General features: G+C 36.1%; 1 protein-coding gene across 3 annotated transcripts; it reads right to left on the bottom strand.

Annotated features, from left to right (window-relative positions):
- Positions 1–18,327: 18,327 nt before the first annotated feature.
- On the bottom strand, positions 18,328–104,895 carry GLRB (glycine receptor beta). Of its 3 annotated transcripts, XM_053910990.2 has the most exons (12): positions 104,840–104,895; positions 102,843–103,154; positions 66,774–66,924; positions 50,070–50,176; positions 48,162–48,229; positions 34,577–34,806; positions 34,389–34,471; positions 32,721–32,861; positions 29,213–29,365; positions 26,959–27,251; positions 22,313–22,372; positions 18,328–20,026 (listed from the first exon to the last, which is right to left on the bottom strand). In XM_053910990.2, the coding sequence occupies exons 3-12, from the start codon at positions 66,893–66,895 to the stop codon at positions 19,730–19,732; spliced, it is 1,554 nt and encodes a 517-aa protein (XP_053766965.1). In that variant the 5' UTR covers positions 66,896–66,924; positions 102,843–103,154; positions 104,840–104,895; the 3' UTR covers positions 18,328–19,729. The 3 variants fall into 3 exon arrangements, with proteins under 3 accessions (XP_053766965.1, XP_053766963.1, XP_053766966.1); XM_053910988.1 differs by lacking the exons at positions 102,843–103,154; positions 104,840–104,895 and adding an exon at positions 68,590–68,713; XM_053910991.2 differs by lacking the exons at positions 22,313–22,372; positions 102,843–103,154; positions 104,840–104,895 and adding exons at positions 67,562–67,708; positions 68,590–68,713.
- Between the last annotated feature and the right edge of the window lie 17,001 nt (positions 104,896–121,896).

Genomic DNA, 121,896 nt, shown 5'->3' on the forward strand with positions numbered 1-121,896 from the left:
TTAAGCCCAAATAAACCCTGAATTGCACTGAATAGCCCCTCTGTTTTCAGAAGTTTTATAACATCATAAATATTTTTGTGTCTGATACTGCTAATGAGTTCCATAAAAGAATGTTTAGCCCACAAACATCCTAGTTCAGTACTCTCCTTTTGGTAACAGTAATTAGGGTTTTTATGTGGCTGTGCGAAAATACATCATGGCTGGATAGCTAGTTTAAAAATTAAAATAAACAAAATTTTATTACTTTCTAACAAAAAGGACAGATTTTTGTTTCTGTGATTGGGTTGTTTTTTGTTTGTTTGTTTCCTTCCACCCCAACATTAAAACAGCCGTAGTGTCTGACTAGTATACAATCAAGGACAGATTTTTGTCACTCTCTATTGGGCATGGACGAAGGCATTAAAGTTGCAACCCAAAATGTTTTTCAGATGGCGACATTAAAGCAAAAATTCTAGTTAGGGTACATTTTATTAAAGTACATTCACTTCAGGATCAACATTACTTACTGAAATAAGAAACCTCAAATAAATCTCGTCAACTGTAATTAACTTTGGCAACTGAAGTTTTGAAAGTTAATTATAAATTAGCACAGTCTTATAATTCATTATTAATTTTAGAAAAATACTTCTGTCAGATTATACACGAAAGCCTAATTCAGATGGGCCATTAACATTCCTTTCCATTGAAATGCATTACAGAGCGTATCTTAATGTCAGGCAGTCCTGGTACCATTAGCGGCAAGATAATTTATAGAGATAAATAATTGATGCTTTGTTCCCCCTGTTATAAAATAATCTTAAAGAATGAGAACTATTTTCTTTCTTGCACAAACCCCTTTTGAAATGTCTTGCTGGGCTTTGAGGCCTAGACGCAGAAGGATGCCCTTGCCCTAGGGTCAGATATAATGGGCTTTGGATTAAATTGTCTTAAATGGAAGGGTGTGTTTCTAAAGTAAGTAGAAAATTTAAGGCTGAAAAGCCTAAACTTCTGGACAGTTTCTTTAAGGTAAAGGATAGAGATGGACGTTTTATTTACTTTAGTTCTGATTCTTTTTATGAGAGTTGCAGAGAATGGAATTCTTCACAAAACAGGGGAAAATATGAAAGGATTTAAGAGATCTTAGAAGAAAAATGGGTGGCATGTGGAGGAAGACAGATGGAGAATTCAAGGAACCATGGCCTCGGGATTTGGGCACAGGACTCTCTGCTCGTGCTCACGTGGAGGGGAGAGCTGTTCACAAAGGCAAGTCAGTCACCTGATGCCCTGGAGGCTCTTTCTCCCATTTTCCACTTTGTCCCGTGAACCTAGGAAAGGGAACGGTCCCTCAAGTTATGACAAAACCGAATTTCTCACCACCCTGGTGACATGAAGCTATAGAGTCAGATTAAATTTAATTTAGCAGAATCAGGGTCCTGAAACCTTCCTTACAACTTTCTTACAATTGTGAGTGGAAATCATATCCTCTCTTTGTTATTACACTTTTGGTCAGTGCTACACTCATCAAAATTCTCTTTCAGTTTTCATATTTCCAAGTATTAAAACAATCTCCATCTTCAAATTCTAAATAAAGGACAGAAAAAGAACTACTTAGCTAAAATGGAGACATTAAAACCCCCTTTAATGTAGAAACACAATGAGATGAAAACAGAACTTACTTGTCGGGATAAAGACAATCCCAGACTCAGGTAAGCACTACCTTTAGCACACTTGGCTTCCAAGCAGCTTTTAGAAGTAATGGGAGACTGACTAGGTAGGAACAAGGTAGCCATAGCACAGACATGCCTGACCTTCTCAAATAACATTTCCTGCAGATGCAGACATACACAGATACCAGCTATGATAAAAACAAGATAGAAGAAGGCGAAGGTTAACTCCAATAAAACTTATACACCTCAAGTTTCTCCACAGATTAGCAAGAGAATTTGGATCTAAAGTAGCCACATATACCTGTGACATTCTCAAAATGCTGGTTTCATTTCCTATTTGGTGTATCGATTTCCAATAGTTATTTGTTCACAAAAATGAAATTTGAACAATAAAATCTTGGTTCGAAAATGAGATGTAAAGGACTGGAGACCATCTAACCCATCATCCCACTAGACAATTTCAAGACTAAATCATCAAGATTTGTTATTCATATTCTTTTGGCAACTTAAAAAAATAAGTTTAAAACATTGCTGGATTTTAAAGGTTGCTGTGTAATTCATCCCCCCCGATTTTGTCCATGTGTCCTTTAAAATAGTTCCTGCAATCCCCTCTTCCCACTGTCCCCACCCCACTCCCCCCTGGCCACTGCTAGACTGTTCCCAACCTCAATGTCTCTGGTTGTATTTTGTTTGCTTTTTTCTTGTGTTGATTATGTTCCAGTTAAAGGTGAGATCATATGGTATTTGTCCGTCACCGCCTGGCTTATTTCACTTAGCATAATGCTCTCCAGTTTCATCCATGCTGTTGCAAAGGGTATAAGCTCCTTCTTTCTCTCTGCTGCGTAGAATTCCATTGTGTAAATATACCATAGTTTTTGGATCCACTCGTTTGCTGATGGGCACTTAGGTTGCTTCCAGTACTTGGCTATTGTAAATTGTGCTGCTATGAACATTGGGGTGCACAGGTTCTTTTGGATTGGTATTTCAGGGTTCTTAGGGTATAATCCCAGCAGCGGAATTGCTGGGTCAAAGGGCAGTTCCATTTCTAGTTTTCTGAGGAAATTCCATACTGTTTTCCACAGTGGGGGAGGGAGGTGGGTTCAGCTGGGGTGGGGGGGGAGGGAAGGGGAGAAAAGGCATACAACTGTAATTGAATAACAATAAAAATTAAACAAAATAAATTAAAAAAAGAGTAATACTAATTTACTCCCTCTGCCCTCCTAATATCTTAAAAAGGAAAACATATTACATACTGAAAGTTCTGAAGTAGCTATCTTTACTGAGTTCTTACTATGTGCCAGATACTAGATGTTTAAATGTTTTACCTCATTATTGGAACCCTATTAGATATAATGTTATTTTAAGAAACTATAGGAATGACCCCTGAAAGTATAGTCTTAGACATAATGTTATTTTAAAGATGAACAAGCTGGGTCCTGAAATTTAAGTAACCCTAAACTAGCATGTGATCGACCAAGGACGGAAACATAACATTGTGTCAGACTCCTAAGCCCTATGTGGCCCACCATTCTATAATGGGCATACAGTGATAGTTGTGAGGAATAGGATGGGACTCTCAATTTCTGAATCATGTTTTCAATCTGCCACCCAGACGAGCCTCACACATGCTTCTTCCTACTTGCTTCGTTCATCATTAACTTGTTCACCAATTATCTTTTGAGTCTTCTCCTCTGCATCAGACAGTGGACTTTTGGAAGTATAATAGTAAGCAGGTCAGATGTGGTCCCTGTTCTTATGAAATTTTTATTTAATATTTTCTTATAATTAGGAAGATCAACAATAACAAGTTAATGTACAAGCTTACAAAAAAGTTGCAGACTGTGGTAAGTAAGAAGAAAAAGTAAATAGAGACACAAGCTCCCTTTAAAAAAAATCCTGTCTTCCCAGTATGCTAAACAGGAATTAAAGATAAACAGTAGATTATTAAGGATTAAACATGGTGAATCCTCTGATTCACTCCATTTATCCAATATGTATAGGCAAAAAAATCACCTTCCCCATGTAGGAGTCCTATTGACTTTAAATCACAAAGTACCTGGAAGGAAATCTGAGTTTGCATTGGCCCTGAGAAGAAATAAGCATTACACAGTTCCCGAGCATGGTGTCACATGCAGTCCCATTGGGCCCTTCGAACCCAACTGCTCATACTACATCAGGGGCACCTGAAGCCAGAATATACACGGACCAGACCCTTTTGCAAAATTTGAATAAGGCTACCCAGCTGGGCCTCCTCAGCTTTGTATCTCAGAACTGCCTAACATAGCTGCTAATTCTAGCCTACCTGTAAGGACATCGTTGGCTTATTACTGGATGTTAATTAAAACTTTGGCTATCACAGAAGGGGTCATATCAATCTCAGACCAGAAGTTTCAATAAGCATTTTAATAAAGAGAGAACAACACAGCCCAATTCGAGCATAAAAGGGAAATGGTAATCTAAGAGCAGCACAAGGGTGGGAGGAATTCAGTAGGATGTACCACATCCACGAATACCCTCGCTGCTCACACATCTTCTGGCCTTTGAGGAACACTTTACCTCCAACATTATGTAGTCAGAACCTTGTTATCTCCGAGCTGAGCCAAAGTAAGCTTCCTGGTCACTGGTGGGAGTCCCCAATCTTAGGAAGTCCCCATTCTTAAAGCCATATTGATATGTGGAAATCGACCACTATATGACCAGCAGAGGGTAAAACTTTGATGGGAAAAAGCAAGGGCAAGTTCACACAATAGATGGAATTAAGAGATATTTAATTAAAAGCAAGAAGAATCAGGCTCAAGTCTTCTAAAGAGTATTTGAATAATTACAGACTCAAGCTGTAGCCAAAGACCTTTGCTCTGAGGTCAGGCAGGTGAGCCACAGATGACTGAGCAATAAGGAAAAATGGAGCAGTTATGAAATTCTCTGAGGGGAATTTAGATAAAGAAATAAATTGGGTCATGCATATGCCCACCAGCAAAATACTGTTGCTATCTAAGGAGGGGATGGAAAAGTTAGGGTAGGTATCTTCCTAGCTTATGAGTCCATGAATGAGTGAGCACATAGGTCCTCAGGCCATGTATGCATGTACGGAGACGTGTCATGTCCTCTGGCCCTGGATGACATAGCTAATGTAACAAGAACTGCCTAATGTCACAGGAAAAGGAATCGATACTTGCAATTCTGATTACACTGGATGTCAACCCCTAGACACAGGGGCCTACAAACAGGTTTTAACTGGAACTGACACAGATCCTACTCTCGGCATTTTTTTCCTTTCTCTCCTTCCTCTATTTTTGTTGATGTCCTTTTTTCAATATTTTTACTGTGAAAAACATACATAGCACAGAGTTCACCATCTGAATAATTTTTAGGTATTTGTAACAGTTATATGAAATACCCTTAATGCTGTGCAACGATCATCACGATGCATCTCCATAACTTGTCCTCTTGTGAAAGTGAGGCTCTCCGCCCATTCAATGGTGACTCCTGTTTCCCCCTGCCTCAGCTGCTGGTTACCGCTCTTCCACTATTCTTTCTGTCGCTATGATTGTGACTCCTCTGAGTGTCTCATATGAGTATGATCATTCAATATTTATTGTTTTGTGACCTGCTTATCTTGCATAGCACAGTGTCCTCAAGGTTCATCTCAGTTGTAGCTTATATCACAGTTTCCATCGAGGAAGGAATACTGTTGGCAATCCTGAAACTCTGCTCTCTGCGTTTTGTGATTACTGGTGTCACTGACAACGTTAGCAAAGCTTGATGCTAGGTAATTTTTTTTCTTTTTTTAAAATTTTTATTGTTATTCAATTACAGTTGTATGCCTTTTCTCCCCTTCCCTCCCCCCACCCCAGCTGAACCCACCTCCCTCCCCCACCCCCACCATCCCCCCCGATTTTGTCCATGTGTCCTTTATAATAGTTCCTGTATCCCCTCTTCCCACTGTCCCCATCCCACTCCCCCCTGGTCACTGCTAGACTGTTCCCAACCTCAATGTCTCTGGTTGTATTTTGTTTGATTTTTTCTTCTATTGATTATGTTCCAGTTAAGGGTGAGATCAATGATACCTCAGACAAGGGCATGATCTCTAAAATATATAAAGAACTCACACGACTCCACTCCAGGAAGACAAACAACCCAATTAAAAAATGGGCAAAGGACTTGAACAGACACTTCTCCAAGAAAGACATACAGAGGGCCCAGAGACCTATGAAAAGATGCTCAGCATTACTAGGCATCAGAGAGATGCAAATTAAAACCACAATGAGGTACCATCTCACACCAGTCAGAGTGGCCAACATAAACAAATCCACAAACAAATGTTGGAGAGGATGTGGAGAAAAGGGAACCCTAGTGCACTGTTGGTGGGAATGCAGACTGGTGAGGCCACTGTGGAAAACAGTATGGAATTTCCTCAGAAAACTAAAAATGGAACTGCTCTTTGACCCAGCAATTCCACCGCTGGGATTATACCCTAAGAACCCTGAAACACCAATCCAAAAGAACCTGTGCACCCCAATGTTCATAGCAGCACAATTTACAATAGCCAAGTACTGGAAGCAACCTAAGTGCTCATCAGCAAACGAGTGGATCCAAAACCTATGGTATATTTACACAATGGAATTCTATGCAGCAGAGAGAAAGAAGGAGCTTATACCCTTTGCGACAGCATGTATGGAACTGGAGAGCATTATGCTAAGTGAAATAAGCCAGGCGGTGAGGGACAAATACCATATGATGCTAGGTAATTTTTAAAGTGAAAATTTTAAGAGGATTACAGGAGTTTCAGAAGGAGAGAATAAGAAAATGATGGTAAAGCTGTAATTTAAAATAACAATAAAGACTTCACTAAACTAAGAAAGACAGATCCCTCAATCTAGAAAAAAAAACTATCTAGGAATAATTTAGACCATCAAGGAAAAAGAATATCCTAAAATCTGTTAATCTGTTAGTAAGAAAATGCAGATCACCTACAAAAAAACCCCACACTAATATCAGATATTTCATCAGAAACATTAGTGGGAAAAGAACTTTAAATTTAAAATACTATACACAGTTAAAGAGTCATTTAAAAATAAGGGAGAAATTTAGGCATTTTCAGATGTACATGAACTTATAAATGTTATCACAGTACATTGTATCTTGATGAAAATCTTCTAAATATATTAAAATAAGAAGAATGAAAGATAGGAACGGGACATAAAGAATAACAGAGAAGTCAGTAAGAAAAATATATTGACAAATATTCATGAGTACTGAATTCAATAATAAATATGTATGTTTTTAATAGCATTCTAGAATGAAAATTTCAGGCAATAATAAGAGTTGAGAGAATAATATTAAAAGGAGAAAATACTTGTGAATATTCTTTTCCTGTTCAGAGAATCAATGCAGACATTACATACATTTAGATGCATTTAAAAATTTTACACTTACAGAATATAACATGTATTTCTATCCAATAGAGAAATAAATAGAATCAATAAAACTTTATCAAAGCAACAGAGGTGGGGGAGGGGAGACAGAATGAAAACACACTACATAAAGTGGCAGAAGTATGTCCATATTTATCACTAAAAACAGTACATATAAATGAGCCAAACATGCCTAATAACAGAGAAACTCAAATTATACATTTTAAATGAGCTCAGAACCATAAATATCCCCTGCCCTTCCCTCAAATAGCACAGGGCTGGATCTGTTTTATGGAAGTTCTAGAAAACTCAAAGATCCATTAATTCTAGACTTTTAACATTCCTTCCAGAGTTTAGATATAAATAGGAAGATACTCCATTCATTTTATGAGATTAGTATGACCTTGATGCATAAACAGAATATGATGACATTAGAAAAACGTTATTGGCCAATCTCACTGAAAATAATGATTTTATATAACTCTTAAAAGACCATATTAAATATAAAAGTGTTTAAAATAATATCACAGGCAAAAGAGCTTACCCTAGGAATACAGGTATTATTTTAAATTACAAAATCTTTTAACGTTGTAACTACATAATAGCTTATGAGAAGAACAATATAATCATTTTAATAGTTGCAAACTGCAACAATGAGTATATTCAGCTTTTTAGCTTGTCACAATTTCTGAATGTTAAATTCTGACTCTGTCAGTTGTTGGATGGACAATGGGAAGTAAGTCCTTTCATACAGTCTTGGGCCAGAATGTGAACCGATGGAGTCCCTTTACAGAAAATTTTTACGTTATCCATTAATTTGTTTCATTGCACAGTGGTTCTAGTTGTAGTTATTTATTACACAGAATCAATTTTACATAAATGCTAGGATTGATACACAAGGATGTTTATTTCAGCATTGACTAAAATAAAGAGAAATTTGAAGCCACATATTCTGAAATGAAATATGATACATGCATATGATTAAATAATTTGGTTATCTATGTGAATAGCTCTGAAATAACCTACTGCTGTGAGTGAGGCATACAGTTAGATATCACTTACAAAATTTAAAAACAGTAATGTTTGGGAATTTTTTATAATATTATAAATTTTGGGGAGAGGAATACAAACTGATAATCATAGTTGCCTCTAGGTATAACTGCAGAGAATCAAGATAAAGAATTGTATGTGATGATTATTTCAAGTTTATCTCTAAGGTTCTAATTTTTGAAAAATAAGACAAAGTATTCATATGTTCCTTATTGATAAAAAGAATAAAAATAAACAAAATTCAAACCAAATATGTCAGAATGTTAAAGTGATTTAATTCTGTGTTGGCATAGGGATAATAATTTTATTTCCTTTGCCATTTTTCCTGATTTTTTTATTTCCACTTATATTTCTTTCTCTCACACACACATGTGTGCACACGTTTAAAAGAATAACATAGGAAGATAGTTCAAGCTTCAAAAGAAAGGAGTTTTGCATAGTGCAATGGTGAGAATATTTGTCCTCTGAAAATCCATATGACAAAATTTTAATCCCAATGTGATTGTATTAGGTGGTGGAGCCTTAGGGAGGTGTAAGTGCTCTTAGAAGAGGCCAGAGAACTAGCTAGGTTTCTTCCCAGTCTGTGAGGACACCACAAGAAGAAGGCCCTCGGTAACTCAGGAAGAGGGCACCCATCTCGTACCTGGCCACGCTGGCACCAGCCTCCAGAACCGTGAGAAGTAAAGCTTCATTGTTTCAGTCTCCCAGTCTATGGTAACTTGTTATAGCAGCTCGAACTGACCAGGATGCGTAGGTAGAGAAATAATCTTGGAGCATTATTAGGGAGCTAGAAGAATGTTAATTGCAGTCCCATACTGCATATGGAAGAATAAATATGGGCCACTTGAGATAGATACAGTTTCATATCTATTTCACAGTTCGATATTTAACTTACACAGCTCTCTTGAGAGTTCTGGCTGAGTACAAGCATGGCAGGGGAAGAATGTGCACCTAAGTGAGGACGTGAAGTCTCATGTATAACAGGGGGGACATTTCAGAGGGCACAGAAGAAACAAGCAGAAAGAAGGGAACCAGGGGAGGGTTGAATCGTGGGAGTGGAAGAATGAAAAGACAAGAAGAGCTGGGAGCTGACTGTGATCAAGAATGATGGCTCATGACTAGATCCTAAGATAGGATATTCTGCAGGTGCCTAAACCCCCTGGAGGACAGGAGTGAGTTGGCCTATAGGGAAGGAGTTGGATTCAGCCTGTATTATGTGTAATACAAACTAACTAGATTATGTGACTAGAGAGGTGACTGGGTGTGTTTCTTTCTGGAACCATTTGGTAGGTAGAAAACAGTTGTTCTTGATATATAGACTGATGGGGTGAGAGAGGGTATAGTTCATTTTATGAGGTGGGGTCAGAATAAACCTGGGATATGTACAAAAATGAGAGTGTTTCTCAATGAATAGCATACAAATAAATAAATGGAACAATCTGTTGAGACTAAGTTTTTCTCTGGGGGCCATCTGGTTCATATCAATTAGCACACACTTATTTTATTTGATCTTTAAATAGGCATTCTCTCAAAGAGCTCCTAATATAACCTGAATGTGAAAGTGTTCCATATATGCATAAAATAGGCACTCTACAGAACTTCCAAAGTGCAAAAATATAGTAGGTCTTAACTGAAAATAAAGCACCAATTAATTTTATTATAATATATGTATGTGTATATGTGCGTGTACCTATGCAAACACACACACATATATATCCACCTATACCTATTCACACACATTGTTTCATACATACACATTTATTTTAGTGCCTCCCTAGAATTATATTTGTCACGTGTCAAATTTTAACAAATATTTCTTTAATACATGGATAAATATTGTGACTACAATATTAAATGTATATTAGCCTTAAGAAGAGTAGAATATGATTTTATTACCTAGAGAGGTGGCCGCATACATTTTTAATACAGGTTTAGAATGGGGACACATTATTATTTATACAGAATCATGGTATTTGGATATTCTGATTAATTCAGAATAACCATTCTGTTCAGCAGTTGGATGACCAGTCTTCAAAGAGTTAGAATGTAATAAAATGTACCACGGCTATAATTCTACTGAAATAATTGAACATCCCCTCAGTGTTAGAATTCCAGAACCCTGTGGTTTCCCAGGACAATCAGCATGGGCACTGTCTTGTATTAATACCCAGCACGCTGAATTAGGGGATCGAGCTCAACTGCTACAGCATGGCACACCTGTCTAGGAAATTCTTCTTCTCCTTATTCTTTTTTAAAAGAAATGCTATTATTTACTCATTTTACTTTTTATAGAATAAAGGTAAAATATAACCCTTAAATATGTGGATTCTGAATTTTGAGCATTAACAGATTGCTTTACCCAAACCTAATTTTTAAACTATGGACTTCCAAGTAAATACTGCAAAAATTCTTTTTTTCACTTGAAGAGTATTTCAATATGCAGTGTGCAGTTCCTGTTAATGCTCTGTCTTATCCTTAAATTATTTTATATTCTAAATTGATCTTAACGATGATGGATGCTGAGACACCTAAAGGGCATAAATAATATGCAACTGTTGTCAAAGTGTCAGTGTATTTTTGGCCTAACACCCAGAATTGATTTAAAATTTTTGAAAAGCTTAAATATCATTAAAAATAGTTTTAGTGCTATAAATAGTGTAGTCGTGGTAGTAAGAGGTAAAATGAGATAGTAATTATAATTTATTGTACACTTACTATGTTCTGGAAACTCTGATGAGCACTTTGCATTTAATAATAGGTTAAATCCTCACAGTCATGAGGAGATTGTTATTATTATCAGTGCAGAATTGGGGAAATTGAGGCTCACAGATGTCAAATAATTCGCCAAGATTTACACGAGCAAATCTAGGACTGTAGCCTAGATTATGTTTCCAAGTCCTTGCTTGTAATCACTATGAAGGACAGACTTACACATTGTAATTGGTAACTCTTGTATTATTTCTATTCCTTCTTTAAAAAATAGGGTAACTGAGCAAAGGATTTTTTGACAAGGTTTTCAAGTTGTACATGGCAAACCCCCAAACTATAGCCTAGGTACTATTATTCCAGTACCAGAGTCTTTCTACTGTCCGCTCCTGCCTTCCTGTATGTTTACATATAACACTGGCTTTTGCTTCCTTTTAGACACTTAGATTCTTTTTATTTAATGTATGTCCTACGCATATTACTTAAAATTTTTCACATTTATATCTGCACACTTAAATTAATTCGTCTAGAAATTGGAAAGTTTCTAAGATGCCAGTGGGTAGATTGGAAACTGGTGCTATTGAATGAAAGGGCTTTTGACTGTACAAATGAATGAACCAGAAAAGTGCAGCTGTGTTTAGAAAGAGGCTTTCTAATAGTCCGAGGCAGAATTTATTAGGTAGTCCCTCTTAATGAGGTCCATATAATATTTTCTCTGCTAGTAAGTTAACGATCATCTTTACAGCTGACAAGCCTGTAGATTCTCACTTAGATTTATACTGAAAGATGCTTACATTTGTTAGTAAAGCAAGCTGATAGGATGCTACCATTGTGTGCCTAATTCGTGTCCTAAGCAATAGATTTCTAAACTCTAGATGGCATGAGATCGAAGTCCTCAAAGAGAAGCAGACATATGTCTACTATTGGTCAATGCCATTTTCTTCCTGCTACATTTCCAACTCTAATAAACACCTAAAAGAACATCCACGAGAATATACAATAAGCTGAGCTGAGCTGCTTTTCAAAAGCCAAATTTATTTGCCCCTTCACCTTGTTTGCCATTTCACAAAGTGGTGTTTCTGTTCTGTGTCCACAATGACATAGGGCGAGGCAATGCTAATTGACTAATAAAACCCCTGCTTGATGAGGTAATTGGAAAAGGACCTGTGGTTGGACTGCAATTCTTGCTGAACCGAGAGGGCTCTGCCTCCTTTAGGCTGCCTCGCTGTGGATGATATTAATTGCACTGCAATTGCCTCAGGCTGCAAATTGGGATTTACTGAAAATTGTTTCAAGTTATAAGATTACAATCAGATGGGATTTTTAGTTAGGAAACAAACACTAGGTAAAATGCATTACATCACCCGCTAAGGACAATGTGCTTTTCTGCTCATTATTTCCTCAGCAATGCTAACTGGGAAATAACATTCAAACAGTGCTTTAACATTTTCTATTACAATATTTCTGCTCTTTACAATTCATTATTTTTCTTTTAGTTAACATCTAGCTCCAAAATTGTATGCTCTATAGTAAAATGGCCTTTATTTAGCTTTATTAAAGTATTTCTTATACATTATGCTTTAAGACAGGTATTTTCCTTTTAGATAAATGATAGATTCAGTTTGTTCTTATGCTTTTCAATATGCATGATACTCTGATTTACATTATAGTGATCTGTATATTTAGCATATCTTTCCTTCTCACTCTATTGACTATTATTTAAGAGTGGAACTCATGTTTTATTCCTCTTTACACTTTTTGGCTAACACAAAACCTTTAATATATTAAATACCCAATAAGCATTTACTGATTTACATTTTTTTTGTTTAGTTTTCTACTCTTAGAAGGCTTAGAAAGAACTGTTTTGGGTGTGATACATAACATTCGATAAATTTAAGAATATTTACAGGAGTAAAGATGCACTTATTTGTTGGACTACAGAAATTCCAACTTAAATGGAATTCATTAATTTTCTCATTGTTCTTGCTGGTTAAAGGCAAACTAAAATAACGTGTAGGTGCATCTGTATCATGCATATGTGTATATAAGTAGAGAGAATGCACAATGTATTGAAACATAAAATATCAAGTTTATGTATATGTGTATTTATATACACTAAGAGTATCAAATAACCAACCTTGAGCATAACATCCATATTGTCCATTAATATTAATTACAAGAAAGTTTATAAAGTATTTTTACTTTATTGATGTGGCTGATCCTTTGAAAGAATTTTACATTAATCTCTGAAAATGTTAAGGCTAGCTTCATGAAAAGAAAAGAGAAGTTAGTGAATGATAAATTATTGATACATTGTGCAAATACATGTATTTCATTTGAAAATATAATTAAAATAAGTTAAATCTGCTGATATAAAACAAGGTGATAATATTTATCAAGAAAGCCTTGCTTAAAAATTATAAAAATATTTCAAATTATTATCTCAGGCTTGCAATTTTAAAACTTTATATTCACCTACTTATGTAAACTGAAACTTTCAGTAATATAGATGATGATAAATTCAGTTGTTTTTAGGACAAGTTAATTTGAATACTCACATATAATGGGAAACATTTTAATTTGATTATTTAATAGAGATAAAAACCATATCACTAACAAACACAATGTTGAATAAAAACTTTTTTACCTAATAGGTAAAAAGAATATTTGAATACATGACATATGGCCTACTTAAAAGAAGTAGTGAAACATAAAATTAACTATTTACCTGAAAGGAAAGGAACCTGGCTGAACCTAGTGCTCTAATCACTGTTAAATGTGATACGTAAAGGTCAAAACCAGTTTAGTTGTAGTTCAAGATGTGATCAGAATGTGATAAGCAGCTGGAAAGAAAAATTAAACATTTAGGTAGAGAGAATTTTATGTTAGAGAAATTTTACTTGGTTCATTGACATTTGACTAGGCACTAAAGATGTTTGAGAAGAATGCCATAATCACGGCCTTACTTTAAATAAATTAATGTTGACAATTAGGTAAAATATGTGAGACTGATTGAATCCTTTTATTTTCCCAGCCAAATTGGCAAATTGGAATAAGGTCTCTGGTTTGTAGTATTTCATAATGTTAATTTCTGGTGATAGATACCTTGTACTAATACTGTGGTTATGAAGCAATATCCTTGTTTAGGAAACACACACTAAAGTGTGTAGAGATAAAAGGACATCATATCTATGATATCTGCAACTCCATTTTAAGCATTTCAGAAAAAATGTCTCATGCACGCATACACAATAGGAAGAGCAGAATAAAGCAAGTGTGATAAAATATAGTATTTGGAGAGTGTGGATGAATGGAACGCAGACATTCTCTGTACAGTAATTTTTTTGTAACTTTTTAAAACATCTGAAACAATGTCAAAAAGTTTTTTAAAGAAAACTACGTCAATGATGTAAAATAGGTTAAGAGATGACTAGGCTGTGAGAACTTGGGTGCATAATGGTGAAAATCTATGTTAGCAGCTTTCTGGATGGAAATTTAGGAGAACCTATTAGAGTTTGAAATGTATACATCTTTCAGTTCAAGACCTCTATTTCTGGCACCTGCCTCATCGAAATAGACATTTATGTGCACAAGGATATTTGTTACAGTACTAGTTGTATTAGAAAAGAAAAACAATAAAAATTTTGCCTAAAAATAAGTTTCAGGCACATTCATGCTATTGAATAATAGGAGGCAGAAGATAAATTTCTGGACATATGTCCTCTCATAGAAAGACATATTAAGTGAAAATTTGCAAAACTACATGTACAGTAAAATCCACTTCTTAAATTCCCCCTCCCTTTTTTTTTTTTTTTTTTTTTTGCACATAGCCAGATAGCCTACCAAGTCCTTTATGTAGTTCAACATACAAGGTGATACCAAGTTAAGACAAGTGACTTTCCAGTTTAGGTACCTCCATCCCTGTCCTTGAATCTTGATCCAGTGGCTGCCAAAGCCAGAAGGGGCTTGGGACGGGATGCGTGGTCACGGGGAAAGCTACAGTGGATGGCCCAGCAGATGAGGAAGGGAAAGTTTCACTTCACGATCCGAATGGCCTCTTTGTTCTCCAATGTATGGTCTTTACCCACTTGTTAAGGATTCTGTTTCATAAAGAAACCCTGGACCAGAGCCTATTTAAAAGTAGACAGAGGTGGTAAATGCCTAAAGTGAGCTCCAGATGGACACACGAGAGTGGTGACTTCAGGGGAAGAGAGAGAAGAGACTGAAGCCAGAAGTCTATTTTAACAACCTCAAGTGCTTACTCTAAATACATGTTTGTTTTATAATATGTGAAGATATTCATATATTACCTGTGCAATTAAAACACAAATATCATAAAGTTAGTTCAAAAATAGAGTTATAGTGGAGTGAGATCTTACACTGCTGTAATGGTCTGATTAAGAATGGGACACTGCCCTAGGGTGGTGTCTGCAGAAATAGAAGGTGGTAGGTATGAGGCATAGTCCACAGTACACGGTACTTGGAAGAGTGTGTGGTGTGAGAAAGGAAGGAAGTTTTAATGTGTGACTCTGATTCTGATGACTTTTACAGAATGAGAAAATACGAGAACCTACTGATTTATGAGAAGATAACTTTTATTTTAGAGGCACTGAATTTGACATACTGATATCCAAGTAGATATATTGCAAAACTCCTAGAAAGGCATAATGTTTCAAGTACACAGATCAAAACTACCTTGTGGCTAAGAGACTAAATGCTTGAGATAACGATTATAAAGCAACAGTTAGTGGATGCTGATCGTGCTTCTTTGGTATGACCGGTGTCTAATGTTCCATTTGCTGTTATATATACACACTCCTGGGATGGCTACTTATATCTACTCAGGTATCAAAATTGGTCTTAAAAGGCTACAATATTATATTAAAGAAAACAATTCATTCACATTATTTTGAATGAATAAATTCTTATATAATGAGACCTGTTTTCCACTTGGTACATTTCCGACTTGAAACTCTACCTAAGTCAAACTCCCTAAAATAAGTAAGATTTGCAAGTATAAAGAAGATATATGCACATATAACTATTATAAATAAAATAATTTAAATGATTTACATCCTGTTGAAGACATTTTTTTCTACCACAGTTCCATTAACATGCCTGGGTTCTCACAACATATTCAAGTCCATCAAAAAGGTTGCTTGTAGCATTTTACAAACTATTCAGATAGCTAAGCTTTTGTAACTACGAGGTGCCGAAGAACAGAGGATTACATTACATCCCATTTTTTAAAAATTTAGTAATCAGTGAGAATCTTTTGATTACTTTTTAAAAAATATTTATTGAATTTACTGAGTTGACATTGATTAATAAAATTGTTTAGGTTTTTAGTTGTACAATTCTATAAGACATCATCTATATATTGAATTGAGAGTTAACCCCCCCAAGTCAAGTCTCCTTCTGTTAAAAATTTTCCCCCTTTACCCTCTTCTGCCTTTCCACAACCCCCTCCCCCTCTGGTCATCACCATACTTTTGTCTGTGTCTAGGAGTAATTTTCTTTGCTTAACCCTTTCACCTTTTTCACCCAGCCCCCCAAACTTCCTCTCTCTGACAGCTGTCGATCTGTACTCTGTACCTGTGAGTCCGTTTCTATTCTGTTTATTAGATTCCGCATGTAAGTGACTGGCTTATTTTATTTAGCATAATACTTCCCAGGTCCATCTATGCTGTTGCAAAAGGTAAGATTTCCTTCTTTTTTAGGGCCAAGTAGTATTCCATTGTGTAAATGTACCACAGTTATTTTTATCCACTCATCTACTAATGGGCACTTGGGCTGCTTCCAAATCTTGGCTATTGCAAGGCTATCATTTCAAACTGAAGGAGAAATAGAGTTTCCCAGACAAGAACAAGTTAAAGCAGTTTCTTACCACCAAGCCAGCATTACAAGAAATGTTAAAGGGTCTTCCTTAAGAAGAAGAAGAAAAAATAATAAAACAACACAATTAAAAGAATAAAATGTCAATAATTAGTTACCTATCAATAATTACTTTAAATGTAAATGGCTTCCAGGGGTGTCCAACCTTTTGGTGTCTCTGGGCCACACTGGAAGAAGAAGAGTTGCCTTGGACACACATTAAATACATTGCTACATGTAGTTACACAAAAAAAATCTCAATGTTTTCAGTAACTTTATAATTTTGCATTGGGCTGCATTCACAGCCATCCTGGCTGCATATGGCCTGCGGGCTGCAGCTTGGACACACCTGGGCCAAGTTCTCCAATCAAAAGACATTTGGTAGTAAATATATAAGAAAATAAGACCCATATACATGCTGTCTACAAGATACATGCTGTCTGTATCTTTCAGCCCACCGTAGGCTGAAAGATACACACAGAGTAAAAATAAAGGGATGGGAAAAGAAATTTCATGCAAAAGGAAATGAAAAAAAGCTGGGTTATCAATATGTATATTTGATCAAATAGGCTTTAAAACAAATGCTAAGTAAGAGACAAAGAAGGACACTACATAATGATAAAGGGAACAATCCAACAAGCGGATATAGCCTTAGAAACATTTATGTACTCAAGATAGGAACACCTGAATATGTAAAGCAGATCTTGAGGGACAGAAAGAGAGAGACTGACAGAGATACAGTCATAGTAGGGGATTTTAACACCCCATTGACTTCCCTGGATAGATGTTACAGGCAGAAAATCAACAAGGACACAGCAGCTTTAAATGATACACCAGATCAAATGGATTTAATTGATATCTTCAGAGCGTTTCACCTCAAAACAGCAGAATATACATTCTTTTCACATGCACATGGAAAGTTTTCTAGGATAGACCACATGTTAGGCCATAGAATGTCTCAAGAAATTTAAAAAGATTGAAATCGTATCAAGCATTTTCTCTGATCACAATGCTATGAAACCAGAAATCAATCACAAGAATCAAAACTGAAGAACACACAAAGATATGGAGGCTAAACAAAACGTTACTAAACAATGAGGGTTAACAATAAGATCGAGGAAGAACCCGAAAGATACTTTGAAGAAAATGAAAAGGAGGACACGACAACCCAAGATGAGTGGCACACAGCGACAACAGTCCTCAGGGAGAAACCCACAGCACTACAGACCTACCTCAAGAAACACGGAGAAGCTCAAATAAACAATCTGACTTTACACTCAAAGGGACTAGAAAAAGAACAAAAGACAAAAATCCAAATGAGTAGAAGAAAGGAAGTAATAAAGGTCAGAGCAGAAGTAAACAAAATGGAGTCTTAAAAACAACACGAAATATCAATGAAACCAAGATCATGTTCTTTGAAAAGATAAACAATATAGACAAACCTTTAACCAAACTCATCAAGAGAAAAAGAGGACCAAAATAAGTAAAATCAGAAATGAAAGAGAAGTAACAACTGACACCAAAAAAAATGCAAAGGATTGTAAAAAAATATTAAGAACAACTATATACCATCCTTTAAAAGGTAATAATGTCTTCAATAAAATAGCATTAAATTACATATCAAAATTTGCATAAACAATATTTAAATACATTTTATTATTGAACTGACCATACAAATCTCAGCTGCAATAAAACTCTTCAAATAATGTAAATATATTTATTTGGTCTTATGTTTATGTTACATGAATTACTGATAGCTCTAATTTCTGCTATGGGATAATAAAAAACGTACATTGGCTGTGATATTACCAGGAAATGGAAGTCTTAGAGACCATAAAGTGCCTGTTTTCAGGATGGAACAAGATAAAAGTAATAAATTTAAGTAGTCTAGACTTGTAGCAAGAAAGAAAATACAAATAGAACATAAACAAAGATCTTTACTTAATCTTCAAATATGTTGTCACCAATCAAAAAATATTTAAGTAAATGAAGAAAAAAGAAATTCAGAAACATTTTAATTTTACTTAAAATATGTTAGCATTTTAATAAAATAAAGAAGATAAAATACTTAAATTATTATGGGTTTTAACCCCCCTCCTGCAACACAAGTTACTTTGTGTCTTACTAGTCATAGGGTGTTTTCCTTCTGGTTTCTTAAAAATGATGTGAAATCACATATCCTTTACTATATTTCTTTTTAAAATATTTACCATTCTTTGTAAGGCACAATGATTGGGTATACTCTGTATCAGCAAAGTCCATGAAAATATATTTAGGTTTTATGTGGATTAAACATAATTTCTTTTATCAGACATATTTAATCAATGTATCTGTCCTTTATTTTTAGTTTATCAGAAGCCAGATTTCAGTATGACTTTACATGAATCCAGATTTCTTTTTGCTTCAAAAATAATTGCTGTGCTTTATCATCTGGCATTTTGACGACACAGGCACTCTTTAAAATGAGTTGATTTTACAAATTAGTCAATTTTTGAACTTTATTTTGCCACAGAGCCCACATAATTATAGCTGATATATTTCTACTTACAAAGTTTAAATAATATGTAATATAATTTTGCTTAATCTGTGATAATACCCACTAAAATTATACAAGAATAAGATGGCTTTCTCTGAAAGTTACGAGGAAGGAAATTGGAAATACTATATACATTGGAACGGTGACCGTAACAGGATTCAGCGTGCACGTGGCTTTATTGTCGGTATTATCTGAAGTGCTTGCAGTTTATGCTAACTGAAGAGATTTGTTTGAATTTTATTTTATGTAGTATGCTTATCCTTCATTTATTCCTAAAGCAGTATGTGTGCTATACATATATACATCATTATTTAGCACATAGGTAACAAGACCATGCTGCCATTCAAGATGAAGGTGCCACATGTATTTTTTTTTACAATCAAATGGCATCCAAAATGCAATATATTGCTATGAAAATGCAAACATTTTCACAGGTTGGCATTTATGAATGAGGTTGGTCACAATGAAATGGGATTTTATTTTATACCAGCGGAAATGATTTATCATAAATATATAGACCAATATATAACATTGAAGAACAGGAAGCAGAATGGAAACAAGGCTCTTGCATAAAGATCAATTCTCTTTGCTGCTGTTGGGATGACGGGTTTGGCAGGGGGAGGCTTCTTGTTGCTCTTTGCCTGAGATTTCCCAAGTCCATTGTTGACTTCAATAGGTTTTCCATAGCAGTCATAATTGGATAATTCAAAATCTCTTGGTAAGCTTCCAACAATGCTGAAGTCATTAGATCTCAGGTCAGACTTAGAAGTACAAACTTTTTTGCACCTTGTCTCACCAACCTGGAAGAAAAAATTAAACACAGAATGTATTTAGAATTTTCTATTTATACAATGAAACACATGTCTTCAAAAGGGTATTTTAAAAATCAGGTATAATGATCAACTGATGAAACCCTCAGGCTGCCTGAACATTAAACTCTAAAATGCAGCCTGTATAACAAGTAACAAGGCTTATGTCAGGGAATGAACATTAAATAGGTTATTTTATGTTAAGATATTAAAATGCGAATAAACATTTATTTTAGGTGTTCCCAGGCTTGTGAGTCCTCCATTGAAAGACCGATAAAATACACATCTAGTATTTAACTGCATCACAGATCGTATTCCTACAATACACGGCTTACAGAAATCTTCTGCTGCTTCTACCCTTTGACTTTCCTGTGGACACTATTTCCAAGTAGGGTGGTTTGTAAATGACCAAGGTACTTACCGACCCAATGAGATAGACTGCTGTCTCTAAACCACACTCACAAATAAGAACTAAAAGGTGGTCACAATTATCGTGAACCAGAGATTTGCTAGTGAAAGGCGTTCCTAACATCAGCTAAAGTTGAATAGCCAACCACTCAGAAAATCTAAAGAAATTGTGTGTATTTCAGCTAGATTGTATGCTACAGAGATTAAGCCATTAATAATCTGAGTTATTGAATTGGAATTCACTCCCAAATATATACCTGTGACTTTGAGAAATCATTCATAGATAGATAGATAGATGATAGATAATTTCCAGACCTTCCATTTAAATCCCCCAATTTGAAATTTTAAAGGGCCATTTTCGGCAAGCAGTGTATCATCCACACTCCCTCACCATGCACACACACCCAGACTCACACATTCTCCCTCATAAGCCTTTCCTGTAAGTGTTCCAGACAGAAGACCACATGTAAAGCTCCAGCTTTCCAGAGCTGTTTGAGGAATGTGTAAGTCTCAGCATGTGTCAGTGAATTTTTGTATAGAGTACATCATCACCCTGAATGGAAGAGGAGTTGAGAGCAGACTCTACATACCAAATCTTTGCATCATCCTCAAACTATCAAAGAATCTTCCAAGTCTGGGACACTGTGGGTATCCCAGTCTTTTTCTCTTTAGTATTCTCCACTCCAAAAGCTTTAGATGCACTAACTTTGCTTTAGAATCCACTCATCAAAACAAAGAACTGTAGCTTTAGACTTAAAAAGCATGACCTCTTATTAGTGATATTTACTTTACACAAAAAGGTCAAATGCATTTACTACAGAAATGCATTTACTATAAACCATATTTTATATGTAGCTTTAGGTGTGGTTTTAGTTATAAATAACCAAACAAGAAGCCAAATTTGTATGGTATTATAACTCATCACACACAAATACTTGAAATTTTCTAATCTGTTTTATTTACTTAAACAGATTCTTAGATTCTGCTAGCAATTTTAATGATGTTAGAATTTTATCTACCATATAATTTATTCAAATGTTGGTATAGGATATTTACTTAGAGAGATTATTTAAATACAGTAAACATGTCAGTAAGAGAAGAATAATTTCTTCAATGAAAAAATAACACAAAAGCACTTCAAGAGCTTCAACTCGGTTATACTAAATTTATAACCATTTATTTTATTAAAACCTTTTCCAGAGATGTAGTTGAGGATCTCTGTATTCCAGTAGGATTTTGTGTGTGTGTGTGTGTGTGTGTGTGTGTGTATTGGTGGAGAGCACTTCTAACTACTACAGAAGTGATTTTTAATGACGTGACAAAACTAAATCAGTGTAAGATTGAGTTTCTACTGGGAAGTCCTCCGTTCCTTAAATAGCTCATGGTCATTAACTAATTGGCTGCTCTCATCCTTCCCTGTTCATCAGAGATTTGACACACACAACTCTCTTTTTTAGTTACCTCTACACACAAGTATTGTATCATCTATGTACATGAAAGTACAAAAGAGTTTACAATATAAATACTGTTTTAAAGAATTATCATATCACATGAAGAGGGATTAAATAAACTGCTTATAAATAAAACAGTAATTCCACTTAACACATTCTTAAAAGTGATCTTGGTTATATTAATCTCTAATTCATAATTTCTCATTTTTTCTTCATATGAATATGTCTCATTTTCATATAAACTTGTCACTTCTCAAAGTTGCTGGTAGCAAAAATGAGGTAGTATGATAGTGAAACTGTCCAAAATGTCAAAAAGTAATGCGGATAAAAAACTAACGAATGCTTCAAGTTTTAACCTCTAAGATTTTCCTTCCAGTCCTTTTCAGTATGCACCTATACACATTTAAAAGCAAATCACCTTATACGATGTTTCTTGAACAGAAGACTTCAGCATGATTTCAGTGTGATAGTGGTATTTCTACAGAAGGTAAAAATATGCTCAGAAATGAATAAACTGTACATATTATACTAAATTTAAATCAAGTCTTAATTTTAAAATCATATCATTCCATAAAGAAAGAACTATCTCATTCATGTGTGAACAGCAGGTTTTATTATTTAATTTATTCAAATCCAGAGGCATGGATATTATTTTGTATTTTTTTCAGAGTAACTTTGTTGTAAATAGCACATGACACAAACTAGGCGTTAAGAAGAGGATGATCTGACAGGACCAGGTCCCCACCTGTACTTACTGAATGAAAAAGAAACACATGAGTAAACAAATTAGTAACCAAAGTATTGGGATGGCTGAGGAAGTACAAAATTTAGGGAGGGAAAACCCGAATTATCAATGTATAATAGTATACTGTTATATGCAGTCAAAATTATGAAAACTTCTTATTAAAAGCTAGAGTAAATTATCATTGATCTTTCTTAAACATTTTTATCATTCCTTTCCTTATCAAGAGAAATATTTTAAAATCAGCATTATATTTTTTCTGCAACCCAAGTTTTATTATGCTTACATTAATTAATATCATACCTATCTTAAAATAAAATACATATTATCTGATTGAAATTACTCAGCAAAAGCTTCTGTCCTGAAATCAAAATATACTGGAACAAATACATTTTTAAACCAAAATTATAATTAATTTTTTTCATAGGGAAACCACTAAATTAAAAAGGCAACATTTTTATATTTATTTATTTATTTTTTGTTTTGTTTTTTGTTTTTAAATATATTTATTGATTATGCTATTACAGTTGTCCCATTTCCCCCCCCCACTCCACTCCATCCTGCCCACCCCCCTCCCTCCCACATTCCCCCCCCATAGTTCATGTCCATGGGTCATACTTATAAGTTCTTTGGCTTCTACATTTCCTACACTATTTTTACCCTCCCCTGTCTATTTTCCACCTATCATCTATGCTACTTATTCTCTGTACCTTTACCCCCCTCTCCCCCTCCCACTCCCTTATTGACAATCCTCATGTTCTAGTTGTTTGCCTAGTTTGCTCTCGTTTTTGTTTTAGGTGTGGTCATTAATAACTGTGAGTTTGCTGTCATTTTTACTGTTCCTATTTTTGATCTTCTTTTTCTTAGGTAACTCCCTTTAACATTTCATGTAATAAGGGCTTGGTGATGATGAGCTTCTTTAACTTGACCTTATCTGAGAAGCACTTTATCTTCCCTTCCATTCTAAATGATAGCTTTGCTGGATACAGTAATCTTGGATGTAGGTCCTTGCGTTTAATCTTGGGTAATGTAATTATGATGTGCCTTGTTGTGTTCCTCCTTGGGTCCAGCTTCTTTGGGACTCTCTGAGCTTCCTGGACTTCCCGGAAGTCTATTTCCTTTGCCAGATCGGGGAAGTTCTCCATTATTTGTTCAAATAAGTTTTCAATTTTTTGTTCTTCCTCTTCTCCTTCTGGCACCCCTATAATTCGGATGTTGGAACGTTTCAAGGTGTCCTGGAGGTTCCTAAGCCTCTCCTCATTTTTCCAAGTTCTTGTTTCTTCATTCTTTTCTGGTTGGATGTTTGTTTCTTCCTTCTGGTTCATACCATTGATTTGAGTCCCAGTTTCCTTCTCATCACTATTGGTTCCCTGTACATTTTCCTTTGTTTCTCTTAGCATAGGCTTCATTTTTTCATCTGTTTTTCGAACAGATTCAACCAAGTCTGTGAGCATATTGATAACCAGTGCTTTGAACTGTGCATCCGATAGGTTGGCTATCTCTTCGTCGCTTAGTTGTATTTTTTCTGGAGCTTTGAAGTGTTCTGTCATTTGGGCCATTTTTTTTGTTTGTTTGTTTGTCTTGGCGCGTCTGTTACTTTAAGGGGCGGAGCCTTAGGTGTTCACCGGGGCGGGGTAATGCTGGTCGCTGTGCTGTGACGCTGTACATGGGGGAGGGGCCGAGTGGGAGTAGTGGCGCCCGCCTCACTCTCCTCCGGATTTCAATCTTTCACTCGGATACCCACAATCAAACTGGGCCACTCTGGAGCTGGTTCCCGAGTAAGTGGGCCTGTGCACACTCTAGGCCCCTGTGGGTCTCTCCAACAACCTCTCCTGTGAGGCTGGGAGTCTCTCCTGCTGCCACCCCAACCCCCAGGGGCGCTTTCAATCAGAGGTTTGAGGCTTTATTTCCCTGAGCTGGAGCCCTGGGTTGCACGGTCTGCTTTGCTGCCCGCCGTTTGTCCGGTTTATCTGTGGGCGAATGTGGTGCCGTAGGGTGCTACCCACCACTCTGCCTGCCCCACTCTCCGCCACTCTGAGTCCGGCCCTCTGGGTTTATCTGTGCAAATGTGGGACCGCAGGGTCTGCTAGTGCTTGGACTGCCTGTGCCATTTGTCCCACACTCCGCCAGTCTCAGTCCCGCCACAGCCATGCGAGTCCTCTCCACCCCGGTACCCGTCTCCGCCCCTCCTACCAGTCTGGATGAATGTTTATTTTCTATTTCCTTGGTGTCGGTCCCCCTTGCTGTTCGATTCTCTGTCAGTTCTGGTTGTGCGAGGAGGCGCAGTGTGTCTACCTACGCCGCCATCTTGGTTCCTCCCCATCTATATTTATTTTTATACTTTCATGTGTTAGTGTGTAACAATCTAACAAATTTATCATATTTACATATTTACTGTAAATTTGATGTTACATTAAAGCTAAGTTATTTTTGGACATGTATTCTCATTTCGAAGCTTGTCTGAGGGTACAAATATTACATAGTTATACAATCTTGATTTTGGTAATTGCATTTTGGCCTATAAGAAATAAGAGTAATTTACATTTATTTCTGGATATTAAAATTTCTGGTCAACGTTTAAAATCCCTAAGCATCACTGTATGATCTTTATAGTAAAATGTCATTGCAATTTCAGAATGCAGACAGGTGTATTTCCATTAGCAACTGAAAACGTAGTGAATTAAAATATAGAAGTTCTTACGTATATTGAATTTCTATTCATTGGGTAATTACTTCAACATTTGAAAGGTGAATTTAAATAATTTAATTCAGTCTAATATTTTGGATCCTATTTATTCTTTATATTTATGTTCACAACAAATCTTAATATGTTCTCCAGTACTCTGAATATCTGGTTCTCCTATGTCTCCTTCCCTTAGTACCCCGCTTCGCGGAATGTGTTAAGATTCCAAGTGCATCTGCACAGTGGTGTTGCGTGTTGCTAGAGAATTTCTGCCGTTTTTGAGGCCCCATCACACACCAGAGAATGGAGCTGAGTGTGGCGCTACCAGAAATCTCCAGAACTCCTTTGCTTTCTGTCTCCTGATCTCTTCCCCAGGATTCAAGTTAGAGGGAGGGCAGATTAATTGATTGGAAACATGAGGAAGTGGTAAAAGATTGTGAGATGAAAATGGAGGGGCTCGATATGTCAAATACAAGACTTCTCTAAGGCACAAGAGTTCTGTGTTAATGAAAATTTTATACTTATTCTTCATGAGGTGGATTAGCGTATTAAAGAATTATAAGGTCTGAAGAACCTTCCTGCAAGTTTTCACTAAGAATTTGCAGAAGTCTTGGCAATAGGCTCAGAATATGAATTTAATGTCTTAACAAAAAAAAAAGAAAGAAAATCTATAGGCAGCACCCCATAGGAACTGTTTGTGCTTTTGTACCTGAAGATACATATGCCGTAAACTTGTCCAATTAAGTAAGAGGAGTGGTAGTGGCCAACGGACTAGTAGGGTAGTATGGGGTGGGGACATAGGCAGAGCAAGCAAGATTTTTCCAGGTTGTAGGATGCTATGGGCCACTTAGTCTCTGGGGGAATTTACTAGGCTAAGATCAATAGAAATGATTGCCTGATTTATTGGTCTTCTTAACTAGAGGACATCAATCAGAGGCACTTTGGGGAGAGTGGACAGCTATCCCTAATCCGTGCAGCAGCCTGTTGCTCCAGTATTTACCAACACCTGAATTTACAAACATCACCCACTATCCTTACACCTATGACCAAGTACAAGACAATGTAGGGGTTAAACCTTTCCAATCCTTCTCTTCAGGCACACCGTGTTGGCAGGGCAGAACCAAAACGATGGGCATGGTTTCCCTATGGGCCAGGCATCCAAGAAGTTAGTCACCTGCCTGTCACCTTCTATGTGAGACTCTCTAACCTGGCAGGGAACATGTAGGGAATTTAATCAAGAGCATGCTCCCCTGAGCCTTCACTGTTGGTGCAAGGGCAGTGCTTCCCCGAGCCCTCCAGCCTTTCACTACGGCTTATCAAATGAGACACAGTAAGGAGGTCTGTAGTTCTGGCAAGACCTCAGCATTGGCTGGCGACCATCAGAGCAGAGGGGTGTCATTAAACTTGGTGAAAAGTCCTGAAGAAATGTGGTGTTCATTGTTTTCTTAATTAGTATGTGATCTAAGTGTTTCCTATATGTTTTCCAAAGAGTATGCTGTGCTTAGTTGCTTTTCATCTATGAGAGAAAGTGAGTGAATACGAATTCCATCCAACCTTTACACCCATAGAATGTGTCTCTCCTGACATGGCAGAGGGTCGTTCCAGGGGAAATCATTTTGCTGGAGAATTTCCTTCTTACCTGCAAAGTGCTAATGTGAACTGGAGTCCCTGTACCATTCACAGTATTCTTTTTAGCCACATTTCCACCTTTTCCATCTGCTTGCTCAGCTTTCGCAATTCTGGCTTTTTCTGCTTCAACTCGTTTCGGGTTATTTAGCATCACCTGGACAACTGCATACTCCACAAGGGAAGCAAACCCGAAGAGCAGACAAGCAATGAGCCATACGTCAAGAGCCTTCACGTAGGACACCTTGGGTAGTTCAGCGGCAAGCGTTGTGCACTCAGAGGCCAAGCTGAGTACTGAAAAGATACCTACAGAAACATAGTGGGAATTAAAATTGCTAATTAGCCCTGTGAAAAAATGTCCTGCGATCATTACTCTTTGACTAAATCCCTCTCCAGTACCCTCCAAAGGCCCATGAACAATTCATCAGACCCCTTTAGAGCACAAAGAGCAGAAGAAATAATATGTACATAGTTTTTATGGAAGCATTAAAAGATGGGGATGTTTGTAAGTTCTTAGCATTTGAAATAAAGAAATATACATTTAAACAAGTATAAAAACACATTTTGGAGCTGGTTTAAACATTAAAGCTATCTAAAACTATTTTATAGTATCTCTGAAGAAGCCACACAGCTTATTTCAGTTTTCAGCATTATTTTAGGCAGTATAGAGTTGAATTTTATCCCATGAACAACTAAATCAGAACAAGAACATATAAAGCAATTTTCTGATAAGGGTCACAATTTAAAAATATAATAGAAAAGACAAAGTAGAGAACATTCCTGGTTATTTCAAGGAAAACAAGTGATTCCAGTTTTCAAGGAAAAAGTAAGATTCTGCTACATGTAATATTAACAGCACAAGAAAAACTAACTCCAAAGTACCTCTGGGAGCCTGTCATTTCAACTTACACAGGCGTGGGCAAAAGTAGGCTTACAGTTGTTCATATGGAAAACGACATGCAGGTTATGACTATTACAATAGCTATACTAACTCAAAAGAATGTCACAGTAGCAAAAAATCCTATTTTTCCCACCCCATATTGCATGAGAGTAAGATATTCCTAAAAAGCAAAAAAAATATTGACTATTTGAGGAAATGCATAATGTTCTTGACAAGTCTAAAAATTTAAGTCTAGTTTTGGGTATTTTATTCCCAGAACATTATACTACATAGTTAATTCTCATTCTCTAAAACAGGGGTGTCAAACTCATTTTCCCTGGGGACCACATCAGTCTTGCACTTGCTTTCAAAGGGCCAAATGTAATTTTAGGACTGTATAAATGTAACTATTCCTTAACTAGCAGCAAGGAGCTCTACATTCGGCCCTTTGAAGGCAAGCATGAGGCTGATGTGGCCCCTGGTGAAAATGAATTCGACACCCCTGCTCTACAAGAATTAATATACCAGTTGTCATTGTCTTCAGTGCAGATACATAACCCTTAGAATAAAATTTCCCACATTTTTTGGTTATTCAAATATGGACTTGGTTTTTGTGGTTTTTATTAGATGTAAGCTACCAATTTTCTTAGACAAAGTTGTCATTTTCCTTGCTTCTTTCCCAGCTTCCTTCTTTCTAAAATCTGTATGTCATTTAATTCTTCCAATAAGTCAGGAGGGAGATTGGCAGAAGGCCTTCCTGATGGAGGAAAAAGCGAAATGCTACATACAGCCAATCAGTCACTGAGAAGTCAGACATATCACATTTTGACCCATGTAAGTTCCAGGTGGTATTCAGAACACACACACACATATATACAGAGTAATGAAAAAGTTTAAAAAACACTCCAAACAATCAAAGCTTGTTACAATGTCCTTATTTTGAAGTTATTCACTGTACCCATAAGAAGGGTTCCTATAGTGACACAATTCCCTAAACTGATGTTTCCCTAAACATCAGTTTAGGGAAATGATGCTTAGTCATTTTTGAAGGAGTTATATTTTATGTCCTCTGATTATAAGAGCATGAGAGTATAAAATATTACTTGGACAAATTGCATTAAAATTATTGTTTCTAAGTTTGTCACGATTGGCAATTTTAGAGTTTAGTTATCTGTGAATATCACAGAAAATATCCCAAGGACACAAAAAGAAAAAACTTAGTTTAATTACAGAGGGCACAAATAATGAGAAAATCTAGTTTAATGCCACTTTTTGAAGGAAGTAAAAAATAAAAGGAAGGAAAAGGTTGCCATCAATTCCCAAACTCATTATTTCAAAATACTTGATGGTGTACTTGGTTATACAGAGAGAAGCTGGAGCACTTTACCCAGCGGCACGCGGGCGGCACTGGCGTCCGGGTTGATCCAGAAGGAAAGCCAGGACAGAACCACGATCAGCAGGGTCGGCGCATACACACCCATCATGTAAAACCCGACCTGCCTCCTGAGGGTGAAGATGACTTCCACACATGTGTAGTACCCTTTCCAAAACAAACATGGGAAGTATGAGATTCTCGCCCACGTACAACATCAAAAGTCAGTAAGGGAACTATAAGTCACTTTTACTTGAGGGAATTTCACAAAGTAAACTCCACCAAAAAAAAGTTGTTGTTCTATAAATCTATGGCATTGATGTGATCTAAGAGGATGACATTATGGCATCGTGTTCACCTGACCTTTCACAGCTTCATTATGACCTTGAGAAATAGATACCAGGTGTGGCTCCACTAGTGCCTGTCTTGGCTTTTACACCTTTGTTCAGAGAATCTGCAGTGGACTTGGAATTTTCATTACCCATGGCTATTCTCCACGTAAATGGTCCAAGAAGGAATCGTACAGGGAGCAGTGAATCAAAGCGGGACATGTGCAGAAGAAACACTCCGGGACTGTGCATGGTCATAGTAATTTTTCAGCCACATATGCCACTTCTCTTCTAGGAAGGATGGCAGTCTCCATTGACTTATATGCATATTTAAGCCTTAAAAATGCTTAAGAAAGTATTGGAAGTAAACATTGGCAAGAATAAGAATGTGTTTTCATTTTATGTGGATACAGTACTACAAAGTGCAAGCTCCTGACGTTCCTCTCCATTCTCCCTTCCTCTGCTCCAGGCCCTTAAATGTCAATTTCACTAGTGGAGACAAATGCAGAAATTGCTTTATAACATAATTCTAGAGCTGCCCTGATATCAGCTAGTCCCCAGACTTAATCACAAATTATGAGCAGCCTCATAATAGTCTTTGCTGACTTGAGACAGAAAAGAAGTGACACAAATATTTGTCACTTTTTTTTTAACTAGTTTGTATTCTATAAGTAATGCGTATTTGTTATTCTTGGTTGGGAAGAATGTATATATTTCTGACACTAGAATGATCTTTACATTTATTCATTAATACCTACGCAGTACTCATATACCTTAGGGGTTTAATACATGTAAATAGAGATTGCTATTCACATCTTCTTATCAAATAACTTAGATTAAGAATCTATTTTTCCAATGTGAATTATATTATTGCTACTTCTGTGAAATTAGAAAAATATTAAAGCTAATATGTAAGAACACTAAATAGTTGATTTGAATGAAGCAAATTCTAATTATGCCAAATGTTTCTATATTATATTAAAAAACTATAAATGCAGAGTGGTTTTTCTTTTTAAATTTTAATTTCTTTAAAAATAGGCAATTCATTTTAGAGTTTACATAGGTTTTAAAAAAGATACAAAAGTCAATACAATAAAAAATTTCCCTCCCTTTTCTATTGCCAGCCACTCATCCTAACTTCCTGCCTGAACAAACAACAGCATATGTTTCTAACTAACAATCACATGCAAAATATCCAAAATACAATCTTTCATAAATTCAGTATGCTGTGGTTAAGAAGCTCAAAGTATTTTCTACATGTGGTTCTGAAGTACCTGGCTTTATAATAGCATCACTTGCTCAAGTTAAATTTATATTTACCAGTTGTGTCGGAAATAGAGAATGACACAATGTGCTCATGTATTTTCGGGTAGCCTGAGTAGTGGCAAATATGGTAACAATTTACTGCAAAGTTGTTCACTTGAAGACGAAGAGTTGCATTCCATCCCACCATGTTTAAATGACAGCCTAAGTAACATGAGTCCTGTATTCTGAAGCAAGTTTCCACCATGTCCCTTTATGAAGCCACCTCTGGGGGAGCTTCCCAAGATTTGGATGCACTTGGCAATAAATACCTGCTTGGATATTATTGCGATTTGCTCCATAAACTTTTATGAGAAACATTTCTTGATCTTTTTTGATCTTTTCCTGGTACTGTTACATTTATGAGAGGCAGGTGGGGAGCTAATTGATAAAAATGTTCATTGGCAAATTTAATTTACTTTCTATTTCCTATGGGATTTCTTTTCATTATTATCCACTCAGGTTTCCAATTTCAGTATTTCTGCATACTGTTTTCCCATATATTTCTCTGCCTTTGCAATTTCTACAATTATAGAAAAACTAACTTTTAATGAACTTAAAGCCAATTTATTATTTCTGATATTTCTGTACACAGAAGTGTAAAAAAAGTTGGCCATTATTTTACATATGTTTTTCTCTATATCTTTTTCACTGTCCTACTTGATTAAGCATTCCATATATTTTGAATGTTCTAAATACCATCCAAGCATTACTTTATATTTTACTTATATTCCTATGAATCAAGAAAATGTTAATATAAGTATGTTTATTGAAACACAGTGCCAATTATTGTTAGGTTAGCCATAAGGTTTTTTGTTGCTATTTTTCTGTAACTCAAACAATCCTACAAAACCATTTACTTAACCTAAATCTTCATTAATCCCCCAAATACTCTTTGTCATAGCACACCTTCTCATTTCCTCTCAGAACTAAAATAAACTACCTTTATTTACTTGTTTAACACATTAGAGTGTGAATTTAAAAGAGGGCACAGACCTCTTGTTCATCCGCTGTTGAGTCCCCCGGTGGGGACTTTTAAATGGAGGGCTTAAAGGCGAGAAAATTAATACCCCCATAATTTTCTATGCTGCTACACAATTTTATGCTTATACTTAAAATTAGAAATGAAATTATTAGTTTAAATTCATCTCTAGATGATTTTGAAACTTCAATAGGACATATTAATTTTTTTCAAAATAGTATAGAGACTGTTTACTTTGAAATGTTAAGCAATATAATCTGCATATAGGTAACTATTTTCAAAGTACAGTAGGACTGACTCCCAGGTTGTATAGTGAGCCAGACTCCCTATCCCAGGACATCATTTAGCAAGAGTAGACCGTGGGCAAGTGTCTCTGCTTCATTATCCAAATGTGAAAAATAGAGATAATAAAAGTAATGAACTCAGAGGACTGCTGTGAGGATGAAGTTATAGAATTCTTGCAAAGCAGTGAAAACAATGCCTCACATAGAACAAGACCACAAAAAGCCATCTAATAAATATGTGTCTATACAACAATCTCAAATGACTTTTCTTATCTTTCAGGGGTTTTTTTATTATTATTATTACTACTAGGTGAGTTGTAAAAATCGCTAAAACGGTCATCCGTGTGCTTCATTTGAGAGAGGACGTTAGAGGGGGAAGGCATGCTATGCCTGGTGCTGTGGCTGACCCTGATTTGCCTGGTAACTCACTCAGCAGCCCTGCACCCTGGTTATTTTTGTCTGTATCAAGAAGGTCCCTTCCGTATTTAAAAATCTGTGTCTCCATGATTCCTTCATTGAGCACTTGCACAACCAATTTCTTAAGAGCCCAATTTTTCCTTTCAAAATTCTAAAATAAATCTTTGAAATAGGACTTAGTTTTGTTTAATTTAAAGACTGTTACTTACCAGTGCCTTTATAGTATTTTGTACAGTTACCATATTCAATATCCTCCTTTTTAATATCAAATTGAGGCAAGGCAATTTTTTCTAACTGAACAGGATCCCCTGACTGCCAGATAAATCGTAAATCATCAGTTGTGTAACCAACTATAAACAAAAACAAATAAAAGTATTAGTTTGAAATATAATTATTATGCTTTCTTAGTATTTTAATAATTCAAATATTAAACAACAAAATGATATGAAAGTGGGACTTAAATGAAATTGTTGTTAAACTGTAAAGAGGTGAAATCTATAGCCACTGATAAAAATATTAGCACAAAAGTTAAAGATAGTTGGCTTAAAGAAAGAACAAATTAAAATAATCAGCATATTGCAAATAGTTAAAATCCTAGTGTGTCATATAAAGTGGTACATTGTGTCAGAATTCTGAAATGTCATCAGTAAAAGAAGTAATAAGTAAGTGATTCTAGCTTTCTAAATGTCTCCATGTACAATCATGTAATATGCAACCTGGAAATTTATAAAGAAATATAAGCACCAAAACATTGTTTTAAAGAAATCACTACAAACTTCCCTAGAAGAGTTGCATCGCCACAGCAAAGCGATAAAACAGCCCCTCCAGTGGACACCATGGTAGCACACTGAAGCACAGGTTTTGGGCATGAGTAATGTGGCTACAATTCAAGGATCAAAGGGGTTTGACAGCATATAGTAACCTACTGTTCAACACTAAGGTGTATATATTTTTAAAGAGATACTTTAGTTCTTCTGATGATAGAAAGGAATATAAATGTATAGTTGGACTTTTTATAAAAACACCCAGGCACACATATGTACCACACATATACCAAAATGGACATATACACGACACTGACATCTGCAAAATCTCACTTTATAGTTAGAAAGCAGTAAATGCTGCTCAAATTTAAGACCCTGAATCTGTAATTAAAAAAAAACAGCAAATAATCACTAAGTAACTTTAAAATATATCATCCAGCAAGCATGTGCAAGATATTTTACAAGGTTATTATTGTTTACTCTTTGCAGAAATAGGTTATGGTATATTCATGTTAAAGATTCCTTACATTAGTGTTAATTTTTTGAGTTTTATTTATTTTGAGTTTTATTTATTTTGAGTTTTATTTCCAAAAGGTAGTCATCATAGCAAATTAATGTTTTAGAGATAATCATTTCAATGAATACATTTGGTGCATATATTATAAACTAAAAACAATCATAGAAACAAAAATACAATTTTTTAGAAAATGATTTTTATACATCCATAGAAACTGAATGCTTGGTAGGATTTAGAGAATATTTTTTAATGTTTTTCAAATTTTCTGATCTAAAAATATAGCTTTAACATCAAAAAATTATTAGGAGACCATTTTCTCCTTTACCTTGCCTACATTACTAATTCAAATGAAGATGGCAATCGGAAAAAATTAGAAATGTACACCTGTATCAATTTAATTGGAATCAAAAACTAGTACCAAAAGGATTTGTTTTATATGAATTAATATAGTAAAAGATTAACTACTATTTTCCTAAATAAATTAATGAGTTCTTGTAATCAAAATTTGTTATCTAAGATATTAGTATTGTAGAGTGAATTGCCTAGACATTTTAAACATTGTATTCTTATAGTCACTTAGGGTCTCATTTACGTACAGCTCTCAAGTTGCATTTTGCAACGTTGTGTATCCATGGGAAACAAGGTCAAGTCCAATGGGCATGAGAGAGTAATAGATAACCTGAAAGTAGAAGGAGGTTGTAGAAGTTATTTGATATATTTCTCTGTGATATACTGGTTTTAAAAGGAAAATATAAACGTACAAATAACAAAGATAAAAGAGTACCTCATGCTGACAAGGACATCTCCATCCCGAAAAATAAAGAGGAGGATGTTTTCCTGGGTTACATCATGGAAATTGGCACTTTTTTCATTTGCAAAAAATAAATCAGGTTTCCACAGACATTTGTACATGGTGGGATCCACGGTCAGCGCATCCGAGCCCCGAAAATCACTAGGGAGCTTCAGCCTGGGATCATTCCATTTTTGTCGCAGGAAGATGTTAACTCTATAGTCCTAGAAAAAAATATGTGTGCAGAAATGTGTTTGTTGGTAGTTTTAAGAATGTATTCAGTGCCAGAAAATAAAAGGCTTCAATGGTTAGCAGCAGAAATATTTTTTCTCTTCTAACATTAACCAGGATCAAAACAGCCTGGTCGTTAAGAATAAAGAGCTTTATCAGAAGTACAAAAAGACCCTTGTGTCTATTTTACTGCTCTCTACAGACATTTCCATAGCACTTGCTAGCTCAAATGTCAGAATATAACTTTACCAGTAATTGCTTGACCTTTATATAAATGCCAATTATACCAGTTGGTTAAGTGGTGTTATCATAAAAGCATGAGAACTGCTAAACATTACTGTTATTCTTCCCCAAAAAGCATAATAAAATTTAGCTAAAAATAGATAAGAAGCCAAGGGAAAGTATTTCTACTTGTCTTTTACTAAGCAGCAAACTACAAAAGTAATATACATGTACATTATATGTCATAGAATATATTTCTGAGAAGGAAAAAGCTATCCTTGACCACTCCTACATGTGAATGATTATAGACAGAGTATGAGATAATCTAATGAGACTTGGATTATGCAAAGCAGACGAGAGCACATGCAACATTTTATGTTATATTCAACTATGGTAGGGAAATGTTTTGAAATCTACTAAGTCATAGATAATTATACTTCAGTTTCTTGTCTATCTCCAAATGTTTAAATCTTAAAACATTGTAAAAATTAGATGATATAGATTTTAGAACATGTGCACATGTTTAATACCTTAGTACATTTTACATTTGTCAGTGAAATGGGGCTTTGGCACACATTGGGTTGTTAGTATACGGAGTCAAACTCAGCCTGGAGGCATCAGGTTCAGGTCTTTATTTGATTTTAATTCTATATGCTGAACTCAGAATGTGCACAAAAATGTTCTAGGTATAAATTGTATTGGGCTTCAGCTTCCTTATTTTCAATCATTCAAAATTCATAAGCTACTATTCTGTCTGTATACGTTTGACATAATCAAAATGAATTATAAATTTCAACTCAAAATCCAAATAATTAAATAGTAAGAGATGATAGTTCTTTTATTAACTAAGACCTAATATATTTCCATGTATGAAAAATTATGACATATATACACATACTTAATATATGTATAAAATAGAAAATGAAGCACTAGCAACACGTAATGACTCTAGAAAAGACTGGGGAATTTATTCTCCCTCTCGTGTGATCCTCAGACAAGGTGTAGTAATTAGCGAAGGTAAAGCACAATAACAATAAACATTTACTGAATTATAGACAGTGAAGTAAGATTTGATTTACCTACATCTTAAAGCTACTCTAAACTTGATGTTTATAAAAACTTCAACATATAATATGAGTTGATTCTTAAAAATCATCTGCAGATGGTTTTGGAGCGCCAAAGTCAAGTAAATTAAAGATTATATAAGCTCACAGTGAACCCATCTGTATCACTGGAAAAAATAAAGTTAACATTTTCCAAACCAAATGAACATGGAATCAGAGAGGGAGTAAGAGAGGCCTAAAACCCTAGAAAATGAGGACCTACGATTCACACTACATAAACTTTTTTTCAAACTGTACACATATCTTAAAATTTCTAATAGGACTTCATATCCAACTTTGATTGTGACAACTACAAAACTTAAGTCAATCCAAGACAAAGGCCTATCCATCTACCTCCCATGGTGAGCCTTCCAGTAGACACAGTGGTGCTTCCTGCCAAAGTTTCCATCCATTTCATGTAAATATGCACAGCCATCCACTTGCGAAGAGTCATTAGGTTCTGTCATTTTCTAATAAAATACCAATTATGCTACCTTAGTTAACTAACACACGTGGTTGATATTACCTGACATTACTTCGAGCACTCAGCAGCAGTCAATTTCAAATTATTTGCCAAAAATCTTCTGGTAATGATCTGCCAAAATTATTGGTGTTTTCAAATTATGCACACTAAATATTATTTATCACCTGTAAATATTGTGCCTTATTAAGGAAAATCATCCAAATTATATCTTTAAAGTGATATTTAAAATATGCATTTGCAATATTATGATAGAATACTATATCTTTAACTTATTATCAAGGGTCAGTATAAAAAATAACTATATGTGGTTGCCCATGTATCTTGTATACGCTTGTTATTAAAGCATGGCCCCTCATTTGGGTCACTGACAAATTCTTCATTATTTAACTTTTCATTTGTTTATATATGTATTACTATAATATCATTATATGGGTATTTACCATTGTTAGGCATTTTTTTGGCCTAAGGGCTTTACAAAAATACAACTGTTCCTCAGTTTATGCTATGGAAAGGCTCTCCTGATGCTCCTGTATGCTTCCTATTACTGGAAAGTAAGACTGAAGTATGGTTTTCTTTCTGTCTGGCAACTAGGGAACTGAAAGCTAAATCCTATGGCCAAATGAATAATTTATCTCTCAGATCCTAGTATGACTATCACTGTATGACTCCTACACGTTAGTACTATGTATTGGGTTGGCCAAACAGTTCATTTGCTTATTTTCCATGTGATGGCCCTAGTGGCACTTAGTTGTCTTTAACTTCATTTGAAACAATTTTGTTAGATTGTATTTTGACAGCTGTCATATCAGCATACATTTAAAAAAAACTTGTCAAAATTGGTGAATTTTTGTGTGGCCATTTTAATATTGAAGATGAAAAAAGTGACATTTTCAGCATATTATGCTTTATTATTTCACGAATGGTAAGATTACAATTGAAACACACACACACAAAAAAGATTTGTGCAGTATATGGAGAAGGTGCTATGACTAATCGAACATGTCAAAAGTAGTTTACAAAATTTAGTGCTGGAGATTTCTTGCTGGATGATGCTCCACTATTGGGTAAACCAGTTGAAATTGACAGTGATCAAATGGAGACATTAATTGAGAACAATGAATGTGCTACCATGTGGGAGATGGCTGATATGCTCAAAATATCCAAATCAATAAAGATTTTGGTGAAAATGAAAAAATGTGTCTTTTATTTTATGGGAAAACCTATACAGACTGTTGGCCAATGCAATATGTGTTCCTTGTTACTACTTTTATATACCTCAAATCATTTCTAGAAATAGGGATGGATGAAAAAGAAAATGACAGGTGAGAGGTTGTCGGTTGCAACAAATGCACCACACTGGTGTGGGTTTTGATGGCGGGCACTGTGCATTTGTGGAAATAGGGTGTGTATGAGAACTCTGTACTTCCTGCTCAAGTTTGTTGCAAACCTAGAACTGCTTTAAAAATAAAGTCTACTGTTAAATAGTGAAAGCAAAATATACTATAAACAAAGTGAAAGGAAATAAACACAAAGTTAACAAAAAGTTATCCAAGAATTGGAGATAAGGCCAAAAGATTACTGTTTGCCCTTCCAATGTCCTACATTGTCCAGGAATCCCACCTGAGGGTTGAATGTTCTCCAGAAAAATGTAACATTCTTTGATTTTCTTTGATTAAGTCCTAGACTCTGTAAAGTTATATAACTTATAGAAGATTGATAAATTATAAATGATGCAGATGAGTTCTGTCAGGTATAAGTATGTAAACACAGTATGTAAACTCCATGAGCTGCCATAGTAAGTGCTAAATGAGTGTTTCTTCTCATTAGGATATATCCTTTATTTTGTTCTTATTCTCTTATAGTGTTGACAATAGTGATCCATATGCTTTTGCCTCCAGGAAACCCACATATAGTTTAATGCGTTCGGTCTGCTCTCATCTGAGCAGTACAGCCTAAAAATTGTTCCCAATAGGAATCCACTCCTAGGTCCAAGTCCTGAAACAGTGCTAAAATGTGTTTTTTAAGCACTTCCTGAATTCCTCTTGTTTTTAGCATACTAGTGTAAGCTCAATATACCACATTAGCTTTGAGTTTCTACTATAATCCTTTTTTAAAATTTTATCTTTTAGTAAATCTCCAGAATTACATTTCTATGAGCATTACTGAAAAACTGGAAATTGCTTACTTTGTTATATCATTCTTGATCATTATGTCTCATTATTTAATTATGAAAATGTCTCAAAGATGCTTTTCTATTAGTTATATAGGTATATACTATTATGATTCAATACAAGTTATAGCAAGCCTATATATCTTTTAAGAATGTATTAACATTTTGCAACATAAATTAATAGTCTGGGTTGAACACCCATTAAAAGATAAAAGCTCATTAGTATGCCTTGATTAATGTCTCATGAGAGTTTCTAAATGATAGGTAGTTATTGGCATTTCAAATGTTCTTTATTAGATTATCTTTGAAATCTATTTATTTTCATTTTCAAGTACTCAATCACAATAATTATAGTTCTATCATTTATTTTGCAATGAACAAATTCCCATTAGAAAGAGACTTATTTTATCAATGGGAAATTACTTAATTGTGTTTTAGAGAATTGGCGACAAATACTACTCATTGCTTATTCCAAATAGCACAGTATTAGTCATTATCTGAAAAATGGATGGTCTCCAAAATGTTCAGTACCAATTAACACTCAAATTAAACTATTTCTTCAAGGCAATAAAACATTTCACAACAAGACATTAAAACTGATTAAATTTCATTAATGATACTTTTAATATTAAGAATACTTTATTTGTATTCTGTACTGTTTTTAGGATAGCTCTTCTGGCTACTTTCAATTTTTTTTACCTAACTCTCACATATGCAACTTTAACTCATTTGTTTTCTTTACATCATGATAAAAAATTAGCATTCAGTGAGCTAAAGGAGATCAGCTCTCACAGCATCTGGCAGCATTATAATTAAAGTTCTGTCAACGGAGCTGTTGTAAGCCTGGTTTCAAAAGAATTTAAATGCAGTGGTTTGCTGGTTAGAATTTTCATGGAAGAACTGTAAGATAACAACATATCAGGAAAAATTTCTGGATTATACTTAACAGTTTTGCTCAATATGTCATTTTAAGGCTTTTAGTTAAACATTATTGAATTATACATTATGGATAATTAAATTTTTCTAGACCTATGCCAATATTCCATTTTTGCTAGGAGTGCCTGCCTGGTGATGCGATGCTGCACACTGAAATATACTCTCCATGTGAGCAGCAGTCAGCTGACTCGTCTATGTAAAAATGGCCTAACATACTTCTGGTAAATACAAGAAATAAAGCAATGACTTCTGTGATATTTTGACAGGTTAGGATATTTGTCTAGTATTATTCACACCTTTAATTTTTTTCTATATCAGCTGATAACAATGACAAATTACTGGAAGGAGAAAATAAAACTTGGATATTTCTCATTCTTCCTATTGCCTAATATGGTAATTTACTTGTGATGTTTAATCAAGAAAGCTTCTGAAATAATAAAGGTAGGAGAAAGAAAGTAAAGAGGAAAGTATAAATAACAAAGAGTGTTATTCTTCATTTTAAAGTAGATACACTAAAAAAGTAACTTTTACAAGGAAAGGATACAGACATACCAAAAACATAGATTCTCTTTCAAATCTTTGTTATTATGATTTACTTTAAAGAATGAGAGTTTTCAGTAATCACTGAATACAAAACCACTTTGTATTCAAACCACTTTGTTATTTTGGCATTTCTATAAATTGAAAAAGTGTGTGTGTGTGTGTGTGTGTATACATACATATATAATATGTATATATGTATATATATACCCATAAAGTATATATATATGCATATATATAAAGTGCATATATATGCATACATATAAAGTGTATATTTATATAATGTTTATATATATGTATATATATTCACATAATTCTCCAGCAGCATTTGAGTGTTATTATATATAATCAGATAATCCTCCAACAGAATTGAGGAGAAAAAATTTAACAAGTATTCATCAGCATATGTATTAGTTTCCTATTGCTGCTGCAACAAAATGACCAAATACTGAGTGTCTTAAAACACCACGAGTTATTATGTTATAGTTCTGAAGTTCAGATCATCAAAACCTGTTTCACTGGGCTGAAGTCTAGGCATTGACCTCAGGGCTGCTTCTTGCTGGAGGCTCTGAGAAGAGAGTCCATTTCCTTGCTTTTTCATCCTCCAGAAGCCACCTGCATTCCTTGCCTTGTGGCCTCCAGCTCATATCATCCAACTTCATCCTGTCTTCATCGCATTTACTAATACTGACTCTGACCCTCCCGACCTTTGTGATGATTCCAGGCCCACTTGGACAATAAGGATAATCTCCCCCATCTAAGATCCTTAGTTATATCACACAAAGCCTCTTCTACCATATAAAATAACATCATAGGTTCCAATAATGGGGGCATGGACATCTTTGGGGGACCATTACTTAGCCTACCACAGGGTACAAACCCTGAAGATAAATAATATGAGGAAAAATAAATATAAAACCATTTTAATGCTGCGTATCAAAGACAGAAAATAGAAAAAATGCAAACAAACCCAGGGTGGGGCAAGAGTAGGTTTACAGTTGTTCATATGGAAAATAATACAGTAATTAATGAGGAATAGCGCAGGAATAAACTGTGTGCCATGTGCTCACAACTGTAAGCTTACTCTTGCCCCACCCTGAATGTTTAATATTACTCTATAATAAATGAGATAATGCTGAAAAGTCAATAACAAAAACAGCAAAGTACAAAAAGTACTAAAACTAGGACAAGTTCTAAGGAAATAAATTTAAATTTCTATATAGAAGCAAATGTAGAAAATAAAATTGTTTTTAAAACAACAGAGATGAGTAATTGCCAAGGGCTAGAATTAAGCTCTGTTAGCTGATTTCAAATATGATTATTCTTTCTTGACAGACACAACTGTGTTGCTCAAAAAGAGCTGAAGTCTGTTATTAAAACAAACCAAAAAGTAACGTGGCAGAAAGGCACAGAAAGTCTGACAGGATCGTGAGTTGCAGTGAAGTAATAATTTAATTTAATTACAAAGCATGCCTAAACCAAAGAGAGAGAATGGATTATAAAAATAAGCTTTTATTTCCATGAAAGAGCTCTTATGATTTCTGGTGAGATAAAGCGCCTGTGTATAGATTGTTACAAAGAACCATAATACTCATTTCTTCCCATGAGTGCAATAGTTCACGCTTTCTTTTTTATTAAATTTATTGGGCTGTCACTGGTTAACAAAATTATACAGGTTTCAGGTGCACAATTCCACAACACATCATCTGCACACTCTATTGTGTGTTTGCCCTCCAAGTCTAGTCTCCTTCCATCACCACTGATCCTCTCTTTACTCTCCCTCACCTCTCTTCAACCCCTCTCCCCAGCAATCACTATATGGTTGTGCTTCACATTTTCAATTATGAAAAATCATACTGATTTAAGCCAAAGGTAATAATTGAATGAAAAAATTAACAAATATGGGGTCTGGAACAAATAACACCCCTTTTTATTACAAAATCATATGCATGCAATTCTGTAACATAATATCACAGCCATATGACATTTTAGTAGAAATGTTCGAATTAAAACTATAAATTATTACACCCATGTTACTACCCTACCAACCACACTCAAGCAGGCGTTACATCTGCCAGACCCTGTGTAATAAACATAACTGGAGAGTAGATGCCACCTAACGAACCATTCTGCTCACTGTTTTTAATTGAATTTATTGGGGTGACATTGGCTAATAAAACCATACAGGTTTCAAATATACAACTCTATAACACATCATTTGAATACTGTATCATGTGCTTACCACCCAAAGTCAAGTCTCTTTCCGCCACCACTTATCATTTATCCCCCACTATTCCCTCTGGCACTTTTCCCCACCACCCTTTCCCTCTGGCAATCACCACACCATTGTCTGTGTCTGTTTTTTGTTTGTTTGTTTGTTTAACTTAAGTGCTTCACCTTTCTCATTCACCTCCCAGCACCCCTTTCCTCTGACAGCTGTCAATCTGTTCTATGTATCTATGCATCTGTTTCAATTTTGTTTCTTAGTTTGTTTTTTTTTAGTAGATCCGGAAAAGAAGTGAAATCATGTGGTATTTGTCTTTCTCTGAGTGGCTTATTTCCCTTAGCATAATATTCTCTAGATCCATTGATGCTATCCCAAAAGGTAAGATTTATTTCTTTTTTATGGTGCTAGTTTTCCATTGTGTAAATGGATCAGCTTTTTCATCCACTCGGCTCCTGATGGTCACTTGGGCTGCTTCCATATCTTGGTTATTGTAAATAATGCTGCAATGAACGTGGGGAGGCATATATTCTTTTGAATTAGTGTTTTGGGCTTCTTCAGATATATGTGCAGGGGTGGAATCGCTAGGTCATAATGCAGTTCCATTTTTAATATTCTATATTAAAATTTAATACTCTATTCTAATATTGAGGAAATTCTCTACTGTTTTCCACAAGGGCTGCACCTGTCTGCATTCCCACCAACAAGGCACAAGGGTTCTCTTTTCTTCACATCCTTGCCAACATCTGTTGTTTGTTGATTTATTGATGCTAACCATTCTGACAGGTGTGAGGTGATATCTCATTGTGGTTTCGATTCGCATCTCTCTGATGATTAGTGACATTGAGCATATTTTCATATGTCCATTGGCCATCTGTATGTCCTTTCTGGAGAAGTCTATTCAGGTCCTTTTCCAATTTTTTAATTGGATTGTTTTGGTTTTTCTTTCTTTCTTTTTTTTTTTTTTGGTGTTGAGTTTTATAAGATCTTTATATGTTTTGGAAATTAACACCTTATCAGATGTGTTATTGGTGAATATGTTCTCCCATTCAGTAGGTTACCTTTCATTTTGTTGATGGTTTCCTTTACTGTGCAAAAGCTTTTTGGTTTGATATAGTTCCACTTGTTTATTTTTTCTTTTGCTTCTCTTGCCTGAGGCAGATGTATCAGAAAAAATTATTGCTAGGAGAAATGTCTGAGATTTCATTGCCTATGTATTCTTCTAGGATTTTTATGGTTTCACAACTTACCTTTAATTCTTCAATATATTTCTAATTTATTCTATTGTATGGCTTAGGTGGTCTAGTGTCATTTTATTGCAGGTGACTGTCCAACTTTCTCAACATATTCAAATGTTTTTTGAATATACTGTCTTTACTACATTGTATGTTCTTGCCTTTTTTGTCAAATATTAATTGACCATAAACATGTGGGTTTATTTCTGGGCTCTCTGTTCTGTTCCACTGATCGAGATGCCTGTTTTTTATGCCAATACCATGCTGTTTTGATTACTGTGGACATGTAGCACAGTTTGATATCAGGTAGTGTGGTGCCTCCAATTTTGGTCTTTCTGAAGAATACTGGTGCTTTTGGGGTCTTTTGTGGTTCCATATACATTTTTGGAATATTTCTCCTATTCTTGTTTTGAATGCTGTTAATTCAGTTGTCACAACTAGTAACATGTAAACTGATAACATTAGAAGTGACTGTTCTAGTAACTTCAAATTAAGATGATTACATTTATTTAACAATTTTGTTGATGCTACTATTGATGTCAGTAAATACCACTTACAGTATTAATAATGATACCTTACAAAAACATAAAGCTGTAGAATGTGAATGAATAAATAGATATGAGAAAGAGAAACTATAAAGCTCTGAAATGAATTGTTAAAACAGGCTGAAGGCACATATGACCACAGAGGTATGAAAAAGCTGAGGAATATCAACATGGCTGAGTTTTCCTCCCCTACACAATTATGACTTGTGAATAAATCTGAGATTCCTTTTAGTTTAGCTGGCAATAGTTAGCATTTGAATTAAAAAAAAAGCAAATAAGCAGGAAGGAATGTTTTCCGAGTAGAAATGGTTAAAATTTCCTGACAACCATGCCAATGCTTATAACCTTGTTTGCTTCCTTGTTTGATGATCAGCTCTGTACAATGGAAGAACAGGTTGTTCTCTCCATTCAGAAGCTGCCCCATGTCTGTCAGCTCCCTGACTTGGAGCTATTCATGTTACCTCCACCCCCAAGCTATGAGATCTCCATTTTCCTTTCTGGAATAAATTGCCAATTGAGCTAAGAAGGTTTGAACTGGAGATAAAAGTGTTGGGCAATATTAAAACTTTCTAAATTGTAAGACCTCCTTTATTTTAGCAGATGTTTGTAGGAGAAATTTCTAGGGGACTATTTATAAATGAAGCCACAACTGTATAATGCAGCTACTAATAAATAGTTCATTTTCTTTAGGATGAGATTTTATTGTGAACTATCACATTAATTTGAAGGTGCATAAAAATCAAAGTCACCATTACGGAGAGTTACTATGCCAGGCAAAATACTTTATTGTGTTTTTTGCTTTATTTTTGTATTTTTTCCACTCTTTTTTAGGGTATAACATATCAAGTACACAATAGATTTTAGCACAAGCCTGTGCTAAATAGATTTTAGCACAGCTCACAATACTACCTACATGTTGTTTCCATGAACATATATCCAGTATTTAGAGAAAACTATTGCTCTCTATTTTTCCAAACTCTTGTTTGTGTGGTTTATTTTATTTTGTTTTTAAGAAAAATCCCCTCTGGTTATTACATAAAAGACAAGATATATCAAATGCTGGCAGGAATGTGGAATAAAGGGAACCATTATATACTGTTGGTGGGAATGTAAACTGGTACAATCACGATGGAAAACAGTATAGAGGTTCCTCAAGGAATTATAAGTAGAAGTAACACATGGTCCAGCAATCCCACCTGTGATTATACGAAGTGAAAAATTCATTCTCTAGAATAGATATCTGTATTCCCATGTTCACTGCTGTGTTATTTACAATAGCCAAAGCATGGAGTCAACCTAAGTGTCCATCAACAGATGGATGGATCAAGAAAATGTGGGGTGTGTATGTGTATATACATTGTATATATACAGTTTTATGAAGATGTCTTAGCTTAGATGCATTTTTTCCTCCTTAGAAGACATCTTAGTGTTAACTACGTGTCTATAGTAGCGTGTGCCTTTCCTAACCATTAAACAAGGGTCAGCCCGTTTGTTTATTAAAAGACTGAGCACATCTATAAAATGTGACAGCCTCAAAAGACCTGTCTATAATATACTGTTTTGTGGGGGTGTAAGAAGTAAACATTACCAACAGCAAAAAATAATAATTGTGGTAAGTCTATATGTAAGTCCGTATAATGAAGACAGTGCCTAATCTGAACCTTTAGATTATAGCTGTACAACTCAAATTGGAAGGCGGCAAAAGAAACAGCAAACACAAATAATCGTTTTCTCTGGATAGAGGCCTCTCAAATTAACACTCTGCGATAATAACATTATCCAGTCTGTCATTTAACCAAACAAATGTTCAACATGCATTTATTATTTAAAATTTTTCTGCCAATTGTTTTATGGCTTCTTTGACTCACTTTGTGCTCAGCAAATAGCAGAATTTATTTGTCCATCTATTCAATCAATATTAGCTAGTATAAGAAATTGCATATTTATGTGTTCACTATTTATTTGGTGCCTTTTGTCATCTGTATCTTATGGAAAATTACGAAGTAGAATACGTTATTCCTGACTTTAAGGATCGTATAGTCCATTAGAGAAAAAAGAGAATACACACACAAAAGAAGCCTTCATATTTAATTAGCAAATAAATCATAGAAATGGAAGCCTGGACTGGAAAGAGGGCACAGAGTAAGTCTGAGAAGCCAGTAATCTGTAAAAACGTTGTCCCTATTTTAACACTCCTTTCTCCCAGGTGTTTTCAACTTGATATAATCAAATAACTATTGATGAGACCTAGAGAAGTTTAGATTTCTCATATTGGGAAGGCAATTCAATATTTATTACATAACAGATACATTAATGATACATACTATTCTATGACACATGTAGCCTTCATCTAAATGGAAAAAATATCCTTGCATTAGTTGTCCTCAAATGCAAAAGAGAGTTGAGGGTGTTTCCTGCAGGCTCTAACATCTTGCCGTGCTGGTTTAGGCTGAGTATGGCGGTGCCGTGAAAGGTAAAACAGAGTACGGAGGAAAGCGCAGAGACTGAATAGCTGCCCTGAAAGTTTCACCTTGAGGAAATGACTTCTCTTACTCTTGCAAAGTGAAGTGCTTTGATAGACTAATCATATGTTCAATTAATGAGTGCTAGACTAGTCTTCTGAGTGATAGATGGTAATTTATATTATATTTCAGAGCTGACTTCTGCTGATCTGTACTGTGTGTCTATGTCATTTAGGTGAACTAAAAAGTCACTGAAAGTGAATTTTGGACTTGATTCCAAAACCTTTTAAATAATTCTCTAAAAACGTTTACACATTGCCTAAGAAAATCAGTTATTCAGGGGCTAAATACATGCTTCTATAAAAAAAAATAAATGACATTCTCATCAAAATCATGGATAAAAATAGGCATTATAATTTAAATGCAGCATACAGTTCCTTTTGTAATATACTACGCTCCTACTAGGAATAAAGGAATAGTTTTACTCATTGTTTCTCTAGTCTGAGATATTCCCTGAATAACTGTATTGTACTCTGACCATTATTACTAGGCTTTCAACCCACACCTTATATTATCACTTAAAAAACCATCTCAAAAAAAAATAACCTGAGCCTTCTTTCTCCCACCTGAAGTATCATTTCAGCATGTGGTTTTTCAAAAATAGGCACAAATTTATATTGTAAAACATTGAAAAAGCAAGTAGACTTCCCTGAATGTCCTCTGAGAAGCTGGGGGGAATTACATCATCTACCACTCAGAAAATCTACTCATGCCATTCAGCTGTCTCTGTCTCTATAGAAGGTGCCGCACCTCACAGAGAGCAGCTACTCCTGAAACCTTTCTTTTCCGTTCCTTCAAGATGGCATCTTGTCTGTCCCTTCTTCCTATTCTCCCTTTTCCCTTCTCCCTTGCTCTTTCCCCCATTGCATAATATTTTCAGGAGCTCCATGGCCATATTTTATGAAGATCAATTTTGCTTTTCACAGTCCTCTGCCCCACACATCACAAAATTAGCCCAACAGAGAAAACAAAGATCCTCCTCAGGAAACTGGAAGAAAACAACTGTCAACAGTCAAACGTTTTCAATGCTTACACATATGGGCATAGTGGGGAAAATAGGTTGCCCCAGAGTATTAAATGCATAAATACTTTTTCTAGGTGGTATCCAATTAATTGTTCAGAGTGAGTATGGTAATTTTTCAAGTCTCCAAGTTTTAATGCAGTATGAAGACTACATTTGAATTATAGCATTACTCAGGCACTGGAATTGCTAGCTTAACCTTGGAGCTGGGTTACTTTATACCAGGAGAGAGCGTGCATTTCTTCTGTAGAGTCACTCAGTGCTTTCCACCTCTAATATTACTCCTTTCACTATGCTCTAGTTTAAACTTTGATAATTAAGAATATTAAATTAATTGTAATCTTACCATTGTGGTCTCTTGAATAGATCCAAAGCTGTTGATAAAAATGTTGACTACTACATCAACAGGAATACCTGTGAATAAAAATGAAGGATATATTTAGTGGCTGTAATAAACTTGGTCAGAATCTTCATATTTCAGGGTTTATGCATTTGATTTTTATCTTTTTTGCCCCAGTCCTCATGGATATAAAATTATAAATCAAAGGTTTTAGTATATCATGTTCACAAATACTGATAATGTATTTTTAAAAATAGGGGTAATTACACAAATAAAAAATGAGTTAAATTGTATTTTGTTATTTTCCCAGAAATATTTATCGTTAAATTGTAAAGACTCTGAGAAAATACATTTACTTTTCAAAATAAACTGACAACCAAAATAGAAACAGAGGCATGAACACATGGAATTGCCTGACAACTGCCAGAGGAGACGGGGATGGGTGGACCAGATGAGAAAAGACAAGGGATCAGTCAAAGAACATATAGGCTTAACTCATAGATGCAGGCAGTAGTGTGGTGACGGCCAGAGGAAAGGAGGGACAAGAGTTGGGGAACTTCAGGAGGGCAAAGAGGGGGTGGAATGGGGACACCTGTAATGGTGTAAGAAATAAAAATAAAAAATAAATAGATTTAGTTGATGCATTTACTTTAAGAAAATGTAAATTATCCTTTACAAAGCATCATTTAAAAATATGGTTTAAGTTTTTGAAATTTTATAATCATCTGAAATTCTTACTTGAATTAGTAAAGCAATATTCAATAACTTGTTCATACAGTTACTATATTTTTATTTCTCATTCATGCAGACTCAAAGTTAATCAGACATATAACAGAGTCATTATACAGATTTTTGCCTGACCTTTTGGAAAATAATTTGAAAGTTCATGGAGTGAGAACTAAGGTATAATGTTGCAAATTTCTTTCTTGCCTCTTTTTTTCTTTACTCATTGTGGGCTGCTGGTTGGGCTAACAAAGGGAATATGTGAATTTAGCCTTTCAGCCACATAACCACCGACTGATGAAAAACAGGTGGTGAATCAATACATGGTAGACATGTGACAATCCAGACCATGGCTGTTGTTGAAAGTAACTGAGCAGGTTCTGGTAATGAACAAAAATCCCTGTTTTTACAACATAGTTGTATAACTTCAGTTGACTAGAAGCAGCTGCAGACTTTTTTTTTTTCTGTGAAGGAAAAAAAAATCAAGCTTTATAATGTTAATCTGATCTACATTAATACCTGTCCCAGCTCTACGATCTTCTCATGACTTTTATAGCAAGTATGGATTTTGTTCTTGAAAGCTCTGGTAAACAGTAATATTTTGTTGGGGTAAAATCAATCCATGTTGTAGAAAACACAGTCCCTTTTATTCACACAAGTTAACTTGTTTTTAAAAACCACATGGCCATCTTTTTTTTTTTTCAGCAAAAGTGTAGAGGGAAATTTTTTTTTATCAATGTGAAAGGCTAGAAAACAGTAAAAAAGAATCTAAATACACATCAGAACTGTTCTCTACCCCTAAATGTGTAGGCGGTCAATTTCCTACAAACTGTAACTTCAGTGTCTGTGAATGAAAGCCAGCTCTGCAACCAGAGCTTAAATTTTAAATCACTAAAGTTAAGAATACTAAGTACTCAGAAAACCTAGTACAGAGGTTAGTCTGTTAATTCATGATATTTCCTTTTTTAAAAAAAAAAAACTGGAAACCATATAAAACTATTAGAATTAATGTTTGGCTTATTTTTTGAACACGTTTAATATTACATTGCTCTGAATCTAAGAACATTCTGGAAAAGTTACATATTAATTTGAAATAGTATTAAATTTCGTAAATAAAGGCTTTCATGCAGATAGAATTCATTTTTGAACTGCACAGAATAAAGCTATTTGCAGGTGTGGGGGGGAACAAACCTTTGAAATTTGGTCTTATCCGGGGATCATAACTGACCAGTAGCCTGTTCAAGATGTTGCTAGTGGAGTTGGCAGGGACACGGGCAAGGTCTTCTGCTGACTGCTGGCTGTAATAGAAAAAAAAAATGAAATGCTGGTAAGAATGTATTTTTGGAGACAAATCTACAGTTATAGAATGGTGTTTCCAAATAGAAGTAGGTGAAAAGTAGAAGACATTGTCAGCAGCTCACAAAATACATATGTGTCATAAGATATGAAAACCAACAAAAAATTACTTTAGCATTTAATTTTGCCAGATGAATGAAACACTGTCCTAGTACTCCAAGTTACTTTCCTTTTTAAAAATTAAGCAGACATCTTACTTGTCCTGAAGCTACCTGCCATAGAAATCTAGACAAGCACAACGGGAATGCAGACAATGAGAAGAGCAAAAAAAGTTTTTGAATAATGTATTATATTTAGTCTTCTGCCTAAGCAAAGGAGTATGTGAATACCATAAGATGGCTAGAGAGATAGTCTAAGAATTCAAAAACAATCCTGCTGACATTTATAAAATATTTCCCAAGAAATGCACAATGAATGTTCTCATTGAGTTCAATATGTTGGGAGGGGGTGTGAAAACAAATATACTAATAAAAGAAATCTTATTTAAAATAGAGTTGAGAAGCCCTGTAGGGGGAGCTCTCACACAAGTACCACTTCTTGCTGCCAACCAAACCAGCAGGAAGAAGGGAGATAATTATTTCAGCAAGGGAGGACATTTTTCATGGAGGAATTTTATCTCCTGCTTTTATGGAAAGGAAGGAGGATCTGTCCTTGCCCTACCTGCAACACACTAACGCCCAGTTGCAGCCTGTGAAAAGCCACCACAGACTCTAACTCCTTTTCTCCAGGGAACAGTTTTCCCAATTTCCTAAAGCTAATAAAAGCTAGCCTTCCCTTTATCTCTTTGGACTAGCCTATGGTTCACCATAGCTTGCTTGTCCCAAATGAAAATTCTCTGCTATTCCCAAGTAAACTCAACTGCCAGTAAAATAACTGGCTATTTTCATTTTTTGAGAAATGAAATTGGTCAAAAGGAGTGTCTGTTAGCAGATCAATTAAACAGGGAAAAATACAGAGCTATAAAATACAACTATCTTTATCCGTATATATTTGCTGTCAACTAAAGGAAAAACTGCCATATTTTTCTATTTCAATTAACTTTGAACAATGAAGCTTGACTAAAATGGTAGTTGCTTGAGAATACTTAAAAACACACATAATTCATTGGAAGCCAGTGGAAAATGTTTGGTTGTTTATGGTTTGTTTTACCACTCACAAAGTCTTATCATATAATCATTTTCCCAATACAAAAAACATCCATGAGAATCACAAGGAACATTAAAACTGTATTTGGAGCATCTAACACTATCCATTCTGTATTGATATAGTAAAAGTATCAACTTCATAAATTATATTAATTTATATGAATCAAACTCAGACGTATTAGCTATATAGCTTTGTTTTGAATTACCAACTCTTACCTATCAGGCAATTCTGTTTTGACTTAATTATTATACAACTTGCTGATAAGATACAATCACTAAGGTGAGATATAACCAATATTATAAAAGTTATGAAAAATATAAAATGTTGCAGATTATTTAGCATTTTATTTTTTAAAAAAGGTCTTATAATGTTTTTCTTTTTTAAGATTTATTTATTTATTTTTAGAGAGAGGGGAAGGGAAGGAGAAAGAGATGGAGAGAAACATCAATGTGTGGTTGCCTCTCACACGGCCCCCACTGGGGACCTGGACCACACAACCCAGGCAAGTACCCTGACTGGGAATTGAACCGGCAACCCTTTGGTTCACAGGCCGGCGCTCAACACACTAAACCACACCCGCCAGGGCTATATAGCACTTTAAAATTGTTTCTTATGGTCTTACCAGCTTCAGTACCACAGTTGCAGGGAATTGGGGACTGGCAATAAGATTTCATTTCATTGTAGGTGAAATTGTAACCTCTTTAAAGCCAACTGCCATCCCTTATCAAAGATACCAAACTCTAAAGAGAATGAGGGGATGGTGGAAAACTGGATATCAGGATGCAAATAGGTATTCAAACCCATTTACAAGGTTTCTCATTCATGGGATGAAAAGAGAATTACAAAATATACTTCTATTGGTTCAATTAAGGAATGCTATTATTGTGCCTCTTAACATAAAGCCTTTCACAAGTATGTATCTCCCTTCTAAGCAATGAAATGACCAGACAACATAAAGACAATTACACTAGTTTTTGTAATAGAGAAATTTCCAGCTGATTTTTTTCTCCCAGCTATGAAGCATGGAAGAATGTGCCACCCTATGATATATCTCTTTGGCATAAGGATTATTTTGAGCTAAAGGCACTTGAAAAACAGCAAACACTAGGAGAAGCTTTCTCAAAACTCTCTTTATCTGCCTAAAAACAGATCCTCCAAAAGGAAGTCAATTGTTATAGATCTCCTCCATGGAGTTTCATTAACTAGAAAGACTGACTTTTATCACTGTAGAGGAGACTAGAAGTGGACATCACACCAGACAAACTTTGTCATAAACTATCATACCTCCTATTTTCCTAGTAGCTCATTTATCTATTCTAATATATATGTACATGCACACACACATGTGCACATGGTCATGCACATACATACACACGTATAGGTGTGCACATGTGTGTATACATACATGTGTGCAGATACATTGTACACACAATGTATTATGCATATATGTATATATGCATGATATGTATGTGCATGTGTGTGTGTGTATTCTCCTTAACTAGTCTACATTCCTCCTCCTCTCCACCTATTAAGATGATATATAAGCTCTCAAATCTCACTACTTTTGGGGTATTCATTTTCTCTGCTGTGATACCCCTGTGCATGTAATATTAAAAAATAATGTTTGAATACTTTTACTCCTGTTAATCTGCCTGTTTCCAGTTTATTTACTAGGCCTGGCTATAAGCTGTAAGCTGTGTCAATCAAACCTATTTTTAGATGTTCTCATTCATTACCAAATTTTATCTTTCCTCCATTCATTGCCTCAGAATAAATCCCCCTTCCTGGAGTACTGTAACTTCCACTCTTTATTGTACTCATCTAATCCCAGCCCATCCTTCAATACTGACGCTAAAATCTAGCCTCAATCACCCTGCCTTACTGTAATGAACACAAACTGATAAATATACACTGGCAATATTCTGAAGCTTCTTTTCTTATCCATGTATATAGCCAACACGACTGGATACAGACAGTATACTTCTTGACGAAATCATGACTTCTACATTTTTGTAATCCCTTGTACAGCTTACACAGTATCAGATACACACTGGTCCACTCATTTCCATCTGCCAGGTCTTTAACTAGACTTCATGCTCAAGATAGCTGCGCGCCTCATGGCAGTAGCAGTTACACTCATCGTTTCCAGATGCAAAAGAGATTTCTTCCTGTGCTGTCCTTTCAGGAGAAAGGACTTATTTTTTTCCCTCTCAGAAGCCTTCCAGCATTGGACGTTGCTGAACCAATCACTGGCGGGGAGGAAGAAACAGTCATGGCTGGCTCAGATGATGGTCTGGTATGACATAGATACCGACGAACCAACCATCTTGTCCATTACATTCTCTTCTTTGATAATCACGAAAGAAAGTATATCAAATATGCGATAGGCCCTTTTATTCTTATTTGTGTCAATGTCTTTTCATGTCTCTGATGCAGGTAAGCTGATACAAATATTTAACCAACAGTTCGCCTTTTTTTATATTAGCATTTTAGAGATATTTTAAAATTTAAGTAAAATTCCATGTAGTTTATATTCATGAATTTAGGGATCTTTGCCTACCTTAAAAATCATGTTCTTAGCTTAGTTAATACTAAAATAAACTTAAAGTCATCTCTACATATTAAAAGACATTTAAAGAGCCTAAATAACTATGCCACTTTCTTCCAAAGAGTCAAAACAATTTGCATGTAGCATATTTTTACTATATGTGCACATTATATCATCTTATAATTTAGAAAAAGATCAGCATTATTTATACAAAGTAAGCAGGAATGAGAAGAGTTAAATGATTTCAATGCCTTTCACTATTAAAGTCTTTATATTCTGAATCTCAGTCCAATGTTTCATCCATCTGATTATGCCATTTTATTTCAAGAAATCTATCAACAATTATGATATTATTATAAAACAGGATTTATTTCATGGAAATGTGATATTAATTTAAGAAAATAACTTACTCTACTCGGGCAATGTGATCAAATGACTAGAGAAAATAACGTTTTATATCAAAAGCCTTTTTACAACCAGTCTTCTTTTGTTCAATTGCCTAAACTTGAACCAAAGTCATTACTAATATGCAAAGTTATGCAAGGAATGTATCAGGCTGTATAGCTGTATGATGTAATGTTTTCCAGTGCTAAAGGAAAAATCCAGGAATTTCTTTCCAAAGGGGAAAGCTCAATTTTCCATGTAGAACGTTCATATATTTACATGACCCTTTAGTGACCACACTGCGCAGCTCCATTCCAGAACTGGTGTGTGTGAGTATATTGTCCTAATCTCCTCCCTCACACCAGGAGTCTGACTTGAAAGGGATTGTGGGATTATTTTTTCCAAGAGTTATAAATGCTACAGCAATGGTCAAAGGTCTTCTTGGGCCTGAATGCAGTATGGCCATGTCCACAGGAGCGAACAGGGCATGGGACCTGCAAAACTTTCATGGACATGAACTGAACGAAGCAGGCACAAAGCAGCGAGGAGCGAGCAAGGTACACATATGTAAAATATATGGGTGGTGTTATTTCTCCTCTGTACTCTGGGGCAGTGATTCTTTCCCTCCTTTTTAGGTTATAGACACCACTGAGAATCTGATAAAAGCCATGTTTTTCCCCGAAAAAGTGCAGACGAAGTTTACAATGCTGAGGGCTCCTAGACCTGCGGACCACAGGCTAACTCCTTCATGTAAACAAATGCTGGTATCCTCACCTAAGAGATGATTAAAAAAAAAAAAGAAGTCAGGCATCTTGTAGTGACAAAAGCAAGCTCAGAGGAGTGGAAAAAAAGAGAAGATGAAAATATGATAAAGGGATGAAGAAGCCAACTGAAAGAGCTCCCAACGGCCAAACTTGAAATGATTTGAGCAATAAAATAAAGTAGTATTGGTTTATATTATCAACTATAAAATAAAACCCATAGACCTATGCTTCTCCAAAATGCATACCCCCATTCTAATTATAAGAAAAACATCAGACAAATCCCAACTGAGTGACGTTTCACAAAGTGCCTGACCAGACCCCTCAAAGCTGTCACGGTCATGAAAACCAAGGAAGGCTGAGAAACTGTCACAGCCAGGAGGAGCCTAGGGGGCATAAAGACCAGCACGATGTAACACGTCCTGAACAGGGTTCTGGAACAGGGAAAAAAAAGGGGACATTAGGTAAAAACTAAGGAAATCTGAATAATGTATGGACTTCAGTTAATAATGATGTGTCAACATTGGTTCTTTAATTGTAAAGCATGTACCATACAAATGTAAGATGTTAATAATAGGGGAAACTAAATACAGGATACTTGTGAATTGTGTACTCTGGGCAATTTTTCCATAAATCTAAAATGGTTCTAAAATTGAAAAGTATATTTAAGAAAAAGAAAAGAGCAGACAGTCAAAGACTGTAAAAGACCCCCTCACCAAAGAAGATGTACAGATGGTAAATAAACGTACGAAAAAGATGCTCCAAGTTGTAGGTCACCAAAGAGATGCAACTTAACAATGATAAACTACTTCAGGCCTATTAAAATGACCACAATCCAGAACACTGACAACACATACAAATGAGAATGAAGGGCAACAGGTACTCTCATTCATCGCTGGTGGGAACGCACAATGGTACAGCCACTTTGAAAGACCATTTGGTGGTTTCTTACAAAACTACACATACACTCATCCAGCAATCTTGCTTCTTGGTATTTACCCAAAGGAGATGAAAACAATGTTCACACACACACACACACACACACACACACACACCCCTGCACAGAGATGTTTATAACAGATTTATTTGTGACCGCCCAAACCTAGAAGTAAACAAGATGTGCTTCAGTAGATGAATGGATAAGTAAACTGTGGTGCATCCAGACAATGGAATATTATTCAGGGTGAAAAATGGATGTGCTAACAAGCCATGAAAAGACTCGGCGAAACAGAAATGCATATTACCAAGTGCAAGAGCCAATCTGAAAAGATTACATACTATACGATTCCAAATATATGACATTCTGGAAAATGCAAAACTATAGAGACAGTAAAAAGATCAGTGGTTATAAGGGGTGGGAGGGAAAGGGGAGAGGAATAGTCAGAGCACAGAGATTTTTAAGGTAGTGAAAAATACTCTTCTAGGTAATCAGACAGATAAATAGTCACATAAGGACAACTATTTTATATATTCCGGTAAAAAACTCAGTCAGTAGTTATTTATGTATCCAGATAATTGAGGGGTTATTTGTTTTATATTTTCCTAACTATAATTTATTATTACCTCTCTTAATAGTCTCTGCATTTTTCCATTCTGTTTTTGCACATTAAATTATGAACAGAAGGTTTATGAATACAGCAAGTGATACCTTTTACATGATTCGTTGAGTTTAATTTGTTTATATTTATTTGAAAAGAATGTGTTTATGGGTATATGTGTATGTGTGTGGCAAAGTCTGTTATGTTATTATAGGCCAAGAATCATAATTAAAAACAGTGTTCCACAACATTCATTTTCTTTATCCCCCGCCCCTGTTGGGCTTAAGGATTTTTTGGATCCTGTAGAAACATTTTCAAATCTTGTCTAACTTCAATTATGCAATTACATCATTCATGGCTCAAAGAAAAATGTTTCTCACAAAGTAGAAACATCTATTTGGAGAGATGCTGGAGTTTAGATAATAGCAATTTCCAAATCTCATTAAAGGCTATAATCTTTTTTTAACTTCCTATCACATGTGAGATTACTTGTCCTATGAATACTGTAAGTACCTTCTATTTATACGGTGAGTTTCTCAAACAGTGTAAAACACTATACATTCTCACTACTTTTCATCGGTTTGTTAATTTGATACAAATCTCATGACCTAAGGAATTAAACTTAAACCTCAATTCAAACCAAATGTTTACTGTTCAATTACTTTCCATACTACGCAGAAGTAGTATTACAACCTGGTCCAGCAAATAAAAATATACAGCAATACTTCTAACTCTGCTCTAACTACAGCTGGAATAGTACTTACCATTTCTCAATTTTCCGTGCATTGCACAAATATAAAATGTTTCTCTTCTCGCCTAATAGGAATGGTAATAAGATAAACCAACACTAACACACATAATAAAGTTAAATGTGGGTATAATTGAAGAAACACTAGTCAACAGACGGGTTGGTGTTCAATCTGCAGACAGACTGTGAGATTCCCATGTGACATTGGGCAAATCACTTACCCTCTTTGAGCCCTGGTGTCCTCACCTTTAAATCAAAAGTTTAAATGAGGGGATCCCTCCAATCCCATTTAGTCAGTAACCTGGCTCTACCTGCTGTGGATGCTGTGGTGCTGCCTGCCCCAGATGGTCCCTTCAGAACTGAGGCTGTTGCCAGGAATGCTGGCTGGTTAGGGGTCTGAGCTGGGTCTCTTCTGGAGTAGCATTCAGCTGAAAGAAGAGGTCTTGCCTTGGAGGCAACCCACATCCAAAAACGTTGTTATTGGGGATACAAGGGGACCTGAAGCCCTTTCTACTAATAGAGACGACTCTGAGAGGGTGCCCCAGCTTCTGGGCTCCCTCGGGCATCCACTGATGCTTCAGGTGCAGCCATATCATTCCTGTGTTTCACCCCGCTTTCCTTGCCTACATAGGTGTTCCAAACATAATCGCTTTCTGCACGTAAATCTTCATGTCAGAGTCTGTCTTGGAGAGAACTTAATCTACAATATCAACTAAATAAGATTCTTTAAAGAACAAAACTTATACAACTATCCATATGCTACGTTTCTCTTCTACATTAGTTATTCCTAAAGTCCTTTAAAAAAGTTAAGCTTTAACACATGCCATGCTCAATGCCATAGGGTGGTTATGCATTTAAAAATCCAACACAAATGTTGGTTATTCTGATAGAAAAGTGGTATTTAAAACTGGGTTCACATGAATTTGTCTAGTGATTCTCAGCTCTGGCTGTTCACTGAATTCACCTAAGAAGCTCAGCAAACTTCTGATGCCAAGCTCCACTCCCTGCTTCCCTCCAGGTTTAATTAGTTTGGAATGAGGCTCAGGCATCAGAATTTTAAAAGCTCCTCAGACGATTCCAGTGGTTAGACAGTCACTTGCCAGCAAAGAGAATTTACAGTGAGGAAAGCACATGGAATTAAAACATGAGCAGATGGGAGGGAAAAAATAAGCCAACAATTAAGACAAAGAATGAATGAGCCCAAGAAGAAGGAGGAAATCCAGAAGTGTGTGTCAACAGAACTCAAGAAAAGAGAATATATTATGGAAAGGTTGGTTAATGACCAAATGTCAGAAAGAGGTTGAGTTGAGGCCTGAAAACTGTCTGTGGGATTCAGCTTAAAGGAGAGCTATTTTCCAGCTAATTGAAAGACAGAAGCCGGGTGGGGGTAGAAAGAATAGTGAGTAGTAGGAAAAGAAATGGAGTGAGAAAGTACATCTATCGAAAAGTTTGACCAGCAGTGACTTCAACAACGTGGAATAGGAAACTCTGGACCCTCCTTTCCCCTGTGGACACACTGACTCAATAGCAGTGCCCAGGTCCATTCTCTTTGTCAGAAATGCAGAAACTAGGTGAGAGGCTTCTTCACCCAACCAGGTGCAACAAAACCTGTAGAGAAAGTAGAGACACACTCTCAGCATAGTCCCCAACCCTGGAACAGCACACCACCATAGCATCCACAGAACATCCTCAGTTCCCAGCTTCTCCCTGAGGACAAGCTTCACCCATTCTAACATCCCAGCTTTTCTGGGTGCTGCTCTAGAGACTGGGTTCTTTCTTTCCTGTTTTGGAGCAATGGTGGGGCCCAGTACGTGCCAGTCCACTGTGGACTACAGAGAACGAAGCAGTTGTTGGAACTAGCAGAGTTCACAATAGCTCCAGCCCCGCACCCTCAGTGCACAGCAGTTGGGCTGTAAACCCCAGTTCCTCCCTGCGTCTGCAGACCCATGGCACCAAATTCACAACAGCCACCTGTGTGTGAAAACAACCTAAATGCCCATTGACAGATGAATGGATTTTTTAAAATGCGGTATATGCATACATGGAATAGTATTTACCCTTAAAAAGGAAACCCTGCCGTACGCAACAAACTGGATGAACTGCGAGAGCATTATGCCAAGTGCAATAGTTCACGGAAGCACAGATATTTGCACTATTCTACTTCGCTGAGGTAGCTAAAATAGTCAAACCCATAGGAGCAGAGAATACCATGGTGGGTGGCGGGGGTGGGGAGGATATGAGGAGTCGGTCACTAACAGGTAACGTTTCGGTTACGCAGAGACAAGGAAGCCCCCGAGGTCTGCTGCGCAGCACTTGTGCCCACAGAAAACAGCAGCGCAACGTACCCAGGAAAGTCTGTTACGAAGGCAGGTCTCCTGTGAAGTATTCATACCACAAAAGTATTTTTTAATTAAAAAAATAAATAAGTTTGCTCTTTTCTTTTGGCTGAGCAAAATAACTATTTCCTTGAACTACTTGCATAGTTATTATTTGGAAGTAAAATGTAATTTCTTGGCTTTCTTCTAAGGCGAATCTGGCCCATGAATAGATAAAAAGTAAATGCCAGCAGGTTAAACTGTCATTGGATAGAGCTCTTAAATACTTCAACTTTAAAAATTAATGAAATCTATTTTTAACACCCCCCCCGAAAAAGTAAAGTTTGATTATACACACGCTAGATAAGGATGAAAGATAGATGTCATTTTCAGAGACACATTGCATCTTTCTTCATATGAGCTTATAATGTAAAGCCTGAGTGCATGACAAAGGATCCAGTTGAGTGAGAAAATATTAATCCCAATTTCAGATTCTCCCCTCCCCCAAATAGGAGTCCGTGAGATCTAAATGAGGGGTGAAAAAGACTGGCCTCAGACGAGCGAGAACCCCGTCACTCTGGGGAGGAGAAGGAACACAGGGCAGTGTTCACAGCACCACGTGCCCCAGTGGAAACCGAGTCAGACAGTTTCCGTGTCCTCCTTGAAAATTTCAAGCTACCAACCCAGAACATTTTTTTTGTATGTCTGCCAAAATGTAAGAGTTCTCACATGAGCACCTACCTAAAAGACAAAAAAAGAAATATACTGTACCATATTTTAAAACAATTCAGAACTTTAAAGGCAACCAAAAATAATGTGACTGATATTGAAATTTATTTTTAAAGGTATTATGATATCATATCCAGTATTTGCCAAATGATTAGTGACATGATTAATATTTTCTATCACCTGTATTTTGTTAGCATTGTTTCTCGGGGGAAACAATGTTCCTTTTGAATGTAAAATTTCAAGATTTAAAATTATTTTTCTCTCACAAAACTCATACTTAAATAGAACTACACATTCTGAATATACCACACCTGTAATATTCAATATTTAGTGAGTCGTTCAACAAATATTTAACAAGTGCCCACCAGAGCCAGACATTTTTTTTTTTTAGGCCCTAGGAAAATACCAGCAAAAAACACACACAAAAACAATTGCCATCAATGGAGCTCAGCCCCCGGTTCATGGAGTAATTGGCCACAGGGTAGGAATCAGAAAGCCCCTAGTTTCCATTCTTTAAGGAATGGAAATACAAACCAGTGCTATGGTTTGTATTTGATATGGTGTTAAATGACCATTATCCAGGTCTAGCCATATTCATGATAAGGTGGTTATTTCAATGTCACGGTAAATATCATCACTCCTAATTAGTTTATTGGCTTTGCCTTTTTCCCCATGTGTGATTTTTTGGTTTACTTTTTATGTTCGAATACAAATTAGAAACAAAATTGAGTCAATACTATTGACAAAATAGTATATTAACATATAATATTGAATAGTTGACATAAGTGGAACCATTATAAACTAGAGCTAGGGCAGCCGTTCCAGAGGAAGTGCTTACAACTCTTGCTCCTTGAACATTTGGAATGTTTAAACCCAGCGAAATAACCTTTGCACTGGGCCAAGGCAACATGATCTGATAAACAATTATTTGTAAAACTAACGGGAAAACACACATCCTAACCACAAAAACTTAATTATGGACATTCCCTCTGAAGCTAGAATCAGTAACCAGTCATGGATAGCTAAGGGATAACTCAGTTTGTTAACACCAATGAGAATTTCTTTCCTCTATTCATGCAATCAGTTTCTCACTAAAAGTTATTTCCTCTGCCATCAGAACACAACTTGGGTTTCTGCCTGAATCTGTGCCCCAGACTCACACATTTGTGACCTCAAATAAACAATGATGCCTCTCACTTTGGCTTCTTATTTCTAGGCTAACAAAACTGTGTCAATAAAGATCCCAGCATTTTGTGTCTCTTTGTATGCAAATAGAGCAGCTGATTCTAAGACTCCTATGAAAAGCAGAGAACTTAGAATGGCCAAGGTAATACTGAAGAGCAAAGCCAGAGGACATGCAGGTATTCTGCTAGAGTAATAGGAAGGTGTGTTGCTGACGCAAGGTGAGCAGTAATGGACCAGTGGGACAGACGGAGAACCAAGCAACTGATTTACAATAAAGGTACTACTGCAATTTAGTCAAGTATGGTCTTCAAACAATGTGCTGCTTTTTAAAATGAGTCTGGACCCTGTCCTACATCATATACAAAAAATAAATATAAACAAACAAATAAATTGACATGGATTACAGAATTAAATGTGAAACATAAGACAATAAAGGGTCTAGGGGGAAAAAGCAGATTATCTTCATGACTTCGGAGTAGAGAAATATTTCTTAAGAAAACCACAAAAACATTAAAAAAGATTAATAAATCATTCAGACTCAGACTTCATTAAAAATAAGTACTTTAGTTCATCAAAAGACAGTTAAGAAAGTAAAAATGTATAACAAAAACTGGAAAGAGATTTGTAGAACATAGTGAGCACTTTTCAAAAGAGCTATAAGTCCAGTAGACATATGAAAAGGTGCTCAACAACATTAATCATTGGGAAAATGCAAATTAAAATCACGATGTAATATCTTATGCCCATATCTGATGACTAAAATTAAAATGACTGCAGATGGTACCAAGTTATGACAAGGATGTGAAGCAACTGGAACTCTCACACATAAATGATGAGAGTAGAGTTGGAAAATGGCCCATTATCATCTAAAGTTTAATATACTTATACCCTATGACTTAGAAGATTCATTTCTTAATATGTGGGTGTATATACTATCCTCAGTTTGGATGATTGTCTCCTATGTATGCTCTTATTTTAGTCATCCATAAAATGTTGAACACACATAAGGCCAAAATTTCACCAGGAAACATCATCCAGGTTGAAGATATCCCACTAATTACCCAGTTGTTAACTCAACTAATTTTAATATTGAGACCATATTTCTAAATAACATCCATAGGGATTATATAAGTTATTTTCAGGTACTTTAACCAATCCAGATATAATGACCTATAAGAGCCAAAGACCTTTTTATTCACTCTTTAAACAAATGTTTTTGGTGTGTGTGTGTTATGTTGATCTTCAGTGCTTGAGTCAGTAAGATACTGCTCTCCAGGAGCTTTCAATCTAGTGGGGAAAGCAGGCAATTACAACTGATGATTACCATAGACTATTATAAACGTGATAGGCAATTAAGGTACTATGGAGGCACAGAGTGTATTTATCTAAATGAGATTATCAAAGGAGATAACAGGGTTTGAGTCGAGTTTGAGGTCATTAAAAGACAAATGAAAATGTTAAATGTATGGGTGTGATGATCTTAAGAACTGTCTGGGCCAGACATGGATGAAGGGATCTACAATAAATACTGATATTTTTATCTACAGATTTGGACAACACCACAAAGGTGGGAGTCAACTAAAGAAAGAAGGAGAATGTTGGCATTTTCAGTTAAGGAAAGAGTACTTCCAGAGGTGTGAAAGAGCAAGTGTGTATGAGACTTGACTCTTGTGTGGGTGGGTTGTGGTGGGGGCTAGGATGGAGAGGTAGAGCTGGAGGTGTCAGAGGCCAGTTCAGCAAGAACTGTGGGTGCAGCCAAGAAATCAAGGCCTTGTTCAGAGTAATATGGAGTCCCTTCAAGGACTCTAAGCATTAGAATGACTTGACTATATCGAAAATTTAGAAAACACACTCTAGGGTCAGTGTGGAATGTGAACTGATGAAGGAAGATAAGAAGCAGGGAGACAAAGAGGTCACCAAAAAGGATGACAAGGAGTAAATAAAGAGTGTCCACATGGGAATGAAAATGAAGGACAAATTCCAATGACAGGAAAGACTGGATTGAGAAGTCTTGGGAACTACTGAATTTGAGAAGCTAAGATAGAAAGAGGAAGTCTAAGGTGAGCCCCAGGATCTTGTTTCAGTAGCAAAAAGGTGGTGCTATGATTTGCTGGAAAATGAAACACGGTCTTGGGAGGGGAGGGAGGATTTATGAACGTGGGCTTCACCATTTTAAGCTGAGTCTGAGGTCAAGACGGGATAGCCAGACAGAACAGTTGGGTCTAAGCCACGGCATTCTTCAGAGACGTCTGTGCTGGACATAGAAATTCAGGAGTTAACAGTGACTAAATGTGGTTACAGCCACAGATTTGGAGAAAACCACTCAGGCAGAATGCATAAAAAATCAGAAGAAAGACCAATAGCTTAAGGTGAATGTCAGGTTAAGGTGTAAAATAGAAAGCTGTGTCCAAAGACTTAATCTGAAATATTTTTTTCTAAATTAAAGTTTATTTCTTATTTATTAATATATATATAAAATTTCTCAAAATTTCTGAAAGCAAATTAATCAGGTAGTTTGTCAATGTGGTACTGTTCTTTCATTTAAATACCAAAAATTAATGAATAATAGCATATATTTATGATTTTATAACATCTCAAAACAACGAATTTAAAAAATAGTAAAGACCCAAGAAAAGTTTATGATATGATTCAAGCTCAACATCAAAATTATACCCTAGAATATTAAGGACCCCAAGTCCTTTATTTCTTCTATATTTTAAAACATTTTTCCTTTATGTACACTTTTTGAAGGAAATATTGTTAGAACAGTAAAGTGAGACATTTTTCTCATGTTTGCCACACTCAAAAAACACAACACACATGTTTACACAACACTGTTGCTTCATAAACTACTTTAAACATTAAGTTCAAATAAATCAAAGTGTCACCGGGTAAGAATTCCACCATATTGAGAAGTTTTATGATAGTCTGTACCTGGTTTCTGAGTTTTGTAATATTAAATATTCTTCCTAGTCAAGATATTTTTTGCTTAATCAACTTAACACCAGCTGGGCAAGCTGTATCACCCTTTAAGATACGAATACTTTGCATACCCTTTCACAGCACATTAGAGCTGAGATTCTCAACCCGGATGTTCAAAGAAACTTAATGTAATAGATCACCAGAGAAAGTGCTAGTCGTCTTAAATTCACAATTCCGTGTTAATAAAATCAAAATTCTTAATGAAATGCTCAAACCAAAAAATGCGTATCTAATTCTCTAAGATACATCTACTTTTTGTAAGTCAGAGTTTTGGCTGTATCCCCATGGTAACTATTAAGATTTATCTAGTCTCATAATTATAAAAAATAGACAAAAATTTTAAAATGTAGAAAATTTCAAAGATAAAATTGCAATTAATTACATATCTAAAATACTGTGATAAGGCTTACCAGGTATATGTAGGGGCTTCCTTGTGAAGATTTCCATATTACCAAAACAGGACCTCCATTGTTTCACTCCTTATCTACTAGATTTAACTTTAAAAATCTGTCTTAAATAACTATAGACAAGATACGTATATGCAGGCAGTTCATATATAAGGCAATTTTAATACTGTAGTTCTGTGAAGGGGTATAATGCTCTCAAAGACTCTTGTGAGATACATGGTGGCTAGGAGGCTTGCTAACGCCATGTTCAAAAATCTTTGATTTGTGATACTTCATGGGGCATGAGGAAGAAGACAAGAGCCCTATAAGCTTCCTCCTATAAAGAAACTGATCAAAGATGGCTTGACCCCACACACAGAATCACCATGACTAGAAGACATATACAACAGTGTGTCAATATGTCAACACTCATCAAATAAAAGGTTATTATAGAGACCATCTAAAACAGGAAAATGTGTCCTTTTGCTTGGGAAGAGTAAGGCCTGAAAACTTCCAGTTCCCTAAAATGTTAATCTGCTGGTTGTGCCACAGAAACTCTAATAGTGAAGAGTAGTGATCATTTCCAATGATGGTTATTACTGAGCCTGACCCTATCAGGCACTTCATACCCAGTTGGCCAGATGGCCAAGGACAGACACTTAAATATAACTCAGGGCCATCCCATCACACACCCAGCTAAGTAGCCCAGACATCAGACTGGGTCGCACTGGAAGGAGCAGGCCTATTAAAGCTGAAAATCGGGAGGCATTTCCTCATAGAGAGCTCAGTCTGACATGGATCGTGATGCTGTCTCCAGACCGTAGTCTCACAGACTCACACGCTCCAGAGTACCAATTCCAATATCCTGTACAGAATGCGCTTTCCAAAATGTACCTTAGAATCTGTTATTGAACACTTTAAAAACTGTAATAATCTACATTTAAATGATGATGCTGCTGAAATAATATTACCTGGGATCAACATGGCATTTAAGAAATCTTAATTTAAAAATGACCTGCAACAGCAAAATAATTTTTATCAGACATTACTGGATATGTTGCATGATTACCTAAAAGCACATTCTATTTTGTGGAAGTTATTTATGGACATGCTGTTCAACTGCTCTAACTATTGGACATTATTTGCTGTTACTCAGCCGTTGTATTTACCTTTCCTGTTTTTTTTAAAAAAGTATAAACTTCAAAACTAGTTGGGTTTTTTTTTTTGCCACCCCACCCCGAGTTGTTGATTTGGATTTAGATTTTGTTTTTACATGTAACTTCAAATTTAATGGCATATTTTTTGAGAAATACTCTAATTTCCTAATATAAATCCTTTTCCAAAAAGCTAATCCACCATGTGAATTTTCTTGTGCCATCCACTGAGTGTAAATTAAGTTGACTTTAAAATCATAGTTTAGCTATCTGATTTCTTTAATATGTATTTTTTAGGAATGTTTTTTAAATATCAGCTTCTGAAATGGTATTTGTTCAGAACATGCAATTTCAGTATCCAATTAAAGTTGCACATTTAGGGTAAGAAAAAGACAGTGACATTTTTTTCTCCTGCTATAAAAGATGTATGAAAATGTATAAGCTTGGGGCATAGACAAAACTTTATAAAACTCTACCTTTAATACTGGGAGTTAGCTTTCACACTCTAAACCTCTCTTCAGCCTATCACTTTCTACCTATGAAACAAATGAGTGCATATTCTGATATGAAAAGTTCTACTGATACATGTTTCAATAAACCACCTTCCTTGGATAAAAAATGCAATAACATTTCTCCATATGAGAATATAAGACATAAACGTACGATGGGCATAGATACTGCTTCTTTTTCCCCTTTCCCTTCTTCGAAGACTTCTCTTTAGAATAGGCTTCTTCAACCCACAAGGAAATTAAAATAAAAAAGGCAATCGCCAATAAAAACTTCATCTTGAAACGTTAAATTTCAGGAGATGGATCTACAAGAAAAAACAAGAAAACATTTACATTTATGAAGCAAATCTTTATAAGACTCTTGAAGGAATGTAATTGTTACTACCCAGTGGACATTTGTACATCAAATCCTCATTGCTCGTTCCTATGTGGCTATAGTTTACTATATACTTTGTGATGATTTAGCAGTAAAAGTTAGTTTAAATAATGGTAGGAAATAATAACCTCATGAGGTATAAAAGATAATCATGTGATATTTTGGACTCTAGAATTACATAAAATTGTAAATTGATATTGATTTTCATAGTATATTGATCTATGTTTAAAAAGATATCTGGAAGGATGTTTTAACACAGTGATAAAGTGGTTATCTCATGCTATTATATTTGGACTAATTTTTGTTTTCTTTTTAAAAATTTTTATATTGTTTCAATTTGGCATGTGTATTTTCCATAAACAATAAAACTAAATAAAGAGAATTTTAAGTATCAAAAATTGACAGATAAAAGAAAAAATTAGCATGAAAGAGTTTCACACTCTAAATTCATTGTTTTTATTTATACACACTAAAGTTGTAAGTTACTTTTTACCCCCCCAAAAGATTCATATAGATTTGAATTAGTTTTTTGTATTTCCTATTTGTTTGATACTAATGTTTATTACCATAAGATGATTTCTGAGTCCAGAAATTCTAGGTAACGTTATATAAAATAAAATAGCAAGTATGGTCATACTCTTCCAAATAATCTTCTTAGCCATATTTTAATAACATTTTCCATGCTGAAGTGAGAATTATATTCTTCCCAGAATCTGATGCATCAAAAACAGAAAGAAAAAAAAAACTTTAAGCCTCTGCTAATCCTGGAATATTTAAACCTCTTCTGTGTCCTTCATTTTCAAACCATAAATTGTTTTTCCTTCATTGTTTTCTGCAGAGAGAGGGACCTAGCATATCTCTCAACATTAACTTAATTCCCATCTGACCCTTATAAATTTGCTTCTCCTATGTCTTGTTTTTCATCTTCTTTTCTCCTGGAATTATTTTCTCACATTTACCCTTTACACCCCTAAAGGAAGCCAGGTCTTCATTTACAATGAAGAAAACAGAGGCTGCTTATCAGGCCAACAGCAATAGCAGAAGGCTCTCCTCTGTCAACTTAGAGCATTGGACGCTCCCTTCCCCCACCTTACGGTGGCATCTGCTTCCAGATACCTTTGCCCACAGCAGCAGGTACTTCTCCCACCTCCACATCCTTCCCCAAGAAAATCCAAGGGCGGTCCTAACAGTCTGAAGGGGCAGAGAGAAATGCAACACCACGCTCTCTCTGTCTTCACCGCAGACCTTTCAAAGGGGACAGCTGCAAGGACTGAAGGATCTTCACAAACAACAACGCCGGGAGCCCTCCCCGCCAAATTTGCCTTTAATGATCCCCGGCCCTCCGCATCCCTCCCTCCCGAGAGTGTCTGCGGACGCTACCGCATCGGTGACCCGGCTGCAGCTACCCTGCGCCCCTGTCCCCGCGCAGGGGAGCGCTCGCCCCCTTTCCCCGCACGCCGCAGTGCTCTTCATGCCCCCAGCACCCCAGCCTTGACCCTGTCTTTCCGCAGAGGCATTTGTTCCTGTCCGCAGACAACCGCCCACCTCCGTGCTCCCCAGCCCGTCCCTCCTTAGCCGAGCCCCGGACACGTACCCCAGGTGCCCCCGCCTGCAGCCGCCAGGCCAGGACGAGGCGGCTCGAGCCCCTGACGGCTGTGGCCGCGGGGGGGTGCGGCGGGCGCAGAGCAGGGGCCGTGCGTCCCCCGGCCGCGCCACCGCGGAGCTCCGCTGACGCGCCTGCTCCGGTCGCCGAGCCTGCGCCGTGGTGCGCCGCTGCCGGTGTCCGAAAGCACGGCCAGGACGGCCGCGGGGACTGCGGGCCGCGCCGCCGGGGCGAGGGATAGCGGGGCAGAACGGGGGAGGGGAGGGGACGGGAAGAGGTATCCCGGCCCGACGAGGGGGACGTCACACCACCTTTCCCTGCAGGCATTGGGAGGGTTTTCGAGCAGAAGAAATGTAGTCTCCCCTTTTAGGGCACCACAGACGATGAAGGCAGGGGGTCGGGGAAGGGCAGTGTTGTTACAGGAGAAAAAAGCCCTTTCCATGAGCTGGAATCCTTTAGGTTCACCTTGGAACCACTATTAACAACAACAACAACAATAAATAATAAATAATAAAACAAATGACCTTCTTGGCCCAAAGCAGACAAACCTACAGTTTCTGTAAGCTCATCATACGCCTAGACTCCTGGCATCTCACCTAATCTCTGAGTTTTATTTCTAATCTCTAAAAGTCTGACCTTTCCAAGCAACCTTAAATTAGTCAAACGACTAAGGCCACATAGTCATGCAGGTACGTTGTTTCAACATTTGTTAACTAACTAACACGTGTACAGAACTTGAGAGTTCCAGGATCCTTTCACTTCATTATCTCATTTGGCCCTCACAACATCCATTCTTGGCCAAGGCGTAAGTCCTCCTTCCCATTTTGCAGATGAAGAAAATGAAGCTCAAATGTGTTTGTTACGGGATATATACTTGGTGGTACATACGTTGAATGTAATTTACCAGAAACTCACAGTCTGTGTCTTAGCCACAAATAATTTCGGCTTTCTCCAGCAAAGTGTTCCTTGTCCTTGTTGTCTACGAAGTGGTCCTTCACTTGGCTATGTAGCTCTTGGATAACAGACTGCTTTGCTGTTATCTCTTGACTGTGTACCTAATTGATTTTTTTAATCAAGAAAGCATTGGTTCAGGTGAGCATCACTTAGCACTGTACTCTGAACCTACAGATGTATACACCTTTTGCAACCCATAGCATATGAGGAGAAGGAGCCTTCATTGTATACGGTAATTGCCTGCCTCTTCTCACCAGAAGCAGGAGACGCAGATGGATGTTTTGTAGACATGATGCAGTGTGTAAACACAAAACACAAGATGGCAACACAGGACACAGCTGAATATTGGTTGTTTATCTCCTGGCTAACTGGGAGCAGCTGCTCACTGCCACCGCCCAGCATCACACGTGGGCATCACAAGGCATCCTGCCACCCTGGATAAGATCAAAATTCAAAATTCTAAGTATTCTTGCTGCTGAATGCATATTGCTTTTGCATCATGTAAGACAAAAAGTCAGAAGTCAAGCCATCGTAAATGAGGGACTGTCTGTATAACCATCTTCTATAAGCTTTACAAGACATGCTGCTCCCCAAGATTAGTATTTGATCATTGCTTTATTTAAAGAGCTATCCTTTTTCTGGAGATTCCAAATTGGATCAGGACTTTGGATGTTAAAAGCGTACAAAGGAGTACTGTATTGATCATGTAAGCTTTATAAGATCTCAGTTTTGGAGAATAGGTTATATAAGGAAGGATAAAATAAGTTTCATGGAAACAAGGGAGTTTAGATGAAGAGGACCTTAAACTTCATTTGCATATAATCAAGGAATAATTAAGAGTTTGGAATAATTGGATGTTCACATTTGTATGATGACATAGACTTATGTTTTACTTCCAAAATCTTGAGGACACATTTAAAAGAACTTCTAAGCTGAAAATATCTAAAATTGACTTGTTCACTTTTCCTGCTATTATCTCTAATGATGTCACATATAGATAATTCATTGGATAATTAGGTGAATCATAAGACAATCATGTCCAGTTGTCTGGACAGGTTTGAGTTTGGTTTGGTTTGGGTTTTTTTGCCCAAATATTAGGAAATACAGTTAATGAACTATTCTAGGCCTGTGAAGCTGTGAAGTTCAGAATTTTGAATATTTGCTATGAATATAATCTACTCACTTGTATTTATATAGCTGTTTTATACTATATCATCAGTGGGGAAGCTTCCAAATAATCTTGAAATAATGTATTTTCCCCAATCATGTCAAATGTTGATCCACACCTCCTCTATTTCTTCTTTATCTACATTACTCCCTTAGTAATTTGATTCAGTCATATGGCTTTAAATACCACATTAATGACTTCCAAATTTATTTCTCCAGATGAGACCTCTGTTCAGAGCGCTAGACTCATATTACTAAATGCCTTGTCAACATCTCCACGTGCACATTTAATAAATATTTAAAAATCAGCATTTCCAAAGTGGAACTAATGCTCTTCCCAAATTCTGCTCCACACTCAGCCCTCTTAGTGGATGGCAATCCCTTCCTCCTTGTTGCTCAGGCCAGAACTCTAGAGTTCGTTCTTGATTTCTCTCGTTTTCTCCCTCCCACATTCAGTCTCTAAGGAAACCCTGTTTATTCTCAAATTATATTCAGAATCTCGCTACTTCTCACTATTTCTACTGCGAACAACCTGGACTGAGCCACCACCATTTCTAAGTTAGATAGATTATTGTAATAGCTTCCAGGTGGCACCCCCTGCCTCCTTCATTGCTCTCCCCATCCTCTAGCATTCTCAACACAGCAGCCACCTACCCTTAAAACATGTCACATGGCAGATTATGTCACTGCTCTGCCCTAAACCCAACAGTCCTCACTTCACTCAGATTCTAATCTAAACCCAAGTGCTCACAATGGTTTACATGGTCCCAATTGTTATGCTCCCCTCCCAACAACTCTACCTTCTACCCGCCTTCTTCCTGCCCCTCGCTCTCTCTGTTCCAGCTGCACTGACCTTGCTGCTTCTCCAACATCTCCACGCTAGGCAGGAGACCACGCTTAGGTCATTCGTTCCAGCTGTTCCCTCTGCTTAACATCCTCTTGCCCAAAGTGTCACATGCCTAACTCCCTAACATCTTCAAATTTTCTCTCAGATGTCACCCTCTGAAGGAGATTTAGTAAGTATTTAAAAGAGCAAACTACTGCCATGTAAGAATTTCTGATCCCCTTACCTGCTTTTTCCCTTTTTCATAGTACATATTACCTTGTAAAATATTATATGATTTGTTCATATATCTGTTGCCTCTTTTTCCTCACTAAAACATAAGCTCAATTAAAGACGAGATTTTTGTCTGTTTTTATCCATTGATATTGTCCAAACACTTGGAATAGTGCTGAAAACTTGAGTAAAGCTTGGCCTAGTTACTTTATTTCTTTAAATTTCATGATTTTGTATTAGTAAAATGAAAATGACAGTACAGAATTTGCAGGATTGGTCTAAGAACTGAACAGGTTGATTTATGTTAAATATCTGGGATTAACACATAGAAGAGGGACCATAAATAATTACCTTCCCCCTTTTAATTTTTTTGTATTTGCTAATGGAATGATAGATTTTTAATTAATAGAACCCTGGTGCACATTTTTTCTACTTTGTTGTTCCTTCATGTTTCTGTGGAAACATTTTGTAGGCCTATCTCAGGGTACTCAATAGGAATCCTATTTCCCATGCACCCCGACATCACATGGCCTATAATATATTAATTTTATTTTACTTCTTCAGAAACTTAAACACTGTCCTAAAATACCCTGTATTATATTAAGAAATCAATTATATTAAGAAGATGAATTAGTCTCACCAAGTCATTTGTTCATAGGATGCAAGCACTTACCACCATTGCTGCTCACTGCTTATATAGCTAATGGAACATGTCTGAAATATGTATACTTCCTTTCTATGTTCTTTACTTATGAATCATATTTATTCTTTAATGAAAGCCTGAACTGTGATAGTCATTCATGAGAGTTTTCACTAAAACTTCAGTCTATGTGCTATTATAACCATCAAATATTTTTTTTTAAAAACCATGCACCTCTTTTAGATGTGTTCGTCCCCAAATCATCCTATTTAAGGATATCTCAAAAGTAAGTAATTGGAATATAAATAAAGAGAAGATTACAGCTGATGATGATTAGAATAATGGGCCAGTTATTTGGCATCTGTTAAGTACTATTCATAAATTTTGAAAGACAGCAAAACTTGTATTGGGAAATGTTAATGAGTAGCCAGTCTTAATGTACTAGGATAATGAAAATAATATTTTATAACCCAAAATCAGTTCCATATGCTTTTCAGACACAGCATACTATCCTTACTATATTCTCCAATACCCTAATTACTTTCAAACTAACTTTTAAACAATAATGTCCACTTTTATTGATTATTTGTTAATTTAAAATGTCATTTATATTATACTTCAAAAACGTCAAGATATTTTTGCAAGTATTTTCATACTCATGTTTTTTATTAGAGATCAGAGGTTAAGAAAGGGAAATTAAATCATCCGGGATAATAGTTGGAAAGGGAAGAGATCGTTTCATTTTTAATGTCCTATCACAACACTAAGACTCTGGTCCTAGTTATACAGGGGTGAGTGAAAGCAGATTAAGTTTTAGACATAGACACGGTTTGTACAGAATTCTGGCTTCAGATTAGGATCTTGAAATCAAAGAGACTGTTCTCGTACTGGATCCAGGCCCTTACTTCCAACTTTAAGTTGGTCCAAAAGATTAACTAATATGTGAATTATTTTTCACTTAATTTTTTCCTGTTAAACATAATAATAATGGCACTAATAATTATTATCATTATTGATTGAGTATATACTGTTTTCCATATACTACACAAACCACATTAAATTTATTATCTTCTCAACAACTTTATGGGGTCAATCCTATTCTTATTACAACAAAGATCCAGAGGCATCATATAAGTTCTCCAAAGTCACTTTGCTAATAAACAATTGAGAGAGCTATGCACCTAATTATTTCTGATTTGGGACACTGGACTCTTAAGATACTTTTTGTGTGGCTGCAAATTGTTTATTCAATAATATCTCATGATACCCATAAATACATTAATGTACAACCTAAATACCACATTGTGATAATGTGAGAAGATAAAAGCGGAAATAAGATATTCTTATGTATGAATATATGCATTATGGGAAACAGTTCAGAACAATGGAAGGCCCACTGGAACATTTGCCAACCCACCATGGGGAGGACCCAAGCCTGGGGAGGAACGCTCTGTGATTGGAGGTGTATGGACTCAAGACAGGTATCAAGGTTTTAACATTTTACTCTGAATATTCAGTGCAAAGCACCTACAAGATACGACGGAGCTTTTGGGTCGATTAGACATATGTCCTAAGCCGTTAGCAAGAAAAGAGGGAAAAAAGTGATTCACCTTTTACGTTAATGACACAAGGCTAAGTTCAACACTGATTATATCAGAATCACTGATTTTAGCCAAAACTCTTCATGTCCAAATAGATAGGGCAAAGCCACTGTCATCCACAGATCTGTTTGTGTGAGTTATTTATTCCTTTATTTTATAGTTAGCATGGGATTGTCAGCTCATGCAGGGCTGCTGGAAGCCAAACATTTCCTCTGAAGCAGTAACAACAGTTATCAGGGCAGAAGCAGATGACTAGTAACTCAGGGCCACAAATCTTCCAGTCAAAAAGAATCTCTTCCAAAAGTATTTGCAGTTTTTCCCAAGTCTGAGCAAAGTTATAGTGACCTCTTTGGACAAGCCTTGAATCTGTCCATCAGCTTTGTTGCAGATCTGGGAAGAGGTCAGATGCTCCAGCTGCCAGGGTTAGGTTTACAGGTTCAAGACAACCTGCTCTCTTCCTCTGCTGTTCAAGACAGATATGTAATACCAGCTTAAAAAGCAAAATCCTAAAAAAAAAATCCTAAAATTTTAAACCATGTGGACAATGCCAATTAATTCAACTGAATTTGCCATAGATTTTTTTGGTTTTTTTGTTTTGTTTTGTTTTTGTAAATTAATGAAAGCCAGGATCTGGTAATTGAAAGTGTATGAAGGTGAAAATGATAGAGTGCTAATAATAGCATTAGACTACTTTAAAGAAAGCCATTAAGACTGAAGGAATATAACATAGTTCATTATTATTTGGAGGAAATAAAGATGAATTTTTCTTTGAATAGAAACATGTTTTGGATATCTGTGGGCCAAACTTGTTGTAGGCAACTAAAATATAAAAACAAGTGAGAAATGGCACCTATACTAAATGATCCAAAGCAGGGGAAACAGGCGGATGTTTAAAATAGTGTGGTTATGAGTTATCACATAGGAAAGTACAGAACATTCTGAAAGCCCAGAATAGCACTCTGGGGCAATCATGAAGTTTTCCCAAAGGAGATGGCTGGGATGAATCTTGTAAACTAGTTAGGGGTTAACTGGATGAAAATCCTTCTGGTGCAGAGATTTTTTTTTTCTAAACAGAAAGACCAGACTGGGATGTATCTGGGCATTAGAATTGAATGTGAACTAAGTGGGTGTTCAAAACTTCAGTGTGGCTGGACCACTGCAGGAGCACAGAAGAAGATAAAGCCAAAGATGTAAATAAGATCAGGTAGTAAAGAACATTGAATGCCATGCTAAGAGTTTATTATGACTTTATTCTGAAGACTATGAGAGCCACTGAAGAATTTTAAGTAGCAGAAAGAACAAGACCAGATTTACATTTTAAAAGTGTCATTAGCAAAAGAACATGTTGATTTTGAATTGTTTCCACATGCTAAAGAATTTCATTAAACTAGATTAAGCAAACAATGCAATGAATTTGCCCTGAGAATAAATCTCTTTCAAAGTAACTTATTGTGATTTGGAAATAACACACCATTGTTATTTCATTTTGTGCTATATTAATTCCTTTTTGGTGTTTTTATTAAATAGCTGTGAAACTGATTTAAGTGGTTATTCATGGATTTTTTTTTTTAGAAATTGAAATCGCTCCATTAATGAATCACACAGTCTAATTTTATAAGGATAGATTTAAAAAATTACTTCTTTTTTTAATACAGAATATAATGACATAAATTTAGGAAAGCAAACATATAAAAGGAGGTAAATATGATACTTGAGTCTATGCCTGTTTGAACATTATGGTTTTTTGTTTGTATTCTAGTGTGTTATCAAAAGAAACAGGATTTTTCAGGAAAAATCCTTTATTACCATCCCATTCTGGTTAGTATAAATCCTAGGGAAATTATGTGCAATTGATTGAGTTAATTGTTTACATTTGAAAACCTGGACAGAAGATGTCTCAACCAGATGCCAAATAGGGTACAGTGTTATTGATGGGCTCACTACAAGCAATAGCAATTTTCTTACGCTAATGAAAGAATATATTTAAAAATTTACAATAGATGGCATTAGTTCAGATTCACTGATTTCATTATGAACACTTAACTGCTGCTTTTAACAAATTTGTAGAGCCAACTAGGAATTGATCTGGAAGAAGATGAAAAAGCCAAGAAGGAGGAATTATGCCTAATTTAAGAAGGTCAAAAGAACCTGGTATGTTACATGTGAATATAGCTCAGTAGATTTAATATTGTTTCCACTGTCTTTGAAGCAATGCATTTTATTATCTCCACATTGACAAGCAGACAAAAATACATTTCAAGAATTAGACCATTTCATTCTCACAATTTATCTGGATAGCATCATTTTGAAAAAAATAGGACATTATTGATTTGAGAGCTTCAGCTTGCTAGATTCAAAATAGTAATTGAAGAATTTTTCTAATATAACAGATGTAGGTACATATTCTTTTACTTTAGCTAATTCAAATGTTAGGACCTCTTTTACTTATAAAGAACCAAATATAAAAATTCTTCAATCTTCTTTAGGCATACGTTTCTATATTTAAACAAACATCAATATAATAGAGTTACTTTGTCTAAATTTTGTTATTTGAGAAGATGGAAAAAGTTAATAACTAACAGGAGATTCCACAAACTTGGCTTCCTAGGTTACTACTCATAAATCCTCTTTCTAAAAAATCACCTCTCTGGTACTGTCCACGTGTGCGTGTGTGTGCACAAACTCATTATGTTTTGAGAACTTAGGCTGAGGGGTTGGGGCCAAGGGATACATACAGTTTAAGGAGAAGCAGGAAATTGAATAATCTAGTAAAAGGGTTGCTTTTACAAGAGGGCTCTGTAGGTAGCAGCTTTTATCATGCAAGACAATGTATCCTGAAAGGAGAACCTGCATGAGAAAATTGGAGTGATGACACCCCACGCCATGGTTTTTATGGTGGAACTGTTCTTTTGGGCTTTGTAATATGGGAAAAAGCATGATGCACTTATCTCTCGTGTCCCCTTAAGGAAAAGACTGTGCCAGAGGAGTGGGAAGTCAGGAGAAGGATGCCCCTTACACTCGCTCCATAAGAGCTTACCAACCCGGAGCCTTTCAAACAGAGCCACTCACTCTGTGGGTCTGTTTTCCCACAGCTTTCCAGTCCATTGGTACCTGGCCAACAGGTGACAGAATTCATTTTTAACCTCTCACTACCTGGGTAAGGCATTCCCAGATATGAATAAGGAAATCAAGGTGAATTCTTAAGATGATCCAAAAAGACATTTCAATGAAATTATCAGAAAACAAAAAAGAGGTTTCAAAATTTTTAAACATCAAAACAATTTTTGTGTGTATGAAAAAGTTAATAGAGGAAATTTTTAAATAGATTGCTGAAAAACAAATCATCAGTTAGGAAAATCAAAGGTCAGACTCCTTACTAATTTTTATGCATCACATGCTAGAGCTGAGACATGTGTAGCAAAATTTCTATTAATGAAAAGATAAGTACACAAATCATAGTGGGAGATTTTTAACATAACTTATTCAATAATTGTCAGATCAAGCGGGAACAAAAAGTGAAAGATAAAGAATTTGTTGGCTTGTTTTTTCCCCATCCTTTTCTTTTATTAACAAGATATATGATTCTCTTGCACCTGAGCAGATTTGTGGTGCCCGAAATACAAAATAACTGAGACCACCTCAATTTTGTACCCCTGCTGTCTCTCCTCTCTTCCCCTCTCCCCTCTCTGGCTGGGCTGGAACCACGTGATGCTGAGAACAGAAGTTGAGTGACAGAAGCAACATGACTGATCTAGTATAAAGAGAATATTATAATTAATAAAAAAACATATTTAAAATCCACATATGATCTTTCCCAAACACAAATTCTTTGTTTCTGTGGTAGCAGGTAATTCATATTTATAGGGTCATAATGAGTAATTTAACTAATTCCAGGAAAATGAATCTACAGAAGCTTCATTTTCAAGCTACGATTCAATAAACTAAAATTTAGTTATAAATGACTGGAAACATGAACACACACACATAAAGTGCTCTATTTCCAAAATTGAAATCACATTTCTAAATAAAACTTGGTTTAAAGGAAATCAAAACTGAATATATGAGCTTTAGAAATTAATTATGAATCTCTATATTTCAAAAGTAATGGATTTAGACCAAAGCAGTATTGAGAAGTAAATTTATAACTATAAATGCATTTAAAGAACACAAGAATATTTTAAATAAATGGATTAAACATTCAACCTAAGAAGTTACATAAAAAAACATTATTTAAGTATAAAATGAAACAATAAAATCAAAAGGAAAATTAAATAACAAATTAACTATACCAGTTAAGTAAAATAACCTGGCAAAGTCTTAATTTGTATCAAAACAAAAGATTTTACAAACATATCACTCATTATTAGTAAAAAGACAAGAAACATAAAAAATGTAAGGAATAAGTTGATATGCAACAGATGACATTCAAGGAGATATATAAGTGGCCACAATTAAGTTTAGAAGACAGAATACACAAGACCAATACCCACAGACTATATTGGAAAGCACACTAGATTTTCTATTGCAGGGGTTAACAAACCATTTTCTATAAAGAACCAGATAATGAATATTGGAGATGGTATTTGTAGTACTATCTCCGTTGCAAATACAGATATTCCATGCTATTGCAGCATGAAAGCAGTCATAGAAAATTCTGGGGTATGACGATATTAAAAAAAAAGAGGTGAGAATATGGAATTGGCCCTCTAGCTACTGTCTAATGTCACTCAGGTCATTGTCACTGTTTTCTAAGGTCTCCTCTGTATTTCGGAGGAGAAGTGTGGGATTACTTTTCCAGAATCCACGTGCTAGTGTGATTTGGGTTAGAGCCTACCATTGAGAGAAACCCACTTGGGATAGAAATAGTGGACGCAGAGCAGAAGGCCGTCACTGTTCAGAGTAAATTGCAGACAGCCTGTCAGTTCTTGTGCCTGGGTGCTTTGTTTGCCAAATTCTGCGGTTTAGATAGTAAATCTGTTTGGTTCTCTTAAATTACATCCTCAAGCTTAGACATCTTCATTTTGAACTCTGGTTTTTATTCCTTTATTTTATTTCTTTATTTGTTTAAAACTCAGGGAAAGAAGAGTGGTGACATTTCAAAGGGAGAACCTCAAGATATCAACAAGTGGCTATTGAAAGGCAGCTGGCTCTTAAGTTACTGGGTACGAAGTCACAGCGGTATTCCCTATATGCCACCTGGGTCCTCCATTACCCAAATGGGCCTGCCTAACATTGTTCTTCCTTCTTAGTGGTACAAATATAATGATCTGTCTTTCAGTTTAAAGAGTAAAGGGCACCCGTACCCCTAAAAATTTTACTGATGTGATGGATCCCTATACTTTTGTGGGTTTTATTTCCCACCCTTTGGACCATATGGGTTTTATCAAGGCCTCCGAACTACTGGCCACTTCTGGCGCATCCAGTCCAACTAGCATAATGACATTAATCTAGGGGACATATGTGATGTTCCATGGGATATCCAGAGGACACAGATCTTTTAGGTCTGTATCATGGTGTGGCACAAGAGGGTTAACCTAGTCCTAGGACAAAACTCTAAATGTCTATAAATATCTATTCCAAGTGAATTTGAACTCTTCATGATCCTTATTTCAGATAAAAACAAAAAAACCCCACACTTTTTAAATCAATGGCCACACCATGCACCTGTTATTCTATTCTAGCAAAGATGATCACATCTGGCCCAGAAGCTGCATCTTGGACTACTGCTTGGTTGACTTCGCAGTCACCCTGTCATACTCCAGTCGGGCAGATGATCCCGAAATTGCGCATTAGCATCTGCTTTTTTGAACATTCCTGGCACAAACTTCTGCAGCTTGGCTTCCCTCTGAAGTCAACTCTAAGTTCAAGATTAGCTTGCCAGACGTTTGTGAAGGAGTGCTCTTGGGAACCCATGACTGTGGCAGAGAGAGAAAGGAAACAGGATGAAACAGAGAAAGAAGCTGAGCTGTAATGTTGTCCCAACAACTGTCCCTGTGGGCTCCATGGAGAGGTCTGGGCTGGGATGGCCTCTCAGAGGTGTCCTGAGTTGGGGGGGTGCTGGACCTTACTGCCCCTGTGCTGATCGATTGCTGGATGCAGACTAACCCCAGAGACAGATGTGACCTGGAATGAGCCAGTTGTCCTCAGTCAAGGCCAATTTCCAGAAAAGACTGAGAGCTGAGAACGAACCATTCTCAGCAGCGGAAAGAATTTCTTTTATTTATTAAGGTTAACGTGAGTTGCACATCAGAGTATCCCTCAGAATCAGATGACAGTGTATGGGGACATTATCTGGGCTTTCCAGTCTGCTCTGTCATTCGACTTCTCTATCCTTGCACAAATATCACAGTTTTCATTACTGTAGCTTTACAATAGTTCTTGATATTTAGTAGTGCCTAGGATTGTTTTTATCTTCGAGATCGGTATTGTTGGTCCTTTCCTTATACATTTTAGAATAAGCCCATCATTTTTTATTTAAAAAATTCCTTCTGGGATTTTGGTTGTGATTGCATTGAATCTATTCATACTTTGGGGAAAATTAATATCTTCACAATACCATACTTTCCAGTGAACATAAATTATCTTTTAATATATTTAGTCTTCTTTAGTCTTAAGAATTTTAGTTTCTAGTCTAAGGATTTAGAGTATCTTTTGTTAAGTTCATTCCTAGACATTTGATATTAGTTGAAGTTATTGTAATGATGTTATTATTTCTGTTTCATTTTTTTGTTGTTGCTTTGCTACTGGAATGCAAACAATTTTTCTAAATAGGATACATATCCAATAATCTGACTAAATTCACTTATTAATTCTAATTGTTTATAAGCTTTTTATAATTTCTAGGCACATACTTATCATATGTCTATGAATAATGACTGTATTTCTTCTTTTACAATTAGTACATCTTGTTTTTTTTCTTGCCCTTTTTACTGGCTAAATATCCAGCACAATATTGAATGAAATGTTGATAGTGAAATGCCTGCTTCATTTCTAATTTCAAGAAAAATCTTTTTTTAATCTTTTTGATATTTCACCATTGTGTAAGACTTTTGTGTGAGGCTTTTAAAATATTCTTACAGATTACAGTATTTCCCTTCTATTATTAGTATTAGTATTCTCAGTTTTAATCATGAGTATGTGATGAATTTTGTCAAATCATTTTTCTAAATCTATAACAATAATTATGTTTTCTCCTCTTCCCCACTTTATTTTGTTTAGTGTGATAAATTACACTGACTGATTTTTGAATTAACTTCACATACAGAAAAAATACCTGTTATTGGTGTATGTATCTACATCACTATGAAAATGTATATCCACATACTGAATTCTAATTGCTGATATTTTATTAAGGATTTTTTCCATCAATGTTCACGATTGGTCTGTAACATTTCTTCCCTGTAATTTCCTTGCTAGTGTCTTGAATCAAGGGTTGGATTTTATTCTTATAAAAAACATGGGGACAATTCTCTTGTTTCTCTTTCCTGGAATAATTTATATCTGACTCCTGTTATTTCTTATTTACATTTTTTCTTGAATATTTGGAAAGATACACCCGTGATACACCTTTTTGGGGGGCTGGGATTTTTACTGAGAGAAGGACTTTTGTAATAGCGTATTCAGTTTTAACTTTTACACTATTAAAGGATGGTATTCCATTCTTATTTGTGTAGTGTACTCATGTTATCTACCAGGCTATGTATTGAATGTATGCTGTGTACCATGGTGATAGAGGTTGATTATACAGTGGTGACTTTGTGAGCCTACAGGTGCATGCGTGGGCCTACTCTTGTGGCAGGTACGGTCTAGAAGGTGAGACAAACTGTTATCAATAATATAGCAATAAATTAAAAAATTCCATTTTGATGATCTCTAGGTAGAGAGTTGGTTATGGGAAGATTCGATATCATCTAAGCATTTTAGGAACAACTTTCATGAAGAAATAATATTTGTAAATAATTAAATGTTTTAACTTACCTTCATACCTTTTAGTGATATATTCTTTAATATTTATTCTGTTTATATTTATTATATTTAATATTATATTCAATGTTTATTTTGAATATTTAAATAATTAATATAACACATTATTTAAATATATTCTGTTAACATAGCCGCTCCAGCAAGGTGGGCTGTAAATGCAGTAGTCTGAAATACCCACATTAGAAGGAAAGCTGCCCCCACCCCTCAAAAAAGAAGGAAAACCCAATTCTCCTTACTGGGGTTCCACCTCTCCGGACTGAAGTGGGAAATCTGGGTTTCTCCTTATCTTATTGCCATTGCTTCTCCCTGCCACATGGTGTCTCTGTTGATAACTGGTGGAGTCCAGGAATTCCCGAAGAAGGATTCTACCCTCCGAGAATTCCGTGGAACAAGGATTGCCATAATCCAGCCACTGTGCTCCTCTCTCTCAACCATATTCAGCCATTACCTTGACTCCTGTTTCAAAATTTTTTCAGTAACTTTCTTTGCCATTCTGAACATGCCCAGAGCCTTCCCTTTATAACTTGCAAAACTCAAAGGGCCCCTTTCTTTCCAGTTCATCCGCTTACCCTCATAAACATTGTCAGAATAAATGTCCAGGGCCAACAGCACCCAAAACACAAAAAATACCTACAGAGCCCTTTTCCTAGATCAATGAAGTTACTCTGTTTTCTCAGAAAGAAATAGGGATCTACTTTAAGATCTCAAAGGAAATTTATCTTGCTAAGGATTATTGAGGTAGCTGTCCAGCGCTTCTCTCACCAGATCAAAGAAATGGAAAAATAAGCACAAGATTAATTAGGAGGATTATATATACAATGAAATGCTCTTTAATTACACCTTTCTTTTGTGCTAGCTAACATTCGTGTGGAGAAAAAAAAATCATAATCAGTGATAATCTTGTGGAAATACCTCAGGTATCTAATTACGACAATCAGACTGCCCTGTGGGCTTCTCTTCTCTGTTATGAGCAACACACTTCTTCAAACCTTTCCTGGGGGTCCTATTTGCTATCCCTTTGTTCTTTTTCCTCATTCTTTTCTGATCTTTTCCAGTTTGCCCACATCTTTTAAAAAGTGACCAAAAGTAGCCTCAATATCCTAAAAAGGAGCTCATGAATGCATAATATAGCAGAAAGACTACTACCAAATGTCCCATAAATTATTCTTTTTAATAAATTCCAGAATCATACAGGCTTGGGTTCAGCCTCAAGACTCCAGATTTTTCTTTTATATTTTTGTCTAGTTGGTTCATTTATACCCACTGAATTTGATCCTGCTTTAGAAACCAATGTTTGTGTTAGTGCCACTCTGATTCTTTTTTTAAAAGATTTTATTTATTTATTTTTAGAGAGAGGAGAAGGGAGGCAGAAAGAAAAGGAGAGAGATAGCAATGTGTGGTTGCCTCTTGTGTACTCCCTACTGGGGACCTGGCCCACAACCTAGGCATGTGCCCTAGACTGGGAATCAAACCGGGGACCTTTGGTTTGCAGGCTGGCACTCAATCCACTGAGACACATCAGCCAGGGCTGATTCTTATCTTAACATTTCAGGAAATGGCAAGATTTCCAAATGCCGGTATTCCTCATCTCAATCCCTTCATATGCACTAGATTGATTATTCAATAGTTTCTGTTTATTGACTTTTTAAATAACTAGTTGGTATTCCTCCCAACATCATAACCTTTATAAAGAAAAACACAGTTTAGATAATAACTGATGATAACCTTCTGATTCTGGACAAATCTGATTACATTTTCTCCAACTTCAGCAATGATGCAACAACTACCCACATCTATTACACTTCTGGCAACAAAGTGGTATTTCTAAAGAGAATCTTTGTCTTTAGTTTTGTATACCAAGGCAGCTAATGTATTGGGAGCAAATAAGTAGGCCAAACAATTTCTTCATAATCAGTTTATAATAATCTAGCACTATCAGTGTACGTGAGGTCATGTGTGTAAATTCTAAAGCACATCATCGTACTGTGCAGAATTCAACAAAATTTATTGTATTGTTATTTTATAATTTATTGAATCCATGAATCTTAAAATGACATTAGAAATCATCAAATAGTGTTTTATAATAAGGAATATGAGTTTTAAGCAAAATCAATTAATGATTGAAACTGGATTAAAAAACAGGGTTTTTTTTGATGCAATATCCAAGGTACTTTCTTATACATGAAACCATTTTCTGAATTTGCTATTTCCGTAACTTTTAATGAAATATAGAGTTGTATATAAATAATATATACAAATTTTTAGTCTATGAATTTGAGTCTAAAATAACCAAAGGGTTGTAGCTTTATAGCAGGAAAAAAGAACACTTTATTAATATTGGTTAGTTTGTTGTAAATATTTGTAATTAGAGCTAGATGAACTTTGATAAGTAATACTCAAAGAATGTAATAATAAGCATTGTCAATTATTGATTGGCAGTTGGGCTAGTTTTTGATCTCAGTCCCAAATCAATCCTTCTGCAGTGAACACAGTGAAGCTATAACTGGAACTCTGAAGATTATACTTCACAGACTTTTCTTTTTATAACAGCAACTGCCCTTTACTTTCTGTGGAAAGAAGGGACTGGAGGAAGATTAGGAGGTGGTGGGTGGTGACTTAGAGGGACTTCTCTATTGCTGTTTGCTTGTCCCAATCACCACAGCAGTGCCAGCTGTCTTCAGCACTCAGCGTTTTCAGCTTCTCTGCTCCTGCTGAGAGCCACTGGCCCCCACCAGGCAGTATCCTGTCCGCAGAGGTCTGCCTCAGGTTGTGTTTGCCACACTTTTTCCTTTGCTCCTCAGCTCTGGGCTGGTAACTATGTCCTGCTCTTACTCATGTGGTTTGCTTTCTTTCCCTTTGCTTCAAAACCCTCCAACACCAGGGTAGCAAATTCCTATATTAAATCCCCCCTATTTAAAAGCTTCTGTCCCCTGACAGGTATGGTTACCTACATCAGAAAGAAGACTTGACATTTGTTTTTCTTAATTATTCTAAATTTTTACTCTCAAATTCAGAATTCTCTACCATTAGAGAGAATGAGAAAGAGAGAAAGAGATGACTGGAGGACTTAATGTCTAAATTTCTACCTTCCTTGGAATTAACTATGCTACAAATAACTAATCATGAGAAATAACATATCTTATGCCAGAATGAGATTCTAAAGTAGGGTGCAAAACAGAAATAAGGTCCAATCAAATTATTTTCAAGAAGCTATTAATAGTTCATCAGTATATTACATGTAGTTTTGTGTAAAGTACTATACTTAAAATATACAAAATATGTATAAAATGAATAGCATATTTTAATAGTACCCATGCAAAATATAATTTAAGTAAGTTTTTGGTTTTTTAACATCAAAGTATTTATATAATTGTGAGAGGATGTAAAAATTAAAATGTCATTATGTTCCCTAGGATATAATTTTAGAATCCAAGAAGAATGTTAATTAGCCAAGTTTCAGTTGTCTGTAAATGTGATACTTTAAGAATGCTTATATAAACATAAGTTCTTGTGCTAGTTACAAATGACTAATGTACTTCCTATAGCATATGTATTTTGTACGAATTCCCAGGAGAATTTAATAACTAGAGTAAATATAATAAATGCTTATAATTTTATATTAATTCATAAAAAGTATACAATATTACTCTGGAAATACTTATAAAAACACTTCTATTTTCAAAGCTGTTGTTAGTACAAGCCCGCACCCCAGGCACGTGCCCTGACTTGGAATCAAACTGGCAACTTTAGTTTTGTGGGACGAAGCCCAGCCAACTGAGTCACAGTGGCTGGGGTGAGAGTTGGGCTTTTTAAGTTCAAGTTTTTATAGACAGGAATCTTTCTATATAGCCTCAAGTATGATGATATATATATATATATATATATATATATATATATATATACACACACACACACACACACACACAAACATACACATACACATACACATACATATATGCATATAGTATATGTATAAATTTTACCCAGGTGAATTTTTGTGATTTTTATAAATGTAATTTTATGCATAATTTTTATAAACTATTTTATCTTCTCTTAGAATTTACATCACTATCAGTTCTGCTTTTTATGTTTATTCAGTGATGTTATTCCTTATGCATTTATTTATGCACACTATTCTCTGATATTTTAGAAAATCTATTTTTTCCAAACTAATAGTATAAATAATTATGGCAAATGGTTGTTTATTCAAAACAACTTGAAAAATTATTATCATATCAGAACAACATAAATTTATAATTTTCAATTATTAAAATGTATTCCTTTCCTTGATCTAATTCTTATTAAAGTGATTTACTGTAATGTTTTTAGTGGTGAGACTGCAGAGACTAGTCTATTAAGACCCAGAAGTATGTGATTATAACCCAGCGACTACCCTGGACCATGAGCTTTGTTACACTGAAGTGGATATTTGAGAGGATTATCAGCAGATAATTCACACCAAAAATTCTCTTCTCACAAATACCCACAATAGAAAAAAAAGTAGAGTGGTTATTTCAATTATCTTTATTGTCATATAAAAGTCTTTGTTGTTCTGTGTACTTTGCTTGGCCCAACCTTTGAATTAAAATGTCATGTGCTTAATTAATAAGCTTAGTCCTTAGAATTCACTAAGCTCCAGGCTTTAAATACAGTGTCCTTGATTGATTAAGAAGCTCTAGCACAGCTAATAGATTCCCAATATTACAGTCCTGGGAAAAATGAGACATAGTTGACATTTTAGCTTGTTTCCTCACCCTCTCTCTGTATTACTTTGCTCTCCACCAGGGCACCCAAAGCACCCAAAGCACCAGGTAGCTCGGACCGTCCTCCTGGCCATGCCTGTCATCCTAGGTAGTGCTCTAGGCTCTGCATTATTCTTCTGTCCCATTTATTCCCAGCCACATTCTTTAAAACTCAAGCAGCCTGTCACAGCTGGAGGTAAGTAATCTGATAAAAGAATTCATACAGAAGAATGTAGATGAAAACTACCCCAGGACTTTACAACATAAAAACTGATGTTTGGAAATGATATGATTTGGGATAAAGTAATAAATTCCTAATGGTGAAATTTTAGTTAGGACTGCATGCCAGTTGGAAATCAATTGGCAAGGAGAAAGGGGGACATTGCGTTTTTATCATATGTACATATGCTTTTTAATATCCTGCCTTTGGGCTTTGAAAAGTAGTATCAGATATAGTAAGAGGGGAAAGACCTCTGTGAGAGGGAAGGAGAGGAAAGATCTTTGCGAGGGCCTTTGGGCTTAGAGTTTGAAACTTTTTATTTCACTTTGAACAATTTCTTCAATAATTCAGGTATAAAAAGTGTCATCTTTTAACTGAGGAAGCCGAGCCAGAGACAAAGTAAATTTAATATCACTTCAAAGAAAGACATGGACCATAGTCTTCACCATAAAATAATGTGATTATTTTTTGTTTGGCCACCACAAACCATATTGTGTTTTTAACCAGTTAAAGATGGAATTTTGGCATGATGTTACAAAACTGGGGCCAGATTAGCTTATTTTATTTGGATCCCTGGTTATCTCAAGAGTTGGAATTCAGGGACAGCCCATTTGTGAAACTTTCTAATTATCTTCAGAGCCTGAACTAAGCCCCATATATCTTTATGAGAATTGCTTATCTTAGGATCTTGGCTTTTTGTAAAGAAATGGATATTTATCTTCAAGAACAAATATGTAGAACATAATTATATTCAATAATCTACCTAAGAAGACTCACAGTAATAATTCTGATACTTGACATGTTAAGAATTTTTATTGTCATAAAACAATTTACTATCAATGTAAAAAGTGGTTAGCTATCATACCATATACATAAAGAAGATTTTCTCATTTTAAAGGGGACCACAGTGAATGATTCTGCAACTTGGAGAACTGAGTATTTTTTAGGATTTTATTTTATTTCATATTTTTAAAATACTTTAAAATTTTATTGTTGTTCAAGTACAGTTTTCTGCCTTTTCCCTCTACCTTTCCCCTCCACCCCAGCCATCCCTACCTCCCTCCCCTGATTCCACCCGCCCTTGGTTTTGTCCGTGTGTCCTTTATAGTTGTTCCTGCAAACCCTTCACCCCTTTCCCCCCATTCTCCCCTCCTATCTCCCCTCTGGTTACTGTCCATTTATAAAAATAGTAAATATCTTTGGGTTTGTGTATGTAATGGTGGATACAGTTTAATGATTATCTTTGTTTCTAAAACTGGGCTAACCCCATTACATTTTACCATTACGAATGTGTACGCCTAGTTCCACCCCCAGAGAGCTGCCTTTGTTAGGTGTTGACGAAAGGATTTTCGTGATTTAAGACAGTGGCCCGTCATAATGAGGAACACTTTGCCAGGGATTTCCTTTTGCTGCATTCCGTTTGAGTTTCCTGAGGGTCCCAATAAAATAAGCATGGTTTCTATGTTTAAAAGATGTGTGCACTCCAACAATTATAGCAAATGATTAGCTTGTTTAATTAAACAAAACAACTTGGAAGATGATTAACATACCGTAATTATCTTTTCCGTAAAATAAACTTATTATAATGACTTAATTGTTGTTCTGGCATTGAATAAAAAGTGAAAGCTCAGAGGTTGACCTCCATATCTCAGAAGTTAGGCATGTTGTTACCAATGTCCCCCCAGTAAACTTAATTAAAAAAATTTAAAGTTAGGCACATTTCAATATGATGTATCAGCAAGGGAGTTAATACTGAAATGAGGACTCAAAAACGACTTCTTTGTGGCCAGATATGCTCTCATGTGAAAGCCCAGGTATCTTGTAAAAAGGGCAAATTATGATTTAGTAGCTCTGGGGTTGAGCCCAGGAATCTGTTTTTTTAATAAACAACCACACATGACTGACGTGGCTGGTCCATGGAACACAATTTAAGTAGGAGGCTCTAGAACATTGTTTCCAATTGGAGTTTCTGCAACGAGAAAAATGTTTAACGTATGTGCCTTCCAGTATGATAGATACAAGACGCAGCTGGCAAATAAGCACTTGAAGTGTGGCAAGTGAGACTCAATTTTTAATTTTAGTGTAAACTAAATGTAAATTGCCTTGTATATCTAATGACTATCTTATTGAACACTACTGCCTTAGAGCTCCTGAGAGTCAATACGATAACCCTAGACATCTAACTTAGTGTCTGAAAACTGAGGCAAGGTAATTCAACAAATATATGTGATGTCTCTGAATAGTCAGTTTCCCCTCGTAAGAGGCATGTCTTCTGAAGGAGAGAAACAAATTGACGTTTTCGAAGTAACCTCTCAGGATGAAGTTTGTTATGTGTGTTCTCAGCAGGGTTGATGCTGCCCTCAATAGGGTGAACACTGGTTTCTGAGGTGAGGCAAAGATACCATTTAGATATGACAATGGTTTGGGGCCCCCAAAGAGCAATCTTACCTGACAAAACCTTATTCCTTAGTACTTAGTTTCTCTTATTAGGAAGAATTTATAGTGAATTTAATTTTTCTCTTTAGAGTGCCAGTAGGTAAAAAAGATTGAGAAACAGCATAGAGTAAGAATCTTCATTAATTGTACCTGAATTTGAATCAATTAACTTCTTTTACAAGTCTCCAAATCACTTACCAAATAATTTCACTCTCTGCCTCTTTTAAGAGGCTACCTACTCTAAGTGGGACTTGATTTCTTTCCTTCTTTCTTTTTATGTCTTTAATAAAACTTGTGGAGTTTCTCACGTTTCCTTTGAAGAAACAAAAGATAAGGGGGACAAGAAACATATTCCATTAGTGTAGACTTTTGAAAAATATCACAAGATGCATTAACAAAAAAATTAAAAGTCAGTTGCCATGTTTTGGTGCTCAAATGTACTTGAGAAGCAATAAGATCAGTATTAAGATACTCACTTCCTTGCTTGAAACTTGGATTTTGTATAATTTTTTGTAGAAGGCCCAGGTGCTCTGCCTATGCAAACTAAGGAACACTTAGTGAGATTCTCATGTGGAAAATACCTAAACTTGAACTGTCAATGAACTAGAATGTGAAGCCAGCGTGGCACTATGGCAAAGAACAAAAGCTCTCGGGCATCATGAATAGGAATATTGAAATGTCCAATCCCTCGCTGTAATTGGATAGCCTGTGGAATTATATTTTCCTAACTATGACCTGAAGGAAAAAGAACTTCCGGAATAGGCGAGGATGTGACTTATTCTACGCAGATCATTGTCACCATGTTCTTATGGGCATCTGATAGATATGATGACCTGCAATTAGTGGTGTGCTGTAAATGTTTAACAACCAGATCTCCAAGGGGAAAGCATTCCTAATTTATAGCATGTGCCAGTTTACATAAACTAGTCCCACAATATGTCTGACATTACACCTCGATCACGGAATTGGGAAGAGATGTATGGCATTACCAAATTCTACTGTATGTCTACCATATGGATACAATAGACTTAAATGGTCTCAGAAGAATAAATAATGATGCCAACAGTAAAATATTTAAAAAGGGATGCATTATAATTACTTATTGCATTTGATTTTAATATAATTTATGTAATTGTAAGATTATATAAATTAGTTTTTGCTAATGGCTCAGTTTAACAATGGCCTCACAAAATAACAATATTTAATAATTGGCTCTCGTGAGCATGGGCTTCAGGACACCACTGCTTATGACGGCCAGGAGGGCAATGAGGTGAGGATAGATTTACACTGAGGTTTCTTTAGGGTCAATGCATCTCGAAGACTTTGTTTTCCTCATGGAAAAACCCGTATGTGAGATCCACGGACTGGTGGCTTTACCAAGCAATGAACTTATTAGGTTGGCTTTATAAATATAGCCCAGTTCCCTCAATATATTATTTATTTCAGCAGAAGAAAAATGTGCTCTTATGTTTTATTTGTTTATCACATACTTTAGGTAACTTATATTTTATATTTCTTTCTTTTCTTCTCAAATTTTTTAATGGAAGTGACTCCAGTTGTTCTCTGTGTCATCAAATCTATTATTAGAAATAGTTGTATCCAAAGTATAAGATTTTTCATAGAAAATAGGCATAAAATCAAAATAGTAGATGAGTTTTATATCACATTTTATGATTTGCAAAGTGTATAGTTCAATAGTATATGATAGATAGTTTATTCAGATAACTTTTAATTTAAACACAAATCTTATATCCAGTTTTAGTGTTTTTGTCTCATGGTGGAAAATTCACTCCCGGGCGTATTTATTCAACATTCATCATGGATAAAGACATGCCACATTAAGTTAAAAAGGAGGAACACTAATTATTTTGTAAAGTCACACAAGTAAGAAAACAATGTTTCAATTTGGTCTATGTTTAAGAGTCTTGAGAGCTATAAATTTTAGGCCAGGAAGTTTTTATTTACATATTGAGGTGAAAAAGAAAGTAGAATCTGTCTTTCTGCTCTGCTCCCACCAGCCACCACTACTATTACCATCCAATGACAACAGTTCTTCCTCGTACCTCTGACTGCTGGGAGTAAGGGTGGTGATCCAAGGGAAAAAGTATAGGAAAGAGTATTTTGATTCACACTATAAGGAAATTACTAAAAAGTAAATTAAAAAAAAACAGTATGGAAAAAAGAGAAAGGTTTAGACGATTGGAAGAGTGTTGAGGGTCTCTGGGGAGAATAAAGAAAGCTAAAGATGTGTATAAATTTAGAAAATTTCCTAGTTCCTAGGTATTTTTCAATAAAACTTCTGCTGGCTCTGCATTTTTATTTTTACACTTAGAAACAGTTTTCTTTGCATTTGTGTTAGTTCCTATGCATGCTTTGATGGAAAACCAAGGGGAGGCAGAGAGCTACAATATGAGCATGTTATCTCAATCTTCTCTAGTTCTTCATTTTTCATATCCATCAAAATCCAGAATTAACTCTCTTTCAGGATATTTGCAAACTGTGAAAAATTTGATTTAAAGTAATTAGCATGGAAAAGGATAAGAACTTGATTACACTGAGTTATAAAATAAAATACCGTAAGATAGTTCTATTCTTATAAATCTTGTATTCGTAATATTTTTTGAGAATCTTCAAATAGCCCGATCTTCTGACCTCCCTCCTTTTATTCCCCATATAGCAAAGGATTCAGTGTCAGCTGGGAAAATAGTAGCTAAGCTGCTGACCGAATCACACTAAACTTTAAAGCACACTTCAGCAGTTTTGCTTTGTCTCTTGACCTAGAAATCTCTTCAAAAGTTTCCTGTTCTGATAATCTATTCCAAATTTCCTGCCTACCTGTGACAGATTTCTGCAACATATTTTGCAGCCTTTCCCATTCATGGGTGAGCTCACAAAAATCTCTGCTTAAAATATGACACTGGTGAAAGCTACGAAGAAAACAGCTATTGTTCAGACTGGAAATGTCTGTGGCCAAGAATAGCAATGATTTCTCTGGTGCCGTTTCTATCATCAGTATTCTTATTCCTGGCAATCCAACATCAGAATTTGGGGATTTTATTGAACAAAGGAAAATTGAATTAATGAGCCAACAAAAATGGTCAACCTCAAAGACTAGATGTCGTTGGGAAAAATATGCCAAAGAATAAATGTGTTCAGTGCTGTTAGTGCGTCTCATGGCTATTCTAAAAGATGTCACTATCAACCTTTTGAATAAACAAAACAGAGGTGAAGAGTTGGTACTACATCCGCCTCTTCTGAGGAGAGATTTGGACAGGATCCCAGTGAGTATGTTACCTAGCTAGAATGGAGGATTTCCTCTAATGTCTAACATTTTAAACCCAAAACCATTCCATTGACTCTTCAGAGCCACCTGATACCTATTTAATTCCTTTAGGCTAGCTGTGGTTCTGCATGCAGAGTACACACTCGTTCTAAGTAGCACTAGCCAAAAGCAAAATGCTGAAAAATGTATGTATACATTGGTCTACCTGACTGGACTGTAATTGTAATACTGATTAATAGTGATTATGTTCTGTAGCGAGTTAAGGGATTTCCCAATAAGACAGTGTAGAACTTAACACTGGGGAGCTGGGGTGGATCCCCAGCCAGGACAAACAGTACAGCCAAAGTCAGACCTGTGAGAAAGTTCTGACTGACTCATGTGCAGAACCTACCAAAAGCAGGCATGATAAAGTACACTTTTGAGTGTGGACTTCCACGCTTCAGTTGAATTGAGATACTCCAACATGTGGCTCTGGGTGATAATTTGTATTTTGTTGAAATTGTATAGCTGGGTTAGTTGTCATAGTCAAAGTGAATACAGCGCTGAGTCACTGGGGGGTTATGGGGTCTCAAATGCACTTGCCCACTTCTGTGCGTCACTGTGGAAACTGGCATAACGGTGTTCTTAGGGTGAACAAAAGAAGTGTAAACAATCTAGAAACAGTGCACATGACTAGCATTTTAGGAGCATTGTATTCTAATCCTAATTTTAAGGCTCCTCTTATTTGAAACAATTTACGTTTGCCATAGTTTTCTTCTCGGTTGGTGGAGGAGAATGTTGTCATCCTAAGCTTAGCATATGAGATGATGCACCAAAAATGTAATGATTGCAACTGAAATTTGAATATGCTAAATACAATGCAAAACATTTGGAGATATTATTAATTCTTCTATTTTCCTTTCAAGAATTTTCTATGAGAATAAATTTAGGCTTTATTCTCAACTTTTCACTAGTGTGCCTTAGCATCATCCAGAGAGTGACTAAAAATTAAAATCTCTGAGCCCCATGCCTTAACAATTTTAACTTAGTGGGTCTGAGACACGCACCCCGAGAGGCTCAGCTGTCAATGGTGCACAGACCCCTCGGCAAGTCCTGCACGTGGACCAGCCCTGCTGCAGAATGTATGTAACTCATGTTCAGCACAGCTGTTGCTCTCCATAATGTCAGGAATTGCTCTGTAATGAGTGTGTGTGTCAAAGGAATCACGTTGGGATTTAATTAATCTGGGTTGAGATCTGATAAGTATATGAAGCATTATGAGAAAAATTTTGCATATTGGCCTCACCATGGAAATAATTTTTTATCCCCATTATCAAGTTCCACTGCCTAATACATAAAGAAAAAAAGAATTAAGTTTGATGAATGCTGAAATATTTTCATTTATACTATTTTTCTACTCAAATCTATTTTCTTAAATCTTTTTGAAAATGCTAGAAAAATATATTAAGATTATATATTTAAATGAATCAACATCAGCTAATGCGTTCCCCTTATTGTCAGATGTGTGAGTGTTAGAGACAGAGACAGAGGTAGAGACAGAGACAGAGGTAGAGGTAGAGATAGAGAGATAGAGGTAGAGAAGAAAAAGAGTGTTTCTTGGTTGCAACAATCGAATACACAGAACCGTTCTTGAAGGCCATGCAGCTAGGGACAGTTCTCCAATTCTAACATAGGACCACATCCTATGAATTTTAGGAAGACCATCAGCGAATGGTATTTGCCACAAAGCGTAGCAAATGTTTGCTACACAAATCTCTACAAATCAGTAATAGTGGTTAGTCCAGCACTTAAAGTCCTCTCATGACTGTTTTGTTCAGAAGGGCACTGATATTACAACACATACAGTATTAGGATGTTCAGTGCCTAAAGATGGTGCCGTGAAAGTGGAAAAGGAGGGGTTAACAAGGTAACATACAGGGGGGAGAATCTTAAAATTATTAAAAACATCTGGCTGTTGTATGTGGTTCACCTTTTGGCTAAGTGGAACTGTTCTGTTCTATTTATTATTCAAGTTTAGCTAACTGTATCGAGACCCCAGATTTTTTTTTCTGGAATTAAGAAGATAGAAACTGATCATTAGACAATATCTTCATCAGTGGCCAATTTCTAAATCTTGCTTCCAAAGGCTGATTGTGTAATATTAATTTTATAAAACTTCTCATAGATATACCTACAGAACGTACAACACTTTATCTATTTAATATTGTGGGTATTATGTAATAATTGTCTGAATTTGCTGGTTTAAATGTATGCCGCTTTTCTTTTAGAATTTTAGAAACCAAGGGACTTTATGGTATTTTTTTCCTTTCACTACAAAGTTCATATCAGATGTGTGCAAGACTATTATCTGCAATAAACACTTAAAAAACACAAATGCATTAGACACCAGAAGGCTCTGCCTATAGGCTTTTCGGAAAACACCTGAGAATTTTTCCTATATACCTTCCTCCTACCACTATTATACTTCCACTTACACATGTATAGCATACACCACCGAGCACATACAATGCCTTCTGCAATCTTACATAATTTCCCTTCCCTGTGCCTTCTTCCATTGTCCTTTCTTGGCATGGAGACCCAAATCAGTCCTATTATTTTCATTATATATTTATTAATTGATAAATGTGATTTATTCTTTTTTAAATTAAAAGCATGTGAGGGCAGTTATCAACTTTAAAATCAGTTGTTTAGACACATTTAAATATGAGATATTTACAATTTTAGAATTTGTTTGGTATTTTATAAAGTTAGATTTCATAATTTGATAGCTTTCAGAGGAAAATGTTTTAATTCATCAATTATAAACTACTGGCAAACAAGTCTTATTTTTACTGGAAATTACCTCCTTCTCTTTCTCTGCTGTCTCTTCATTAAAATAAGAATTTTGATTGATTGTATTTTAATTTTAAAAGTATTTTTACTGAGTCATTCAAAAAATGTGGGACTCCTTTGAATTCTTACAAATTTAAATATCTCAAGTATTATATAACTAAACAGTTCATTCCCTTGTAAATTGGGAAGATTTTGATCTATATATTTTAAATGTAAATGGAATTATACAAGTAATATACAAGATAGGGTCAAAAATGTAATAATAAATTATAATCAGTAAAGTAATAGAGAAATACTTTTTATCTTTCACACAGGTCTGGGTAGGGGGGCTAGTAAAACTAGTGTATGTAAAGTGAAGAAATTTTATAATAAAGTTCATGATTACCAATGAAACAGCTGTTGAACTGTGTTGAAAAAACACACTTCTAGTCTTATAAGTAATGTTTTTAAATTTTTCCTTTATTTTAAATTTAAAACTATTTTTTCTCTCTCTATATACTTACATACGCTCATTTCTAACATTCTGGATAGAATTCTAAAGACTACTTTGGATTTTAACATCTTCAGACTCTGGCCCGTGATGACTACATTTAGAACATAGTATCAAAGTAAAAGATGTGATTGATACAAAGGGAAGGGATTTCTAAAATGACCGGACTTTGGTGTGGAAGGCTTAAGGTCTTTCTGCTCATGCTACAGCCGCTTCTGCCATGGTGACACGGGCAACGGAACAAGTAAACTCAGCTTCCTTCAGTCCTGACGCACCACCAGACTCAGGTCCCCTCCGTGTGCATTGGCATGGGGACATAATCTTGGCGATGCTATTTCTCATCCCCTGAGTTCTAGACTCATGCAAACTCAGAAGAATAAGCCAATTTATTCACAAACCAGTAAACTTGAGGGGAAAAGAATTCCTAAACTCTCAATAATTACAATTGTAACACTTTTCTCAGAATTCTTAAAAGATCTCTTTTTCTTCTGCACTTCTGACTGTGCTAGAAAAAAATCATTAGTAGACCATCTTTAAGGCATTTTTCTAAAGCGTCGAAATGTTTGGTGCTTCCTACACTTTGTCAGAAATACTATTGACTCAAGGCAATGTCTGTTTTAGCCAAAACAATGTATTTATTACTCTTTATATTTATATGAAAACTGAAAGATAAAACTGGAGTTTCCAACTATTTTCTTTGCTGCATCTCAAAAGAAAGAATTTTACCCACATAAAAATATTACTTATGCATTTACATTTTATGTTATTTTGGTAAGCTTTCAAGTATGACTTTTTAGGCAGGATATATATGTCTTCTTCATTTATTCCAAAAAATTTGTTGGGCATCTAAAATCCAGGCACTGAGGAGTACCTGGGGAAAAATTCAAAGATGTATACTTGTCATTCATGAATTTATTCAGCAGTTACTACTGAGGGTGCACAATGGGCCAAATCTCAGAAAGAGGGACTAGCATAGATACCAATTATGATAAGGAAGAGCTGCTGCTTGCAAGATTTTTCAATGTGTAAGTAAATTTTACTGTGGATGTCAATTGATATGGGTGAGTGAAAGCGTGCATTGTAAGGGGAGGAGGTATGATTGATTAAAGGGGAGGAGGTATGGCTGCACTGGCTGCTGATGCAAATTCTTTTTCAGTCTTTTGTTTGAGAAGTAGCCTTTACCACTGAGTACACATCCCTTGTGACTTGTACCATTAGTACAATAATATAACTCTTTCAGAAAGTTTGTTTTATTCTATGGCTGTAGCTCTGTCAAAATGCCTCTTGGGCCATGGCCCTCTCCCCAGACTTAGTAAGAAGTGCTGTATGCTTATCAGCCCTCCCTGGGACAAAGTCCTTTGTCCTGTTCCTCTGACATTTTACTCAACCAAAAGAGATTGGAAATCACAGGAATCCAATCAGAAATCCTTAAAAATCTGTGATTGTCACCACTTTGATTTGCTTTTGCCCTGAGGCTGTGTCTTGAGCATTAATCAGCACTTGTGGCTCCAGGGATTTCTCAGTTCTGTCTTTGACTAACTAGAAAAGAGAAACCATTTTATTTTCCAATCTTCTGGGTCTCCTTAGACTCTCTCTGTTCCCTCGCAAACAGTATAGATCTTTCCTGAGCTTGTTGTTTCTTGTGTTAGCTTTAGAAATATATCAAGTGACAACCAACCTCAAACACCAAATACGTTAAGTACATTTGCAGTCTCCCAAGTATTTTCATTCAAAAGTTCAGCCAAATATTTTCATGTTGCATAACATGAAGCTGCCATTTTTTAAGACTCTTATAAGTTTCTTTGTAACACATCCATCAGCCCCAAGCCAATGTCAGAACTATCCATTCTTTGTTGTCATTGTGAAAAACACTTGACTTCTTTTTATCTGTGTTTGTCAGCTTTAAGTATATTATGCTCCATTAAAAAATAATAACTTCAAAATCTTAATGACTTATATTACAAATACTTCCATCTTATTCGCATTGCCTGTTGTTGGCTGGAGGTTGTGTGTGGCAGCTAGCTGTCTTCAGGCTGAGAATAGATGTGTCCTCCGTGAGTTGGCAGAAAGTCGTAATGCCTTTTAGAGCTCAGAATTGTCAAAATGTCACTTCTGCCACATCCCATCACCTAACACAAGTTATAGGACCAAGCCCAACACTGAGGTGGCACAGAGAAGTGCCCTTTTGTCAGTGAGAGGAGACAAGATTAAATAATTTTTAAAAACAACAATTCAATTTATCACAGTTACTAAACTTTATTTTCCTTACTAAGGTATGAATCAGCGAAAGGAAAGAATGATGTATAAACATGCATATTACATAACTAATAATGCAATGCTAAAATATCTTGTTTCTGTTTTTTTACAGAGTAGTTTAAATATACTAGTTATTATTTTGGAAGGCAGCTATGCTCACCACTATACCACCAACGCCACTTAATTTATTTTGAAATCAAGCTGAAACATATGTCTCCTTGCACTCTCTATAAATGTCTTCATTGAAATAGTGTACTAATTTCCCTACTATACACACTCTGAAGTAAATGGACATGTAATCCATGCAATAATGACATTTATATCTGGTACAGCACAAGCTACGTGTTACTCATGATTAAGATATCAGTGAGAAGAGACAGCACTTTCTTGATGTATAATGCCAAAACATAGAAAAGTGAATTTATCACTCCCTGGGACAAATTTTAATATAATTAAACCACCAAAGTGCTGCACTGAAATATATTTAGCAAATCAGTTGGCTTTTACCCACCGTAATGTTATCAGGCTGCCTGTCGAAGAGGTTTACCCTGGCTTTCCAATTGAAAACTAAGAAAAACAAGTTTTTCTGTAACATGACCACTGCCCACCCTCCATCCTCTCCTCCCAGCATCAGTAGTGGGGAGTTTGGAATTCTTTTGAATTATATAAATTTTTAGTCTCTATCCTTCAAATAATATTTACATACAAGGGTCAAACTTAGAACAGTCATCCCGGAGCGTACTGCCAAAAGGGAAGTGTGAATCACGGCAGACTGTGCTTCTCTGACGCGAGGAATTTGGCTTATCCATTCTCAGCACCTTTAAAAATCTCACTCAGCACCTGATAGTCATTTCAGGATGTTAACAGATCTCTGGCGCTCTGCAGTACGCAACTGTATCTGTGCCATTAGCCCCGTACATGTGTCCTAATATTCAGCCACTCAATGACCATTATGTTATCCATCTGTCAGATCTCATAAAACTGCAGGGGTAGGAGTAAAAGATTCAGTGCTTCTAAGGAAATTTTACACCAGCTGCTGATGTCAGTTTTGCACCTGTTCCCTTTATAACAAGCTCGAATTTATAAGGAGAGGTATGTATAACTACTTTCAAGGCAAAGAGTGGGGCCATTAGTTCCAGGGTTAGGACTGTGTCCTCGGTTCTTTGGGGATACAGTGCAATCTCCTTCACTCACCACAGCTGAGTGACCTGCACTGGGATGTGAGCCAGAAAACAGTGGAATGAGGAATGAAGTAAATTGCACAAATTTTTAATTCTTAGAGGCATGTCCCTCACCTGCCGTCTCTTCTTGTTCATAAATCAAAGTAAAGTCTAAGACCCGAAGGTGATCTAAGATCCAAATAAATTAAGCCTAGATTGTCAGAAGTTAAGCCCTGTTTTTTTTTATTGTTCTTCCACTTTTCATATGTAAAAAGGAGAGCTTCTGTCTGAAGACAAATGACTTTTGTCTGAAAACAAGTGACAGAATTAAGTACCATGAAATAAAAAAAAATGTAAGAACAGCTGAATATCTATTAGAATGGCTAAAATCCAAAGTGCTGACAGTACCAAATGTTGACAGAGATTTAGGGTAACAGGAACTCTCATTCATTCCGGTGGGAATGCAAAATGATACAGCCACTTTGAAAGACAGTTTGGCAGTTTCTCACCAAACTACACTCGTCCCATATGATCCAGCCATCTCGTTCCTTGGTTTTTACCTAAATGAGCTGGTAACATATGTCCACATGCACAAAAGCCTACACATGAATATTTAAAGCAGCTTTATTTATAATTGCCAAAATGAGGAAGCAACCAAGATGTCCTTTAATAAGTGAAAGGATAAACTCTTATACATCTGTTCAATGGAATACGAGTCAACAATAAAAACCATTTGGTTATTAAGCCATGAAAAGACATGGAAGGATGTTAAATACACATTGCTCACTGAAAGAAGACATCCTGAAAAGACTACATACTCTTTTGTTCCAACTATGTACCTAATTGGAGAAGGCAAAATTATGGAGACAGTAAAAAGATTAGTGGTTTGTCAGGGTTTCAGAAAGTGGTAGGGAAGGAGGGGTAAAGAGCAGAGCAGGTGGAATTTTTAGGTCGGTGAAATTATTCCATATAGTACTGTAATAGTGAACACATTTGCAACACAACAGAAGGAGTGGACCCTAATGTAACCTATGAGGTTAATTAGTAATAATGTGTCAATACTGGTTCACCAATTATAACAAATAATTATACACTTGCACACTATAACACTTTGTACACTAATGTTGAGATATTAATAATAAGGGAAACTGGGGAAGGGAAAGGTATATGAAAGTTGTACTTTGTTAAATTTTGCTGTAGACTAAAAACTACTAAAATGAAGTTCATTAATTTAAGGAAAATAATGTAAGAAGATAGAGCTGTGCAGAAAATTCATCAATTTATAATATGTGGCATTATGAGTTAAACTTAATTGAACTGATTCCACATTATACATGATACATTTCACAAGACAATACTTTTCATTTTACATCAATCAGAAATATTCAGGAAAAAAGTTTAAAAGTGTGAATACTGACACAATGTTTACTGCGTTTAAAAGCTGTGTATTTTGAAGAGAGTTTGTTCTCTAAAGAACCATACATTTTAAAAAGTAAATATGCTTTTTAAAAATAATTTAAATTAAATATATCTTTAAATAGTTATTCCTACTGCATTCTGCCATTGCCTTAGTTAAAGCTACCTCTTACCTCTTGCCTGGAACACATTCACTTATTTGTTCAGCATATACTGATTACTTACTCTACGCTCGGCTTTGTATCTGATGCTTTAGCACAACAAGAGATGGAGATAAATGAAGCAAGACTTCTGAGCGCAGGGAACACACAGTCTACTGAGGCAAAGTGAGTTCAATTGTATAATAAACAATGACAAAATCTCAGCAGCCAAACACAGTAAAGGCTCATTGCCAGTTTATATCACAGCTAATGTGGATTGATGTGTATGTGGAAGAGGGTAAAAATTCTTCAAAGGAACAATGCTCCATGCAGTGACTCAGAAGTTCAGGCTCTTTCTAACTAGTGGCTCCATCATCTTCAACATGTGGTCTTAAAAACTTCCATAAATGGGAAAAAGAAAGATAGAATATGGAAGATTGTGCAAGGGATTTTATAGCCAAGCCTACTACTTATGTACATTACGTGGTTCCAACCTAACTATAAATGAAACCCTCCTTTGGCCAGGAAGAGATGAAATGGGTTGATAAAGAACCAGTGCTCTCGGTCACACGGACCTATGAGAAAATATCTATATACCATGTGGTATGTGATATGGCAGAGATCTGTGTGAGCATATTTTATTCAATAGGGGAGTTTCTGAAGACTTTGAATTAAAACTCACATAATTCAACTAATTATTCTCCAAAAATAAATATGAGAAGGTATGTTCTTGAATATCGTAACTCTCCCAACTATTTTAGCACTTCTTTGCTTGAAACTTCCCTTTCATTTTCTCAGCCTAGGTCAAATATTTTCACTTTTCTCTGTTTAAGTGAATTAGCGAGATATGTCATATTGTGTTAACCTTCTTGGCATCTCCTCACATTTAACTTTCATTCCAAAGTTTGGGAATGTGTTATTCAGCAAATGCAATAATGCCATACCTACAAATGACCTCCGGATGACACCATTAAAGGATGTAAAAATATCCTACCTAATAAAATTATGTGATAAAATACAGCCCCATATCCCCAAATCACCCATAGGTCATAAGGAATTCATGCGATGCTGGCTAAATATGGAAGGATGAAAGGCATGTCTATTTGGCAGCCAAAGTGGTGCTACCATGTTGCACTAATATTAACACAGTTTACAATTTCCTGTGCAAAATAGCTTTAAAAGTATATGATCTTGATAAATACTTTTTAAATTTTTTCAGATTCTCAGTACCTCAAAGTGTGACATTATTAATATTTTAACTATTTAAAGTCACGTCATAAACTTTGCATGAAATGTGACCAATTTTATGTGACCAGTGTTCAGTAGCCTATAAGCTGCAGACCAATCTGTGACAACTTTTCTATGCTTAACCACTTCCACATCCTTCCCCACATTACCCACAAAGTATAAACGAGAAGCACACATCATACCATGTTACTCCTTTAAGTAAAAGTCTTCATACCACTGGCTTTCTTACCTGTAAGACAAAGACCAAACTAAAGATTTTAAATACACTTTCATACAACCAACATTCAATGAAACTTTACTAGATGCCAAGTACTTGGGAGAAACAAAACTTAAAAACTCTTCACAATCTTTGTAAACCTTACTCGTACATCTGTATTTTCTACCACTATCCATCTGTGGCTCCAACCAAGCTAACAGCCAGTTATTCCCTGACCATGCGATTTTTGTCCTATCTCTTTGCCTTTGAACATGCTGTCTCAGCTAGAGTTTAGTGTAGTTAACAGATATTTTAAGCATAAAGGGATTTAACACAGGAAATTAAAGGCTTACAAAATGATGGAAGGGTTGGAGGAGGAGGAGACATGGGGTTGCTACTGGTCTGTTGAGTTCAAAGACACACCTGATGCTGATAACTGGACCCAGGTATGCTGATCTGGCTCCTGAAATTGCTCTGCTGCCTTTAGATCCATGAGGCACTGGGATATTAAGTCTAGGTGTTACAACTGTCTTTGCACTGTAACATCCGGGCTTTCTTTGCTAGTTAATATAGCAGCAAGAAAATGGTTTCTGTCACGGAGCCGTATTCCAACTTTCACAGCAGTGTATCCCAAAGATGGGGCAGCTGGAGCCATTGGTGACCTCTTCTCCTTGCAGCCGGGAGGTCTGAGCGGTGTACCGTCATGCATGCCACAGGCATCACAATTCTTTTTAACTAGGAGGCAAGAGGATGAAAGTGGAGCTAGAGTTGTTTTTGTAAAGAAACAGCCATCTTCCATGTCAGCGAGGAGATGGGTGTTTAGTGGATTTCTTTGGTGGCAGAGTCAACTGCTCTTGTCTGAATTTCGTTTCCGTGAGTCTGACATCACAGATTGGTGCCAGCAGAGCCGTTTGTCACTCTCTCATCATCTTAACAGTACATGATATTACCTTATTCTGTCTTTGTGATCTGTGAACTTAACTTTAATTACTTTAATTACTTAACTTATAGGCACTACAGTCTATTTATAAATGACTTACCAGCAGTCCATACTATGTTCCACCTTCCTACCTGGCATCAACACATTCTTCTGATCAAGTCACTTAATGATGCTCTCTACACTGCCTGCCATTCTAACTGGGTGCCCGACTCTTGCCAGACCATGTCTCTGTTCAGATGCTTCCCTTAGCCTGAGATGGACTTACCCATGTCATGTCTATTCAGGATTTTATTAATTTCTTGCTGATTTAACATAGAACATTGACATCACACACACACACATATACACACACATACCCTATTCATATTAAGCCACTACAATGAGGGTATTGATACTATCATAAATGACATTGTGGATGAGATTATTCCTGGTACTAGAAAACTTGAAATGACCTAATAATCATACAGTCCGCATTTGAAATAAACTGGATGGAGGTTTTCTTAAATATGACTACCACCCTAATGATTTACAACATATTTTCAAAAACAAGTGGGGCATCGGAAACAACAATTTCTAAAACGTTAATCATAAGAAACAAATTTTGATCTACCATGATATAGGACAAAATAAACTAATTTTCCATTCTCTCTATAAGAGATATAATTACAAAATTGCAATCATGTCCAAATGGTCCAGAATGGCCACTAGAGCCCCTAGTACAGCGGGATGGAGGAAGATCCAGGAAGGGTATATCCAGATTCTTCAAGTAGATTTCATGTATGGAAAGACCAACTCTTCTGCTACAGCTCAATGGCCAAAATGTAATCACTTGGCCGTAACTAGTTTCATGGAAGGGTGGAGAACATCCAGACGTTTTCCTGGACTGCAGTGAGCCATTCAACATCAAGGCTGTTATTACTAATAAAGGAAGGGAGAATAGATATTCACATACTGCTAGCAATCTCTGCAACAGCACATTCACCTTATCTTCTGAGAAGTTATTGCTATTATTTCCCTTTATTTCCAAGAACTTGTGCAGGTCCTGGGGCTCCAGTTTCTTCCTGGTTTCTGTTCCATTGCCTTAACCTGATTTTCTGTTTGTTCATTTGTTTGTTTCCAAAAAAGAACATCTGCCTTACTTCTGATCTGGCTTCTTCACAAGACAGCCTCTCAAGTCGTAGCCTCATCTTGGCTCAACCACTGAAGTCTACAGTCAAGTGCTCCTGTTCCCCATTTCCAAACCTAACTCACTTAGTTACTACTAAGCCTGTACCAATCGCTTTGGCTCCCTTCTTTTTATTCAGGGGGAAAGATTATCCATGAACAGCCTAAACTTTTACAATGTAAAGCGGAACCCTAATTTTGAAGCCTTTTAAACATTTTATGCAAAATAGCTTTTCATTTTTCAGAACAATTTCTCAGTGACTACATTCATTTATTCTTTTATCGCTTTATCACAAAAAATGTATCGAGTACCTACCACGTGCCAGGCATTGAATAGCAGAGCACTCGTTTTCCTCCATGTTGCCATAAATTTACAGAACACTCTCAGGATGCCGCAGCAAAAGTGGGTTAATAATAGGTAATTTTTTTCCCACCAGGACGCTTTGCCATAGAAAACAAGGGATCATTGTGTACTTTCACAATGCTTCCCAGTCTAATATTTCAATATTTCAAGAGTGTTATAGCACATTTCCTTATTTATCTCCCTAACTCTTTCAGCCCCTAGGTTTCAGTTGTTGGCAGGTATACTTTGGCACTTTCCAGTGGGTAGTCTTATACACCTTCCAGCAGGAATAGCTTCAAAGAATTAGCCTATTTACTGTTACTGATTATGCAACACATCATTTTTGACAGCCATAACACTACTTCCTGGAATTATGAGAACACGTTGTACTTAACTGGCCATTGATGGAAGAAATATAAAAACAATCTCCTAAGAAAATAGTGCGCGATACATTTGAAGCAATTTAAAGTGTTTTTATATCAAATGCTATCTAAATATATTTCAATAATCTAGAGGGTACAGTGGCAGAGAATATTTTTGGAAAGAAGAAGGTAACTTAATATAGGCCTTTGTTTCAATGAGGTCAAATTCTTGGCAAATGGCCAAATGTGTGAATTCTGATGAGTGCTTCCTACCAAATCAGAAGGTGAAGATTGCCAAAAGGGGATTCGTTTTATAATCTAAAAATCTAAAGTGTTAATTTGGAATTTCTTAAACCTGTTCTATTATCCACATTTTAGAAAATAAAATAGAATATCAAAAATGTGCTTTCTCTTATAGGATCTTGAAAATTCTCATCTTTCTTTCTCCTTTTCTTCATCATCAAATTTACTCAAACAATAATCTATACTTTTTTACCCATTTTTGTTATGACATTAATTTTTGTCACTTTTACAGTTTGGCATGCAGTACTACCACCAATATTAGCTAGAGTAGGATAAGCTTTGCTGCAGGAAATACATTTTTAAACTGTAATGAATTCTCTCCCTCTCTCTTTCTCTCTCACACACACACACATGCACACACAGTTATCTCTTGCCAAATTAACTCTCTCCAAACGAGTCAGGGACCTAGAATGTTCCATCTAGAATCTCCATACACAGTCACCACAATCACAGCTGTTGGAGAGGTGCGAGCTGGAGGACTATGCAACAGATTTGCATTCCCTCATCAGAAGTGACACGTGGAAGTCCTCTATGCTCAGAATTTGTCGGTCATGACTAGTTACATGGGTTTGCCTCTCTGCAAGAGATTTGGTAAGAAAGTGTTCCACAAATTCAGAAAGAAAAGAATTAGATATTAAAAAGCTTTGGTAATGTTTACCATACCACTTCACTGAAACCAACCTGATTATTTTTAAATATAATAACACTTTCCTAATGCCTTATATTTATTAATTTTATCATCATTGTCTTCCTGTATTATTTCTGTCTGAAAATTTGGATTCACTCAGAATTCCTTTCTAACCCTTGGCCAAGGCGGCAAGCTTATTTAAAAACACCTCGCCCACACAAGGTTTCTTGAATTAACTTGAATTTGTTAACTGATTTGGAACTGGTAAATTTAAAGACTATGTAAGGTTGAAAACCTGGCAGAGGTGGGGCTGAGGGAGGTGGCAAGGTTAGTAAACCGCTGACGCCAGTCTCATGGGAGGTATACACACAGGAGGGCAAACACACTTTCTAGACTTACATTTTTCTCTTAAGTAAGTTAAGGCAACCGCAGTGTTTACTGAGATATCCTCTTAATCCTTGTAAATATGAAGAAACTTAAAAAAAAAGTTAAATGGCAGTTTCATGACTATACTGGGGTTCAGTTCTGCATTTACCATTATTTTGCTGAATTCAAAGAAAAATAGGAGCTAGAGCAACATAAGTGCCGGGAAAAGCCTGTGCTTCCATGGAAGAGTTTGCCTTGTGGAGACTAGAGGACACCCTCCGGATTACATGATTCCGAGTCCATGAAAACTATCAGTTATTTTACAACTGTATAAATTATTGTGATAGCAATGCCGAATAATTGTTGTCTTTGCACATGCAAATTCTGTCTGTCCAGTAGATGTTCAACTGACCATCCTCCGCCATCATGGAAAAACCAAGTTTACCTCCATTTGCATATCATTTCAATATTCTTGATCTAATAAATGTGTCCATTCTTTGGATTTGTTTGAACGAGTTGTAATATCTGCCTGGTTTCCTCATTGATTGCAGGTTTAATGAAATCTTTGACATGTATTCATTTTTATATCTCTTTGAGAGTCATGATTTTACCCTTGTTAGAAAATTAACTTTTAACAGAAATGAATGCTTGTTTTCATTCTTCCTGGTGTTATTATAAATTCTGGCCACCATACTGTTAGTAGACATTAAAAAAAAATGGAAACAAGAAAACAAGAAAAGCGTCACCAAAATAGTAAGAAAACAGCAAAGCCTGCCATACAATGATCACTTGAAAAATTTGAGGAAATTTAGGTTAGAGAAGAGTAATCTAAAAGCAAAATGACCATTGTTCTAAAAAAAACCTAAAGAGCTACCATGTGGAAAAGTGACTGGTCAGGTTTTATGAGTTTCAAGAGGATAAACCAGAAAAATTGGATGAAATTTACAGAGAGGTCAACTTGGATTCACTATAAATTCAAACTTGCCAACAATTAGAACTGGTATACAGAAATGGTTTTGTTAGCTTTGAAATATTGGGATTTCTTAGTCTCCAGGGATATCCAAGCAGAGTTTGGAAAAATTCTCATAAGGATTCTTTTACTGTTGATTAAATTATTGACTATAAAATTGGACTAGATGCCTATGGAGGATTTCAATCCAGAGTTACTGATTTCATAATTCAATTCAATTCTGGTTGTGTACATGGATTGGAGCTCCTGAAACACTAGCAACATCCCAAATATGCTCTTCCAAGGTTACTTTAAGTCTTTTTGTAGCCAGATGTTAAGATGAGGCTTTTCCTACTGTCTGGGAGTTTTGGCATAAGAACCCTTGATGTGGGAGATTTAAGATAGTCCCTTGTAGGGAATGGAGTGCTTATCAGCATGCCAGAAACACAGAAATATATCTCTGCACCCAGCTGAGTGATCATGAAGCTACAGAAACCCAGGCCATCTCTCCAAACACAGTACCAAAGTACTTGGGAGTTTGTGATCCCTGGGGCTTTGGGGGGTGAGTAGTTGGTTGCGACAGTGGTGATTGATTCTTTCCTGGGAGAATCAAAGTCCAGGGTTGGAGTTACTTGAAAATCAGAGCAAAGATTATGGCTGTCAGGGAAGTGGCCAATCCTTAAAGAATTTGGTGGGCAAAAGAAGTATAATATTTCCCAACGCCAGAGGCAATAGCCTGGAAGCTAGCCAGGTGTGAGTCATCGGGAAGGAACGTTATAACAGTGACTGCTCCTCTGTGAGTACAGTTGGGGCAGGAGGTGAGTGGCAGTTGTAAGGAAAATGTGAGCCAAAAACTTCACCGCTTGAGTTAGGAGACAGTACAATGCTTGAAATGAGAGGTGGAGACAGGAAAGGAGAGTTCCCGAGTCCAAGAGGAGAGAAACATTATTTGGGCATATGCCATGACAGAAGGCCCATATTCCATATTACAAGAGCACCAGTCACTGAAGAACATGTCCTTTCCCTCTCATTCCTCCCCCCTTTCCTCATCCCAGAGAGCCATCCGCTGTGCAGTGAGCAGAGAAGCAGTGAGGTGGGAACATGTTGGGGAGAGAATGGGGCAACTTACTCACCCTCATGCTAAACTGCAGAGTTCATGGGCTGGGTCTAAGCTGGTTCAGAGAGAAGCTTTGAGAAACTGAATTATGACATGAGATTGGTCCAACACTATAATCACTAAAAATGATAGTGTACTAATATTTAAATGACTCGGCTCAATATATTTTTCAGAAGCAAGAGCAAGGAGTCTGAAAGGTCTGGAGCTGAGGTGGGAGAAAAAAGTTGTTTTCTGCTCACACCCCACCAAGTGCAGCTGACTTCGTTAACTGTGTCAGTGTCACAGCCAACTTCCCTTTGCAGATATGAGCTATTCATTCCTGGTCACTCTTCACAGAATGGCCTATTCCAAAATTTGAGCTTTTTTTTTAATCATTAACCCAGAACTCACAGTTTTAAATTGTTGAAGGAATTCTTTTTTTCACGGCCTAGTGAGACATGCAAGTTTTCCCTCTTTTGCGTCTGTCTTTTCAAACAGAGAGTGTCATAAATTTTGGATATTAGTTATTTGAGGACATTAGTTCATCTCATGTGTTGGTGAGCAGCTAAAAGAGTTTTCTTCTCCTTGACCACATCTTGCACCAGTGACGCCCCACTCTCTACTTTCAGCCTGAAACACGAATAAGGAGTTGGGAAGAAAAAATAATATCATAAGAAGGATAATTTAAAAAATAAATCGAAGGTGGAAGAAGACGCATGCACTTGTTTACCATAATACTAGAACCATACATTGTAAAAGGTCTTATAGTCAGAGGTTAAGCTTTACATTTAGAATCTCATTTTCTTTGAAATAATCCATCTAGAAGCTAGATGATTTAGAAATTCTCAGTTCTAAATACTCCTCCTCCTCCTCCTCCTCGTCCTCGTTCTCTTCCTCCTCCTGGGAAGTTGCGGGTAGGGAGAGGAGAAGAGATGACTAAAGGCCAAGAGAGCTGCTCATGAAGGAATTGGAAGACTTGGGGAATACATTGGTAAAGAGAAGAAAAGGGAGGTTCAGGGGAGTACTTTCTGTAAGTCACACCCCTAGAACCAAGCCCTGCAGTCTGGAAACTGAACAAGGAATAAAGTAGAAAGAAACCAGAGCAGTCTAAAAGCCTCTTCCTCTGTTGGACTTTGTATGGGTCAAAATTCTACCTTCCGTCCTCCCTGACCCTTCTCTAATTCGGTCTCCACACTACAACTGGCGCATCTGCTTAAAGTACCATTCAGATCAAACCAGTCTTCCCACTCTTTCTCTACCGCTGGGTTAGGTCTGAAAAGTTTACCTTTCCGTATTTAGTGTTGACTCCACCCCTTCCTCAGGAGCCAATAATACTGCACATATTCGTCTCAGTACTCTTAGTAAGCCATGCTCTCTTCTTGCCTCTGGGTCCTAACATGATTTTTTTTTTTTCTGATTAGGTTTATTCTTATCCCCCCCGTATTTATTTATCTACCATAAATTCTTGGTTTTAGAGGTACCTCCGTCTGGGAATGCCATCCCTGCCTCCATCTAAATTAAGTTCCTTTCTATGTTCTACAGATATATACTTCTTTTCTCTAACAGAATCTGGCATATTATGTTACAGTGGCTATCGCATTTGTCTAAGTCTTCCACCTGCCCTCGGGCTCTGTGAGAGCGAGATAAGATAGTAAGAAGCTAGGACATTCCCTTGGCAAGTGCAATGGGGAAACTGAGACAGCTGCATGAACTAGCCAAGCAACATACAGCCAGATACAGAAGGTCACCTGGGTGGACAGTCCCGGGTGCCTAGCAACAGGCAAAACTGGTGCCTGACCTTGCCCCCAGGGTGGCCTTTCCTCCCCAGGTGCATCACAACAGGCATGATGCAGACCCACTCTGGGCCAGTGTCCTCTCTAGCAGCAAGGGCAGGGGAATTTACATCATTGGTTGATCTTTGGTTCTGTGGGGGAGAAACAAACTTTCTTCTACTCTCAAGGTTCTTCTGGCAGGTCTAATAATCAGATAGACATATGACAAGTTAGCAAGAAAAAACCAAACATAATACAATATAACATATTTGGCACATAACATATGTTTGGCACATAAAACCAAACATAATATGCACATATATGTGGGAACCCCACATACATGAGAGTCAGAGACCCCACATACAGAAGTTCAGGGATAAAGGAAACATGAGTATATAAAATATTCTGAGCTAGGGATGAGATAAAGTGACTTGGGGCTTCAAAGTTTCATTACAGAATGATAAGAATAGCAAAAGCATAGAAAAGAGAAGTTTGTCTTGCCCTATAGAGAGACGAGAAGAGGATGTCTTTAATAATTGCTTATTATGGGCAAGGCCACCAATTCAATTTGATACAGGTAGTTAAGGGAGAGACAGAAGTTTCTCTTGGGCCTTTTGCTCAAACAATCTGCACACCACAGAGGCATATACTGGGGTGGCTCATTCTAAACTCCCACAGTAATTACCACATTTGTGTCTCTTACTAGATGCTCCCAATATTATCAGTGAGTGATTGAATATTAGGGTTTAGTAAAAGGCACAATATTTGTAAATTGGGTTTCTGGATCCCAATTTCAGCATGGGGAGGTGTTCTCCCCACACCACCAATTATTGTAAACAAGCAAGGTGTCAGAGAATTCAACTCCATTCTGACACTATTTACCTTGAGATAAAAATCATATTCTACAGGATAAGGACTCAATCCTTCAAGACTGCACCCCATTCTCCCCGCTTCCCCACACCCTTCAGATGCCAGTTTCAGTCCCAGGCTATTAACTGTGCTTCTGACTGACCAGATACAGATTGCAGGTTCTAAGGACCCTGTCCTTGAACTTCAGACTCCAGCTGAAAGTCCAGATTCTGAGTTAGGGGCTATAAATCAGAGGTTCTGAAAACCTCCTCCTTGGATTCCATTAATTTGTTAGTGTGGCTCGCAAAACTTAGAGAAGCGTGTTACTTACTAGATTACTGATCTTTTGCAAAAGAATATAACTCAGGAACAGCCAGATGAAACAGATGCACAGGGCAAAGTATATGGGCAATGCTTCCAGGCCCTATCCACAAGAGACACTCCCCCTGTATCTCCCTGTGTTCACAACCAGGAAACTCTTCAAACCCTGTCCTTTTGGGTCTTTATGGAGTCTTCATTACCTAGTCATGATTGATAAAAATCATTGGCCATTGGTCATTGGTTCAAACTCCAGCCCCCCTCCCTTCCCAGGAGGTCAAGGGGTGGGACTGTTCAACCTCATAATTACTGGTTGGTCTCCTGGCACCTATCCTTCATCCTTAGGTGCTCCCCAAAAGTCCTCATTAGCATAACAGAAGACACATTTGTTTCTCTCAACACTTGGGAAATTCCAAGGGTTTTGGTAGCTATGAGACAGGGACTGTGCATAGACACCAAATATCATAAAACATAAATCACTATTTGATCTTTGGAACTAGAATCAAGATTTGTGGATCTTGTCTTTGAAACAGGATCAGTGTCAGTTTATCAATAATTTTTCTAAAATTCTAGAGTTTGACCTCAGTGTTTATTTGATCAGATACAAGGAACTTCATCTATGTTCCTGCAATTGCTTATATTTCTTCTACAGACATATGTATTTTATTATAAAAATTTAGTCGTGAATCTATTCCATCACTAGACTGTCAACACATAAGAATCAACATGTTTTCTTCATCCTGGTCTTGGGTTATTCACAGAGTAGGCATGCAATAGGTGCTTGCAAATTGTTTAGGGAACCTCTTACATAAAACATTTCTTTCAGAAAAGTGATCCCTCTAGTGGTTAACTGATATCAGAACATGTTTTTACGTTGACAAAAACTCTGCAGTCATGGACCAACCAGCTCAACAAAGTATATAAAGTGAAAATTAAATTTTGGTCTATTGATCTTATTATATAATAGTAGCAATACCTCATCTTTTGTGCACTTCTTTATCAATGAGAAATAAAAGATGTAAAAATAACTGATTAATATACTTTAAAATATTTGATCTCTTAATATATACCTAATGAGCAATAATAAATCTTTAATTAGTATTTAAAATGAAAATTGAAAATTTGTGGGTAAATTAATTCATGTTTCAAAGTAAAATAAGCTTCCCATCAGGACTTTAAATAATATTATTGTTTTTCATCCATTATTGTGCATCTGGTAGCAGGGAGTGTGATAGCTCAATGACATACATTTCCTCTTTGGAATCTGTTAGGCTTTGGATGCATTTATAGCATTTGGCCTGTTAACATTTGACTTAATGCCATGAGTTTAAAAAAAAACATATTTGAAATCTTTTCCTGTTCATGTGAGTGGAGCCTACCCATTGTTGAAAAACTGTTATTTCATCAAAAACATTCCCAGCAATTTTTGCATGTCTACCTGGGAATAAAGGAGGTGATAAAACATGAGAGACTCCTATTTGCATAAGTGTTACTTTCAAGAAATGCTATTCCAGTAGTTCCATGACATAATAATAATAATAATTTATGTTTCTAATACAACTATGGCTATAAATTAATATGGCTAATTTTGTTTTTAATAAACATCTATCCAAAACTACTTTGTTATACGCAAAAGTGCCTTTTAGATATAAGTCATGTATACTAATAGGGCCGAGAGTTTGCTCAAAACATAGTATATTTGTTTTAAACATACTGTGTTTAAAAGCATACTCTATTTAAAACCATACTACATTTTAAAGTGTATTATATTTCCATTAAAATATATATTTGGGTATTAGCTCACATGTACATGCATTTATTTATCCAGCAAAAATTTAACGAACATCTACAACGTGCCTGACTTTGTGAGACAATACCTGTCTCAAGAATCTGGGGATTGGCCTGGGTAAAAAACCACATAAATAGATAATCAATCATAACATAATGTAGTAATTGAAGTGATGAAGATATTCACAAACTCTTATGGGATCACAAAGGAAAGTCACCTAACTCAACATGAGGGTTTACAGATATGAGTCAGGCAGGAAAAAAAGGAGGAGAAAATTATAAGAACGAAGGCACGAAAGAACCCAATTTGCGGGACAAAATACTTGCAGGTTGATGTTGCTGGAACCTAATGCCAAAACAGCTGTGTTGACAGATAAAGAAAAAGAGGTGGAGAAACTGATCATGAATATGCTCTCATATTATTTTGTAGTGATGGGGAACAGTGGAAGAACTTTAAGAAGAAATGACATGGTCAAATTTGGAAAGAAGTGTGAATTTGAGCAAGACAAGACCAGAAAGAGTAAGACCAAGTAAGAGGCAGCCAAAATAACTCAGGCAAAGATAATGAAGGCCTTAAATAGAACAATACTAGTAGGACTAGAAGGGAGAGGTGAGTTGAAGAAATACTTAAAAAATGGAATTGACAGTGTGTGAGCTATGAAGGACAGAGGAGGAATTGAGGATAATTACTTAGGTGATTATCCTAACTTGGGTGATAAACCAGCTACAATTCATTACTTAAAAGATAGAAAATCTGTTTCAAACTGGCTTAAAAAGAAATGAGATTACTAAGACATTAAATTAAAAAGTAAATTTAACTAGATCAACGAGCAATAACAAAAATTGATATTTTTATTCACTAGGAACACACAATTAGAAAAAGAAATGAAAAGATATATTCCAATAGTTCCATTTATAATAGCATTTTAAAACAAGAAATAGTGGCAAATTTTGTAAAGTATGCGTAAGTCCTGTAGAAGGAAAACTGCCAAACATAAGTAGATGAAGAGACAGCGTACTGACATCAAATGTATCCATTGTGTATTGCAACTCCTCTTTATGATTCTTTTAACAAATGAAAATAAATATCAAATAAGTGGCAGAGGTGTATATTTGAGCCAGATCAGGCTGTCTCCACATCCTATGTAGTTAATAATGACTTAAGTATTTTTAGAGGAAAACAAAAGTTGTGGTTTATTAGCCATAGAAAACTCAGCTTACTTGTCCGTATGGTCAAAACTAGCAAAATAAGGAGCATATGACTTAAAATAGTTTTTTAAAATTTGATGTCTAATTTTCAAGAAAAATTCTAAAAGGTAGACAGTTATATTTTAAATTTATGCATACATGATGGGTGCTCTCCTTGTAAAATGCCTAGTAGTCACCATAGTAACAGATTCAGGGTCTCCTCTATGTGCCTCCTGGTGTTATCAATGTGAATAACAACACATTTGAGGCATAGAAAGGCAAAGAACAAATCCACAGCAGAACATCATGAGATGTTTTCATTGTATGGTTTTTAATTTATATTTAAACATAGAAAATATTAATATTTATTATATTATTATGTGATGATAAAGGAAATATTTCCTTTTGTATCTAGAAAATATTAATATTAATGCCATGCAATTTGCATATGAATAGAAGAATAGACAGAGCCATCAATCACTATCCTTTTACAGCACTCCGTGGAGTTCAAACTACAGTCTTGCTCTTACTGAAGGACCAGCACAGGCCAAAGCCCACACTGGCCATTGTCATTTTGTAACTCAGATTTATATAATAAAAGTTAATGACCAAAGGCAACATAAACTGGAACATAATCAATAGAAGAAAAAAAGCAAACAAAATACAACCAGAGACATTGAGGTTGGGAACAGTCTAGCAGTGGCCAGGGGGGAGTGGGGTGGGGACAGTGGGTAGAGGGGATTACAGGAACTACTATAAAGGACACATGGACAAAATCGGGGGGGGGGGGGATGGTGGGGGTGGGGGAGGGAGGTGGGTTCAGCTGGGGTGGGGGGGAGGGAAGGGGAGAAAAGGCATACAACTGTAATTGAATAACAATAAAAAATTATCATATTAAAAAAATCTTAAATTGTTAACCATTTGAAGAATAATTTGGATAACAGGTTTTTCTAAGCAAATGGAAGTTTTGATGATAAGATCTTTGTCTTCCTCCCTCAGGGGATCTCTCCTTTTCTTTCTTAGATTCTTTGTCTCTCCCTCCCTTCTGAGTTTTTCATTGTTTTGTTGTTGTTTCTTTGCTTTTTTATGTACTTTAAAGTCATTTTACCATCAACGCTACTTGGCCTCTAGTCAGAAATGTCTTTAAGACCCGGGTGGAAATGTCTTTAAGAAATAGTGTCTGCTTGACAGTATATCCAGCTCCGGAAGCTCTCTGGACTAAAGTTGATTTCCCCAAAAGCAAACAGATTTTTTAACAAACAATTCTGTCCCCACAAGAAACAATAGAAAAAACAACCATATATTTTCTAGAGGAAAGTAAAATAATTAGGTATTAAACAGAAAATGCTCAAAATGGAAAGAATCTTGAAATCAACCAGGCAAACTTTCATTTTTTTATGGAAACTGAGAATGAGAAAAGTTGACTGCTCAAGTCATATACATAATTGGGGTAGAACTTAGAATTTCTGATTATGAGCTCTTACCATTTGTCCCATGATGTCCTTCAATAAATTTACATGCTGGACCAACAATTGGCACATTTTAAAACATTTTACAAACTTTTAAAATTAAAATAGTAATGAAGACTTACTTCTAGTTTGAGAAATATGTGCTACCTTTCTCTTAGGAAAGTTTGTGCCTCATCAGGTTCATGAGGGGCGACGTTTCAATGGAGCAGTGGTTGCAAACTCTGGGCTATGTCAGCAGCAAATGCATTTCAGCATATGAAATGTATCAGGTGAAACCTACTAAGGGGTAAGGAAAATATCATTATAAGCTGCATTTTCATATCACAATACATAGAATCAATTTTTATGAGCTTGAAGAGTCAATTTATGAGCTTGAAGTACTAATTACATTTTATCTGCAATCATTAAAGAAGTTTATTATTGCTATGCTATCAATTAATTAATTTATTTCTTAGAGTAAAATGTCCGTATTTATCCTATTTTAAAAGTAATGAAATGGTGCCTGGTAAGATTAAAAAAAAAACATAACATGGCATATCTGTTTCATTTCATGGCAGTTTCTTGATTTTTTAAGACAGTAGCTGAGAGCTATAGTCTAAGATTTCATAGTAAAATTAATTACACAAAGTACATGAGTTGCAAAATGAATTGCCATTGCAGATGAATGTTCATAAAACAGCCACATTTTGTATCCCATTTTAGCTTAGTGACTCTTAAAACTTCTTCCATCTAGGCAGCAGCAGTTGGCAATTATTATATCAAAACCACATGCTTTCACACACATACATATATTAAACTGCAACAAATAAACTTCAGAATTTAAAAGAAAAAAGATTTGCATTTGACATCACATTTTCAAAATATGAAGAAGATAATTTCATAGAAGTTATTTTCCAGAATGATGACATCTTGGATGCAAGAGACTGACTATTAAATAAACAAAGACTTGTGAACCATATGCTACCTAAGATTTCTCTATCAAAGAAAATTAACTCTATTTAAGCCAGTCAGGCAACACGAGTGTGGGCTTTTCGCCAGGCCTTTGAAATAACTTTGTAATATCGGAATAAATGTTGTTGAGGTATTTTTGAAAAGACAGATTCTGCATTTCTTCCATTTTAGAAAGTGCCTACCTGGTCTTTTCAGCTCATCAAAAAAAGAAAATTATATAAATAATTGTCACTTAGGTGTGAATTTAGAGACTAGTGTAGCTTGGTGCTGTTCTTCACAATTTAGTGCTTCCTTTTACAAGATCCGCAACTTTGAGTGAGAGCCAAGCAAGAAAATGAACTCCACATGGCTCCAGTCACCCTAATTATGTCAGAAGTAGCTGTTCTTCCTTCTCTGTTCTTCTATAAGACTTATCATGGATGTATCTGCATTTGGCTACTTCACATTTCATTAATGTCCCTCAACATCTCCTAAAAGATGTGTTAAACATGGAACTCCACACATACAGAGTTAGCTACTTCAGTGGGGACAGGGGTGAGGGGCAGGGAGGGTGAGCGGATTATAAAAGTAAGAAAGCAAAATTTCTGCCACCCAAGAGTGTCTATCAGCAAAACTAGAGACTATAGCTATTAATGTTGTCAATGAGGTTTAAGATTTGTTCTGGAAAGTTTTTAAAAGGAGGAGAGAGTGATTAATAGTGATGGAGAGAGAGAGAGAGAGAGAGAGAGAGAGAGAGAGAAAATATAGGGAAAGTCTTTTTTATTTAATGAAAAATTATTTAGTAAAATTTTTTATTTTTAAAAATTTTTATTTTTAAAAATTATTTTTAGTAAAGTAAAAATTATTTACTTTCGGATACCATTGATCATAAAATTCTTCCCATTGAAATAATAACAACCTTTTGGAAAGAAGAAAAAGTTGCTAGGTTTCTTTTCACATGGAATGAAAGACATCAGAAATGTTAAAACACAAGCAAAGGTTATTTCATAATTCAGAAAATGCAATTACACAGTTGATTACATACACTGTATGTCTAAAACATGCAGGGCATTATGCCAAAGGCTATGCACACTTCATCTCATTTAATTGCCACAGATCTCTGAGGTAGATTCTATTGTTATGAATATTAGTAGTTGGTATACGGGGAGGGGCAAAGTAGGTTTACAGTTGTCCATATAGAAAATAATGCAATAATTAATCAATAATAATTAAAGACTCCATTGCATGTTCTCACAACTGCACGCCGACTTTTGCCCCATCCTGTATGTTTCCTCAAATGGTAAGTGAATAACATGTTAGCAGGTGTGTCTGACTTCAGTGCCTGGTTCATAACTGGGAATCTACACTGACTCCAGACATTGGTTGAGCACCTCCAGCAGAGGCAGAGTGATGGTCAAGGGCACGGACTCTAGAGATAGACTACTTGAGTTCAAAACGTAGCTCTGCCACTTACCCTTTGTACGGTCTTAGGCAAATTGCTTAGCCTCTCAGTATCTTATTTTATTCCTCTGTAAAATCTATTGAATATAACTATCTGATATGTATTTTTGCAAGAATGAAGGAATTAATAGGCATAGAGTCCGTAAAAATAGTTACCATGATTATTTGTTAAATACAATATGTTAAGTGCTGTGAAAATGTTGAAAATTAAAGTCAAATAGAATAAGTTCTATATTGAGTTATGTGTCATTGTGGAAGGAGCATAAGAAAAAAAGCAAAGGCAATAAATAAGTGTGAGCCCATAAATTGGGGTGTGTCAGAAAACTACAAGACACTCAGAATGGGAAACCTGGGCACGAGAGGAAGAATAGATCATTCCTACAGGAGTATAAGTTGTATCCTGCAGGCAGAGGTGGGGAAGCTAAAACTTTTAGAGCAGAGCCTGGGATTGTGATCAGATTAGTGTGTTAAATACATCAGGTTGGCTATGGAGGACAGTTTGGAGGAACATAGAGTAGAGTAGGCAGAAAGCAGTCGGGAGGCCTTTGTGTAAGGAATAGATAATACCAGAAGACAGGGGTTATATTTGAAGTGGAAGCAAATGCAAATGAAGATTGATTGGATGTGCAACATAAAGGGAGGTGGTGCTCCTTGAGGGCAGCCATCATGTATTTTTACTCACCTTGTAACTCCTTGGACCCAACAGCATGTGTTAATGTTCCCCACAGGCTGCTATTTTGGTCAAGTCCATGATAATCTCTAAATTACTGGTAACAGAAACTCATATCTCCTATTTCTTCCTCCTTCAACAAAAGGATAATAAGTCATCTCGCTGACTTTGGTTTTTTTCCTACTATTGTCCTTCAGAAACTTATTTGAATACACATTCTGTATTTTCTTCCTCATAGGTTGTCAGAACCAGCAACATAATAATGGTGATTTTTATGGCAAGGTTTTATTGCTAAAAATAAGGGCAAACAGACCCTTTTTCCTCTCTACAGTTTCAGAAGATTCATTTTTCATTTCTATAGCCACTGAATAGGGTATTCAATCTAAGACACAGTGACATTTTCATTGACTAAATGCCTAGTTCCTGTATGCTTGGGGCACCGTCCCTTTGATGTCAGACAAAATCAGAATGATTTACTATTAGTCGTAGTCAATAGAATTTTAAGTCACATATTTATGACTAGAAATCTGTGGAGTTATAAAATAAACACCAAATGCTTAATGTGTTTTAAAAGTTTGTTTTAAGAAAGTACGTTTTGAAAGTTTGAGATGTATTTCTTGAGTCACCGCACACTTAGCACTGCGCTAGATGGCCTGGGGAAGAGAAAACAGGACGGCGAGACCGCCCGCTCTGGAACCAACTACCTGCGTTCAGATTCTGGCTTTAACACCTATAGACGGTGAGGCCATAGAGCAGTTAAGGAACTTTTCCGGGCTTCAGTGTCTCATCTTTAAAATGAGGATTGCATTAATATGTACTCACAGAATTGTAGTGAAATAATTTAACAATAGTTTGATAACAGGAGAGGCTCTGCTGTTGTAGAATACTTTTCTGTGAATATTTCAGTTGAAAAGCTAGTAACGTGCCACAGCTCCACAGATATAAAGTGAAAGCAAGAAGCCTACTCAGGTTCACAGAATGGATGACAACTGATTCGAATATCTGACTAAATAGATTCTGAGGAATGGGGAATTTCTCTCCTCACGGAGGGCTTAGTATGCCGAATACGGCTGTACTCGGTGACAAAAATCTTTGAACAAAAATCTAGACAGGCCAAAAAAAGATATTAGGAAGTGCTTTGAAGTCTTATAGTACTGTTGTTTTTGTTTGTTTACAAATGCTTAGTATAATTGTTACTGGCATTTGGGGTTCTTGGATTCCACAAGATAGAAATCATGAACCAAAAAATTTCCAGACAAATTTTATTAAACTTATGCTCAAGCACAAGGGAGGCAATACAGAGGAAAGGAAGGTGTGCTGAGCTGACCCTGCCACCCAGAGACTTTGTAGGGCTGCTTTCATAGACTGGAGACAAGGCAGGTGGCAGTGACAAGGTGGGCTTGTGAAAAAAACAGGCTTGAGATGGGCTAGGGAGTGGAACTTTCCACGTGAGGGCGGGGCTATTTCCTCCTTCTGTTGACTTGCTTAGCGACTGTGTCCCTACCTTCAATGTAAATGCCAAGTTGTGGGTGGGATTGCTCACTGCTGATACCCCCTACGGTGGTCAAATCTTGATCAACTGCTCGCACGGAACAGTGGCTTTGACATCTGCAAGGAGGTAAACAGTTAGAGGGCAGATAGAATACATTTTCTGGAGGGGAGTGGAGGGGTGGTCAGCTCATCTGGTGTTCCTTCTGGCCATCTGGCATTCCTTCCCCCCAGGGCCCAAATCCCTATGCTGTCTCATGATCATTTGCTTCAATTGATATGAATGATAGTAGCTATAATATTTAGCTGTTTCACATTTTTTTCTGTTTAGTCGTATGTGTGTTTAAAAAGCCATTCATGAACAAAAAAGGAAGTAAAGAGTTTTTTACACTTACTGTCCAGCGGGACAAAAATGACACCACTAGAGTTTTCATGGAATTTCAATGGAAGTCTTCTGCTTGCCCAAGGACTAACAAGCCACTATTAGTTCATTTACAGTCTGTGCTTTGAATGACTCCAAGCAATCTAAAATTTTTTGTAAAATTATCAATGAAGATGCAAACCAACCCACAGACCAGGAATGTTAAATTAGAAACATGTGGAATTGATATGCAATGGAATTGTATAAAGAAGACAGGCCTAGACTCTGACATCTATAGTTAATCATAAATTGACTCTTCAAAGGGAGCAACTGGGAAAACAGTGTATTTCTTCCCCACCCATGCTTTAATTCAGTAGCAATTATGAGTGCGAAAGGAGGAATGATAATTCATTCCTTTTGTCCTCAAAGACAAGGAGATAGAATCTTTGAAATAACTGCCCACAGATGATCGAGAAGAAGGCATCAGCTGGATGACTAACTTTGGCCAGCGTAAACAGGAGAGTCATGAGAGCCCACGCTCTGGGTGGGCTGCAGCCTCGCAGCCAGCTTTCCAATGCCTTAGTCACCACCACTGTCTCGAGAACTCATATTCGCTATGGCTCAAATATTTTAGCTAAGCTGTTCCCAGAAGATAGCTGTCTAGTGTTGTATTCATGTTCTGGAACATATGGAAAAGTCCATCTGCATGCCCCGTAATATCGTTCAAATTAAGCATAAGGGAAAACAGTCATTGTGAAGAAAACTTGGAGGAGAAACCAAAGAAAAGCTTCAAATAAGAATGTTTTTGTACAAACTCTGGTACCTCAAAGTGTTAAATTAAAACCACAAGAGGAGAAGTGGAAGATCGCCGTCAAACATTAACTATGGTTGTCATTAATAGTGTCACTCTTGGGAAAACTCATTCTCCTCTTTGAGCTTCAGATTCTGTGATATAAATGGGGGGAAATTCTGACCTTTCTCCAAGTATTGGTGAAGAGATTAATTAAGAAAATATATCTTAAGTTATGTAAC

This window comes from Desmodus rotundus, chromosome 9 (assembly GCF_022682495.2).
Source record: "Desmodus rotundus isolate HL8 chromosome 9, HLdesRot8A.1, whole genome shotgun sequence".
NCBI classification, from domain to species: Eukaryota; Metazoa; Chordata; class Mammalia; order Chiroptera; family Phyllostomidae; genus Desmodus; species Desmodus rotundus.

Coding starts and splice junctions, on each gene's coding strand:
- GLRB (XM_053910990.2), bottom strand. CDS start 66,895: ATGAAGTTTTTATTGGCGATTGCCTTTTTTATTTTAATTTCCTTGTGG. Junction 34,472..34,576: donor GATGTCCTTGTCAGCATGAG/GTACTCTTTTAT, acceptor TTCTACTTTCAG/GTTATCTATTACTCTCTCAT. Junction 29,366..32,720: donor AAAATACTATAAAGGCACTG/GTAAGTAACAGT, acceptor TGTTTTGGAAAG/GGTACTACACATGTGTGGAA.